The 144179-nt window shown below is 42.2% G+C and overlaps 5 protein-coding genes across 8 annotated transcripts in view; 1 reads left to right on the top strand and 4 right to left on the bottom strand.

The window, feature by feature from the left end:
- Window positions 1-56949: 56949 nt before the first annotated feature.
- On the bottom strand, window positions 56950-87651 carry opa1 (OPA1 mitochondrial dynamin like GTPase). Of its 4 annotated transcripts, XM_053430429.1 has the most exons (31): window positions 87477-87651; window positions 86323-86647; window positions 85974-86070; window positions 85623-85730; window positions 84697-84747; window positions 82999-83081; window positions 81255-81410; window positions 79588-79641; window positions 79154-79258; window positions 78888-78974; window positions 78494-78607; window positions 78253-78333; window positions 78080-78154; window positions 77916-77987; window positions 77640-77739; window positions 77325-77455; window positions 77041-77113; window positions 76744-76816; window positions 76543-76658; window positions 75423-75487; window positions 75196-75272; window positions 73999-74164; window positions 73586-73738; window positions 73214-73322; window positions 72931-73010; window positions 72577-72717; window positions 72364-72480; window positions 72163-72256; window positions 71420-71530; window positions 57617-57690; window positions 56950-57473 (listed from the first exon to the last, which is right to left on the bottom strand). In XM_053430429.1, exons 1-30 carry the CDS (start codon window positions 87503-87505, stop codon window positions 57626-57628), a joined length of 3108 nt encoding a protein of 1035 aa, XP_053286404.1. In that variant the 5' UTR covers window positions 87506-87651; the 3' UTR covers window positions 56950-57473; window positions 57617-57625. The 4 variants fall into 4 exon arrangements, with proteins under 4 accessions (XP_053286404.1, XP_053286406.1, XP_053286405.1 ...); XM_053430431.1 differs by lacking the exon at window positions 81255-81410; XM_053430430.1 differs by lacking the exon at window positions 84697-84747.
- Window positions 87652-89660: 2009 nt separating this feature from the next.
- On the bottom strand, window positions 89661-123136 carry atp13a3 (ATPase 13A3). The gene is made up of 34 exons (XM_053429748.1): window positions 122955-123136; window positions 114417-114497; window positions 110543-110629; window positions 110280-110453; window positions 108960-109193; window positions 108335-108405; window positions 107973-108056; window positions 107119-107188; window positions 106483-106617; window positions 105607-105679; window positions 104672-104803; window positions 104332-104511; window positions 103821-103978; window positions 103261-103449; window positions 102966-103027; window positions 102710-102860; window positions 102332-102451; window positions 101993-102010; window positions 101512-101665; window positions 101173-101293; window positions 100640-100764; window positions 99743-99903; window positions 99540-99668; window positions 99358-99437; window positions 99125-99167; window positions 98909-99018; window positions 98532-98628; window positions 98352-98424; window positions 98056-98233; window positions 97766-97944; window positions 97584-97672; window positions 97301-97381; window positions 96435-96527; window positions 89661-95051 (listed from the first exon to the last, which is right to left on the bottom strand). The coding sequence occupies exons 3-34, from the start codon at window positions 110591-110593 to the stop codon at window positions 94857-94859; spliced, it is 3810 nt and encodes a 1269-aa protein (XP_053285723.1). The 5' UTR covers window positions 110594-110629; window positions 114417-114497; window positions 122955-123136; the 3' UTR covers window positions 89661-94856.
- Window positions 123137-127288: 4152 nt separating this feature from the next.
- tmem44 (transmembrane protein 44) lies at window positions 127289-134547 on the bottom strand. The gene is made up of 10 exons (XM_053430752.1): window positions 134328-134547; window positions 134116-134245; window positions 133620-133710; window positions 133278-133429; window positions 133039-133125; window positions 132748-132918; window positions 132090-132251; window positions 131891-131959; window positions 131647-131760; window positions 127289-127474 (listed from the first exon to the last, which is right to left on the bottom strand). The coding sequence occupies exons 1-10, from the start codon at window positions 134489-134491 to the stop codon at window positions 127289-127291; spliced, it is 1326 nt and encodes a 441-aa protein (XP_053286727.1). The 5' UTR covers window positions 134492-134547.
- A 1046-nt stretch (window positions 134548-135593) lies between these two features.
- On the bottom strand, window positions 135594-141842 carry lsg1 (large 60S subunit nuclear export GTPase 1). The gene is made up of 14 exons (XM_053430165.1): window positions 141602-141842; window positions 141006-141132; window positions 140624-140744; window positions 140452-140538; window positions 140178-140264; window positions 139601-139661; window positions 139215-139391; window positions 138705-139076; window positions 137986-138087; window positions 137745-137888; window positions 137488-137611; window positions 136918-136997; window positions 136346-136519; window positions 135594-136210 (listed from the first exon to the last, which is right to left on the bottom strand). Exons 1-14 carry the CDS (start codon window positions 141692-141694, stop codon window positions 136031-136033), a joined length of 1929 nt encoding a protein of 642 aa, XP_053286140.1. The 5' UTR covers window positions 141695-141842; the 3' UTR covers window positions 135594-136030.
- A 1048-nt stretch (window positions 141843-142890) lies between these two features.
- Window positions 142891-144179, top strand: part of fam43a (family with sequence similarity 43 member A) — a 2015-nt gene continuing 726 nt past the window's right edge. Inside the window, exons 1-2 of the mRNA XM_053430386.1 lie at window positions 142891-142984; window positions 143099-144179. The exon at window positions 143099-144179 is cut by the window's right edge and continues 726 nt beyond it. Coding sequence (XP_053286361.1) covers window positions 143128-144168 — 1041 coding nt within the window. The 5' untranslated portion in view covers window positions 142891-142984; window positions 143099-143127 and the 3' untranslated portion in view covers window positions 144169-144179. The remainder of the gene's footprint in view (window positions 142985-143098) is intronic.

Below are 144179 nucleotides of genomic sequence, written 5' to 3'. Positions count from 1 at the left end.
TAAAGTACAAATATCCCTGGGAGAGAAACAGAGAGAGAGACAGGAGGAAGAATGATGTGTATTTGAATGTATGTGTGCGCGCGCGATATATACTAATGCAAGTCCAAGGATGGGTGCAATTTAACTGAACCAGTGGGAAGGATAAGTGGCCAAGCGTTTCAAACACACACACACACGGTCCTGGCACTCTGTGCTGGTTGGATAAGCAGTCTCTGTGCCATATTGGTTTGGGCCTCCCCCTCCTGTGTTAGACCTTGTTAGCCTGCCAACCCTCAGTCTCATTCCCACACTCCCATATCTGGCTCTGTGGCTGGTCTGGGATTCCCCCTCATCATAGACACACACACAGACGCACACACGAACACACACACGCACGCACACATGCACATACACACACAGGCTTCAATCACAATCAACTCAGGGTGGTCATTCCCCTTTTTATTTGACCCTTTTCTTCACCCACTCATTCCAAACTGTGATCACCCGTCCCTCCAGTCTGTTCCCACACACACAGTGTCATCCCATTACTCTGTGTCTTTGTTTAAACTCTGCGTTTGTGATTCAACAGGACAAGGTGATGTAGATGGACAGTGTTATGGATTTCTCTGTGGTTCTTTGATGTGTTAGTTTTACAGAGATGATCTGGAGTTCTTATTCAGTTCTATGGTAAATTTGAATCAATTTGCCTGGTGTGTCTGCGTCAGTAATGAAGTAATGAAGAAGCAGATACACTTAGTTTGGTGCATGCAGCAACTATGGCAATAAATGATCTGTAATGTCATCTGTCAATCAGCAGTGTGGCGGGTGCTTTCCTTTCGATCATTTTAGGTTTCAGCTGTTTCGTCAAATTGGCCGACTCTTGGACCTCCTCTACCTCCTGAGCCACAGGTTTTCCATGATATATTACTTGTCAGAGACATGACTGTCACTGTGGTTCATCTGTTATCGCTCAGAGATTGATTTGTGATAAAAAAAGGAATATTACATTTCTTCCAACAGCACAACATAAATCATACTTGCAGACATTTGTGGCTTTAATGCACTGGAAACTTCAAGTCAAAGCAGCTACCAACACAAATATTTTACTAAGAATTGAATTCTGTGGTAATTCAGTGATGTGACGTTGGAATTTAAGTGACTGGCTGTGACTTTTGAACACTTTAAATCCTTCATATACAACATTAGTGTCTTATAGTTGCCTAGCAGCATTTGCTTGGTTAGAGAGTTAATCACCAGGGTGATTAATTGCAAAAGTCATTTCCTCCTATTCCCCGGACTCCTGCACTGTGATCACTGAGTGATAAGACGTTACACACCCAACATACCGCTGAATGACTAGATGATCACAACACTCATGACGACCACTGCTGGAGGAGGCAAAATGACTGTGTCAGTCAGTGGGAGACATGTTTGCAATTCTGAGAACGATCAAGAAATGAAGAGTACATGTGGGGGTAGTTTCCTTCGTTTATGATGGAAATTGATCTGATTAGATAAGGAAAAAATCTCCAAACATGTTGTAGAATTATTATAGCAAACACCACATTCCTCCAATTTTCTTAGAATCCGTCACTATGAAGCTGTTTTCAGAAACATACGGAACTCCAGATCTTCTCCTGAAATTTTCTGGAGAGGCTGAATGTGAGAGCACAGAAAGTGAGACCATGTGAGAGGAAATGTCTTGACAATTCACAACGAGCAAGTGGATGACGTGACAGAACAAAATTAATTGGAAAAAAAGGTGTCATGCAAGAGACCAAAAAGGATTCCAGACTCCTGCTTGTTCTGCGGAGGCGCTACCCTTCACTTGAACACTTACGGCTTCATCACAGTAAGCAGAAAATCCTGCCCATTGTCAAACATATGAATGTCTGAGTTGTCATACAGCCCTTTTTCGTGCACTGAATAAACACTGAGAACATAATCATCTTTAAATGTTACCACTAGCACTGCAGGCTCCACTGAAGCTCACTGAGCTGCCCTGGCAGAGGAAACTCAGTTTTATTGCACTAGGAGGGTCAGGAGAGGGCAAATGATTTACAACAAGCAAAGGGGATGGACAAGCTCAAACACCAGTAAATAATCCACTGAACGGAGTTGAAACGATCCCGGTTTCGACTGCTACCCATTAATTGGACATTGAATCATGACATCACAGAAATAGCTCAAACATTTCAACCTGAAAATCTGCTTGGGTGAGTCAGGTGTTGAGGTCACGCCAACGATGAGGTCAAGGAAAAATGAGACTTACAGCTGGTGATGCATTGTTTTATATGGTTTTATAAGTCACCAGTCAAACTCTGAGTTTGATTTAGCTGTGAATTATTAGCAATGATAGGATTCATTGGAAACGTTATAATGCAGTTTAAGGGGAAGTGACATAGACCGTGCGTGGAAATATCAAATAATTTTACGAGGGGTGGCAAGGCAGACAGGAAAAGACGAGGCAGCAGTGAAAAGATCAGGAGGAGGGGAGGAGGTGCCGCAGAGGGGTGAGGGAGGCACCACGGTCATCTTATCAACCCTGTGAGCTGTGAGTGATCTAAGTGGGCTGAGAGAAGAGAGGAGGGCCTCTGTTGTGCCCTGTGATCCAAGACTGTGCTTTATGGCATGCTCCTGATCTCTATCAGTGTGGGAAAAGACTGGAAGCCTAGAGGAACTGAGCGTGTGTGTGTGTGGGTGGGTGGGTGTGTGTGTGTGTGTGTGTGGGTGTGTGTGTGTGTGTGTGTGTCTGTCTACACAAGTTTGTTTGGTTTGTGTGCAGTTTCAGTCACTAAAGCAATCAAGAGAGCAGGGGCTTGTATGTTTAGAGTGTATGTACGTGTGTGTGTGCGTGTGCGTGTATCTGCGCGCGTGTGTGTGCGCCTGGCTGCTGTGAAGCCTGATAAGAACTATAAACATAATCTAACAGCAGACAGGCAGGTTCGCCCACACTCAACAATAAGACAGAACTTTGACCCTTAACAAGTCTAACCGGCCATTTGATTCAGACACACACTCACACAGAGCTTTAATATCAGGCCATAAAGTGAAATGCACCTCTGTGTCGCAATTAAATCTAACGTCACTGCCATTCCTTTGCTTAAAACGCTGAAACACGTATCGCTCCAGTTAAATAAATGCCTTGTCAACCAGGGGGCTGTAAAACAGACTGATCACTCATTAGTAATGTCGTGAGCTTAGCGCTCAGGACGATTAGCGATCCTTCATGCCTCCTGGCTTTAACTACCATCAAAGGATGCTCACACTGCATGATTTCACTGAGTGAGACCTCAAAAGGCAAGTGCACGCACGCACGCACACACACACACACACACACACAGGTGAGTGATGCAGACGTTGTCGTGCCTCAATAAACTTCGAGGGGGTTCAGGAGGTGATGAGGACACAGCTAAATCGGTGGCAGGTTTAGCTATTAGTTGAGTCACAGATGAGTTCATAAGAGAGGCGCGCTCTAGTAGGTCACCGGGTAAATCATGCTCCATTTCACTCGTGCATTTTGTACTTACGCACACAAACACACTCACACACACACACACACACACACACACTGACGCCACACACACCCAGACTCAAGCAGACACCAGACTCCAGGGTGACACACTCCATCAGGGCCACTGTGAGTCACCTGGGCAGCCTGGTAGACAAGCAGCCTGAGGCGAGGCGACACAAGGTGTGTGTCCTTGTGTGTGTGTGTGTCTGTGAATGTGTGTGCGCTGCGCGTCTGGCTCCAGTGATATCATCATTACGAGACAGCGAGGGCTGAGCCGGCTGATGGACGGCACACTCCAGTCCCCTTCTGATCTGGCTTCCTCTCACCCAAAAGGACCATCATAACAGTGCTTCATAAAAAGAGGACAGAACAAAGAAATGGATAGAGGGAGGCAGGGAGGGAGCAGCCGCGGAGAAGGGAAGGTATAGATGGTGTATATGGAGCCGGGTCGTGGCCTCGTGTCATGGCAGCCTCTACATAAGTCCACAGGGAGGAGACCTGGCCCACGTTTTGCAATCAGCAGCCACTTACACAATAAACTAGGAGTGGACACAGACATTAAACAGCCATTACATCAATAGCATGGATGGGACTCACTTTAAAGGTGTACTTATCGTTTATGACCAACCATAACCATGATGAGTAGCAGCTCTGGTAAATTCTTATTTCTTAGTCTGCTGCAAGGAGGGAGGCAAAAATAGACACAAGAAACTGCCCAAAGCAACACAGAACTATGTATGAGCAAAGCCTGAGAGTAAAGTATCATGTTGTGTTGTAGCATTAAACATTATTCACATTTACGTTAAGACATTGTCATGAAAACACCACTAGGAAAACTGAAGGTTTCACATTAAAATCCCTGGAATCAGTTACAGGAATTGTCAGAAATGACCTACATGTTAACCATCCTAAACATGACCCAGAGAAAGCTTTTGACTAATTGTTAACATCGTGTAGCCATTTTCAGACATGTCCTGCAGAGCATCTCCAGACTATGTCTGCAGCTTTTCTTTCACACATGCACCGCACAATGGAAGATTCTCTGCTGAGACGCATTCGCAATAGCAACAAATTCTCCCCAGGACCTCAGGTGAGAGGTGGCTCAGCAGGCAGAGGCAGGCATTATGTATTAATTAAGCTTTGGAGATAACGTGATTTTAATTACGACAAAAACTTTCTTGACATCTTGGTCTGGGTATTCTACGTGTACTCTCAGCCGAATTACCTTACTCAGTCTAACTTCTGTGAATTTGAATTGGAGATGCATCTCATTGCCTTAGCAATCTCTATACTTAGCTTTGTCTTATATGTATAGGAGCACATCTTATCTAGGATGTATTTTCTTCTAATATTCCAATTATTTAAATTAAAACCACAAGTTCTGATATAATAATACTCTTAATCCCTATAAGGTTTCAAGACACATTCACCTCCCCCGTCACATCGAGCTGCTTTTATTTCCCAAAGTGACAAATCGCAGTTTTGATAGACTCCTCTCCATGCTACTGTCTGTCACTAAGGTAAAGGAAATAAAGATGTTTTTTGATAAATATTGTTTCTATTTCCATTTTAACTGCTGTTTGCATAGAAAATGAACCAGAGCTTACAGCTCCCCTTTAAATCATGAGCCATCTTTTCCCACAACTCCCACAACTGCCTTTCACACACATTCCCACATGAGAGGGCATTACGATAGTCCTCTTTCCTCAATAAACATCCAGCGGTAAATAGTCACATGGTTTGAGAGGGTTTGTGGTAGTATTACGTTTTCACTATCTTAGCAGCCCCCCCCCCCCCACCCATCTGCCTGCATCACAACACCCAGCCACATGACCGGAGCTGATTGCCTTTGGCCACCATATCACTAAACCTCAAACTGGAGCATAGCCAGGGGAAGACCATAAAGCAGCGGAATGGGTCACAGGACTCGACTCATCCTCTCAACGCTCATTATCACAGATGTTATCGCACACAAACCTCTGCCTGTCACGTTACCATGAAATGCTGGTCAGCTGATGCGTTGTCACAGTGGGAGGCTTCTGAATAGGGAATGGATTGAATGAATTCTCCTGCTGCTTCATTGTGGAGTTACCATATACATAAGATAACATGTGACCGGGCTTAAGAGGTGTTAATGTGTTTCACACCCTGAGGCTAAAGGCCGTGCATTGACTCACAGCTTCCTTTTCCAAACAGTAGCACCCATCTTCTCGGTTGAGACATTGTTCAGATCTGCTGAGTGAGGGCAGATACAGTCTCTGTCTGTTTCTCTCCTCATCAAAACCTACATACGTCATCTCCTGCTGCAAATTAGTTCAAACGACCACAACCAAACAACACTTCTCATTTAACAGTCCTTCTTCCCAAAGTTCATATGACTTAAGTCAGGAATGTACACAAACCTGTAAATACAAAGTCAGCTGAGATGCAGTGGGCTATATGGGGTATATAAGTATTTTAACAAAGAATGAAATCCTTTGAGTATGGCCTTATAGCAAGCAAACTGCAAGTCATGTTACGACTATATATAGAAAAAAGACCTGGAAGAAGAAGAAGTAGATCCAGCAGATGGCTGTAATGCACCTTGACGCTGGTTACAATAAGAAGAAGACTTGGAAACCAAGGTAACATTCATACTGCTCGCTGTAGTTGTATTTTATTTCCATATTATTAATAATCACAATAATACTAAATAAATAAAACTAATAATGAAGAGGCATATAATGTTACCATTCACATATACAGAAAATACAATGGTAAGACCTAGTAAAAAGGAACAGGAAGTAAATGCTGGTGACTGCATCATTGTCGATACTGCAATGCTCCCGAAACTAAAGCTAGGCCAGCAGATCTTGCAAATTTCTCAGTTTTACACACTCTTAAAAACTGCAAACAGTGATGCGTTGTAAAACTTAAACTTATAGTGTCCATGTAGCCTGAATTCAAAGACTACAACCTGCACTTCTCTGTAACAGGGTCATCTATTGACCAACAGGCTCAACAACTGAGTCTGCAAACGTAAAAAGACCAAAACCCACTTCTTCACGAAGGCTCATCTTCAAGCCGGTATGCAAATCCATGTAAACACAAATCTAAAGGAAACACACAACGACTCCAGGCCCAAACAGTCAGGCCTTTAAGGCACAAACGGCAACAGTCGATCAAACATCAAGCGATCCCCTTTGACATCCACCAACCTCATCCGTGATGGAGAGAGTTTACCGTCTCAATCTATAGACTACTTAAACAAAAGAGCTCTGCCTCTTATTGTGAGGGTGACAGAGTGGCAGAGAAAGCAGCGTGTTGACAGAGAGGATGGAGTTGGCAAAGATCTCAGGGAGCAGATTGGCTCATGTCCCACATCTGCCCTTCATACGGGGGGCTGCCGGCGAAGCCGATTTGAAGAGGGATCGAGGTCGTTCTCAAGTGGTTTGGGGGTAATCTGAGGTCTCTGTGCCGACTCACAGAGTGTAAAGGCTGGAATTAGGGGGGTGGCAGCTGATATGAAAACAGCAAGCCTACCCATGTGGGGGTATCAATGAGGGTCAGATTAGGTGAAAAAGGCTGAAAAAGTGAACAAAAATAATTACGACGGTCAAAAGACCTCCCTGGTAAAGAAAAATAGAGACACAGAGCCCTTTTTAACGTGATCCCATATGTCTTCTCTGTACTGGGTTCTAATGGAGACATTTATATGCAAATATCTGCTAAACCCAACTCTGTCTCAGTCTATTAGACTTTTCACAGCTCTGTGAAATGGTAGTACATAGGCCAGTCCGAAGACAAAAAGGGTTTTAAACAGCAAAACCCCTACGAATTGAAAATGTAATTTATTTTTATCACTTAATTTGCCTGATAATTCCAACACTTTGTATCTAATAGTTTCATATTTAACAGTTTGCAGCCTCACAGCTTCAAATCCCATTTGCCTATTTACCAAATTACAAGCAGAGAAACAAAACAGACTTAACCTCGCATATTTATCTTCAATGATTTCACTATCTGATAAAAGGATGATTCAAAAAGGTGATTGGCTCAGGGGGCTCCTCTGTTGACCATATCACTGTGAGGAAAGATAAAAAAAATATCTCCTTTCCTTTCGTTTACCTTTAATGATGCCTTCTTGTTATCTAGCTGTGCCTCGCAGGGATGTGCCTGCCGCTCAGCCTTTGAAACTAGTTGCATTGTTTCAGGCAAGGTTCGCGCTGAGGTTATGGGTAATTGCAATAGCTGCTTTACATTTCAATCGGCAGTATAATCTCCAAGTCCCCATCTTCCCCAACACAAAAACACTGATATCCCCCTAATTCAGCCATTTAGATGTGATAATGAAGGGACTGGCCAAAAGTTTTCTATATAGCACATGACCAGCAGCTTCTCTATTTCAATGACAATGCTTTACATTGTGATTTAGACACAAACGTACAGTATATCTTAATATAGGTGGGTGGTTTGAGGATTCTTCTAGTGTTCTTAGTTTTTCCACCTCTTACTACTAGAGAGGTTGCATCACAGGAATATCTTTTTTTTTGTGTCAATTGTCTACACTCTAACACTTTGTAAAACGTATAAAGACGTATAACTGTGTGTTTTTGTGTCAATCTTTTCATATGATGTTCATTTGACACAAGGGTTTTCTGTCAATTCCTCTTGATGGCTGACCACTTCTCATGAGGCAGAGTAGGCCCCGTCTGACATGGCCCTTGACGTTGAAGGACCCTAAGGTAAATTGGATGGTCCTCCATTGCTCTTCTTAGAACTTTTATTATTTTTTTGAGGAGGGTGGCTCGCTTTGAGATTCCTTGAGCATGAAACAGTTAATGGAGCCTCTTTTTTTCTGTCTGGTCTATCGGAGCGTTTCCCTCCAATAAAGACTCTCCCTCCACCTCCCTCCACCCCATGACACAATAAAAACCTCTCTAAGACATAACTGGGGGGGGGCATTAGCAAGACCACAATGGACGGTGGGCACAGTTGCCGGACCTCCACACTTTACAGTCTATGGGTCCAAACCTGCGGGGCAACCGCTCTTCCGAAAGACCCACCTCTTTACATTTCTATGGAGCAACTCATTAGCTAAGTAGAATCCCCTCTTTCTTACTGCATCTTGCCTCTTTGTGCAAGGGCCAGTCTTTGTCTCATCTAAATGATCCCTCACAAGGCCCATTTTCTGGTTAATACATATTTACAGCCATGTAAGGTTTTTGTGGGCATCCTGTAGTTTTATGTTGCAGCCCGTCACTCTAGACACCATAAACCCATTACCAAGCTGTTTAGGGTAATTGTTTGACCATATAGTAGTTCTATCGGAAGAACTCAATGAGTCAGCATCTTTAGAGTGGGCAGATGGCTAGACAACACATGCTGAGGATTCCCAGGGACGACCTGATGCTTTTGTAAACCTGTCTCTGACATTTTTGTTGAAACTTTGGTTGTAAACTGCATGGTGGTTTTTGAAGGCAAATAAAATATACATGAATGATGTTTGGTAGTTGCTCAAAGCAGGATGTAACATGCCTTCTTATACACATGATCACATAAGACAAGCCCTACAAAGTACCTGTCAATGGTTTGGATCTCCTCACTGAAAATCAAAATGTTAAACATTTAGAAAGCAACCATATAAAGTGTGGGTGCATGTGTGTTTACAGTAGCCTCCTGGGGGGTAGGATCACCCGATGTACTGAGTGAATTAAAGGGGACCATCTGTGATACCACCTGAAAGGAACATGGCCGCAGACAAAAGGGGAGATCCCTGAGCTCCCCCCGAAAGACAAAAGAGACAGAGACAAGAGGCTGAAACCACACAATCATCTCACCATCTACAATGGCCAAGCTCCTGTAACAAGCAGGATCAGGGGGATCGGCAGAGGACTAAGCCCACCGTGGCCACAGGTTGCAGTGCAAGCCATTAATTCCACTCTGCTTAGCACACAATTAATTTCACTCTCATGCAGCGGCTCAAAGCTTGCCGATAAGTAGAGAGCTGTTTCAAAAACCAAGATTAAAAGGTGAGGGTGTAAAGACTCCTCAAAGAGGAGCCCTGAGCAGATGCTCATAGACCAAAGAGTTGCGATCAGAAGTGGCCAATGATGACAAATAGTAAGTTGTGAAGAAGGACGGATTCAAACTCAGCGGCCCTTCTCAAAATCGCTACTGACTCACAACCAACTGACTGACTGACTGACTATGCCAGTTAAGCAATTTGTTAGCACATGCAGAGTTATTCAATCTTCTTTTTTTGTTGACACTGTATGAAAAGATCCTTGGTGGTAAGTCAGGATTTGGATGTTATTAACATCCCAACGCAAAAAAGAAACAATAAAGTTAACCAAGCTGAAAAAGGTGCCCCTGCTGACTTTTCTATTTGAGCTAATGTGACCAGAGTTAATGCTACTATGGGCTTAATTTAGCCACAACAGTAGCCAAACCACAGGAACAACTAATTGTTAGTGAACTAAAGCACCTGTCAGAACCTGAGGGAGCTCAGGAACTGCAGCACTGGTCTTTTCCCAAAGCTGAGCCCATGGTACCGGATTAGATCCCTGGAGTGCAGACATCCTCTTGGCTCCCCTCGTCTTGTGCCCTAATGGCTACCCTGCATGGCACCATCGTTTCTGTCTGCAGCCCCTCCAGTCCTGTAAAGCCATGGTACTCCTCCAACTCCTCCTGTCAGACATCATTAACACTATAGCCCCTTTGAGACAATTTCTGGGTTTATATCCCTGAATGATCACAATTATGAGTGTATGGATGTATTTCTTGTTATGACAGAGTGAATCTTTGTTTTTATTTACCGAGCAGTGATGTATATGCTGGACTTCCTCTCTTTGTAAAAAAAATTCTCTTTGGCTTTATCTTATTTTTTACAGAAGTTGTATGTTGAGTTGTGAGATGAAATGAGCAACAATTACTTGCACATTATCAGACACTAGCTTTTGGCAGGAAAAAAAAGTTTTATGTCAAAAGACAATTTAACAGAAAAAATTGTATTTTTGTAGGGATAAGGACATTTGTTAATTTACAGCTTTCCTGCAACTGTGGAACTAAACAAAGCCTTGGATTTTAAAGCAAACAATCATGACAGGTTCCCCGACTCCCCTAAAATCCTTTTCTTTGTAAAGACTCTGTTGGAATAAGCTGTTACTACACACTCTGAAGCATTATTAGTTCTGTACTATACTAAACTATCAGAAAATATAAAACAGAGTCACAACCTAATCATCCCTTGATGATTGCGGAATAATTCAGTTTTAGATCATTATGAACTTTCTAACTCATCTGATGTTGTAACTTAAACGTCCATACATCTGCATCAAGTGGCACATACATGAAGGCTGACAATGCTATGCCCGCGGGCCTGAGCTGGAGCAAGCAGTGACCTGGGTTTAGTTGATGACTAATGCCCCAGAACCAATCGATTGGCTAGTGAGGTTTAGAGATAAGAAGCTGGACCCGTTGGCCAGAAGAAAACTGTGACCTCTAAACCATCCATCTCTGTCCTCATCTGGTGCTATGTTGAACGTTTGGCGTTCAGCTCTTCCACTAAATCCTCCTCCAGTGACAAAGCAGGCAGATGCTGCAATCAGTTTGTCCGTCCAGCTTGGCCTAGTAGGACATAATAACACGCCCACCTCTCTCTCTTTGCAGCTTGGAGACCCTGGCCCATTGCAAAAGACATAGAGGACATTGTACCGAGCCTACGGCCCCTTTCAAAGTGTCAGGACCCAAACTAAACTTCTCCTGAGATGAGTAATGGGATCTACTGGCCCATATTGAATATGCTTTGAAGACTACTCTGAGGTTTAAAAATCAGGACAATGGCTAATTTCATAGTGAGGTCAAACGTTGGACTTTATTGGATTCCACGTTTTTTTTTTTGCCAGAGGAATTTCATTCATATATTGATTTTAATTCATTCATTTACAAATCATCAAATAACAAAGAAAGCAAAAAGGAAATGAATCAACTTTAAACCTTAAATTCACTCATATTTCAGATTGGAGGGCTCAAAACCACACAGTTGACAGTCACCTCCAAGCAGATATAACCACTGTTTAATTAAAAATAGTTTCTGGAATAATAAGGAAAGATTTAAACTGCAGTAAAAAGGTTGGAGGATCTTCCTAATCCTAGAATCACCAAAATAAACCCCAGCACTGATGTATGTTCAGATGTTATTCAGCACCATCAATTTCTGAATAACATCAGCACATTTACATTTAGTGCTGATGAACCTAGGCGAGGACTTTCTTTCAGACTGGGCCTTGGTCAATATGTGCAAAAACATTGTGTTGACATCGTTAGAAACTCACACAACAAAGCTTAATGTAGAGCAACACCATTTGGAATTTTCTTATAATACAAGAAAATTTACTTTCAGCACTGACAATTTATTTTCAGTACTTTCTAGTGGTTGTCTAAATGTTTCATCCTCGCTATCCCAATTGATCTGTATATGAGCTTATGATGTAGGAAACTCTAAATCCTCCTGTCAGTTCAGGTGAACTGTGTCCAGGTGCCTCTCTTTCACAAGTTGTCCTGTTGTGCAAATGCTCCAAGCTGAAATTCACTCAGCCTTTCTGTGAGCCCATACACTCAGCCCTCTCCTCAAACCAAAGTCATTTGCCTAAGCTGCCTGTCCGTCGGGTGCATTTGTTTGCATTAATAGTTAAACTCAGCAGGGAATGGAGGATACTAATTGTGTTGATTTGGAGGGGGGTCTCTCAGGTGTGTGGTAATGGTAGGAGTGGGGGGATGTAATACCTGTATGAATACACTAGCAGGCCTTCAGTTTACACAGAGCAAGGCTGGGAAATACTGGCACACCTTCTCTCTTGATAAGCAATCAGCAGTTCAGGCTTCATGGGGTTAGCATCCTGCAGAGTCTTTCTTAGTTTGGCCTAATGTTAGTAATTATGCTGCCAGTGTGAACCTCTTGCCATTAACCAAACAGAGGTGGAGACGGAGGGAGGAAATGTCAGCAGGAGCCTGAGTTTGGGCCTACCTCATATATGACAAAACAATGTGGATGAACTGGTGAGGCCTGGGGCAAGCACATACGCTTTACATCATATGTAAAATCAGCAATGAATGGCTTAAATCAAGCTTCAGCAAACAAAATAAAAGCAGGTTTTAAATATTACATATATACCGGTTTTAATATGAACTTCACCAAAGCCTTTAAGAGTGGCTTTACATTTCTCACTACTTTCGCCACCAATCAAAAAGCTGGTTTTCAAACAAAGCCTTCCAAAAAAAAACGTCCCTACCCTGCCCCTTGAAAAGTACCACCTTAAACACTTTGAAACACAATATGGATGTGAGTCAGCAAACACAAAAAGGCATCTGTGACATCATATCAAAAGGGCCATTTTCCTACATTCTGGAGGGGCTGCTGCCAGCGTTGGCCGCAGTGGTCAGCAGCCATTGGAGTGGTCAGCGTAGAAAATTCCCTGTGCTCCATCATTCTGATGGCTGTGTCCAATTGCATTATGCCAGAGCAGCAGGTAGCCCTGGCTGCTGGGGTCGCAGCTCCAAGGGCTTCACCCCATTGGCCCAGAGGCTACGGCCAAGGTTCATGGGTCAGGGCCTTGTCCGGACACAGGCCTGACTCCTGGCCAATGGGTCGAGCTGGTCAGTGCTGGGGAGCAGTGGTGGTCAGACAAAAGATTTATAGATGCACCGGATGGGGAGAATGCTAAGAGGCTGCACTGAAATCTGGCCAAAGTTTCTCTAAAGGCACAATATGTTCATGTTTTGTTTATGTGTTGAACTCCTTGACTTGATCTGCCGACTTTTAAAGACTTTTTCATACATTTTAATTTCAGAAATCGGATGCTTGCAGTCGTCTTTTATTTTTTCTTTGCATATGTTTCCCCTGAAACCTTCTGCTAATGAACAACACCTGGCCTATAGCAAACATCTTTAGAAAAGTGGTCGCAGAACTATCTGCTGCCAAAAGTATAAGACGAGCTTGATCTGTCATCCTGTCGTGAACTGTTTATCGCTTGCCAACTTATTTAAGTGATTCCATCAAACTGGGACACTTTAGAAGTAAGTTTAGAGGCACACAAGTTTTCTGGTCATGGAAGGCAGACAGGCTCTGATTGCCCTGAAGGGCGTTTTGTTCTTGTTAGGGTATTGTGAACAGATGGGACTTCATACCCACTCGCCCAAATCAAAGATGGCATTTGTTTTTCATGTTGGATGATTTTAGAGCTATATGGACGATGCAAACAAAGCCTTTTTTCAATAATCCTTCAAATATCAAAGAGACGTTATACCAGCCAGGATTTGTTGATGACACACTTGAGCCTCATTTAGCTAAACCAAGAGAGCATTGTTGAGGAGTTTGTTAAGAAAACCAATTTCCAAAAGTTAGAAATTATCAGCACAAACAGCCAGACGTTATGTGTCTTCAATCAGTTTAAACATTTGGCATCAACATCATAAAACACCAAGAGAAACAGCTGGCTGGTTCATATTGCCAACCATGTAAACCGTGAAGCGTACAAACTACGTAACTCTGTAGGGCCACAAAGACAAACTATTGGGCGACATTTCCCACATTCAAGGAGTCATAAACCATCCCGTGACTAGAGGAATGGCCCAGCATGTGGTTTATTTTTCTGGGACACACTTAAAGGTCAGGCGGTAATCCACAGGAGTCTGTGAATGTATTCTCTGGGCAGAATCACCAGCTGCCATTTGCACGTGGGTGGACAGTTTGTCTGAGTTGGCCTGCAGAGCTAAAGCCTATGGCCATGAAACCTTGCTGCCCTTTCAGCTAATTGTTTGTGGGTTGCTTTAAAATTTATTGACATTCTTGGTGATATAGTGCTTCCCATTGTGTCCGCAGCCTATTGTGAGCAGCATTAACTATGGCTCCTGCTTCCCTGCTCTTGTGCTACATCCCTGACCAGGGGCCAGACAGCAGTGTGATGCCCAGCGGGAGTGCCCTCTCCGTGGGCAGGAGAGGAGACCTTTGCAGGTGCCTCAGCTCCTCTCTTAGCAACACCCTGCTGCTCTAAATTTGTTGTCCCCCTGTGGGTGTCTTTCTGAAAGTGTCAGCTGTGGGGCCCCTGATGGGAGATTTGTTGATATGATAACTCGATTAGGCTCGAGGACGGATGACATGGTGGCAGAGAGCAAGTCTGCTGCTCCCAGGGAGGTGCTGACTCCTCTCCTTAACCTCTCCTCAGGAGGCCAGCATTCTGAACACACCAGGCATGTGGGCTCCCAGAAGCCCTTGTTGAGCCTCCAGTAATCAGTCTCCCAGGCGCAACGGCGCAGTTCGCTAACCAAGCAAAGAATCATAATCCTTTTAATAATTTAAGTATAGACACAGTATGAGACTAGGGGGCTCAATACAAAAGAGAACTCACTAATTAAGACTGTGATGAAGTTCCTTATTATATGGATTTTATTTCAGGACTTATCATCCAAGTTGGCCTCGCTCTCTCATCTCTTTTTTTCCTAATTGGCCAGTCAACATTTCCCAATTAACTCTAAAATTGCTTGATGATTGCCCTAAATTAGCCCCAGATACCGGCATACAGCTTAAATGAGAGTTGAAGATAAAGTTACAGACTCTGTGAATTAGTAATTAATTTTAAGCCATCAAAGCATGCAATTTTAGTAGCTGGGGGAGGGATATGGATACAATCCCAGGTAGCCTGGCTGGTATTATCCAGTAAGACTCAGTAAGGATGCACTAATGTGCTCTCAACACTGCTCTACTTCCGGAATAATCTCAGCTCACCAGTGTCAGCCATGGTTGCATTATAAACTCTTTTTACCCGATGGTTAAGTTGGAGACTCAAGGTGGATTTAAATCAAAAGGGCTGCTCTCCCTCGGCGAGGCAGCTAAAGGCTCTCGCATATCCGCCCAGGTGTAACAGGGTCAATCAGTAACCACTGGAGAGTTAATTAGAGATAAAGTGAATGATAATGGCAAGGCCTCGCTTCACTCTCACATTCCAACACACCCAACATGTACACAAAGTCTGTTTGCCGTCAGGTTGGTTGCCACTTGAAAAATACCCACACTTCTTACGCACAGGCTAAAACTCGGCTTTAAAGCGAAAAACAGTCATTAAAGAAGAACTGCATGAAGTGGTGCTTTTGTCTTCGTACAACTGCAACTAAGCTTTTCTGGAAGGTTAGCAATACAACTTCTAGCTAATACCATAAACACTCAGGTTGGGATGATCATTACATGGAAAGAGCGCTTTCCAGCTGTCGTCACACTTGCACACAATAGACACACACACACCCACACGCCTCACTCGTCTTTACGCCACAAAGCCAGGCAGCAGCTCAGACAGGATGTAGCACATGTGTATCATATTAGGCAGGCCCTTCTAAGTCAGCAGGCCCATAGGTGATATTAGATCTACAGCTGGCCCACTCCCTCTGTCTCTCCGAGCTGCTGCCCGGCCTCCAGCCCTCTCAGACTGATATTTCACACATCCCTCGCAACGTCTCACAGCCCCAGTCACAGGTGAGAATGCCTTCACACAGAGCAACAACAAGAGGGCCTGTTGTAATGAGTGCGTGTGTTTTTCCCCACGGAGAAATCGTAGACAGGGGAAGCCATTCAGTGTGCCCCCTCCGGGTCAGACATGAAATGCAGAGGGGCTGACCCTACGTGGCCCGTATCAAAGCCCTGACGGACACAGCTGAAGTATGAAAGTTCAGGTGCATGTTACTTTGTGGGGAAAGTGAGCAGCTCTGTGTTTAACCATGCTAGAGAGGAGCTGGAGAATGTCACTGAGTGCCAGCTCGTCACCCCTGAACAAATGCAGGACGTGGTTGTGTGACGCTTGCCATCTGTACACATCTAGGGCGATCATGGGAGGAAGCAATGAACTATACTATCCCTGTAAACCAAGATGACTTTTCCCAAAGGAAACGTTCGTAAATATGAGTGCCTCAAATGCCAAAGTGATATCTCACAGGGGAGCTTGAAATACTAGACTTCTGTGTTGGACATTTGTCAAACAACATTCAGAATCTATAACCCCCTTTACACAGCCTCTTAAAAATGTTGGGAATATTGCGTCCTGTATTGCCTTTCTAAATAAAAGTTACAAGCACGCAAAATAGGGTGTATTTTTACTCCACTTCCACAGAATCGAACTAGGAACCTTCTTGCTGTGTCACCCTTGCCCATAATCAACAAATATATCTGCCTTAGGGTTTAACAATCTGCACAAGGTACCACATCTCTTTCCTGAACCCTCAATTAGGGAGTGAAGAAATATTTTTGACAGAAGGAAAAAACTTCTGAGTAACCAACAAAATAAGGATAGAGATAAAAAATGCTATTATAACACAAAGTTATTCTCATCTGGGACATAAAAAAAACAGCTCCTCAGTTTCACCTCTTTTTTGGCGAAGCAGCGTCTGGAAATTAACATCCATGGACCATCCACCCTGACTAATTAGAAACTTCTGCTTGTGGAGATAGTGGCTGTGTCCGTGAGACAAAACAAGGTATTGATTTTTGACTCTGACCCCGGGCCCTGAATAGAACTGAACGTCGGACAATGACTGGTTAATGTGTTCTTGTTATCAGAGGTCAGAGATGTCATCAGGACAAAAACAGGGATTTATATGGGAGGGCCACTGATGCTGAGATTCAACTAAAAACTAAAATATATTAAAACTGATTTACTAAATGAAGCATAACTTTTTGACAGGCCTGAAAGATGTACATCTATGAAAAAAGTTATATACTATAGATGAGAAAATCCAAATTGGGCACATGCAGATAATCTAGCATCCACAATAGCATAATGACGGCTTTACCTCATTAGTATGTGTGCAAATGAGCAAATTTGGGCAAATGATGTTTGACCCTGAAAATCAGAAGAACATATGGTAATAATACAATTTCTAAATATTATCAGCTTCTTCAAAATGGGAGAATCAGATTTCGTAACTAAAAAAGGCAGATAAATTGAAAGTACAAACGTAAATAGATTAAAACTGTAACTGCTTCTCTCCTTAGCCGGAGGTTCCACTCAGATTAGAGCCATCAACACATGCTGCTTGGTGTATCAGCCGAGCTATGATTCATTAATCAGAATACAAATTCATTTCACAGAGGAATGAAAGGCCCTGTCGCCACCCTCCTACACTGCGCAAGAACTCTTGGTGTCGTTTTCACACACATACACACACACACACACACTCACACACTCACCACACTTCAGCTTGTGGTGTCGTGAGTGACGCAGGGAGGGATGTCGTCAATTAACTGTGGTCTCCTAAAAGATGAGATGAAAATGTTGTTTTCTTGCATATTTCCACAAAAAGAGCAGTGTCAAAATGGATACTTGCATCTGAGATCCAAAGAGTCAAGAAGTTGAAGACAAAACACAGCTCAACACTGTCAGCGACACATACTTTATGAGGATCTAATAGCTGGGGCTCTAATTTGACAAAGATAAGATGAAAGATAATTCCCATTACCGCTGTGGGAATTATTAAATAACTTTAGCAGCAACAGAGCAGGGACTGAACATCTGTAATCCATTTTTAAGAATACAGGCCATTTGATCTACTGATTGATTTACAAGCTGAAAATGTTGGCAATAAGTCACATGTCTCAAAAAATATTACGAGCATAAATATAATTAGTCATAATCTATTTATCATGAAACATATACTCAAAATAGTTAAGTCTGGGAAATTACATACGTAATATAACTGGGATACTACAGTAAATGAAAAATTATTGTGTTATCAGTGGAAATGGACTCCAAAAAACATGTTGCGCTAATTCAATAAAATTACAACAAGAAATTCTTATGACAACAGAGGGAAAAATAAGTGTAACCTTTATTACACTAATAGCTAATTTATCATGTTAAAAGCGCTGTGACAGCATTATCTGCTAATTGTTTTCGTGTCATAGGTTTATTACCTTAATGGAAAGTCATCGCATTAACACTCAGAACATTCATTACTGACCACATGCCCTTCACTTCTGGCTGTTTCTGTCCTCACTCACTCACTGTTTGAGAGGGTTGACGTATGGGAGTATTTCCTTTTGTATATCATTTTATTCACAGAAACTTAGCTTGTACAGCGTCTGTTCAGAATGGCCCTTGGTGATGCTAGTTGCAGCTTTAAACTGTCAAATTGAAGTAGTTGAGCCACAAGGAAAGACTCGCTGGAGGACTCAGTAAACAGAACCCTGAAGCTGCCGCCACTGCACAAGGAGCTGTTCACCTGTTCATAGAAAGTTTGGTGGAGCTCGAACTTTACTTCCTTGAGATATAAATATTGTAATACTTTCCTGCACATCGGGCATAATTCATCCAGTCATTGGATATAAGGAACAAAAGTTTGGTGTCCGTTGTCCTGAACAAGTGACACATCCACACTTTTAACTGGGCTTCTAGACACAAACACTCTGGCAGTGAATGTCAAGCTTGACTTCATCAACTTTCATCCTGCGGCAGTGAGTGACTATTTTAGCAAGTACTTCACAGACATCAACACTGATGAGTAGGTCTCATCCATTTAACCCTGCTGTCATGAGCATGTGCAAGTTTCATGTCAAAGCTGAGAGGAAATCAACGGCAAAACTACCAAGGCTGTGTCATATCTGTGTTCCCGTTCCTACTCAGGTGAAGACATGTGGTTTTGACCATTAAAAAAAATATTGTTATTGTTACGGATTCAGCGTCAGTAGCTGCGATTGTTAAGTTCTTGGGCAGGAAATAAGGACACACTGAAAAAATGATACTGTCCTCCGCAGGATGATAAGCAGTGTGAGGAACTTCTGAAAGTAACCAGGAGTTCACCCACTGAACCTTTGTGTCAACGCAAACCAGTTCAAGCCTCTGCTCAGGACGAGCTCTGCACACTGTCCTCTGGTGGTTTTAAAGGCCTTTCCAACGAAAAGCTTGTACTGTTTACAGACATGACCTCCAGGAAAATTGGGTCTGGACATTCTCCAAGTTTTCCTTTCACATATAAAGAGCGCAGTCAGATATTGTCCAGGTCAGACACGTTCACAACAACAGGAACATTTTCAGATTTTCAGGCAATGGGTGGCGCCCCATGGACATTTTTCTAAACATATTACTAGGGGGCTGGCAGAAAACATTTCAGAAAATTCGCGGAGCAACTGACTCGGACAACTGCGTTCTCACACGCATTCTCTCTGGAAAATTTAGGAACATGTCCGGACTTCAGTGCATATCAGAGAGCAGTTTATGACAGATACAGGAAACACAGGAGGGCTCCATCAGTACATATGAAGTTTATTCTATTTAAAGATCTACTAATCAAATTCAGACAAATTCTGTAGGTAAATGGACTAAATACATGGTGCTTTTCTGGTCCTATCAACCACTCAAAGTACTTACAATCACCAATCGTAGATTGAATCAGGCGCAATTTGGGGTTCAGTGTCTTGCCTAAGGACACTGCGGCATGAAGACTGGGGATCAAACCACCAATCTCCTGTTCAGTTAGACCTTGTTGGAGTCCCCAGGTGTGTTGGTGTGTGTGTACTAAAGTGCCTCAGGCTGTGGCAGTCAGAAGCACAAACGCAATGAGAGCGAATCCTTTCAGCTCAATTCTATCAAGAAGGTTTGATGGTTTGTGTCTCTCTCTCACACACAGGACTGGGACAGACAGGACCAACTGTGCTGAAGCCAGTTGTGAATCAAGCACATGTCCACTGACTGCACATTACAGTGTGGTTTCCAACAATCATTGTAGTGTGTAACACAGCAACAGACCCAGTGAAAGACGTGAACATTACAGACATGTAAACTAAACCATCTTTTAACCATGTCCCCATCATGATCCCACTTATTAACCAGAAGGAGACTTTTAGAGCTGTTATAAAGGAGTCTAGCTATTCATATCATCTATCAAAGACATTTCAGAAGTGGGCTGGCTCGTATTTAATGTTCAAATGGAAGAGACAGCAATGGAACAGAACTACCTAATCACACACAGACAATAACACATTACTCCCGTCTGCCGCTTTAAAGGAACCCCCCAAAAAGCCCCAAATCGAACCCACCGACCAGAGACTGCACAACACTTCAGACAGATGAATCAAAGTCAAATGGTTCTATTCATTACTTGGATGAAAAACAAAACACAACCATGTCTACTTCCCTTCAAACGAGTCAGACCAATAAAACTTTGTTTTCGTTTAACTGGGGGATGGCCTTTTCTGTGGGCGCATCCCAAACTGAGGGGGTCAGACAAGTTAAGGCTTGTCCTAAAACGGACACATGTTCTCCATTGTCAAGCTGACTTCTTTCCCAGCCACGAGATCAATGCAACCTGTCAGAAGTCACCCACTTGCTGTCAGACCGCAGAGGGAGGCTTTGGGGAGTTGGGGTAAGGGGCAGGGGAGGACAGCAAATTATGTAGAAGTATCTCATAGGGATGTCTACATTTCTGCATTCTAATTTGAGAGGAGGTGGGGGGTAATGGTTAAGAATTGGGGCCCCCCATGAATCAGTGATTTGCATGGAGCATCCTGCAGGTAGCATGGACTGGGGGTGGATCGGAGCTGGTAGATATGGGAGTTACTTTATGTTGGCATCTGCCCTCTGTTACAGCTACAAATGGCAGCCGGTCGATGAAAAAAATCCAGATAAATATAAGGCTTAGAAGTTTCAAGAGATAAAAAAAGGACACTGAAAACAAAGTGGAAAAGCAAAGTTTTGTGATCAATAATCAGAATTGAAATGTGTTTAAATCTTAACCTAACCTTGCTTGATCTGCTTAATTCATTTGGAAGAACATCAGAAAAAAAAGTGTAAAAAAAGCCAAATCTTCTTGGATTTCACTTCAGTCATAGGAAAGAAACATTACATGAAAACTTTTACCCGTTCAGTAAAGTAGTTTCACATATTATTCACACATTGAGAGGCCAATAACATATAGTTTTGCAGATACATACCTGTTGAATATTATATTATATCAGCATAAATATTCAGCAAAACGCAAAATAATACATTTTATGTTATTTATAAGTTTGCAATTATAATTTGCTTATACTCTGTAACCCCTAGCAAATATCTTGGTACAATGAGAATCTTGCTGTTCCTTATCTCTGACATATACATGACAATAGAGAGTTTTTTTTGCTATTCTGACATCAGTAACGCCGTGGTCAGTTTATGCTGAGGTCAGCGTCCAACCAACCCCACTCTTGCTGTCAATCAACCAGGCCGTGATCTAGTGGCCATATGTGATGTGGTCAGTGTTTGGCTGCAGCATGTCTGATAGACAGCTGCCCCTCCTCAAGCCCCGGCCACAGCACCTGCTTTGTCCATCGGCTCTGCAGACACGTGTCCCTCTTTGTGGCCCCACGCTGATCCCCCACTGACAGAGCCAGGAGGGGCCTCACAAGGCAAATACAACCAGGGAGTTTACCGAGGGTGCTGACTGACCGCCAGGGGCGATGCAAGAAAAGGCGAGGAAGGGGCTGTTGATGAAGGAAGGGGCTGTTGATGAAGGAAGGGGCTGGAAAGGTTGAGTCCTGTAGAGGTTGTTTACAGGTCAGAGGACGAGGTGTGTTAAGGTAAGGACGGGCCTTGGGTATGGGCAGGGTCCTGTGAGACAGAGCAAACTAGAGACACACTGCTGTAGATGGTGACTCCAGCAGCGTTGACGGAGTGGGTGGGATGGGTGGGTGGGGCGAATAAGATAAGAGGGACAACTAATTATCTGTCAACTTTACAGCCCGCAACAGACTAGCAGAGCTGTCGTAGAGAGTGGGGCAGGCGTGGCAGGAAGGACTGACTGGCGGCCGGAGGGAGTGGTGGGCGGGCAGCTGTCAGTCATGCAGCCGTGTGAGGCCTGGGGCACACCTGTGCACCTTTGCTTAGGGCTGGGTGACCTCTTCAATAGGAGGTCAAGGCATGACAGTGTGATGAGCAAAGCAGAATGGGGATGTTGTTATTGTGCTTACAAAAGATCTGTTGACCCGAGGTTTAGATCACCTGACTGATAGAGGAGCAGGTCAGGGAATCAAAGGCATTGTTGTGACCCTGTGCATTTTATGGCCCTTCCAAAATTGGCTTCTATTATATAGCAGCTATTAACAGAGTGAGGAGCAACACCTATAATTAGACTCAGCGGAAACAATCTGTTGCTTTGTTTAACTCTTTGAATCTACTGATTCTCAAGAAAAAAGACGGGGCAGCTGTGTTGGTGGTTTATTTGATATTATAAACTATCATTGAATCAGTCTTTCCTACTCAATTCACAGCTCTGCAACCTAAAAAATGACAGTAGACCCAAATGTGCCACGTCTGCTGCCTTCAGTTTCATATGAAGATCACATCTGCACTATTTTCACACCGTGCACACTTCTATATATTCACATGATCCAACTTATGTAATTTATTTCAAGTAAATATGAAATACGGGACTCCTTCTGCACCTCCGGTCTGTGGCGTTTCCACTCGCCAGGCAAACTTTCTCTTGTTAAACAAAGGAACTCATTCAGTGACCGCTGAGCACGGCTGAACAACTGTACAACAGGAGTAGGTGTGGGAACATGAACCATCCATCCTGTCCACATCTGCTGTGCACTTCCTCTCCCACAGACGAGGCAGCTGTTCTACTATATATTTGCACTGTGCAGCTCCCTCCTCGGCCCGAGCACTTTCCTTCATTGTCAGGATGAAACGCGCCGCAGCGGCGGTGGCCCCGGCCCTCAGGAGCAATGCCTGGCTGGAGCTTATTTTGGTTGGGCTTGGCCAAATAAACACACTGGGACCTCGCAGCCACAGCTGTGGGCCTCTCCCTGGCTGACCTTCTCTCCTGTGACTCCTCCACTCACAGAGAGTGAAAACAAGTGAGGGGGAAAGAGACAACGAGCCCGAGCCAAAGCCTGCAGAGGTTAGAAGGGCCAAATGCTGCTTATTATCAGAGTCAGGTCTTTCCCACGCCTGCAGGCCTCGTGTGTGCAGCCGGCGGCGTGCCTGCTTGCCAGAAAGTGTTTAGCTAACTCATCTACAGTTATCCTCCCTCCGAGGGAGGGGGATGAGGTTTGATTTCTCACTGCTGGAGAGATGGGAAGGTTTATTCAGCAAGTTTCTGTGCAAAGACCATGAGGCTTAAGACCAGGAGGCTGAGAGGAATGCAAAACACCTTCTCTTCTTTTAACCTGCTACTCTGAGAATGGAGGAGAGTGTGAGTTTGGAGTGTGACAGTTGAGTAAATTGGACTAATGGGCTGAGCACGTAGGGATGAAGGTCACAGCGGCTGGTTCCTACAGCCCGGCTTATGGGAATGAGGCTACAAGCGGCTGCCTCGCTGCAAGAAACAAGGCCGTGTTGATGAGAAAAACACTCCCACACACTTGCATCAAAATTTCATGAAAAGTTCAATTTGGGGCAGATTTATCCAAAACCTAAATATTTATCCATATAAGAAAAGAATAAAAGACATGACAATGTTGTTATCAGGCATCAAAATAAAGTTTTGCCAGGAAGGAGTGGTTTATTTAATTACATTATATCATAAAAAATATGTAAGAAAGTGCAAAGCAAATGGGATGTGAGTCCAAAAGTCCTTAAATTTCTCCAAAGTAAATCTAAAGAAAATCAATCTACTAATTACTACAATATACAGTCCTTGAGCTCTGACTGTTTCTTAATGTGTTTGCATCTGAGAAGCCAATGTTCAGTTTTTAAATCACTTTTAAAATCTGTAGTAAAATTCAAAATATATCCATATTAGCATACCACCACCCACCCAGCAATACACCCACAGCCACCCACTGAATTCTTTCTACATACAAACACACACACAAACCACCTCCTACACACGTATCGTTCCCCTCACATCAAACACCCACGCACACATCCATCAACACGCATGGATGCTCTGTCACCCACCGACATTAACTCCCACACACACACACACACACCGACTCATTCTACAACAAATACAACAGCCGCCTCTTTCCTCCTACACACAGGCAGAGAGACAGACACACACACTCTTTACCCCCTGCCTTGCTCCGTTTGCACTGTCAGCCTGATGCAGAGCTGAGTCAGCAATCAGCGTGTGCAAGTGTGTGTGTAAGTGTGTGTGTCTGTGCGTGTGAGCCCGCAGCCTCTCCAGGAGCACTGTGGTGAAGGAGGGAGGAGGAGGGACTCTCCTGCTGCCTCTGGAGGGGACAGATGGGCAGAGAGTGGGCTCCTGGGCAGGTAGTCATCCCCAGAATGTGGGGGCGTCTTTGGGGGGTCTAGCCAGTGGCTGAATGGCCTTTAAATGCCCCCGCCCACACCCATGGAGAGCACCATGAGGGGGGCTATTGTCACTAAAGACTCCCTCCTCCTCCTCCTCCTCCGCCTCATGCTGAGTGGGTGCATCACAGGGAGGTTGCTGCCCTCGAACACACCTGCAGGAATGCATTGGGATGAATATGTAGCGTGTAAGCAAATGGACTGACATCTGCTATGTGAAGACACATGGCCTTCCACGGTGCATACGAATGACATCGCTCCAAATGCGACGCTGAATTAATGGGATCTTAGTAGTGCTTTTTTTTTTTTTTGCTGCTGCTGCTGCAAACACGACAGCTTGTGTGTCGACTACCTGTCGGGCCGTTATCCTGTTTTTAATTCCAGCCAGTCTGTGCATCAGCCTGGGGCAGCCTGAAAGTTTTGCCCCACTGAAACAAAATAATTGAAACTACATATAAAAAAGGTTCACAGCTACAGCAGAACGGAGAGACTCAGAGGCTTGGTAGAAATGGAGACTGGGCATTAAATCTCCGGCCCCTTATTCTGTCAGCACCGCCACAGAGCCACGTCAAAAATTACACAGCAGCTCCAGCTAGCAGGCAATTACAGAGTGGGGTCTGTGAGTGACGCCTGTGTAGTGACTGGCTGGCACTCTCCTCTCTGACATCCACAGAGGCACTTACAATTTACAGCACAGGGTTCATTTTCAAAATGAACCAAGTCCAAGAGCTGGACGCACACACCGCCACAACCCTCTCTCTGTTCCTCATAGCTGTAATTACATTGAATATAATCATTCGGTTTTAGTTAATGGCCGTGGTCAGGCTCAACCCATGAGGGATACACTACGAGAGGTAGAGCTAAGCAACAAGGCGGCTGGGAGATTGAGAGAAACCCGAGGGAAGAGATATAGGTTGTGTTTGTCAGGGACTCCGTCTGCCTGATGGCACCATGTCAGTGTCAGTGTGTGGGTGTGTGCTCAGGAGTGGTTTCAGCCCAGACGGACGTGACACACGCACATTCAAGCGCGTGTCAGGAGGCCACCCACGCCTGACACCGCGAGAGTGCCAGGCCCTGACACATGGAGCGTGGTGCGGCGACAAGTTCGTCAAGAGACCGATCAGTGCCTCCTTGCCACATGTCAGTCACCAGCTCTCAGTCAAGTCTCACTTTGCTCCCCCCTGACTCCCTCCCTCATCATGTGAATATGTATTCGCGGTTCAGATGAACACATTGTAGCCTCAGTGCAAATGTTCCGAGACATACTTGCAGCAATAAACTGCGCAGCTGAACGACAAATATCTGACGTCCTTAGAGTAGATGATAGAAAGCTCTCATTGAAATGACATCACTTACCATAACATCACTGTGCACAACTCATTTTTCACTTTAAATAGCTCGAGACAAAGTCCAGATGTGGAGACAGCGCCAGTGGGTGATGCTGCCAAGTGTTGGTCATTTATTTCTCCTCCAGATACCCTGTACTCAACTGCACCAGCAACTGTGGACTGACAGGCCTCCCTCCTAATTCCGTTCCATTCCACCACAGTTCCATGTGGTTTCTCTTGGGGGAGTTCAAGACCTCGTGCAAATGCTTAATCACCTCACTTTACTGTTTGCCCCAACTGGCAAAGTAAACAAAAGGCACACTCGGGTGGGTGTCTTAAACAAGCTGAGGAGTGTGGGAGCATTCCAGAAATAAACCGGAGCATAAAGTGAAATCACAGCCAGGGGAGGGACCAGTGTGCCAGATTTCAAAGGGAATCCATAAAAAAGGAAATCTGGTCTTTACATTCTCGACGAAGGAGGCAAACGTGAGACGTCGAGGATATCGTGCCACCGCCACTTCCATATCACCAGCGGCGCCTGTAACTCACTCCTGCTAATGTATTGGGATTTATGGCTGTTGTTAAATTAGCGGCTCTCAATCACAGGCTGCTGAAATCAAAATGGTTAGGGTTTTCACAACTGACAGACTCAGCAGCACCTGATTTTTTCTGATTTTCAGATCTTGAAAAGGAGAAAAGGGAGAAAATCATTGGTTAAGATAGAAACCTGCATTTTTTTCCGTCTTGATGGCACGTATCAGGAACCGTGAATTTGTTTGTCAGCTAGTCTATACAAAAACAACTGGGAAGAACATGACGAGATGGGATTCTTTTTTACACAGGGAATTATTCATGGATCTTGATGAAAACTGATATCTATAAATGAGTGAAATTTGGTGCAGATAGATTGGATTTATAAGGGACCGTTGGGCCTCGGTGGAGGTATGTGCTCGAGAGTGCCATCCTAGTTTCACCTGAAACAACAACCAGCTGTGGCACCAGATCATCAGTCAGTGCTCCCCACATGCCGTCAGTCAACAGGATCCTCTATCTGATGGCACCAAACATCATTGTCCGATGCATGTACACTTTCTATCTCTCTCCATGACCATCTATGAGACTTCATCTCCTGAAGGGACACACCAAACGGACTAATCCCTTGTCAACATGTTGCTGATCCTTGGATTGGGGCTGCCCCTGGGCCCTGATCTCCCCGCTGCCTCCCTCCTTCCCTCATTCCTGGGTCCCTCAGGCCAACATGGGCCCTGACAAAGCCCTAATCCATCACCTCCTGTCAGGGCAGGCCGCACCACAACTCCGCCCCCTCTCCGTCCCCTCATGGGCCAAGCATTAGCCTAATCCACTGGGCCGGCGATCCATGAGAATGGAGCGCCCACATGCCTTCACCCCGGTTCTGTTTACTCGTCCCATCTGAGTCAACACACTCCCCGGAGGGACGAGTGCCACAGAAAAAAAAGAGGGGAACACCATGAAGTCCCTGGGCCCATCCTGCACCATGCACCACACCCACCAGCAGAGGAGGCTTTACCTTGGGTGGTGATGTCCGCCCGTGGGTCTGCCTGGCAGGCCTCTGGTGTGGTAATGTAATCCTTGGAGCAAACACTGGCATCCTGACTTCTGAAGGGTGTAGTCTTGTGTGGATGCCTCACTCAATGACAGAACCACACTTTGATGATGATCCACAGCTGTGAACTGACAGGAGGAAGGTGCACAGACGTCGTTCTCAATGTTACATGCACATGTAACATTCCCTTATATCGTTTATTTTTTATTCCTTATATTTGTATCGTTTTGTAGAGTGTGTTCTTATATTTTTGTATATCTGAGATGACAGAAGATTATGCGCATTACATGTGACATCTGTTGCACTTCTGTCCATCCTTAGACAGCGATCCCTCACTTGACGCTCTCTCTGAGCTCTTTATCTATCTATCTATCTATCTATCAATCATGAAACTATCTATCTACCCATCTATCTATTTATCTATCTAATGATATTTACAGGGTAGAAACACGAGTCAAAACCTGAGAAGAAATATCTTTTAAAGTCAGCAACCAGCTAAAAGGCTTTGCTCGTTTTTAAACAGGTTTAAACAAACAATAGTATTTGTTGGTCTGTAACTGATTGAGAACACACAATTTGAACACAAAAAAAAACTACACAAAAAAATCTCATCTGTCAACAAAACAGGAGCAAACAAGATGGCAACCCTAAATTCAACCAAAGGCTTTTTCATTCTGAGATGAAATGTAAACCAGGATATGTCACGTCCTCACTCAGCAGCTGGTGGTGAAGACACAAATGAACGGCTGCTCTCTGACTGTGTGATATCAACGTGTTCTCAATGTGTTGTTGTTGCTGTTGTTGTGTTTTCTTGTTTGTATGATGCAGACACGTGTTACCTGCTGCCGGGTCCTCACCTTGGTCAACTTCCTCTCAACTGTTGCTCTGCAGCCTCCCCTCTGCTCTACAAGCAACATCACACACAACACTGCCCTCTAGTGGTGGAGGAGAGAACAGCAACTGAAAGTCGTTGCCGTGTCCAGTGTCAAGAATCCGATAAAATACTCAATATAAAAGTAGATACTACTAGTACTAATACTACTACTACTAATAATAATAACTATTAATAATGATAATAATAATAATAATATAAAATTGTATTTTCAGTCATGTTTACACAGTACAAGTTTAGTTTATATTGTACATACTATTGTGTTATATTTCATGTCTTTGTTCATTCATTATTTCTAATTTTTCTGTCCCCTCTGCTGTTTGCAAAATAAACACTAAATTGACCCGTAGTGAAACTATTAAAGGATAATCTTATCTTATCTGGTTTAGAGGCTGCCAATAACTTTTTAACTAAATCTTTAAATGTTTTTTTCACAGTTCTCCATGCATATCATACACAGTAGATAGTAAATATCATTTATAGATAAAATATTCACTCACACATTCATACACTGTCATTTGTGGTTCAGTAGATCCACCTTGCTTGTTGTTCTTGGACAAACCTCTCTTCTCTCTAGATGCTGTTTCTCTGCAGGCTGTAGCTGTCTTGAGGATTCAGATTGGAGGAACCAGGTATCGAACCACCAACCATACAACAACCTCCCCTCACTATTTCGTTGTATCTATTGTGTAAACAATGTTTCTTTAAAAAATCAGTCAACATTACTTCATGTTCAGGTGGACCAAATTAAAAGAAACTGCAGGACACACACAATCTCATGGTAGTGGTAATTTGAATTAAAATGTTCAGCAAATACACATTAAACCTAAAAGAAATAATAATGAAATGTGTGAAAAAAAATTATGGTCACATACTTATAATCTGAGTCAATCTTCTGACAATCAACCACAAACCATGTTGCAAAAATGTTCAGAAGATGTAAACATAAGGACTCGATCAGTTTCTCTTGGGGAAAGATGTTAATTTAACTGAAGTTGACAGATGATGAATGATCCAGTGAGTTGAAGAATTCCTAACTGCTCTCAAGGGACACTCATTCATTTGGACCAAATTACAATTTTCTTGGACCCCCTCGAAGGTATGTAGACTCGAGTATTAAATGGATTAATGTGTTTAGAAATTTGTGTAGTTAAAAGAAACTGAATTGGTTGCAAATTGACTCCACATCCCGGTGAAATCCCCCCCACTGATGTGTGGGAGCCACGTGCAGGAGGAACTGAACCTGGATCTTATTCCTCCTAACACTGACTCTGTGGAAGGCTCATCCCCCTTCTCCTCGCCATGGCTGAGTTACCCTCCCGTCTCCCGGCAGGTCTTCCTTTATCCCAAACCATACGTGATGAGCACACGTCCCAGAGGGCCCATCTGCACCGGGTTTCACATTCACATATTGTCTGTCCTGAGCTGAACAGGCGAGGAATTCTGACAGGAGAGGGAGTTACTCTGCCTTTGGGGGGGTGGGGGGGGTGGGGGTGGTAGTGAGATATTTCAGAACCTCCTGGGGCTTTGTTGGCATCCCGCTCAGCTTTGTTATCAGCTCCAGTTGGGAGTTAAGGGATATTTGAGGGGAATCCTGGGCTGCTCGTAGGGTCGGATCAACTTGGCAGAAAAACGGACAAGAAAAATGTGCATTTGATTTGTGTTGCGTGTACAGGGTTGCTCGAATCTGGGATTTTTCTTCTAGTAGAATTTCAGTGTGTAACTACTACTACTTTTGGATACATTTCATAATTTTTTTTGTTAATCCTTACATTTTAAGATGATGACACCGATGACACATTTCATGTCAGGAGTAAAATTGACTCCAGTCAAACAGCATCAGACCTCAGCTGATGGCAAGTTGATTCTAATTTAGAAGAACACAGACACAAGTTGCAAACGGTTTTTTAAATTTGAAATAAGTGCCACCGATAAGATGTTACAGAACCAAAGGAGTCTGCCCTTTCAGGAAAGTTGCAGACCTGTCGTGTTGACACCCCTTGGCCTTTGTGTGCAGCCTCTGGAGTGGCAGTCATTTGAGTGTCAGCTCCTCAGCTCCTCAGCTCCTCAGCTCCTCAGCCTGCGCCTCCTCTGCCGGTGAATAGACAGCAGCTGTGTGAAGCCCCTCTGCCCCACAGCACTTTCTCCTGACGAGTAAAAAGCACCCCTGAATAATACGGGATCACCTTGCACCGCCCGCAGCTCCCCCGAGCACACACACCTGAGATGCGCTGCCCTGTGACAGCAGCGTGGGTGTGTGAGTCTGCGTGTGTGTGTGTGTGGTGGAGAATAGCGAGCACTTTTGTTTTTCCATTCAAAGCCTGATCTGAGGGCAGCCCTGTCGTCAGTTGGAGCAAGGCCTGTGTCCTTTTCACTGTTGTTCAGAGGAATTTTCTCATTAAGGAACCTGCTCAACTGCCCTAAAATTACTTCACACACTAAGCTTGCCCTTGTCCTCACTCTAATCTAGCCTTTAAAGTCTCTAATCATTATTATAGCACTCCCAGGCTCAATAAAGGCAATAGAAACATAAAGCCTCTCTCAGCAAGGTAGCACAACCCTCTAGGACAGCTTCCACTCTGGCCTTTGTGGGCTTTTGGATTATAGATTCATTTTTACTGGACGTGTGGTCAAACTCGTCGCTGGGAAAAGCCCTCTCTGTTCCCCCCTTTCATCTCGGTCTCATTTACAGGGCATCTAATGGTCATAATCGAGGCAGCCATGCTGGGTGTGTGTTTGAAGGAGCGGTCAAGGAGCCCCTAATCCCCTCATACACAGTTTGTAGTGGCGGCCCCCAATACAAGAGCTGATTTTGTTGCTGAACATAGACAGAGAGTGGGTGGATTTGAGTTTTGGGTCTTATGAATACACACACACCCACTTATACACACACACACACACACAAAGACAGAAATACTTCGGCGGGAATCCTGGGAATCCCTGACATAGAAGCAGATGGACATTTCAATGCAGGAGCGAAATCATGGGGATGAAATCTCAGTGTGACAACAGGAGCGGTTTCAAACAAGTGACTTGTTTCATCTAAGTTCAGTTCGATGACCAGCTGTGGCCCTCTAGCAGTATGTTCTGATGTGCAACATATTTATTAGGTCTTAATCAAACCATTATCCCACTTATCAAAAAGTAACAGAAAGTGATAGCGAGCACAGGTATTTGCAAGTATAATGCCTTTTCAGCGACAGACGTAGACAAAGTTAATTAAAGTAATTCAAGTTTTTCTAAATGGAAATATAAGTAAAGTAATTTCATTTGAAGGCTCTTAATTTTAGTTTTATACTTTAAGATTCTGCGAACACATTATGGATTTGTAATTCAAATACATTTTAGATATTAAGATTTGTATAGGGTGGAATAGTTTCACTTTATTAAAAGTTATAAATGCTTCTCACGCCATTGTTCATCTGAAACGTAGTCAGATTTATAGAAATGTAAATGAAAGAACCATTTTGGGTTTGCATTAGATGTTTTGATGTGACCTTTAAAGATGAGTTTTGTAAACCACTTATTTTTGTATCAATGTTTCAGTGATACAGCTCCACGGTTCTACTCTTCTCTGAAATCACCAGAGGCTGCGGCTCCTCTGCTGTTTAGCAGATTACCAGAGTCAAGTGTGGAATAGATCTCAGCCCCAATGCCCCACTCGTCCCTGAGCAAGAGTGAAGATGCTCTCTCAAGCAGTCGGCAGTGAAAGAGCGAGGACCCTTACTGCTGAAGGCTGGGGGGGGGCCTCTTCAGACATGATAGCAGCAGGACTTTGCCGCTGACCCCCAGAGAACAAGTTCAGCCTCCCCACGAGCACCTGGCCCCTCGGCCGGACGGTCTGTCACTCAGAGAGGGTCAGGAAAAACAAGGTTAAGGAGAGGAGAGGGGAGGAGAGGAGAGGAGAGGAGAGGAAAGAAGGACTTTAAGAGGACGGAAGTGCATGTGCATGCATGCTTCTTTCCCTCAGCCGTAAATCCCTTTACTTTTGCAGCACAGACACTAACTTGTAGGGAACCTCTGAGGTCGGCTCAGCAGCTGAGCAGCTCGCACACCCCAGCAACCCCCTCATCCTCCTCAGCCTCCCCTGTTTCTCCCACTTACCGTGTCACCGTGTCTGTCCGTCCCGTGGGGCTGCAGGTTTCTGGTCCAGCAGCCTGGGACAAGGCCACCATTAACTGCAGGGCTGTGCAGAGGGCACGTGGGACAAAAGGCCCAACACGCTGTCCCTGCCCTCAGACAAGGCCTGAAACAAATGTTACAGGGTTGGCGCAGAATGGAATCATCCGGCCGGTGTCACTGAATACATTTACCTACCTCAGAGCCCTTTCAGCCCGATGCTTTGTTTTAGTCCGGGAAGAAGGGAGGGCTGGGAGGAGGAGGGGACTGGGGAGGGGTGGTGGGATGTCAATGTGTGTGTGCAATGAGAGAAAACCGCAAGGAGGGAGGAAGGGAAGTGAACGAATGCAACGAACGAAAGAAGCTCCAGGTTTCCACAGTGACGGCCGGGGCTCCGAAAACACCACAGCATTTGTGAGAGATGGGAGGAGGTCTGAGTGTGTGTCTGTGTGTGTGTGTGTGTGAGCGTCCCCTCACCCACCAGACAAGGACGCCAGGAGGTCTTGTTGATTGTTGTGTTTTGTTTTCTTCTGGCCCCCCGCTCTCTTTCTCCTCCATTGTCTCTGCTCCCCTTCCTGGGGTCTTTTTAGGCTAATTGGAGACCTGGAGAGCAGAGCAAACTCCACACAAGACTTTGTCTGAGCTCCTCGACTCCAGTTTGGTCAAATAATTAACAGTGAGAGAGAAGCTTTCCCTTGAGCAGGAGTGGAAGTCACAAAGTCAGATTGCAGTTCTGAGTGGCCGCTGTTGTTTCTCTTAAAGTGTTTGAATTCAGTTTGGATTCCTCACAATCACAACAGGAAGGAGCGGAGCACTTCACTGTAGGTACAGAGCAGGACTTAGAGGCAGCTTCACATTCAAAGCTCTGTGATGTTTGCCTTGGTTTGAAGAGGTTGACAAATATCAACGTTCTGGATTTTAAAAGGTTTAACAAAGTTTTCATTCCTGAATACAATGCAGAACGATCACTTGGGGATTGACAATAAGAGTGACATTAACCAAATGCTATTCTTTGTTAGCAGAAAAATAAGTGCTGTTCATCAGAAAGATACAGTTCTTTGTTACTTATTACTTACTTTTTCAAGCAGTGGATATTTAATTATTCTTGAATAAAAGTCTGGGCTGTGCAACTTGTACAGATAGAAACTCTTTATTTCATTTAAAAAGAATATTTTCTTTTCTAGATCAACTCACAGATATTAAACATTTTAACTTTTTATTTTTGCCAGATTGTCTGGTTAGTGGTATGTTTCAAACACACAATGGAATTTGGGAAATGTTCCGTATACAAGTTGTAAAATTTTAAATAAAATAAAGATTAGTTTACAATGAGGCAGAGGAAACAAATCATCACAATGGTAAGCTGGTTAAAACGATTATTGGCAAATTTGTCTGGAAAATAACTGAAATGATTGATCAATTATTTAAAAAGTGGTTTCAGATTGATGTTCATCATTTGATCAGCTATTTGTTTCAACCCAAATTTCTTCTTATAGAGACAAGGAGGTGCAAAATCTCCACCGACTGAGTGCACACTTCCATCAAATTAAAAAAAACTTTAAAACTCATCCCCTACACCAACAGAAAGTAATTAGTGTGTCATTTTTCCCATAATCCCTTCAGCTAATCTCTCCCAATCCACTGGGTTTGATTCAGTCATCTTTTCTCTCGTTTTCTAATCCATTTTGCCTTTGAGTTTTTGTGTGGGTCGCAGCGCACCGCCCTGCACACAAAGAGCAGTCAGCCAGCTATGACATTAAAGGTATTGTTGAGCAGGCCTCGGCCCAGCAGCCCCCTTATATGGGCTCACTGTGCAAGGAAGTACGTGTTTTCATCCTTGTTGTCATGGGAATGAACACACACACACACACACACACACACAGACACACACACACACAGACACACACACACACACACACACACACACACACACACATACAACCACCTTCCCCTTCATCATGCTCCTCTTGTACTGATTTTAGATGACATAAATTCAGTCTTTTGTGCAGGACATGCTGGTTCTTCTCCCACCACGGAGCTGCTTTCAGCACCTGAACTTTAAAATATGACGCAGGAAACATCAGGGTGGTTCAGGGTTAAATATGTTTTATGAAAGTTCAGTCTGCAGAGGAGGGGGAGGCCTCACGTTTAACTCGTGCCACCGCAAACCTACACAGCCATTCATCAGGGCTTTCAGGGAACTCATGAGAGACAGAGCTGACTATAGCACAGCAGAAAACATGACCTCGAGAAATCAACAACTGTAACACACACACACACGCACACGCACACACACACACATACTCTGTATAAGCTATGAAGTGTGCATGGGAACATGTGAGCATGGTGGAACATTCGGTGAACACCCACATGCACATGTGCCATGAACATGGGAAAATATACAGACACTATAGTACATGTATTAAGCAGTAGGTTTTTAAACATACTTAACCTTGGAAATGGGGGTAAAGATTATGTTAATAAAGAGATCAAAACAGCTTTATGTTCTTAAGCCAGTTTGAGATGAAAGTGCTAAACAACTAAACAACAACATAAATTTAAATTTATACATTTCAGTGTCACAGTGTTTTAGAGGAAGCGGGGAGATTTTTCACCAGTACTACTTGAGTATGAGTAGAAAAAACACTTCACAAAAGCACTCTGTTCTTGAAAAATGTGTTTCTGCTGAGAATTCAGTTTTATTTAAAGGTCTCAGTGGCAGAATTTCCCAAATCTTGATTACCCTAGAGGATATTTGGACAATATGTCATATCGTGAATCGGTTGAGCTGACCCTTTAAACTCTGATGACATCATGCACGGAGAACCTGTTCCTGATTCACGACTCTGAGTTCAATCTGTTGTGTACATTAACAATCTGTGTCTTGGGCCGTCACTGTTATTATCACTTACTTTCCCACTGTTGGGGCTTTTCACTCCATCCAACCTGCCCTCTGTCTCTTGGTGTCAGAGCGTCTTTAACCTGTCTGCCACGGACTCAACACCCACAGAGAGATATGTTTGCCATACATTCACCACGGCCATATGTCAAAACAGGAGACCCATTGTCGCGCCAGACACCTCCTTCAAATCTTCACGCCAACTAATTGAGTTTGTCTATGAAGCGTTCATTCACTGTCGGACGTTTGACAGAGAAGAGAGCCAAGTCGTCCCTCGTCAATCTTTCCCGAAAGTCAACACTGGGCCAGACATGCACGCACACGCACTAAAACACACACCCCACAATGCAGCGCCGAGGGGTCTGGGACATCCCGCAGACAGCATCCTGTTCCCACTGAAAGGCTCTTGTGTCACAAAGGACAATTTGGCTTCGCTCTGGCCCGGCTACCTGCGTGGGATCTGAATGCCTCCCCGACTGACTTGTGGCCTCAGGTTTTTTTGTGTTTTGTTTCGTGGAACGTCTCTCCCGTCTTCCCTCTCTCCTCCTCCCTGGCTTCCTCTCTCTACTCTTTCTCTTCGTCTCAAGTGGTCTGCTGAGGGTGTCCTGGGAACCTGGCTGGGTGCCCTGCTGACAACTCCCCCCCCCCACGGCACACCCACACTCACACACACACACACCCATCCCCTCAGGACGAACCCTATGAATTATCCCTTATTAGCCCAATGTCTGACACCCAGTCTGTCCACTCACTGACATGAACACGCTTTACATGAAGACACTGACATATGAAGCAGACACATTAACGCACATGGACCCTGACATGCAAATATACACACACACAAACACACACACACACACACACACACACACACACACACACACACACACACACACACACACACAGCACTGACAATGGCAGAGCTTAACAAGCTGAATGCCAGAGAAAGGGCAAGAGGCATGGGAAAAGAGCAATTTGCCAAAGTGAATTTTCTACAGCACAAATAGAAAGTATACACACACACACACACACACGCATGCAAACACACACACACACGCATGCACACACACACAGACACACACACACACACACACACACACACACACACACATACATACATACTGCTACCACCATGTTAAAGGAAACAAGTTAATTCAGCTGCATCTGACTTCTGGCAGGTACGGCTCAGTTTCCAAAAGCAGAAAAAACGTTACTGTCGACGTCAGTATCAACATGTGAGACCTGCCTTGTGTTTAGCTTCTGCTTCTGTCTGCATGATCTGAGAAATAGAGATATACATATGGTGGCCCACTCTAATACTTACACATCCATTATCAAAACAAGATAGGAACAAGGTTGTTTGATCATTCCAGCTGATCTTATTTTTACTTTCTGTAATTATACATATAAACTGTATTTATAGAGCACTTTTCAGAATCCACATCACCAAGTCCTCTACAATGGCAGCAAAATACAACTGAATGGTCATAATATCAACTGTTTCAAAATGGAGCAGACACGAGCAATTGTATTAAACAAGTAATAAATGTGGAATTAAAAATCAAATAAATGCAGGGAAGGCTTTCAGATAAAAGTCCTAAGACATAACTGATACCGCTGATCTGAGCTCCTCAGAAAGGTATGTACATGTGATATACTCTCAATATATATATATAAGATTATTCAACACATACGCTGTAAGTATTATTTGTTTATAAGGTTCAAGATGGTTTAAAAGGGGCTCAAAATCACTGACGCCTCCTTTCTGTGCTTGAGGTCCAGCTGTCTGATACTGTGTACCACAATCTGTACAGAGCGAGCACCAACAGCATCACCATTAACACCTGCATGTGTTAAACTGGTGATTTTAACTGAATCTGAGTCTGCACAGTTTTCGAATGTGTGTGTTTGTGTGCATGTTGTGTGTGTGTGTGTGTGTGTGTGTGCGTGTGTGTGCGTGTGTGTGCGTGTGTGTGCGTGTGGGTGCGCACGCAGAGAGAACGTGGCAGCAGGCAGCGATTCCCCCTGAGGGTCCTCGCTCGTTACTCAGAGGTCACAGCCCACGCCTGGCCACTTCCTGCCTGACCTCCCTCAGGAGAGCAGAGCATGCTGGGTTGTGGATCACACGTGCTGGTCACAAACAATCCCACTTCCTGTCCCAGACCGGCGGGAGACATAGAGAGTTAGACACAGAGTGGGAGAGAGAGAGAGAGAGAGAGAGTCCTGGCTTCTATCTGCCACTTGCTGTGCTCACTTCCTCCACTCTCACGCTCTATGAAAGTGTATCGCTCTGATTCATTAGCCTCCTGACTATTCACCCCCAGCCCAGCCTCATCACAGGGAACAAAATACTCACTGGCCATCTTGTTCCAAACTTCCTCCCACACTCCTCTGCATAAAGACCATGTGTCATTTGTGTCTGAATTGAACTGGAATGACGATGTTTTTGCATTTTGGACCCTCTCCGTGTTCTGGGGGAAATTCTGTGAACTGTTTTACACTTTTGGGCCAAAGTAGCAACATGTTCCTTCAACCCCTGAACAAGCAATGACCTGTCAGTAATTACAGAGTGAAAATGTGAAGAAAAACATTTGTCAAACCTATAGACGTTTAAATCTAAAGTTTCCCAAAGATATTAGGTTCAAATTTTGAGAATTCTTTCTGGATGCACAAGAGAAACAAGATATTTCCATTTCATTGACTGGTGCAGCTCAGAAGAACACATAACCTTGCGTGAACACTGACTGAACGTGATGTAGAGAACATAATGTAAGTTCAGATCAGAAAGATTAAAAAACAAGATATAATCTGCTAATAAGACGCTGGCAGGTGGATTTTGTAACTGTTTCCAGTTTTAATGCAAAGCGGGTAACAACGTCCTGGCTTTGATAAAAAACTGCAAAGCAGTTATGAAGTTTGCATCAATGTTGTCATCGGACTCTTGACAAGAAACAATAAACACACATTTGTTCGAACTGTTGCTTTGAGGAATTTCTTCCCCCTGAATATGAACTTAACGGCTGAAATTCTACTGTGAGCAACTTCAAACACTGTATTTTTTTCATGTTTGTAAAGGTTTTATAAATGCCTCTTGTCTCTTCATAATAGCAAAGGAACTGAAAAAAATCCAATAAATGTCAATTCTGAAATGAGAATCTAATATGGTCAAGTTAAGATGGATTCAAAAAGCCACTAATGAAGTCTAAGCTTTGTATAAGTCTTTTCACACCTCAATGCATGGCAGCGTGCATTGATTCTAATCTAATAGAAAGATTTCACATATGCTCACTTCACTTCCAAAACTTTGGATCTATAGCATCTGTCACTTTTTAAGTGTTCGGCCACACTGGGTATTGAGCATCCAGAGAGGACCTCTGCTGAAGGTCCGGGCAAAATGAAGACTGATGTGCTGAATAGCATCTCAGGACATCTTATTGATGCCAGATGGGCTTTGTGAACACTAGATTGGCCCCAAGAAAGAGACCTTGCACAAACATTATTGTTTACCAGTACTGAGCCATTGTTGGCCCAGCGTCTGTCACTAGCGCACCAGCATCCCACTAAATTAGACTCCAGCCACAGGGGTGCCACTCTCCCCTCACTTTCAGGGCTCCTACAGCCCTTTTTGGCTGGACCACAAGCCCTTTCATCATTGGTCAGCGAGTGCTACAATGACCCACTGGGAGACTGACCCCCTGACTCACCACAGGAAGCCCCGCCAGGCTTGAGCAGGGTCAGGTCAGTGGAGGCTTGTGGTCGGAGGGCACGGCACTGGTGTGGAGGCCAGTCCGGGGTTGTTGACTCTAGGAGCTGACCCTGGCTCGCTCCCCTCCCGTGGGGTCAGGCCTGGCGCTCACAAGACCGAGGGCTCCTGCAGAGAGCAGGGGATGAGCAGCTATTCAGTGGGGCTGCACCAGGAGATGTGTCCGGCTCAGCACGCACCACCGGGGACCGAGCGGGTCAGCCAGGCCAACCTCCTGCTGCTGTCCACAGATCAGAGAATGAAAGCAGCCGTGCTCATTAGGGGAGGCATTCTGCTCCAGAGATATGTGTGAAAAGTCCCAATTAGCTGGAATTAGGCTGCACAGGGCAGTGACGCCCTAATTTATCATATTGATCAGGCTCCTGGTGTTCAGTCCAATTCCTTGAATTCACCAAGGCGTGATAGTGAGGAGGTATGCAACATCGACACTAAGAAACTCCTTATGGTGAATGTCCCAACGATACATATGTGACAATAAAACACAAATACTGACACACTGCATGGCCGGACAAGAAACCAGACCCACTTTCACCCACTGAGATCTGCCCTGAGGACGTCAGGTCTCTGATTTCATGAGATCTTTCAGGGTGATCGATGGGACTAATGGGTTTCTTTACCTGTTTGTTGTCTCAGATCACAGGTCACACCTCAGCTCACTCTATGTGTTGTGTGAGTGGTCCTGGTTTTCTGTTTGAGTGGACACCTCGATCAGTTAACACAGTCATGTAATGGGGACTCGTCTCTATGGGGATGAGTCCCCATTACGTGACTGTGTTAACTGAAAGAAAGAGACATACTGAAAATCACTACATTAGGTTAGGTTAAGTTAAGGTTAAGTTAAGGATGGGAAAATAGTAGTTATAGGGGCCAATTCCTCTTCCTTGGCCCCAGAGATGAGGGGGTTAGGGTCAGTGTCCCCCTCCAAACAAGGCCACATGGGAGAGGGCTAGAAAATGTTCCCCTAGGAATTGGGACACCACTCGCTTTGTCATCAGCAGCCAGCAAACATTATTATGTGACAAACAATATCAACTAATGTTATATTAACAACCGCTATCAACCTTAAACATTAAAACAGAGACAAATCGGAAAACTGCAGGACAGACGGGACAGATTGATCAATTGAAAAATCAATTGATTTACATCAGGCTTACATGAGTTAATTCAGTCTAATGTTAGTCTTGTTCATAGAAACGTTTGCCCTGCATTGAAAATTAGTTAGTTTATTTCAAACCTCATACACGGGACACACGGGTGAAGAGCTACTAGATTTAAATATTTTGTCATCATTATTTTGCAGATTTCATACTGACATTTATGAGCATTATACCCACAGCCTGATTTTGCTTCAGTTGCTGTAAAGCTTTCAGGAATTTATGTCTATCCCTTCATTTTTAGGGGGTCCTTAATACACTGGGAACTGTTGGGTCTCTCTATAAATTTAAGGTCTTCAACTTTTTATGTTATGATTTGGATCTTAAAATTGCATTCCTCATTTTGCCACGGATTCTTTGTGTGAAGCACTTTGTAACCTGGAGTAAATAAGTTCGATACAAATAATAATATAAAATATTATGATATAATAATAATAATATAAAATATTATTATTATTATTATTATTATTGTTATATCACACTACGGTTGAAAGAGTGTTTGAAGGGCTAGATGGCCACTACCCCTACATCAGAGGGCCCTGTCTCAATTCATCCCTTAGTCCTACCACTTGGCCCTACCTTCTTTATCACCTGGCCATGATGGGGGAGTGGCAACACAGTACACCCTCAAAGTGGCAACTGTTGTATGAACAATAGAATAATAAAGGGTCGACAAATAGTACAAACCTGAGGTATCAGTGTTTGTTGCAACTGTATTGTATCAATGCAATAAGGGAACAAACTGTAGGGACCATGAGTTGCTTCAAAAAAATTCAACAATCCATCCAATAAATGTGAAGATATTTTGATCTGAACCAAACTGATGGACTGACTGAGAACACACCAGAAAACTCAACCGAACAAGTGAACCCTGGAGGAAAAGGTAAGAAAGTGTAGGGGGCAGGAGGTGAACTGATAACACAGCAGGACAGGTTGTGCCTTGTTCCATAAGACCCCACCCATGTCTGTCTCCTCCTCATCCATCCATCAATCCATCCATCCAACCGCACATTGATCTGTCTCTGTCGACACTGTGCGACTAAACTCGGGTTAGCAGAGGAAGCCCCTGTCAAGATATGGTCCTTATCACGACTGGGTCCGCCCCTCCTGTTCCCATCATCCATCACGAGGGCAGCCACCTGGACGACTGCTGACCCTCACTCCAACCTGATTGGACGGCCAGGCAGAGAGGACACACAGGGTGGAGGAGATAAGACGGATAAGAAGCCTGAGCACATTCTTGAAACTCTGCTCTCTTTTTCTCGAGGTTTTTGGAAAGCTAACTATTTTATGAAATACTTTTTCTACATTGCACCATGGATGAGAATTAAAGACAACCAATGAGACGTCATGATCGACAGGTTTTACCCAGAAGACAGTTCTCTTTTAAGCCACCTTAGACTGTATTTTCATGACCTATGAAGTTATGGAAAACGCTGAGATATCCTCAGAGACACAGCCCCTCTCATCTTATTCTCTTCACCTCCTCCTCCTCCTATTCTGTTTGTTTAGCTTGTATTAGTACCCCGGAGGGCTGTATTATGGATCAACGGAGGAACATCCATCTCCATCTCGCCTTAGCCTCCCGCTCGTGCTAAAATAAGTGGCCAATTAACTTGGCGGCGACCGTGTGTGCTTGTCCCCATCTGACTGTAGATTAATGACTGGCCAACGCTTTCCCTCCCCGAGCCCATTTATCAGAACGAGCAACTAGGTCAGATGATGATTAAACGTCCGGACCGCCGGGGCCTTCTGGGGCCCGGGTTCCAGCACTGCTGTGGGCTCCAATTGGATTTAATTGCTTGTCTTTCACTTGGCTGGGAGAGGAAAAAGAGACGATTCCACTGGCAGGTGCTATGAGCCTGAGCTGAGGAGTCTGGGATGTCACATGTGCCGTGAGTGTGTGTTTGAAGAAGAGTTGTAGCCCACTTCATTAAAAAACACCCACTTAGGTACAATTGGACTTTCCCAGGACTCGCTGCAGTGCCACCTTCTTTTATCAAAGACTAGACAATCTGCGATGAGTTGCAGCAGAAGAGGGGTGACATGGAGTCGACTTATTAAGGTGACATCTCAGTTTCATACTTCATACTTTAGTTAGTTTCTATTTGTGATGATATGTGAGATCTGGGGCAATGGATCAAGTCGAGTGGGAGAAGCAATAAAAGCTATCAGACAAAAACAAATAATCAAAACTCCAAGGTTAGGCAAAGTTAACTGGAAAAAACAGAGCTGTGCGTTACCCGTCACAGTCTAAAAACTCTCTCAACTTGAAGCTGCCACACTTACCATTATTGTGTGTGCATCGAGTTTTCCAGCATTGTGGGAATTAATCAGCATTTTGAGTGGACAAGTTTTTTGTTTCTCCTCAAAATAAATTGGTTTGGACAAACTTTCTAAACAATTTGCTTGTTTACAGTTGATTTTTTTGTGGGATTTCATTGTAGTAATTTCACTGTGTACATGGAGCTTAGCGATTACCTTTATGGGTACAAAGGTATAACTGTTAGAACTGAAAACTGTCAAATAAGAATCATGTTTTAGAAAGTTGATCTCATAGTGTTTTCTGTCTGAATCCTAGTAAGTAGTAAGAAGATTGTTTTGTCAATTTATAATAAAGATAAATAATTTTTTTCACAGTTGCTTTCAAGTTGTGTTGGGACCTAAAGTTTCCTTATAAATATGAGAACATCTCATTATTTATGTTCTGATTGTCCTTAAATCATTTTGTGGTGATTCGGCCAAATGTGCTTTTGTTTCACCTCGTTAAAAAGCAATATCCATTAAGCTCATCGCTGACAGCACATCTCAGTTCTCTTTCGTCCCACATGGAGTCCATAAGCATTCATCACAAAATGTAAATACCCCGTGGTCATGAGTGAATTTAGCACTCATCAGAAACACGGCTTGTTGTTCTTCTCTCTCTCTCTCTCTCTGGTCCGGAGGAATGTGTCTCAAACAGAGGTTTGTGTCACACCAGTGGCCCCGCGTGCTGCCACACCACTTCATCTCCTCTCCCACCTCATTGATCAGCATTAGTTCTGCTGAAAATGTGATTAGCGTGTGTAAGTTAGCGAGAGACGCTTGATGGAATCAGTCCGGCAGACGGCTGTAATAGAATTAACGTGTGTGGGTCAGACTCAGAAAAAAGGCGGCAGCTGTGTGAGTGTAAGTGAATCCAGAGTCTGGAACGTCTTTTTAACATCTGCTAATTGAGTCCTGAGTCAACAAGTGGAGGCAGTGTGTGTCTGTGTGTGTGTGTGTGTGTGTGTGTGTGTGTGTGTGTGTGTGTGTGTGTGTGTGTGTGTGTGTGTGTTTGTATGTGTGTGTGTGTGTGTTATTGTGTTTGTGTGTCCGCCATCTAACCTGCATAGCGCTTTGGCTTCCTGCAACATAAACAAACTTGTCAAATTAAACTATGGAAATTAGCTTTTTGTTCTATTTTGACATTGAATTCTCTGATGTAGCAGTTCTTTCCAATGATGGTGAAACATTTGATCTTCAAACTTCTCGTCTTCTCTATGCAATCGTGCCTCCCTCTCCAGGAAATACTTGAGATCATAGGAAGCACGAAAAGTAGGTGAGGAAATACAACAGAGGGAGATAGAGACCTGATGCAGTAGTAAAACTGAAGTGGTTTCAGTTCAACAGCCAATCACAGGGTTCGTACAGTATCTGAATTTTGATGATTATATTTAATGGGACAAAAAATACTTTGACCATTAGGAAAGCCAGGAAACCATCCATCAGTGTCTGGGTCACAAATGAAGAGTGGAATGAAAAGAAAGACGGATTTACGATCACATAATGGGAATGTACCTTTGAATCCACATGATATGATGGGTAACAAGATTCTTTACATGTGTAAAGATCAAATTATATATTTTATGATGCTATGATGCTTTTACTCATAGAGCGGTGTCATCCTCTGGTGAACCTGAAAGCAGGCGCTGTACATGGCTGGGTGCTCGCCATGCGGGACTGGCCCGAGTGAAGGCAGTGTATCGATGGCGGTTGAAAGGCGACAGAGCGCTGTGGCCAGTCTGACCCCGTCCTGCCCCGGCCTTTCAGCGCCGGGCCTTTCAGCCACATGTGGACAATACTGACTGCTCTCCGGCCTCCCACAGGCCTCTGAGCCGATTAGGAACCGGACTTTCCACGAAAGGATGGAGCTGTGGCTGGACACCACCCACATCCAGCAGCACACCCCCCTTCACTGGGCCCCCAAAAGGCGTTGTTAGGGGCCAAGGTCAGCGTCCAGGCTGACCTGTGATCTCCCGCCATGTTTGGACACGTCCACACACAATGTGAGGCCCAGAGCGGCCGATTAGAATATAGAAGGGATGAAAAAGGGCAAGAGGGCTCAGGACTGTTGCAGGAGGTTGTTTCTGTGTGTGCGTATACATGCATGTATGCTGTTGGCATGGCGACCTGGTCAGTGACTGTCGGACCACCGGACCTTCCCCGACACCTCCCCCCCCTCCCCCAGACGTGCAGCCCTTGTCCCAGGTCTCTTTGTTGGGGCCAGGAGGGAGGAATTACACCAGGGATGATCCCGTATTACTGGGCCCGCCTGCCTTTCAGGTTGGGCTTAGTTTTGTTGGCTGCCTCTGGTTTTATCCTCCCAGCGCTGCCTCCGCTGAGCTGATCCCTTTGATGTCCTCATACACTGACCACCACGTCGCAACAATTCACATTTCGGCCAAAAATTTGGAGGATTGGGTTGGATTCAGTGCAAAGGTGAGGTGTAAGACTCGAAAGATGAAACAGCTGCAGTGACAATATGAATCCCCCTTTCAACTGGAGGTGATGGGAGAGAAAAACTTTAGACTAGTTTCACTCACAAGGAAAAAAACTGACTTCTAAATGTAAGATGTCTAAACTTGTTATGCTCGTCCGGGCCAACAGGAGTTTTTCATCATTTAATAAGATTTTTTATTGTATGATGCATGCACCACATCTTGTAATCAGATTACATTCCATCCTTCCTTTCTATGCTGCTTCTTGCTTCCACTTCTCCCTTCCTCCCTACCTTGATCTTGTTTTGTTTTTTCAGCAACTTCTCGATATCTTCTTCAATCATTCTTTACAAGTCATGAAAGAAGTTGACATTTTTTGCAACAGCATAAACCAATGACAACAAATGACACCTTTTCTCATAATGACCCTCGGTGATAAAAAACTACACTCTCTGAGGTTCTCCTCATCTCAACAGCGCCCCCTACATCCTGCAGCTGTCCGGTCCGTTTGGACTGTATTAACCTGCGACCCTCAAATAACCCCTCTCCTCCCAGCTGTGTGTGTGCATGTGTGCGGTGAGGAGGCAGCGCAGTGAGGCGCCTTGTGTACGACCAGTGGTCCATACCTCTTTTACTGCTTAGTTCACTGTGCACAGCCAGAGGGTTTGTGCGTGTGTGTGTGTGTGTGTGTATGTGTGTGTGTGTGTGTGTGTCATAGCGAGGCAGAAATGGCCGGGGGTCTTGCTCTGACGCCCCTGTGTGTACTCATTCAGCGCAGAGGTCGTGTGTCAGGGGTCAAAGGGTCTACAGGGGAAGGAGGAGGTAGCTGGTGGTGGTGGTGACTGGAGGTGTGCATGCCTCAAGGTAGATAGACACTCTTAATTGGCCTCTGGAGACCTCGGGGAGTGTGTGTGCTGGTGGTGTTTAAATGTGTGAGTGTGCGTCTGTATGTGGTGATAAGCCAGGATAAGCTGGTGTGTTTCATATGATGATGATGATGAATGTGTGACTGTGTGTGTGTATTCTAGTTTTTGTTGCTTCTTTAGGACATTCTCCAGTCTAACCACAGACCTTGTCGGGACCAGTGGTCCTCACGAGGACCACAGTCCTAATGAGGCAACATTGGTTCCTGGTTAAGTTAACTGGATGAGGTTAGGCTGGTCACAATGAATGTAAGTCAATGCAACATCCTCACAAGGAGAGCGACACAAACTACACACGACATTTGATTTCATGCTCTTTTTGAATCTCTAATCTTTGATTGTTTGAAATTGTGCTTTTTGATTTGAAACTGATTTCTTTCATTGCCTCCTGTGCCCGTACAGCACTTTGAAAAACCTCTGTGTATGGAATTTGGTTTATAAATAAAACTGCCTCACATGGAGCAGATTTAGTTCATCAGAGGAGAAGGAGGAAGAAAAACATGAAAGGATGATGATGATGATAGAAAAGACACTGAAAAATAAATCATTAACACAAGCAACAACATGACAACATTTCACAAAGGTTTATATTATGTTCAGTGCCTGATCAACTGGTCCTATATTCAGCTCTCACAGTTCTACTATAGTTGATCAGTTAAATTGTTTACATTGTTTGTTTAGATAAGTGACTAAACAAGAAGAAACGGAAAAGAAAACAACTGTGAAGTAAATAAAGATGATTTGTTGTGAAAGGTTTTTTTATTATTTGACTGTGATCTGTATTTGTTCTGAGAAAATGGATTTCCTGGTGAAATCTTATTCATTTGAAGATCGTGAAATAAGGACAACAAAGACAACATGAAATCACAATGCAAGGTGATTTATTTAAATAAACAAATAAACAAGTGTTGTGAGAGTGTGTGTGTGTCTTTGAAAGAATGAAAATGTTTGAGTAACTTAAATCCTCACAGAGAACTACGAGCTGTGGGTCTGTGAGATAAAAAGACAACGTGGACATTTCGTCTTTACATTCTTTATGTCTTCCTTGTACGAGAGCTGTGGCCCGTGTGTCTGTGTGTTTCTGTGTGTGTCTGTGTGTGTGTGAGTGTTTGCAGGTTGCTATGATCCTGTTTGCTCAGGGACAGTCAGGCTTGTGCCCTGCGACCACATTATCCACCTATTAAAGTGGCTGCCACTGTTTACCTTCCTCCTCTTGCAGGGACAGGCCGTGTCCGGGTGATAAAAGGCTGTTTCAATCCCGGCTGCAGAGACGAGCACGATTACAGTCGCTGAGTGTGGGCAGAGCAAACATTCCTGAGCACCCAGGACCATTCACACACACTCACATAAACACACATACACACACACACACACACACACACACACACACACACAGACAGACAGACAGACACAGACATACACACACACCCTTATGAGCAAAAATACAGATCAGTGGATTTAGGTTGCAAATTTACATTTTTAAGTATGAATGATTTCGTTGCTTTTCTACAGTGGAAACATTTTATGCACAGAATCAGTTTTCACTGGTTTATTTATTGTCGCCTCCTCTGCATATACATTTAAACAGACCTGACTGGTTGGTTGCACTGAAATAAACTCATCTAAAATAAGGGTTAGTCATATTCAAAGTGGTCATAAAACAATAAATTCATATTTGGAACTCAATTTGAAACTTACAAACGGATATAGTTTTCAATCTTTCTTATAGTCGGGTGAATGAATAACTGCAGTTGGTAGTGGACTGATGGCAGTGGACTGATGTTAATCTTAAGGGCTAAACTGAGATTTAAAGAAAGGAGTTTTGATCCATTAAAATAATATAATTAAATTTCTAGTTGTTGCAGCTCACCCATCAACTACCAGATATACACACACACAAACACACACACACACACGGACACACACATATACACGTACACAAGGCCTGGCATTGCTTTTGTCCGATGGTGGTGGAGCTGTCCTCAGTCAACAGTCAAACACTAAGTGGGCAGCAAAGACACACTGACCGACTCACCAACTGACCGACTGACTGACTGACTGATCGACGGACCGACCGACTGAATGACAATATTTGCTGGTCCGGAGAGGAGGCGTGTGGAGGCAGCCGGAGGTCAGGAGGTCAGCAGGGCAGAGCGTTGGCCTTTCAGCCCGGACATGACTGACCAGCAGGTGAACAAACAGAGCGACAGCGGCGGAGGAGGAGCACGTCCATCACACGATAGGATACCAGTGTGATGGATTTCACTTTAAAGGTTCTGTTTGGTTTTACAATACGTTGGGGAGAACAATGAAGTTACAAGTTAACTTTTTAAAATATTCAGCTGGCAAACGTGTGTTGGTTGACTCACAAAAGCAGACAATGAGAGACAGGGACATGGACCAATGGACAATTAAAGTCCATGTAACCCTGGGGAGCCGCATAATGACGACTACGGGATTTTTGTTGCACTATTTTCACTGTGTGTAACATTTCAACATCACTGAGTCCAGACAGAATGTCCTCTGGTTAGCATGCGTCACCTCACTGTCTAAGGTCTTAGGTCTTCATTCAGCTCAACATCTTCCTAAATCTCTTCTAATCTTATTTTCAACTCGTATTTGTACAAAGGTCATGAGAAAAAAACATATAGGATGTCTGAGAATAAAGCGCAAGAATCCCCGACAACTCTGAATGTGTAATGTGGCAAATTTTCTTTTATTCATCTGATGCGATGACACTGAGCTGTCCCTGTAACTTAAGCTTGTTTTTTCCGTTTTACTGGCAGAACACATGTAAAACTGACCTGTTTGAAAATGCAAATCTAATTAAAAGTATAAGCCCGGAGAAAATTGGATCAGCATTTCTTAAAAAGAGACAAAAGTTTGCAAACTCAAACACACGATGCTATGAAGCCTCGCCTCAAACATCTGCACTCAGCCACACTGCATGTTTGCTTTTGGTTTTAGTGCCTGCTAAGATACTATTGACGGCCAGTCAAGTAATGTCACCAGACCGTTTTTGGTCTGGCCTCACTATGGCACTTAGTCGATGAAAGCTGCTCCTCAGTGTCCCCCATCCGGCAACAAGTGCGGGCCCCCGTCACCGCGGCTCTGCAGGAGGAGGCCCATCAGATCAGCCTGACTGACGTAAGTGATGTGGACAGATACAATTTCAGCCTGGCAACGCAGCCGGGATTTGACGCCGCTTGTTTCTGTTTACCTAACGGCTCAGGCGGCGGAGCGCAGGCCTCACCTGCTGGCCTCGCTGGCTGCCATGAATGCTCCCGTAATCCCACTAAGTCCATGCAAACCCAGAGCTGCTTCTTGTGCTGAAAGCTCAGAGTCCCTCCCTCTCACCGGGACCTCCACTCCATTCAGAAACAGTTTGTGCGACGATCACTTTTTCCATGGCAACTTTGCGTATCTCCATTCTGCACAGGAAAGTTCACACACACTCACTCTCTCTCTCTCTCACACACACCCCTTTTATTTATTCTCCCACAGCTTCAGTATTTTACCAGTCACTCACACTTTAACCATCATCTTGTGTAGATGGGTTAGACTTAAATTTGTACTTATAGTAATTTTCACACTGCAGAAAGATTTCTGTGTATGTCTCATGAGGTGTCACTAATATTAAGCTGATACTGGACATTGATATGAACTGTATAGTGATATTGAGCAGACATTACCACAGAGTAAGATTATTTTTAAAGCATGTTTTTTCCAACACATTTCATATCACAGAATTATGCAATACAGTTATTATTTAATATGCTAATATTGGCTTCATTAAGCAGTTTTAGGTTATTATTATTAGATTTATTTTATTGTTATGGCCTCACTAATAAATTCTTGTTTAGGTTACGTTCACACCAACCTTGTTCGGTTCAGATATTCAGACTTTTCAGTTTAGTTTGAACCAAATCACTTGATCACTCCAGATCAAACTGAACCATGGTTTGGATCGTTTGCATTGTGAAACATTTGTGTAAAGCATTTGGACCAAGAGCACTGAACACTAGAAGAAAAAGAAGCAGCTTGCAGTCTTCACTGCCGACAAATTTAACAAAAATTAACCAGCTCGTTAATTTGATTCATTCTCGTACAAAATTTGTGTGAGAATAAAAAACCTCCTGGTATGCAAATCCCGAGGGATGGTTCAATTATATAGAGATGATCCTGCACAATGTGACTAAAGATCAAAACTAGGACAACGTTTGAACTTCAGGGAGATTCTCATCAAATTGCTCTGTTAGTTGTAGTTGTAATCTGCAGAGAGTATGAAAGGTCCATTCTGATCCTATTAAGTACTCATGTGGTAACAATTTGTGAAACCAATAGTTCCCTCATGCAGGATTTCACTTTTTCACATTAATAACCAAACGACAATTCTGATATGAATCTTGGATGTGATATTTTAAGCAGCGCTGACATGACAGTCCTTCCTCTGTGTGTGTTTTGTCTGTCCCTTGTGCAGAGGGTGACCCTGTGTGTGAGCGGACACCCTGCATCTGGAGGGATTAGTAGGAAAATATATAGATACACACACCATCAGGGATTTAATGATAGAGAATGTGTCACTCCACAATGGCCTGATTCATGTCCTGCACCGTGAGAGACGATGAGGTCACTTCATGGATTCTTCTGGGTGCACGTCACATTTCAATGGTGGACAGTCATCCCCTGCCCTGCCACCCCTGTGGAAACACACACACACACACACACACACACACACACACACACACACACACACACACACACACACACACACACGCAGCTACAGGACCACCGCAGGATTCACACGGTCGAGCCCTGTAGGTCCTTAAATCTAAATGCTGAGTACTGCCGTAATTTATAGCTCACACAGAAGAGGGCTCTCTGTATGTGTGTGAGTGTTTGTGTGTGTGTGTGTGTGTTGGGGGGTATGACAAGGAAGGTCACTGACCTTTGTGACTTGGCTAAAATCCCCATGGGCCTAATTCAGCGTTGGAATGGACCCCACAGTGCAATGGGAAGATGCCTCAAACATAATGAACACAAAGGCCAATTGTGACGCTTTTCTCTGCAGGGCAGAAAGCAGCGGGCCCCGGGGACAGTAGAGGGTTTTGTGGCCTGAAACGGAGAAGGAAGCCTGTTGCTTCAACAAGCTTCTGATAAGATTCATCCACGGTGACTTTGGTAGTTTGTCTCCCGGGGTGCAAAGTGTTAGATTTACATCCACTGTGTTTATCTGCACTTGTTGAATGGAGTGCTGACAAGTGACCCTCACAGGCCGAGGCTTTGTCTTTAAGGTGTTCCAGCCTCTCTTCTGATATGAAACGTCTCGCGGACGTGTTGAATGTTGTACAGTGTGTCTCGTGCACAGAGTGTGTTAGCGAGCATCTCATGTGCTGTAAGTATTTGTCATGTCTACCACGATATCATCAAGGAAATGAATGCTCTGTCTGTGGCTTGGGACATTTCACCTTATATTTAAGACAAACAAACAATATAAATATATCAGTAGAGCACAACACCACCAACATTTTACATAATCATGGTTTCACGGGATCTTTTTTTCTCGACACCATTTGTCTTAGTGACAATGATGTTTTATTTCATTGCTAACTTTTGTTATTGATTTATATTATTTCATGTCTTTTTTATTGTAAAGCCCTATGAGCAGCATATATGAAAAGTGCAGTAGAATAATATTAATTATTATTATTATTATTATATTACTAATTATATAGAGCTTTCGGAAGGAATCTCTTTCCGAGTCCAAATTGACAGACACTTATTAAGCAAAGGCTTCAAACAGGTTTCGAACATGCACAGACCTACACCTATCGCTATTTCTTTATGACGCCAAGCTCGATGATGTGTCACAGGAAACCAATGACAGATAATGTTTAGAGCGATCTGTAAAGTGGAACTCTAGTGTTGGTGAACGTCCACGTGAGGATGCTTTGCAGCAGAGGTTTGGTGCCGCGGAGGAGCGAGGACGACCAAGTGTGTTCATCTAGTCGCCAAAAACCTCAGCCGCCCGATCCCAGAGGAGACACGGAGACCAAGACAAAGCCAGAGCGGACAACAAGAAGTCAAACAAATGCTAACATCGCTGCTTCTGCCAAAAAACACCCAGCCCCACAATTTATTGCCCCTTTTCTGAGACTTATTTAAGGGTTTCATCATATACTGACAAGCGTCAGACCCCCCCCCCCCCCCAGGCTCAAACACCCAGAATGTGTCTCGTGTGATGAGGTGGGGGATTAAAATAAAATGAAGCAACAAGATTGGCCCTTTCTTTTTCCTAAGAAAGAGTAGAAATGAAGCTTTGTGCACGTCCGCTGCTGTGGCACATTTGACAGGTCTGGGCCGGCTGCTTTTGTGTCACCAGCATAAAGGGGATTGAGGGAAAACACAAACTGAACCACTGTGCCGTTGTGGCGCTGGCTATTAGTCAATGTGACGGCCTTTGCAGATGCTAATGGCGTATAGTGTGTCCCGGCCGGCCTCCCTCCTCCCAGAACGTGGCTATCTGATTGAACAAAGGCCTTCTGCTGGAGGTTGACTCTTCCCCCGTCTCTTTTCATGGCTGCTCCAGAGTCATTAAGGTCGGTTTTATTCCCTCGCTCTTGTTTTTAGGAAAACAGGGGAACATGGAAGACAGACAGAAGGCAGCACGTCGATGTGAGGCAGTTGCCTTCATGTGTGAAGCCTCAGGTGATGGTGCTAAGGATGAGAACCCCCCCCCCCCACACACACACACACACACACACTCACACACACACCTCCCAACCCTCTGAGCAACGTGGCGATGCTGTAACAACCAGGCTCTTGTGAAAGACGAGAGGATGCCCAGGAGTGTAGGACCTCTGGACTCCGACTTATTAATCAGTCGGGGCCTGGGCTGCCTGCCTGTCCGCCTGCCTCGGGCTGCATTGTGTCGGCAGCCTGCCCTGGGATGAGATAACAGCCTCAGAGTTAAATACTCTGAGGGTTTGCCCCGGACCGGGAGCAGAGGCCACAGCAAGTCGGCACACAGGTCTCAGCAGAGAGCAGCGACCTGTGTGCAGAGAGATCTACTAAATGTAACAAGTGTACTTCTGCTAAAACTCTCCCAGGATGAGAGAGAATCCAAAGTGATTCCCGATGACTCAGCATTTTTAGATTGATTTGTCAGACTTTAAAGGTTCAGGTAAATTGAGATTTGATTCATTCAGGACGTTGTGAAAAAGACTTGAGAGGATAAGTACTGCTCTTTAAAACATTTTTTCACGTAAATTCATGAGTAAATACTATAATTTTCACTCCATTACATTATTTTGACGGATATAGTTACTTATCAAATGAAGATAAAACATTAAAAACGATATCTAACGAGTTAGATAAATGGGGACTCTAAATTGACTGTTGCGGTGATTGTCAGCTGTGATTGGCTGCAGCTCCCCCTGCGACCCTTAAAGGATTAGTATAGATAATGGATGGATGGAAGATGAGCCTGTAAAATAAAATGCTAAACTTGTTCTACACTGTGTGCACAATTATTAGGCAAGTTGTATTTTTGAGGATTGGTTTTATTATTGAACAACTACAGTGCTCTCGGTCAATCCAAAATGTTAATAAACCTCAAACCTGAATATTTAAGAAAGTAAAAGTGAGGTTTTGGCTTTCTTAGGAGAATATCTATGTGTCCACAATTATTGGGCAACTATTAGTGTGCAGAATTATTATGCAACCAAATGAAAAAAGAAAATGTTCCCATCTCACTTGTTTATTTTCCTTTGTTAAAGTGAGAATAATAAACAAACAACTCAAAATTTACAAATAAACATTTATGACATTCAAAAAAATAAATCATTGAGCAATATAGCCACCCTTCTCTTCAATAACAGTAATAAGCCTTCCATTCATGGATTCTGTCAGATTCTTGATCTGTTGACGATCAACTTTTTGTGCAGCAGCAACCACAGCCTCCAAGACACTGTTCAGAGAGGTGTACTGTTTTCCTTCACCGTAAATCTCCCGTTTAAGAAGGGTCCACATGTTCTCAATAGGGTTAAGGTCAGCTGAGGAAGGGGACCATGTTATTATTCTTTCATCTTTAAGGCCTTTACTGGCTAGCCACGCAGTGGAGTACTTTGATCCATGCGATGGAGATTGTCCTGCATAAAAATCATGGTCTTCTTGAAAGATGCAGATTTTTTCCTGTACCACTGCTTGAAGAAAGTGTCTTCTAAAAACTGGCAGTAGGTTTGAGAATTGATTTTGAGTCAATCTTCAACCTGAAAAAGGTCCAACTAGCTCATCTTTAATAATAACAGGCCATACCAGTACCCTACCTCCACCTTGCTTGCATCTGAGTCGAAGTGGACCTGTGTGCCCATTACTGATCCAGCCACTGGCCCATCCATCTGCTCCGTCAAGAGTCACTCTCATCTCATCAGTCCATAAAACCTTTGAAAAATTGTCTTCAGATATTTCTTGGCCCAGTCTTGACGTTTCAACTTATGTGTCTTGTTCGGTGGTGGTGGGGTTTCAGCCTTCTTTACATCGGCCATGTCTCTGAGCACTGAGCACCTTGTACTTCTGGCCACTCCAGGTTGGTTCCAGCTCTGGAATATGACAGCACTGGAGGATAATAGGTTCCTGCTAGCTTGACGTTTAATTCTTCTCAAATCTTTGGCAGTTAATTTGCGTCCTTTTTTCTCAACACGTCCCTGTTTACTATTTGCCACAAAAAATTTTGATGGTTCTGTCATCACGCCCCAATATCTTAACAATTTCAAGAGTGCTGCATCCCTCTGAAAGACTTTTAACAATTTGTGACTTTTCAGAGTCAGTTAAATCTCTTTTTTGACCCGTTTTGCCTGAGGAAACGAAGCTGCCTAATAATTATGCGCACCTTGATATAGTGTTTTGATCTCCTTAGGCCACACACTCCTTCATTTCACAAATACACATCACCTCATATACTTAAATCCAATAGGCCTTCAAGTTTATACAGCTTGGAGTTGGAAAATATGCATAAAAATGATAATATGGTCAAAATACTCACTTGCCTAATAATTGTGCACACAGTGTATACCTCAACCGACTACAGCAGTAAAATGCTGCAATAAAAACTATACCACAGTTATGTGGAAATCTGTTAAGTTGTTTTTGCGTAATCCCCCTTACTAATAAAAAAAACAGATGGTGAAAACAAACACCTTCTTGGTCCAGGTTATGATCAAGTAACAAAATTAAACTGTAAACTGTAAAAGATATTTTAGCAGCCGTCCTCACTGACATGGCAGAAAAGCACAACCTGTTAATAACAGGCTGGATGATGATGCACCACCCGCAGATTGATTCAACAGCACCAGAACAAGCTGACAAATCATGACAAATCTTGTTTTATTTATCTCAATTTTATTCTTATTTTTCTCTTCAACACAAATTCAATAAATAAAGCACATCTGATGGGGTACACCATGCAAACATGACTTTCTACAACATACAACAGCTTTTGAACCAACCCACCGATTTCCGGTTACACAAGTTCACTCTGCAGACAAGTGCTGTACACGACTTCCCCTCAACTCTGCCTGTACACAAAGTACGGCATTTTATATATATACCCAGATTGAAATGTGAGTGGATGGATGGGACCAACACAATCTCTCTATCCCTTTTAGTCAAATATATGACAGCTGAATCTACAGAAGGTGGTGGAAAGAGTCGTACTGGTCCACATGAAGGCGGAGCAACGAGCGCTGTGATGTGAGATAAGAGGAGGGTTGATGATAAGAGCGAGGAAGAAGCACAGGATCGGGAAGCCTCAGGGCCTGAGACAGGGACGGGTGGGAGAGGCGGTGAGTTGAGAAAAGCAACGTATATTTTCAGATAAAAATCACAAGCCAGAATATTACATTTTTTCCTTTTTCATGACTCCGAGGAGTTTGTACACTTTTCCTGGTTTTCGGAGTGATCATATTCCTGAAGCAGCAGGAGGGGTGAGATCTTAGAGGCGGACACGGGAGGAGGGAGAGCAGGTACAGAGGGGACTGAACAAATAAGATGAAGCCTGGAAGAGTTTGAAAACACAGGAACCCTCCAACCTCAGTTAGACTAGACCGAATGAATACAAAACAAAAAACAGACGTGGGTGGTAACAACTGACAGTCACCAATTATACTAATGGACTTTCAAAAGCTACGGATATTCGCAACTGGATTGGTTGTTGATGTTTTTATCATTCAAAATTTTTAACCTATGATGTATCATGAATATTGAGAAATGAAATCTTTAACTTGATCGGTGTAACGGTGTAATGTCTTATATACAAATACAGGATCAACTAATCAATTCAAAGCTGCAGCACTGAGATAAATTATGTGTATGTAAAAGACCCTTCATTTTATATCTATTAAGAGGGCGTCAGTTTGGTGGTTTTACTATTATCTGTCGGTTGAAACACGGGGAGGTGGATCCACAGTAGGTGAAGTGTTCATGTATAATGACAGAGCAACACATTTAGATTTACAGAGACAAACGTGTCTTAGAGCATCACGTGTATTTGGCAGAAATTCAAACATACAATTTGTCAAAATAACCCCCATAGCTCAAAAATAATAAATGAAATCTTTATATAATAAAGTTTGCAAACACCTTCAAGATGATTCTTGTTAATCGGAGAGGACATTGAATTTTGAACCAGGTAGTTACTTTCAATTCTTCATTGAGGGAGACATGCAGAGTGAATGAAGAATACAGGTGACGCTTGGAGGACAATTTAAGAGCTTTGGATCCTAAGTGCAACTAAAGAAAAACCCACTGAGCTGTGTATCTTGGGGTTTCCTGTGAGATAAAGGTATGAAACTCAGGGTTATTTCACCTGTAAGTACAAGTGCCAATGTGTTCATGGTACATAGATCATTGAATACGAGCACTAGTATGATCATGTACACACAAACATCCCAGGTCAGATGAAAAACATGTGGACAATCCTCTCAGTGAAAGCTCAACAGAAGCTTCTGGTTTCCCTCCTGATCTACTGTGTTGCTTTGGGCGCCGGTGCACAGGTTCACCTCGTGACGTGAGACAGCTCTCAAGCAAAGAGGGGAAGAGAAAAAAAACATACAAAAATGGAAAATCAAAGAGAAAGCTTGATAACTATTCTTCCAGCTGATCCATCTGATCAGGTCCATCCTTCCATCAGTGCCCAGGCGGGAACAGGGAGCCGAGCCAGGGGCATTAAAATCAGGTGAGTGGTGAGGCTGACAGACATTTACACATGTTCTTCTCTTTGTTCAGTGCATTTCTCTGTCGTATCCAAACATTTACTGTATATAGTTCTGTAAGGAGAAAAAAAAAATACATTCATGTGTCAATCATCCCTCTGACAGTACTGATCGCTTAGACAACTATTCACGTCATAACTGCATAATAAGTCATTGTGCGTTTATACTGAATTATCAACTGTGACAGAGACAAATACCTGGTTCTCTTATTTCTCCTTGTGAAGAGCTTCGATGAAGGCTTCAAGTTTCTCCTGGATCTCACGAACTTTCTCTGCAAAGCAGCAAACAAAGGGGGTTATTCTCAATACACAAAATAATGACACAAATAAAAAAGACTTGTTAGACTTGAGACAATGCTAAATAATTGGACCAAATGTTTGTAGAATTTTTGACGAATATGCTTTTCGTCCTGTAAAAAAATGCAAAGCTGAAACAACAAGTTATTTGTTACAATTTAGATTATTTCAAAATATGAACAAGCACTGAGAATTTCTAAGCCAAAAGATATTAGCTTCTTTTTAGATTAAGTTCGTTGTGAACAGAACATCTTTTCATTTGGACGATTGGTTGGACAGATATGTGAAGACATTCGCAGCTCAAAGGTCATTTTATAACTTTTTTAATGTTTAATACATAAAACCATTTATGGAGAACAGAATAAATTAATCAACAATGGAAATAATCTCTGGTTTCAGCCGTTGTAAAATGAATATCTTTGGTTTTGGGGCCGTTGGTCTGACAATATAAAACTTTTAAGGATAACACATTGGGTTTGTGCAAATACACAAAGAATTAGACAAAATCATGAATCGATCATCAGTAAAATATTAACAAAATAATTGATAACGGACATAATTGTTTAGCTGCAGAAAATTGTTGCTGCTTCTGCACGTCACTGAAACATACACAGAATTAAATGAAATGACATCAGCATCACTAGCTGTTTATAAAACAGTTCCTAAAACAATGACAATGTAAAACAAATTCCTTTTGCAAAAGTAAACTTGTGCAGGTAGAAAGTCCTCCACACTTTTCACCAAAACGCCAGATGGTCCCATCAGACAGTGACAGCCAAACGTCAGGGCAGACCTCTGTCACACATCTGATGATGACAAATTGTATATCCTTTACCGGGGAGCACAGACCACATCAAAGCTCTCACCATCCTCTTTCTCATGGTATGTACCTCCCGGGCACATTGCTAATGGACAGGAGGAGATACCATAACAACAACACTTGACATGAAAGGGGGGAATTTACTGGAAAAACCGTCACTTCTTTTCACGATTACACTCCCATTGTGTGGGGACGATATAAGACCAGCAATCCTTCCACCAAACATGTACTGTCACACGAGATGAGCGAGCCGTCTAAAGCAGTCTTAAGCGCTGATTAAACAGTGGCTGAGGGAAGTCTGCGGGCCAATGCAGAGAAAAGGAAGCCGAGGCTCGTAATGCCAGCTGCAGCTCCCGGCCTGGTCGGCTCGCCAAGCTTCCCCCTTCACCCTCGCTAATCTGTCTGGATCCCCCCCAAGCACAAATTCAAACACTGGCTCTGAAGAACAAACTAGCCCTGCTGTATCTTGATCAATCAGCCACACAAGATCCATGGCCGCCCTATTGTGGACTGTTTCCCTACGAGCAGGCCCAATGCAAACACAGATTTAAAAAAAAAAAAGACTTGTCCGTTTTCAGGGATATAAATCATTGTGGTTTGGACCTCAGAGCAACAATGTCTTAAGTGTCTATTTCAGGTCGGCACAAAGGTGATAACTGTGTGCGTGCTGTGGACTGAAACTAAATATCGTGCTCAGGGGCTTGTGAGCAGCCCCTTTGATGGGAGCACGGCTGCAGAGGTATCCTTTTCCTGATGGATGAAAAGCAAATGGTTGTTGGGAGAGATGCAGGCACACCCCCACACACGTCCTGAAACACTAGCAGAGCCGAGAGGTGCTGGATGGCATGTGAGGCACACGCACGGACGCACAGGTGGACAGAGCTGAGAAGACATGACTGACAGGCAGAAAAAACTTGGCCCTGAATGGCTCATGTACACACACATGTACACACATGTACACACACGTACACACACACACACACACACACACACACACACACACACACACACACACACACACACACACACACACACACACACACACACACACACACACACACACACACACACACACACACACACACACACACTTACTTGAAAACCAGCTAGGGCTCTGCAGTCTTGCCACCTCCACCTCTTTTCACCTTCCTACACACTCACTGCCGGCAGATGGTTAAAAAAATCCCCAGCCTTTGATACTCTGTTAACACACTCAGGCAAAATGGCAGGGCGTTAGGGGGAGATTACAACACCTAATGGAGGCATTAAAGGGGCCTGTCGAGGGGCCTGCTGACAAGGCACTGCAGCAGGTGTGGGGTTGAATGAAACATAACCCTGTGCTACGCCATTCCAACACACAGCCCATGGAGGGCATGGCTCAAAGGCAACGTGTGGGCTGTGCACCGTGACCACAGGACAACATAACTCAATCCAAGCCAATCAGAGCGGGATTACCAACATCTGTCCGACCTGGAGGAAAGGAGACGCGAGGGCGTTGAGGTTTGGTTGGTGTGCAGAGAAGGAGGGCACTGACTGTCAGATCATCAAAACATGGGAAATCCCCTGGCTCAAGCTTCAAAGCCTCTAACTGGGTTTAGATGTGGCTGATGATAGTGTGCTTGAAGGAGCAACGGCCTTTCAGATGCTGACTGCTTAACACGGGTCAAACATGCCAACTGTTGGGCAGACACAGCAAGCTCTGCCAGATCACCGGGGGCCGGAGTGCTGCAGAGGCAAGACCGGAGAGGCAGTGATGAGAAAAAGACATTGGTTTGAATCGCTAGATTGGGCGGGAGCTGATGGTGGATGGAAATCTTTCTCCTGTTCACCTGAACCCATCATTTCATCCAGTCAACAAATGGAGCACAGGTCAAGATTGTGTCTGTACTGTGCAACTCTTATCAAAGTCAAGTTCAATTTATTTCTACATTCAATCACATAACCCACATTTGCCGTATGGCTCTACAATCTGTACAACATGCAGTACTCTGTTTACTTTGGGGAAAGGAAGGATTAGAGATCAGAGGTGCCGGTGCAAATAGTAAACAGATAAATGAACTGAATTTATACAGTACTTGTCCAGTCTGTCACACATTCAAAGCACTTCAAAAATGCATGTCACATTCACCCATTGACACATACACTGATGACACAGTTCAGTGTCTTGCTCAAGGACGCGTTGACACACTCTGGAGGACCTGGGGATCAAACCAAGACAAGACAAAAGCTAAATTTGTAGGAGGCAGTTTTGGAATGAGCGAGAACTAGACCTCTGCTTTAGATAGCTGCTGCTGATGATGCCAACTCAAGGTAAAACTCAAATAACCCACTGCCATTCCTTACTACTTTCTTTATTCATTCAAAACACAGTATAGTCAGGAAAACTGTCAGGAAAGAGTGAAGACTGTCAATGAAACTGTCACACTTTCACTTGGCAGCAAGCTGCTGGTATCTGGAACCCACCAACATAGACAAGATCAGCCATCTTTCCCGGTACAAACTATAGTTTTACGGTTTACTTGCATTGGACTCCGTGCATATTAAAGTTCTAATATGGGGTGAGACAGCACAGCATCAATGAGTACAGCATGGTCCATCAATCGTTCCGATATAACAGGATGCTTAATGACTTTAAAATTGTCCCTCAGCAGCTTTCGGGAGCTCCAGGAGGTCACGGGTGAATGTGCACGGAATAAAGCCAATATACTGTGGTTTAAAACAGGTATTCTCCCCCCCCCAACACCATCTGTTTGCCACCAAAAGACAGCAGCGAGATGAATAAAAAGGCCACAACAAGGCTTCCTTTTCACAAACTTGTGAAAATGCAACAAAAAAAAAAAAGTGGGCAGAGTCACTGGGACCTGTTCCTCACCGAGTGGTGGGAGTAGCGATCTAAAACTCCATTTAGGCTCCTGTTTACCTAAGAGATGAGCCCCAAAACACAGTCATTCAACCGCTCACCCCTTTATCTGGTCATGAATATTCCCATAATCCTCTGGCCTCTATCCCAGGGGCCCCTTGTTTAAGATGCTGGGCGTTGTGTGGGTTGCCGAGGGCGGCGGGACTCTCGCCCATTCAGAGAAAGAGAGGGGAGCCTTTCCCCCAATCCCCTCTTTTCAAGGCCTTCTCTCGGCTGATCTCCACATGAAATGATATCTCATTCACTCTCACTCGGCAGAGTCCCCTAAGCCTGCTAGGGTCGAAGCGCTGGCAGAAGGATGGCCGAGCCAAAAATCCTTTAATTGACATGTAATTAGACAGTGAAACTGCGTGGCCCTGCTGGACAAGTAGCCACCACAGAGGAGAGAGCGAACAGAGGACAGGAACAGATGAGAGGGAGGCCTGCAACTTATTGTGGAACAGAAAAAAACTAATCCCCTTCATATGGGAGATGGCTACTCTTCTTCACTGGATGTGAGAGGGAGGGAACTTTAATATGATATGAAGAAGTGACAACAGAAGATTTCAGTGGATGAGGTTTGGTGCCAAGGTTCAGGCTATTTTAGCCGTGCTGCTCTGAAACGGTCAACTGACAAGAGAGCTGTAGTTCAACAGTATGGTCACTAGAGACAGTGGGGCGGAGGGTTTAGTTCCTGTCCCGACCCGTCATAATTCATGAAGAAACTTTTTATATCTCACGACGGCCAAGGTTACAGTGTCGGTGGAGACAGTGAATGTTTAAACGGCCTGGTGCTTCCTTCTTTGAAAGATGATCTCTTAATGTAACAAACAGAAAAGACGCTTTTTCTTCAGCATGCTGCCTGATCTGTCCCTAAATCTGGATTGTCTCGCTATAAAGACTGGGCCATGGGGGATATAGACACAAGGAGAACGGTAACGCTGACGGCCCAAACGCCATGTCAGTGACAGAGCAATGAATCAGTCCTCACACTCGCGGGTCTTATCTAGAAAACAGATGCCTGTGAAAGAGCAACACAACCTGGGGAAAGATATACGTAGGCCTGAGCAGGTCAAAGCTTGGGGTCAGCCAGAGGGTAGACTTTACAAAACACAACAAAAAGCAGGCAGCATCTTATGAATGAGCCAGGTGAGGTGCAGGTTTTATTAACAAGCATTGCTTGGACCTTTGAAGGGCCAAGCTTCAAAGATTTTAGAGCAGAGGGTTGTAAAGATGAGGATGGAAGATGGTAGATTTAGCTCCAGGGCAAGGGAGGAGAAAGATACACCAAGATCATTTAAAAATTAATCAGTAAACAGTCTCCAGTATTTCCCAAACCATTTTTAAAACTGAACAGGTCTGAGGCAGTAAGTCCACTGGTGACTCATGGTGTAAATCACCAGGTCTGGGGTCTGAAGTTTTCCAAGACTCACCTTTTGCACTCAAACGGAGGCCTGTGCTGAGGCTAAGTGGCGATCAATCTTGAGAGGCCACATGGGCCTGAGGATGTGAGGCTGACAAGTCTGGTTTAAACTGAGATCCTGTCATAATCCCTCAGAGAAGCTCTCCTCTGCTGAATCCGCCACAGGTGTGTGGACCGACTTATCACAATTCCAGAATGAGCACACACACAAAACAAACACACAAGTGAGTGAAAAACACTTGCATGTATCCAGCCCTGCTGATAATTGGCCGTAAATGTAAAATAAAAAAAAATAAAAAAAATAACCTCTCTAACTTCCTTCTTGACACAGCACTGACCCCAGACCACCCAATCAAACAAGATGACAGAGCGAGATAATACAGTCCAGCGGTCCTCTTCCCCCTGCTGCCCCTGGGTTAACACACGTTTCCAGCTGCTCTGGTTCTCAAACATCTTCACATCCATACAACACTGAGGAGCAAATGGGTTGGAATTCCTTTGAGCTTCTAGAAAAGGCCTGTTCATGTCTGTAGTCTGGATTCACTGGACCACAGGTGCATTACTTGCAAGCGCAAAGTGGAAAAAGTACTTCTGGTGCCTCAAAATGTGGCTGAGTACCCGATAAAGGTAACATTACTACACTAAGGAAACAGTTTATAGTATTTTCCGGCACTTACATTTTAAATGTCTGATAAACTAGACAGCAATAAATCAAAGAAGATGGTCAGACAAGGCTCCAAGGGCAGTTGGGTCATAACATGAGAAAATTCAAACCTGAAGTTCGCATGTTTTTAAACTGTTATAGAGTGGGAGTGTATGGTTTTCCTATTACCTCATCTTAACCAGCACCTGATGTCTGATCTTTGTGTGTATGTGTGTGTGTGTATATATGTGTATATATATATATATATATATACACGTGTGTGTATGTGTGTGTGAGTGAGAAGTGGATCAGTGGGAATGGCTCCCTAGTGGCCACAGTGCTGGAAAAAAGTGAACAGAAGCCCCGCAGAAGTTCCCTCCCATCATGCACCTCCTTCTTTTCCCTATTTTCCCACACTTTCACTCTCACTGCCCCTGAGGAGAACGAAAGATGGCTTTACATTCTCTTTCACAGTTCAGTTTCTTTATCACCACTTCCATCATCGCCTCTTGATTGGTTGTTTAAAACACACTGGTCTTTTTTTTCTTATATCCTGAGTTTGTGCCAAGGGAGGATATTCAGAAGCAGCCACATCACCTGCAGATGGTCCTTCAGCCAACTCTTTCTTTCTTATACTGGGAGCATAAAAACGATACTACTAATAATTATCAGGGCAATTATAGATGTTAAAGGTGCTTTGCAATTGAAAGTCTGTTCACTTACTTTAACAGAACATGAACAGAACACGACTGGATACAAAGTAGGAGGGGCCACCTCATTTACACCAGTGTTATGACAACAGTAGATCCTGTGTTTGTGTACCCGACACACCTGGGTAGAAAATGTTATTTGGCAGCGACACTGAAGCTTGTGGTTTCCTCATCCGTGGGAAAAAACCAACTTATATTGTAACTCTACTAAGCCTCTCAGTTTACAAAGCCTAGTGTCTATGAAATCAGAGACAATGAAGACTGCTCAGGAAGATGGAGGCGAGTTTTACTAAGTAAGAAAGCTGGAATAAGCGAGGGAGATAAAAAAAAGAAAAGAGAAAGGACAGTAGCCAAGGAATGGGAGCTATAGAAGCAGTGCAGTGTGCAAGAGAGTGATCTAGAGAGACAAGATGGAACTGTTCAACATCCAAATGTCTTGACAGGAGAAAATTAGGAATCACTCATCTCCATCTTCCCAAAACCTTCCCATCAGTTAAGCGTGGTGGTGGAAGCCTTGTGTTATTCAGAGGCCGGAACTGAGAATTTGTCAGAATTAAGGGAAAGCTGAGCAGTGTAAAGCACTGAAATATCCTTTGTGAAAAGCCGGTCCACAGCTCTCAGGACTTTGTACTAGTCCAAAGGTTCAACCTCCAAGTGGACAATAAACCAGGACACAAAGCCAAGAGAATGCAGGGGTGCTCCAGGGACAACCCAATCAATTTCCTTGAGTGGTCCAGCCAGAGACCGGTCTCAAGCCCAATCAAACATCTCTAGAGAGACCTGAAGACAGCTGTGCACAAAGTCCCTAAAATACCCGACACCGCTTGAGAGGATCTGCAGAGGAGATTTGTAGAAAATCCCCCAATTCAGGTGTACAGAGCTTGTTGCATCTGATCACAAAAAGCTTGAAAGTATAATCGCTGCCATAATGTGCTTCATCTTCACAGAGAGTAAAGGCTCCTGATACCTTTTTAAGGAAATAGCAGAATAATAAAATGTGAAAAGGTGAGGGACACTAAATACTTTCTGAATGCACAGTAGACAACGATGAAACTAAAACAACCTGATAACTGGTAATCCTTTTGTCCCTTTTCTCCTGGGGCTGTTTAGACAGGTTATATTGTAATTAGCATCAATAATATAATCTAGTTTTCAGAAGCATGGCCATCGAGGCAACAGAAGCATTAATACCTAAGAACAGACCTTGTCCTTAGAGCTATATAGAACGCATGGACCGGCTGTAAGGTTTGTAGAGGAGCAGCATGCTCTGCGCTGCTCTCACTCCTGAGCACAGGCACTGGCGTACACTAAACCTTAAGATGCTACGTCATGCCTTACAGCAGACGAGAACAGAGAAGCACTTCTCATTGAGCTCTCGCTAATCACTCTGGAGGAAGCTGCTCAAAGGAGGAGGAGATGAAAGAAACAAAGTGAGCGTGAGGCTGAGAGGGCATTCCGGTGAGCAAGCCCAGACAACCAGAGCTTTATTGTATTCTGCTTCTACACAAGATAAAGAAAAAAGAGAAAGTGACGGCATGTGCAAACACGCAAACACTTCACACATTAGCGCGGTTCTTGACACCTTTAATTCCTTTACCCTCAAATAGCCTCAACAGAAGAGCTGGAATCCATAGGTTTCTGCACAGTGTGGAACTCATCAGCAGCATTAAGCCTGAAGTGAAGAAGTGAGTTTACCGCTGTACGCTGACTAGGTGATCGATCGTGAAATCAGCCCTTGCAAAAAACTGCAGGAAACCAAAGTATGATACTAATGGACTTCAGTTTGGAATCAGGAAACTACTTTACTTCAAGCCTTATGGAGGTAATGCACAGTACAAGATGTTTTCAAACCAAAAAAAGGAAATCACAATCACCACATATCATTAATCTTCTTTAGAGAATGTCAAATCATAAATGATACTATTTGTGTTGCTGATTTTGTTCAAATTAAACAATTGAGAAAAAAAGTATTTGCTGCAATCCAAGACACACTTGTCAACCTTTATGAGAGATTCAAATCTTATAGCTGTAAGTAGTACAGTAATACAGTGATAAAAGTAATCTCCACTGTGACAAGATTTATGATCGCAAATGTTGAAGAACATTAACAGGCATGGTATATAAATAATACATTTAATGTGTGACTGATTTGTCTTACTACTATTATATGATCTAATAGTAAAGACTCAAAACGATCTGCCAATTCTTGTTTCATCCTCAAAGCAAGAACTGATAAACTGCCAAATTGGCATCACTTTGCAAAAAATTCCTCATGGTCTAAAAATAATGTTCTACTTTGTACAACAATATAATTACCAAGAGGACATGCACATCATTTCAAGAACAACCAAAACATTTAACAAAGTAACAGGTGTAAAGTAAAGTAATACCATGGTTACTCACATAACCTCTTTTCCTCAGGATCTAAACTCACAACTGACCTAAACTTAACAATGAGGAAAAGCTGATGTAATAATATGTTAATAAGAGATTTTGTGTGTGTCTGTGTGTGTGTGTGTCTGTGTGTGTGTGCACGCGTGCGTACAAGTGCATGTGCAAGTACACTCTTCATCAATCTGACAAGGGTGACAAACTGCCACCATGTCTGAAGTGACAGGCAAGCAGCACTTATTCCCTAGGTGTAATAAGAGGAGCAGAGGAAGAAACAACTGTCTCTACTGCTGCCTCTATTTACACAGAAAGTTACCAAAACTTCAAGAAAATAAAGTCTGTGGGTCACTACTAAACAGACAGATAAGAAATATGTATATGGAACAAGATAATAGGGTCGGAAAACAAAACAAATACTATCTGGGTACAACAAGGGTTAAAACTGAAATTAGGCTTGAAGTTAACATAGCTGTGACATCGCTCCTAAAGCTCCTTTATAAATTATAAATGTAAAATAACCCACTTGAAATATATTTGCTGACGCAAACCTTATGGTGTTGTCATATGTTCAGGAGTGTTGTATCTCACAGTATTGAATATGACAACCTACACTTCATAAGAGTGTAGTCTGGAAACACTCTCAAACTACTGCACTTTCTCCAATCAGGCATTGAGGTATTTTTTCCAGTACACGCACAACATACACACACAACACACACACTAAACAACATTTCTATGAGGGGCAATGAAGCAGCCAAGCGACATCCCAGTGGTCTCCAAAGAGGCCTGTGCTTGCACATTAGGGCTGGGCTTTGCTCCAGAGACGGCACTGTGCCATACAGCTGGTTTGGCACAAGCTGACAAACACAGCTCTTTGCAGTGCACATTGTACCACTCATTACTGGGGCTTTCACGTTCTCACCCACTGACGCACACACCTGACCTGTATTTGTAACCTGAGCAATGCTGCGCCTGCCTGCGAGTAGGGGCAGATAGAGCTGAACAGCAGACTGCCCCTGGGAGCATATTTCTGCCTTTGTTAAATATGTTATCCTTTCTCCCACCTCTCCCTCCTCTTCTTATATGAGAAGTTGTCTCCTGTCTGTTTCCCATTTTTTTTCTCTCCTCCTCTGTCAGGGGAGAGAAAGGGAAGATGGGGACAGAGGCAGTGAAACAGTGACTGAGATCCAAAAAGATGGAGCGAGGGAAAAGAAAGCTACCTGGATCAAATAGGCTGTGGTATTAGCTGGCTGACCTGTGGGGTCAGGCTACAGTTTGAGCCTGAGGCGATCTGACCTGGTGTCTTTTAAAGGGCTAGAGAATGAGGGGGACAACAGCTCTTCATAATGCAGTGATAAAAGTTGGTTCATAGATAGACGTGGACAAAACCAAATATCCTGTGAACCATTGTATGGCAAAGAAAATGTGTGTGCAAGTGTTTTAGCTCCTGATTTGAAATTACACATTAAAGGTTCCTGCCATAGATTCATGACTGTTAGCTGAAATGGCTTCCAGTAAAACGCAATGAGTAGATGATGCATTTATTAAAAAAATGTGTGTATTTTCATAGCTGCAAACTCTAGAATAATGTTTGGCCGTACACACTTTACTGCTAAACCCTCCACAAATTTCCCTGTGGTATTCAGTATAACCAGCTGACCAACAATCACACTGTATGGGCTTTAAGGAAGCCGCCAATTGCAGCTACACTGTGTCCGACCACAAGGGGGCTGTTTGTGTCATAATAACCTTTCATCATAATTTTGTATTCATTTTGTCTATTTTTAAGTGAATCAATTAGCACATGTAAAGTTCTTGATTAAAGTTTCTTATTTGAAAGGTGCTCTACAAATAAAACTGTCAAATAAATGCCAGTATCAGTTTTATTTTCAAATCACCATCAGAAATAAATAACCAAAAGTTAACATTAAAAACATCCATTAACTTTTGCTCCAAGGAAGCTGGCTCCCGATGTGCTTTGAGGCGTGTCACCAAGTCGGTTTATCAGCCATGCAGCTCGGTCTAGACTGATGGACCCACATACCCACGCCCACACACATGGGTCTTCACTGCATTACACAGAAATCCCTGTGGAAAGTGTCAGACATCTAATGACCTGGAACCACAACTCGTACTCTAACTCAACCTCACAGTTTGAACATAGTTACTTGTAAGGTAGAAGAGAAAAACCTGATATGCTGAGATGAAATGTTGCAATTATGAGAAAAGTGGATGGTAGGGAGAGACGGGTAATAAGGCTAAAGAGATATGGAGAATACTGTACAACAAAGCCATACACAAATCTCTAATATGGTTTCACGGTAGAGGTTGGGCAGTTTTTTGGATCCATGAGAACCTCAAATTTATGGTCAGCAACTATAATCCCTCTGCCACAAGGACATCTAATGTGGTTCTAGGTTAGTATTTGGAGATTTGTCTACAGTTCTTTGCCTAAACTTGACATATTTTCTTCAACTCTAGCACTTACACAATTTAATGATTGTAGAAAAACTTAAATATTTGATGTGGCTCCAATCCTTGTACCGTCTTACTACTGAGAGCTTGTACTGATGTAGGTGCAGAATGTGAGACTGCTTCTCACACACAGGTGATCCCTGATAATATGTGCTGTGTCAGAAAATGTAATATGCCACTCTACAAGTCCCTTTGACTGAGTAATAAAAAAAATGAAAACCTGAGATGTAACAGCCAGTGAATTTACAAGGTTCCCATGATGGACCCCAGGAGCCTGTCCATGTGTGTGTTTATGGCGTGCGTGCATGAGCGTGTGTGTGAACAGGTGTGTTTCTGTCCTATAGGATCCCGTGACAGATTTCAACCACATTCACACATCAACCACTGAGGGGGGTCTTCGGCGGTGGGAATTGGGAAAGTCACGCCTGTTTAAGAAAGTTTGGGATCGACTTGCCTTATAGGATTTACAAGGCCAGACAGGTCTGGGCATTCCCGGCAGTGTGTGGAATGGAGAGAGGTGTGTTTGTGTGTGTGCGTGTGTCTGTGTGTGTTTATGTATGAATGAGCTCTCTTCTTCCCCCAGGCTCGTGTCAAAGAAAACTAGTCTCAAGGGCGGAAGAGAAGAGACCCCCTGTTTATGACAGTACCTGAATGTATTAATATGACTATGTGTGTGTTTAGGTGTGTTTAGGTGCATGTCTACTATGCACATAAATGTTTTCTTATTAAAAACTTAAATACATTGTGTATCCTAATCTTATATGGATACATGTGTGAACATGTGTGTTGAAACTGGGGAAAAAAAGTCAATGAAGGGGTGTGTGTTTGCTTTCTTGAGCTGATAACTGAGCCCTAATTAAACTAAACGTAGGCACACACACACACACACACACACACACACACACACACACACACACACACACACACACACACACACACACACACACACACACACACACACACACACACACACACACACACACACACACACACACACACACACACACACACACACACACACATTTACAACAGGAGTCCTCTATCAGCAGTCAGGAAGCCAAACAAAATCGATTGTATACATGAGTAAGAGTTTAAACAAATGCCTCTTACAGGGTTAATGTTTGTGTGTGTGAGGCCCAAGCAACACCTGACCCTTCTGGATATAAAAGACAAGAGTATCTGGAAGCAGGAAGTAGAGCGAAGGATGAGCTTTCTCAGGACCAGAAGGCAAAGCACAGGCAATCCAGGCCTGTCACTACATAGCTGACTTGTTAATGCTTTTTGTAGCCACAGGATAGTTACAGGACCGGAGTGTGACATTTAGTGGCATCTAGTGTTTTGGTTGCCGACTGCAGTCAAGTTAATACCCCTCCACTCACCCATACCTTTCCAAACACGCATGAGAATCTATGGTAGCCTTCAACTAAGGTAAAAGTTGGCTACACAATCTAGGCAACTGCAGAAACACAATGTTTACGGTTCAAATGCTTCACTCAGTTAACACCTAAATGGATTTTTAACTAAAGAAAATTTGAAAAACTTCATTAGATTCTGGACGTTTTTTTGTAAATAGACATTCATATATGTAGATAAGATAACCAGGGCATGCAAGAATTTCCAACACATCCTACTGGGGTAAAGGAGGAGATTCCACGTTTGACAGTCGCTCCACAGACTGTTTCAGGGATCATATTGTGTTATTAGTCCAAATAACTGTTGTCTGTGGATGTTGATGTAGCCTGTGTGCTTTACAATGAATTACAATTGTAATATCCAAGAAAATGTACACACTAATACACAGGTATGGTCATGTCTTGGACTGCAATCACCACTGACATGACTAACACTCGTCAACTAGAGTTTGTGTGTGTGTTTGTGTATGGGCGTTAAGCAAAGTTGTGTTAACAGCGAACAAAACAGGATACAAAAAAACTGGTCCTACTTTCCTTAATTTCTTATATGACTAAGCGTCCAACAATATTGTAAAAATACATAATCTGCACCACTGTGTATCAAGTAGAACTGCCAAGACCAAGATCGACGAACAAACAAGTAAAAAGAAACAGCACAGCTGACATCAAGCTATTTTAACCTGCTTGCCGTGAATCAGCTTCAAGTATGAACCAAATTAATCTTGCTGCATCAGACTGGTCAATAGAGATTCCTTAAACACCACTGCCACCTACTGTTTGAGTTAGAAACGGCTCTAGGTTTAGACTTAAAATCCCATTGGATCACTACAGATCCAAGGACAAACTGAAACAGTGACAATTTTCTCTCTACCCATTTTGATTTTGGCTCTAAATGTAAGTGTCTGTTTTTGAAAGTGTTTGTGCGTCTTACTGAGATCCTCGGCCAGCTGGACTCGTCGGCCAGTAATGAGATGGGTCTTCTTCTCCATGTCTTCCCCGAAGTCATCCAGTACCTCCTTCACATTTTTCTCCAACCGGCGCACTGAGAGGACACATGAAGAATGACAATCAATATCCCATCCAACAACAATGCATTGGATTTTCCTCTCAGTGTTCTGACTGAATTATTTGATCACCATTTTCCTCCATCGTCTATTCTCACAATGGGTGATTTTGAGCATTCGGGTTGTAGGACTGATTTCATTATTGAATTTGTATCCATTACCTGGATAACTGGTTATGGACGTTGGTTAAATTATATCACAAAGCTCAGTCCATAAGTAAAGGTTGTCCCGCTGCCTCAGTTATCGATATGGGCCACTCTGAAATAAGCTTTATCCAATCACCTTGGTGTTGAATCTTCTGCCTAAATTACTGAAAAAGCCACTGATGCAACTATTTACTGCACCAGACAAAGCTACATCTGAAAATATAAAGTATTAATTTGAGGGATAATCTGATAACATTATAACATGACAAAAATGACCAGTAACAAGCAACGAAACCAAAATAAGCGACAATTATTATAATCATATTATTTCATGAGAACATATGAGGCAAAGTATGGCTGACAAATAAAAGAAAGCAGAGGGTCTCATATTTAACCAGACAGAAGTTGGTAAGTGAAACCTCCTTTTAGAACAAGCTTACATCATGAGTGTCCCTTATCCTTACCTTCAGTGTTGGTGAGTTGTTGTCGGAGAGTGTTGGCTGTGATGACGAGCATCCTCTGGATCCGCCAGAACAGAACAACATCATTGCACTCCAGCTAGAAAAAAGGTAAACAGTTAAATTTTCCACACAATGTTATTTGAATCTGGTGAGAATAAAGTTGATAAGAAATACAACTCAGGAGAGCTTTTTCTCCCTCCTTACCTCAGAGTCAACAAAGTGTCTCTGGTAGTAGTAAAAACCTCTCTTGCAGAGGCTACAGTGAGACAACGCCTTCTGCAAGAAGTGTCGGCGATACAGCTGATGCCACGTATCCTTGATCTGTCCAGGAACAATTCATCATATTAGTGACATTTTTTTTTCTTCCTTCCCATCACCTTTTAATTAAAAGTTCAGAGACAGGTATTATGTTCTCACCAGCACAGGGTCCACTTCGACCGATCGTCCTTCGAGGTTCTTCCTCACGGTGGTGACCTCGTCATTGGCCAAGTATGCAGTGTGGTCTTCGTGCAGCTTCAACAAACGTTCCAGCTCATTTTTCGTTTCATTACGAATGTGCTAAAAAGGTAAACGAGAGGAAGTGAGCACTGTTGTTTAGAGAGAGAATTATTTAATGTAATGTGTGTGACTATAAAGCTCTGGGACATTGACAGTTTAAAAATGGGGTCTGCACTATAACCAGAACTATAGTGTTCAGGTGTCTTATAATTCTTCCATAAACAACAGCACTGTTATTTCAAGGAAGGTGGGGAGACTCTTTAAAACTCTGACCTGATCTGGTGATCGATTCTTCCAGTTCAGCCACCTCTGCTTCCAGTCTGGACCCACCATGTCTCTGATTACTGAGTCAGCTACAAGGAGAGAGGACAAAAGTAAAAAGAGAATGAAATACATTCAGTCTACCATCCATTGTAGAAGCTGAAACTTTAAGTATTTATCATAACCTCACGGTTGCATCTTGAATTTCTATGGTCTAGAGCCTACAACAGTTGTCCTCCTCTTAACGTGTACATTTGTTATTTGTTTGTTTTTTAATGTTTCGTGGTGTACGTACTGTCTTTGAGGCGTGACTGCAGAGTTTCTTCCATGAACTGGATCGCTGCATCCCACTGAGGCTTGTCTGTGATGGAACGATCTTCTAGGGCATTGTGCTGGATAACCCTCTGGCAGATGTCAAGTGCAAGAATAAAATAACATAATTATAGAGACGTGCAATGCAATTTAATGTAAAGGACAGGCACAATAAATCCAGTAGTAGATATGAAAGTTACTAGCATTAGTGCACCAATGTCAGCAAGACCACTTTCTTTATATTCCAGGGTACATGGTGCCTAAATTGCCTTTAAAAAAGAGTTGGTTGAATAAACTTGTACATAATCCATCTGTATCCTTGTGCCGAGATGAAGTGGATTTTCTGTGTGTTTACCAGGCCGTCCATGGCTCTCTCATTCCACTTGTGCCTTTTGATGCTCTCGTCCTTCACAGCCTCCTTCAGCTTGTCAAAAATGTCGTCCTGGTCTTTGCCTTTGTATTCAGCCATGAAGCGGGCGAACTCCTCCTGCAGCGTCTCCCAGGCAACCTGATGGGGGGAGAATTGTTTGGGAGAAATAAAAGAATCATAAGGCCATTGAGTGATTGAATGAGAAAGAATATACAATTCTAATATCATTAAAATACTATGTCAAACAGTAAAAGCTCAGTTTTGATAGTAGCTAAAAGAAAGAAATTCAAAAAGAATGATCTCAGGTACTTATTCATATAAAATGCTTAAATTTTACAATTCTTTAATTTTAGCGATCAGAATCATAATATGATATTAAGACAGACAGTTTGCTTTACCTCTAGAGCTTTGTGTGGAAGCTGTTTGTCAGTCCACTGCTTGAGCTTGATGTCTACTGTTGTATTAAAGGTACCAGAGTCCATTGTTTGGGCAGCAGGCAAATAGATGTTCTCAATTACATGGGTGGAAACACGTTCCCACAGCTTCTTCTGCAGGATGGCCTCCCTAAAGGGTTAAAAGAAATTGCAAAGAAACAGGATTTGTAAGAACAGTTGCATGTTCTAGTTAAAATACAAAAGATGATACGGCCTTAACATAGATATGGTAACCTTTTTTTTTTTTGATTTTGGTGATTCTTCGTTTAGCATCTTAGACAGATCTAACAAGCCAGAGTGCTCTGAACAAAGTTAAGTGTCCAGCTCAGTTCACTCAAGTGACCTGGTGGGACGTGAAAACAATGAGTGAAGAGGGATCATCCTCAGCTCAGCTGCTTTCACTTGGATACTCAATGCTCCTGTGATTGCATATGACTGTAGGTCCTAGTACAGCTTCAGTGTGACCCTGTTAGCAGCTAAAAGCATCCACACTCTAACTCCCCACAGCAGCTTGACAATGGAACAAAACCCTCCCCAAGTTCCCCTGAGACCAGAGCAGTGTTGCACCTCTCTCCTCTCATTTATCATAAACACGCTCATATTTCATTAGGCTGCGCTTTTGTTCAGGATAGCACTCCTCACTGTCAATGGCCACTTTCTCCAATAGTGCTGGCTGGTTGCTGGCTAACAGGGCCACCCCTGTTCCCGTCCAAGGGCGATTCATCAGAGTATTGATCTGTGAGAACCGATGGCACACTCACTGGGGACAGCCACAGCATGCATACATCTCTTTTATCAAGGTTTTCCTCGTTGGGGGGGGTGAGATGTAAATATACATTTACACACAGGTTAATTTAGTCAGAGAAAGAACAGCCATTGGAGCTAAAAAATAGCTTTTACTTATGTCTGGTTTGAGTTTCTGCATCAACTTCATATACAGGTTCAATTCCTATAAAGTTCAGTCCCATAGTGGTGACATCTTGTTGAGACCAATCATCTACATCGGTGAATATATTACATGGTACTAAAAAATTATTAAGTACATTTACATTGTCACAACCGACCTCTAACTCAAGAGTGAAGTGGTGTCCGTCAGTCCCCAAAAATCCATATCAGTCAGGCTCTAATATGTATAGATATATAACTTACTCTATCACTTACCAGTGTTGTGGGGTCACTTGACTCAAACTAATTACTTCATCCAGGATTTCATTTTTGGCCTTTTCAAACAGTTCATTCTAACCAAAAAAAAAAGAAAAAAGGCACAATTAATATTATTTGCCTACAGAGAACTTTTGTGGTGTACATCTGTCGTATCTGCTGATTTAGGACGTCTGTTTAAGTATTTCGAAACATGTATGCACGTGTCATCTGAACGAGTCTCTCACCCTGTCCAGCTCTCTCAGACGAGGGTAGTTGTTCTTCCATTCTGTCTCCAGGTTGAAACGGGACGCTGTGCAAAGGAGGGACCATGACATTTAATATTTTATCCAAACAGACTTTCAACATTTATAATCTTCAACTTCAGATTCAAAATTAGTGACATTATAATTTGCACAAGTGGTTCCACCATAAGGACAAATGTAGAAACTTAATCCATCTCTGGAAATTTCTAAATAAATCTTCCCTCTTTGTCATTTGCCAGGTGTTTTTCCATCATGCCTGAATTAGTCTCTTACCCGTTTCTATCACTTTTTAACTTCTGCTGTTACGCTTCATTAAACGATAATACTCTATAATCAACAGGCAGTGGCCGCACAGGGACAGAGTCGGCTTTGTTTTTACTTGCTATGATATATGGAGCTTTTAGACGATTAATGGTGCCGATCCTTTATTAACAGTGGCTGAGGACTTTGCACACTCACTCTCTTAACTGGTCCCTCAGGAGGAGAGGGGATGGGTCCAATCACACACGCCTTATCAAAAGTCAGAGTTTTAGTTCTCACAAAGGCACACACAGACACACAACGAGCCTGCTGTCCCTTTCCACAGCTCCCTATCCGCAGTGGAGATTAGGCTAATTGCTGGTTTGTGGGGCCACAGTGGCGCCAAGCACGGACGATTGAGGCCGGCTGTGTGTAATTTGATGGGGCTATGGATCAATACACCACACAATGTGCCTATGGGACCTGCAGTCTCATGGTCATAAATCTCCAGCACAGTTAGCAATGGGCTTGTAATTGTCTAGACTAATTTGAGTTGGAGTTGGAACGCAGGACTGGAGGGGCACAGGAGTGTGGCAGGGTTTGATGAGTTAGAGCATCACCAGGAGGTGGAAGAATCAGGAGTAGTAGCACCTGTTCCCTGTGCAGTGTAATGGATGGAGGCAAGTGCATCACAGGTAATGAAAAACATCTCAAAATGTGATTTCACACTTTCAAGACATGCCGGGCACCATTCTGAGCTCTGGGCATAAATATCCACTAATTGCTGCGAAATAGCAATGTTGAGGAATCAGATAACCCACTCTGTGACAAAGGTTAAAGTATCCTGAAAGTGCAGTCTCACCTTTGAAGACGTCAGCCTGCTGCTCTACAGACTCTCTGACCATCTTCCAGAAGCAGTCAGACACAGCCAGACTCAGGTTCTTTGTGGTCACCTGGTGGGCCTTTAACATGCCATCTCTGGTCACATGAACAGATCAATTGTCAATTTACAATAAATAAATGTGATTTAGCATTAAAGTTTGGTGAATCAGGTGTTACTTGCCTCAGTAACCGGGAATTCTGGAAGAAGTCCTCCTCATAGTCTTTAATTGAGTCTATGCTTTCACCGGTGCTCCCTGCACAGAGTTTTACAGCAGCCCGAGGGGGGAGTCAATGACAGGTCAGGTAATGTTGGACTTCTTAGAGTAATATTTTAAACCATGTAATTATGAATACTACATAATTCAGCTCGTATAAGGTAAAAACTTCCTCACAAAAAATACGCAGCAGAAAACACAAGTCACACTCATTAAATAATGACATTAAATGCACAACAAATGTACTAAAAAGTACATGTTACCTTTGCCTGTCACCACTGCAAAGTAGCCCAGGGCCTTCATGGGGAACAGTTTTCCTTCCACTATTTGCTGGATCTGAAATGTGAAGTGAAAGAAAGGATATCAAATCTCAGGTTCATCCAGTTAGCACAAAATCCCTAAGCATTGGCTCCTTGAAGGAACCAACTGGTTAAAATCTATGCACTGGACGCCCTCTGGTGGTACAGCTGTATAATAGTTCTGGGCTGCCTGGTTGTATTGCGGTACGGTCCACTGGGGAGGCAGGTGACCAGTTAAAACGACTTACTCTGTTTGGACTGGCCAGGTTCTTCTCGGCCAAGTCTACTTTGGTCAGGACAAAGATGGTCCTCTTTCCTTGGGGGTCCATTTGGCTAACCAAGTCGGTTACAATGCTGCGCTCTGCATCCACACTGCCATCTGAACAGAGAAAGATCACATGTTGCAATAGATGAGACAATTGTTTACAGAAAGAGTTTTTGGTTGGTAGAGCTTAAAACAAATGAAAGCTGGGATTTATGTGAGGGCCTGAAAGTCTGTTCTCTGACCCATCAGATCCCTGCTTACTTATTATTAAATCGGGAATGACAGATTTATGGCTCACCCTGAATACAGAGGATGATTGCATTGGGGTTCTGCATGTAGGCTTTGCTGATGCTGAAGATGGTTTCTTTAGTGTCTGATGCCATGCCGGCTGTCACCGTCTGAGAAAGACAAACATTTAGCCTATTAGAATTTTTTTTCATTCCCTATTAAGATTTATATGAAAAGATAGAGTAATAATAGAAAGAAAACAAATATTTACTGCATTACTGAAAGATTCCAGTAAGCAGAAAAGAAAGTTGTAAAAGTTTCCACGCTTATCAGAATGTATACTCACACTGATGACACCCGGTAAGTCAACCAGCACCATCCTCTGGATGCCGGGGCCCTTGACACTTAGCGATATTGTCTGACATGCAAAAAATAAACAGGATTAGTCTATGAAACGTTGCAGAAGTAAATCATTACGTTTTCGGTCGGAGTAAAAGTTCTATTTCCAACCTCGTTGCTGACTGTCTGACCCTCCTTCACGCTCTTCCTCATCCTCAGTTCAATCTCACGCCTCAGAGCTGCGAGCTGCAAGAAGCAAGAAAGGTTCAAATTGTGTAAACTGGCAACAAAGTTAAAGGTGTAATTCATAGTAAGTGGACAGAGTGACTGCTTTGGTGACTTACATCATCCTCCTTAGTGAGGTCAAACTCTCGGCCACTGTCCTTGAACATGGCCACATGATGGGGGCCTTCGCTTAGTGTTACCTACACAGAGAAGATGAACATTGTCAACAACTAAAACTTAACTAAAATTCTGACATGTAGTAATTGCAGGATTTCACATAAACAAGATGTGGGTAAATCTTTTTTTTCAGATCCTAAAAGGACATTAATACACAATATCTGCTGGTCTGAGACCACTAACCTTGACAGGTGACCGTGTCATCATCTCTCCTGAGCCCCGGGGAAAGATCCTGGCCTGAGCAATCATCTCCAGCACACTAGTCTTCCCAGCACTCTGATCCCCAACCACAACCACCTGCAACCCAACAGAGAGAAAGTGGGTGATTGTAGACAGAGTGCAAAGTTAGACAAACTAAGTGAGAAGGATCAGTGACCATGATCTAAGTAATCTGGTGTGATGCTTCATCCCCGAAAAATTTCAAACAAGTCTACAATACATTGAAACAAGATATTTTTGGATTAACGGTAGGATTATTTTTCCTTGGAAAAAATTGTAGAATGAAATAAAAAAATAACCCTACTTTGAAAACAAACCATTTTAAGTGAATGAAGAAGTAAATGTAACTGCTACTTACTCTGGGTAGGTGGTCCTGCGTGTTGTAGTTGGCATCGTAGTCAGACAAGATGTCCAGAACTTCAGAGTACAGGTCAATAAGGGATTTCTACATGAGGAGACACAGAAATGAAAACTAATGACGCAGCATGCCTCTATATTTGAAGGAATCTCGCTCACACTTCTAGAGGATAAGGGAATAAATATACCAACACAACAAATCAGCTGCTCAGAGCAGCAGTAAAGAGACAGCACATACATTCTTTGAAAACATTATTGAAAACCCACCTTGACTTTCCTTTGGTGAATCCCCTTATCGTCTTTTTGCAGCACCACTTTCCTCAACTCTTTATTCTCCTTCTCAAGTCTCTCCAGCATACGCTGGTATTTTAGCTATGAAATAAACAGAAGTGTAACATCAATAATCAGCATCACACACCTTTTACAAAGATCCAGATCTATTTATCTTCACTAGACTAAAGTAATATGTTGTTTTTGCTATAAAAGAGTTTTTCACATATGTATAGAACTTTTTCTTGTATGGGTTTCCTTGTTGAAAGAAACATTATGTGTAAATTGGAGCATATATATAATTTAGCTTTATTATTCCAGAGTATTTACTGGGCATTTTCAGGAATTTGTTATATTTTCATTTAACGTAAACTTTTTATTGTATCACATTGTAGATGATGTCAGTTTAAATATCAGAAAATTGACTGTACCTGCGTACGAAGCAGTTCTTCTTGAAGCTGGTCAAACTTTTCTTTGTCTGATGGCTAAAGGTTGAAGTAGAACAATAGGAAAAAAAGAAAAGCAACAAACTGTTAATGAGTCATTTCAGTTTTGAAAATACGGGGTTTCCGTAACCCTCATCGTGCTAATTTACAAACATGAAATCCCACCACCACCAGGTTCATTACGTGCACACTGTATTACAGAGAAAACCAGAGTTGACAGTCATGTTAATGCATTAACAGAACAAAATCAGATTTCAGGCAGACACTATTCATTCTGGGATTACTCAGTTTGGATCAACCAGCTCTGATTCACAGAACAAGCACAAATCAAAGTATAATACGTGAAATATACAAATAAATTTGATCCCATAATTATTTAGTTATTATTAGTTTCCCTTGATTTTTCCTAACTAGGATAACCTCATTTGATTATGTATATTTTTGCCCTTGCAACAGGTTTATGCAGGATGAGAGACAGGACAGAAAGCGTACATGGACAGATGGGACTTGCAGCAGAAGGAGGAGGATTTAACAAACACACAGACAGACACTTCAAACTACTTGAAGCAAAATTAATTACAACATAACCGGTACAGAAAGTGAGCAGTAAATCACCCTCTAGCAATATGTACCAAGTGTGTTAAAAAGGGTTGAATGTGTTTTATTAAAAGATGTGTGGTCATTACAAAATTTATTGTAGCTAAAGACTTCTCCCGGCCAGTTGATAACCGTAATTGAATGTTTAATCAAAGTTGTCCATTTGTGGTAGTTTCAACAAGTGCAGCTCACACCATGCAGCAAGTGGCCACTCCACGCCATGCCTTCCTACATTGTACAATAATGGACGGCTCCTGATGATTATCCATCCACTTGCACAAGAGTGAGGCTAAGCTACTGTGCCACCTCTGGAGACGAAGGTCCATGCATGCCTTCTCCACTGCCCACTGATAATGCAAATTTGAACACAGCCTTACAGACTATGGGGTGATACATGGAGACTACTGTTGAGAATATCAAAGGGCAGACTAAAGGGCTGTTTACATTATAAATAAAATCAGTCTTAAGGCTTATTAAAAAATATTTAATGAAGGTACTACTGAAAGTAGAGGACTACACGCAAACACTAGCAAAATATAATGAAATCCAATGCTGCACAGCATTATAATGGATTAGTGTATTATTTTGCAGCTGTTTATGTTGTGTCCTCTGTCCCCTTCAGAGTAGGAATTTACAGAAAGCCCTGCTAACAAGACAAATCGTCCTTAAAAGAAAAGTTAAAATTGCAAGTTAAGTTTTAATAAAGACTCAACACCAACTGAAAATCTTGTTTTTACTGATCGCAGTACTATAAATTTTCTCCATGCAGCTTCAATGTACTCCATGGTATGTCAGTACACTGTGATATCAGTGTTAGGTTACAGGTGCACATCTCTGAGCACATCCAAAGACCCTGAACAGGGATGCAGGGTGTGGTCAGAGATGCAGCAGACTATAAGGACCAGTAAAAACCTGCTTTCAGCCTGGTGTTGAGTTACTCTAATGTTTGATAAAGATAGTTTTTTCCGAATAATTATTCTATCCTACTCTGTAGCTGTGATCTTTTCGGAAACGTTTGTGGGAAAGGACGGATCTAAGTGGGGTGGGACCTTCACCTTGCGCTTCTGTTGAGGGGGGCTGGGGTTCGGAGGTGGACTGGGAGCGGGCTCTGGCGGTGGGGGGCGCGCACTATCGGCGGCAGCGGCCCGCCGGACTTCCTCCTCGTGTCGCTGGATCTGCTGCTGAATTAGAATGAGCTCGCCGAGCAGACCCTGCTGGGTTACGTCATAGTGAGAGAGAGGTAGGAGCAGCAAAAAAACACAACAACCGGCCACTGGGCTGGTCGGCCTCATAGGCCAATGCTGCTTCTCAACACAGGAAACCTTGGTTCTGTTAATGCTGGAGAATCACGTATCAGTCAAGGCTCGAATTAAACAGAATCAAGATCTTGGGCTTTGGTAATCTAGCCACCATCATCAGTGTGACCTAACAAAGTGAGTCTCTCTCAACCACTAAAGGGAGACGCCAAACTTTGCAAGACTGACGGCAGAAGAGGCAACTAATACCACAACCAGCACCTCTCGACAAGTGGCAACAAAAGTGACTCTAACCCTCAAACACTGGATCGATGATTAGGACAACTGATTTACATACTTATACTTAGCACTAGTACATAACACATAATAACAAAGCTCAGTCCACAGCGTTGTGTTGATACACAATGTTGAGTGGTTCTGACTGTATCTAATCTGATTATGTTGAAGATGACGATGATGATCTAACAAGCAAAGCATTGGGATATTGCTCTATCAGGAGTGAAGCACAAAGCAGAATGTACAGCAGGTGACATTTGCTTTGTTTCGAGGTCCCCAACATGATTATAGTGTCAATTTTGTTATATATTTCTTTCCTTTGGCAAATACATATAAGATACATGTTAAATGTATTTTTAACTGAAATATTAACTTGTAAGATATTTGTTGTGTAATGTGTTCATGTTGGAGACCATGATTGCAGACAAAAAGCAAGGAACAGGAAAGGAAGGATTTTTTTTTTTTCAATGCAGCTTCTCTTTGAATATTCAAAGTCAAACCTTTGTGTAATTTCTTTTTTTCAAAGCTTAACTCTGTGCAGTGATAGAAAACAAACTTACAGTAACATACCAATTTTTTTTAAAAAGAGACACGTAAACTGGTCACTTTGTGGAAATGGACAAAACTAAAGTGAACAAGGAGAGAGGACGACATAAATAACACACATGCATACAAAGCGATTGCTGCTGCATGATATTCTGCAGAAGGTGTGATGTTCTCCATGACAGAATTCTAGGGAAAAACGTTGAGGAGAATGACGAGCAGTAAAGGCACTTGAAGCACTGGTAAATATCAGAATGATTGCCACACAGTAAGCACATGGTAACCTGTGTCAGTGGTAAAAGCTTTTTCAGGTAATACCACATTTAATGTAAGCTGCCATGAAGTGAGAAACACACTTAGGATTCTTACCATAAAATTGGCTTGATGGCTCAAAAGCTTATCTTGAAAACTGACTGTCAGCCAGTGTGAATCATTTCACATTCAGACTGAAGCAAAAGGCACCCAGAATTATTATATATATCATCAGGATCTTGTTCTAATTGTAAGTTTTAACAACTTCTGTATTGTGAAATGATCCATAAATCCATGTTAAATATGACTCATATAGAAATCGTTTCTTTGAGTACATATGAATTCAATCCAGTACAGTTCTTGCCGCTGAAGTGAAACACAGCCACGATGCAGACAGCAGCGGAGTGAGGCCGAGCTGTGGTGGAGTAGAGAGCAGAAAGCTGACGAGTGTCAGTAGGATTTATCAACTTGCCTTTTTGTATTGCTTGTCACTGGGGTCTTGTGCGGCTGCAGAAGAAGAGTCTGTGGCTTTTAGAGGAGGATCACCTGAGGTTTCTACCAGAGGAGACATACACCACAAAATTATGTTACAAATACAATGCATCATTGACTAATAAGTGCTATAGGTATCAACAGGTTTAGGGAGACAACACCCAATGACAAAATAAGACATATAATACTTTAATGCTTGATTAGAAAAATAAAGACCAGTGTGAGTTCAAATGTTTGGAAAATACTGCACTGAACTGTACAGAATACATGTATAATATGTGCATATATGTACGGATAGAGTTAACAATATACATTATATAAGGCAAATTTAAGGCATTTATTTTTCAGTAACTTCCCATGACCAAAACTGAAAAACTGGCAACCTAATTTTAGGAATAGGAGCATCCGTTCAAGTCCTTGAGTTACTTGTGATTACTGAATTATTCATGTAACTTTATTTAAACATTTTAATAAATAGCAATAATGTTTACGTAGTACACGCCACAGCAAAAATTAAGACTGATTAATTATTAAATCAAGTTTGCTAATTAGAATTAGAGAGACAGACAATAAAGTCTGATTTGATTTGACTTTCTCTTAACACTAAGGTAAAGTATTGAAGTATTAAATTACATGAGGACCTTGTCTGAACAGACCAACTAAGGGCTGCATAATCTAACCGTGCAATAAGAAAAGCCTGCTTAGCCACATTAATGAGAAAGGTATTTACGAAAATATGTGGAAGTCAAAGACGGAGCGTTAATGGAAAGAACTACAGACGTTGTCGTTTTTCTGACTCACAGAAGGTGTGGTCCAATCTGCCCTGACAAGCCTTGTACAAATAACTTTAGATTAATTATGTGTCCGTATAAACTTTTGTACACAACATGAATACATTTAGGGTTACATCACTGTAATTTATCCTTACAACTTTAAACCTATTCATTATAAAATATATATTTATTGAATATTTGAAGACTTAAATTGATGTCTTAGGTAAAGTTGCTTTAGTGTGCATTTTCCAAACATCTGAGTATCAGTAAATGAAAACAGAAAGAAATCACCCTGAAGGTTAGTGATGGGAGTCTAATCAAAGAAGGCAGCAGGTACAGGCCAGGGGAGAGAGGGTGGAAGTCAAAGGAGGCAACAAATAACACAGATTGGACAAAGTACAGCCAAAGACAGGCAGGTTAAAGAAAGTCAAAAGGAAGGAGGAGACTAAAATCGAACACAGTGGACGTGCTTTTCTAGACTCTGAAGAAAAAGTTTAAACATAGGCAGATTATTGCTCCATTGGTAATTTGATCTGAACTACAGAATAGTAAATATTCACTGATTCAAGTAAACAGATGTCAGAACTTGGGTAAAATAGTTGTCTGCACAAACGATCAAACTCCTGTACATACTCAAGAACCTTTTCACCATCCTGGCCACAGGTCACACATTTCACTAAATAAAGAGCCTGAGTTAACCATGAGCTCTGCTGTTGTTGACATCAGCACTAGTCTGCAACCTGGAATTCAATGTGGCCTTTCGAAACAAACCACTGGCAAGCACTCCTCTGGATCCGAGCAGGAACCCACAACCAAACCAAAATATTGGCAAGATGGTGGTGAAAACAGCGGTAGAAAGTAAGGAGGGGGATTGGGCAGCGCTACTGAGTGCAGGGTTTACACACCTAACAACAGATGCAGACCAGCTCCTTTGACTTCACTACCCAAAATCACACCTGTGAAGAATGTGGAGGGGGACAGGAGGGGAGGGGAGGAGGAGAAAGGCAGAACAACACAAGATAAAAAAAATCATAAAAGACAGAAGCTGAGGGATGATGGTCAAAGCAGGGACACAGCTTAATGGTGTGCATTATACCAAAGCAGCCAATGTGCCAGAAATCCAAGTGAAGTAGCCACTTAATGAGAAACTGTTAAAAGAGATAAGCATACCCTGAACTTGGTGTGATTCTCAAGGAGCCCAAAATATCATATTTTGTCATCAAACACAAGGTAAATTTGGACTCAAATACCTAACACTACTTGGTTTACTAGAGAAATACTATGGCAAAATTCCTTTTATATAGATGTAAGTGAACATAGAAATATTCAATTTGACTACTAACTATCCAGGTTTGCAGCAGTTATGCATATGTGGCCGTACCTGGATCAAGGTTTTATAAATCAAGGATTTCTAGCTTTGCTTAAAAAAACTACTTATTCAAAACACATTAGTCACAAGTAATTTAACATAAACAAGGGCTCTTTGAAGAATCCTTAGCAAGCACAGAAGAGCAGAAATCTACAACATAAAGCAGGTTACTTCCTTCTATTTTGAATTAACTATGAGTCTATGTTATCTCATTGTGCAGAGGTCACTTTGAGGTAGGTGTAACTGCAAATACAATACTTAAGTGTGAGCGCTGCCCACTGTATTATATCATAATATAAGAGTAGAGATTGATAGATAGACGTGGAAGATGAGGTTTGTTTCACTAAAATTACTGTTGTACGCATTTTAAATTCTGGACAATCTGATGTCTGCAAATAATGATGTGATTTTTGTCATGATGCAGTAACTTTGAGGAGCACATGACAGATTTTGTTTACTCACCAGAAGTCAGGAGGCTTTTGAGGAAAGCGAAGTTCTCTCCTATCTTGTCTAGATCGGGTAGTAGTTTGGCGATTTCTTCCATCTCTGGAAGCGCTTTGGCCAATTTATCTGTGGATACAAGAGATAACGAGGTAAATGGAGATGACCACAAGGTAGGGAGTCCTATCCCATAGTAACTGAGCAGCCAGATTTCAAGTATTATCTAAGAACAATTGTCCCTGTTTAACTAAGTGACACAGGGATAATTTCCAGTAAATGTATTGCCGCAAATTAATAGATTCAGTCAAAATCCAGATTTGAATTGTACCTATTTTCCTTAATGAATCAGGAAGCTAAAATAAAGAGGCTTACCAAGGTCAATTTGTTCACTCAGTTCCCAGATAAAATCAGGAATGACCCAGTTGTATTCACTAAAATCCGGCAGCATGTCCTTCCATTCCTCATATGTCTGAAAGAGAAATGACAAACTCTTGTTATTTTACACACATGCAGTGCAAGATATCATACTGATACGAGCTCCACGACACTAAAAGTTCATTGAGAAATTGGTAAATAACAGAAATGCATGATGAGAGCTTGGAAACTAACAAATGACAAGATACAAGATATTAAAGCTAAGGATGACAGAATGAAGAACCACTTTATGAATACAAATTGTGTTTAAAAACAAATTACAAACATTCAGTGACATAATTCTAACCTTTTTAGCTGTGTAACCTCCTCCCACTGCCCCGCCCAGCAGAATGTATCGAAGCTTCAGCAGCCGAGTAGCCAGGCGGACCATCCAGAAGTTGCGCTGCTGCTGGTAGCCGCGGCCCCCTGACCCACGGGGCGGCTTTGGCGGTCGCATTGGCAACCGTGACATGGAGGTGAAGTAGCGTGCTGCCATACGATGGGGAGGTCGCTGGGGGTTGGCGTTTCCCGAGAAGCGGTGGTGGATGGACCGGGACAGAGGGTGCAGCTTCTGCAGAGGTACTGGAAATTTCACCCCCATGTTGGTGGAGACCATGCTCCTGCAGGCCATGCTGGAAGGATGGAGAAATCAGAAGAAAAAATTACACAAGCTCACAATCCTCATGTGCACAATATCAGAGGGAGCTTCTAGACGTCCCTCCTATTCTTTAGCTAATTATGCAGGTAAAGTTATATAAACCCTGATATCAGTTACAAGAGAATCATACATGCAGATAAACACGTGATGATTAGAAACCACGTAATCTAACAGCTTTTTGTACTAGTTGTTTATGCTGTTGTTTCATTCCCAGCCTATGACGGTGAGTGGTGACTCGAGTTAAACACCAAAATACAGATAACTGAAGTGTAATAATGGAGGACGGTGTGTGTGTGTCAGTCTTACTTTGACATGTTAGCAGTTAGGTCAGTGATCTTCTTACTATAAACGTAGCATTACATAGTGACTCAAGCAAGTAGAAGTCTTAATTACTTATCAGCAAAATACGTCACAATCCCTTTATTAATTACATCTAAACTCCACGTTCTATTACTAACGTAGAATTTGAACTAGTGTGTAGAAGGCATTTCGAGTCAGCTCACAACAGCCTGTCAAACAAATCGGTTTGAGATAAGTCACAGCCACCCGAGTTAGCTTCCTAGCTAACCAGTTAGCTGGACGGTTGAATGTCCAGATAGCGCAGTGTAATAAATAATAATAATATGTCAGTGACAGTGTGACGACAGATGCATCTTGTTAGGTGTATTATTTTTGAAGAGGTATCTGATGCCCAGCTGGCTTGTCTGCCCTCAGCTGTCAGAAGAGGCAGCTCCATCAGTGCTTTCCTTACGCAGCTAACACATCCAGCTTAACCGCTGCACCCCAACTAAATACGGACTCACCAGGCAGTTTTTCCCCCGACACGCAACATGTCGCGGTTCTTAACAGCGGCTGAAAACAAATCTCCTTAAATCCACTCTTCAGGCACAGTTCAATTCATCTTCCCAGATGGTGCACATTACAGCTACTGTCTCGTTAGCTAGCAAGGACACAGGCAGAATGACAGCCCACTTCCGGTGGACGGTGCAACAGCAAAATCGGCCCTATAGAGAACGCACCAGTGAAATAGTTCCTATGTATTGGTGTAATCTTGTTTTTCAGGCATATGAATTGGCTTTTTGAGGGTTTTAACATGCTTACCAAACTTTGCAGAAATGTATAAAGTGGTGAAAAATCTACATATTCTGGAGTATTTTTAAATGATTGGGCAAAATGGCTCAACAGCGCCCCCTGGAACGAGTTCACATTGACCGATCTTCACAAAAATCGTAGCCCAGGTATGTCATGACCAGACAAACAAAAAAGTCGCAAGGGGCATTATGAAAAACACAACAGGAAGCCCGCTATTTTACATTTAGTGGCCATTTTGGCCATATTCCACATTTTTACTTTGAGGTACTTACCTCAGATCAACTTCAAACTGAGATGAGTGTCATCGCAACACGATTGAGATACAAACCAATGCAAAGATCAATTTTTTGTCACACAGTGTGACCTTGTCGTGGCGTCAAAGTTTGATTCCACGCCATCAAAAGGTTCATCCCTCGCTAAAGGAGACGATGTTGTCATAACTCCACTGTGCATTGTCCTATCACCACCAAACTTCTCTATCGTGATCAGAGTCCAAGCCTGACCAGCTCTATGTGTCAATATTTCCTCAGGGTCATAGACCCACCTAGTGATTCGCCATGATGCAGGAATTACTTTGTAAATCCACTCGTTATCCAACTGGCCCCGAACTACTTACCTATGATCACAATCCTGACCTGAAAAGCTCCATATATCAATATTAGTGCAGGATAATAGCGCCACCTACTGATCAGTGTGAAAATTAGGTTGTTGTAACATTATTCAATTGACACAAAATTGCTCACACTACATCAGAGCCCCTACTTGAACAGATCTATTAGTCTGTATGTAATAATACTGATGGCGCCACCTACTGACAACAGGAAATAAGCCTTGTTTTACAACTATCATTCAATTTACATAACATTTTCACAGTGTAATGTGCAATTGATAGGGTTGACCCTAATGTCCAATTAGCAGGCAAGAATCAACATCACGTGACGGACGCAGGAAGTGAAGCGTTTATCCTGACCGCAGGGCGCAAAACGCATGCAATGCAGAGACGTGCGCAAGGTCATGATCGCTCTCCACTAACCGCAACAAGCTTCAAAATGCATGTTCTCCGGCCCGTTCAGTGTGGCTTTGCAGCCCTATTTATTATTGTAACCCACATGAATTGGCTTTTTGAGGGCTTTAATTAAATTTATCCTCATTATTATAATTTTGATTGAAAATGTTTTCAAATAGTTTGTTTTACTGTAGAAAGTGGTTTATATGTTTAACCCGAAAGAATCAGATGCATTAATTATGAATGCAAATGTTGCAGCCTTACAGTATTTCTATGATGGAATATGTTGTACGACAATACAACAATACAACAAGCATAAAGATGCCCCCCTTAACTTGATGTTCACTACACTAAATGATTGCTACAGCATACTGTTAATGTTTCAAATGAAATATTCCTTTTCATCCCCGGTTCAACTGTCACAAGAAAACCACCAACTGAGTCATTTTCCTAAGCAAACTCTGCAACCTTAGAGACATTTGGAAAGTGCTCGTCAGGTCGTTGCACCATCCCAGGAGCTGACTATCGGTTATTTAATGTAAATGAGAAATACCGATAACTCAATGTAATTTGAATAAAAAGTTCAATTATAAAATCATGGGCAAGGTGCAATTGACAAGGTGTGAATGAACAGACTGATACACAGGCTCTGCCAAGTGATCAGCGTACAGCATTGTATTTAAACAACATTAGTGCATTTAAAAGGTGAGTGATGACACTAGTGAGGGAATGAACTGCTGTAACCTTAAACCACATTTTACCCAATTCACGGTCGGGATCGTCCATAGTCCACATTTATAGTGAGACTTCATAGAAATGTGACAAGCCCTATCAAATTGTAAAGTATCATGAATGATAACGGAGACAAATGACACAGACTTGCAGCAGATAGTTTTCAAAACATTTATTGAAAAGAAAGAAATCATGATAATCTGAAATACAATCCTCAGAAAAAAAGAAAATAACTGAAAATAAATAAAAAATAAATTATGAGGTAAAAAAAAAAAATTAATAAAAAAAATGTACATCTCTGCCATTAACAATAATACATATACTCCTGGTCTCTTGATGAGGTGGGGGAGCTGCAAATAAAAAAAAAAGCACTGAAATACACATGGACTGTAAGAAGTTTTTACCACAAGTATATTTTCATTCCGTTTGGGTATTAACTTTTATTTTCTCTATTTATTACAAATAGACATTCACCTGAGGAAACAACATCGAAATGAGGCTTCATGTACTCAGTGGCTGACTCAATCTTAAAGTCATTCGATGGTTTAAAAAAAAAAAAACATCATGTGAGAGAGGCCAATGCTGACTGTTGGTATATGTTGTACCTGTATAAGCTCATTGAGGCAAAGTTGTGTCAGAATATAAGGCAGAACTGTAGCGTAGAGGAAAAGCAATAGTATTCACACTTTGCCATAATTAAATTGATGAATTATGTTTCAAGGTGCACAGTCATGAAACACCTGATACCGAATAACTTTGCCCCCTAGCAGCAATATAACCCCTTCTACAATAGACTGCTGATATTAAGCAGCAATGCACATTCTTTTTTGCCAATTTCATATTAAATTTACACAGATGCAAACTATTGTTTTTTAAAGTTCCAGATAAAAAAAAAAGTCAAATACATACATTGGATGATTGGACAGAAAAGTAACATGATTGTCAGATGTTTAAATTTGCTGAAATGAGGTGATTATATACGACATCAAATGAATTATTCCCTTCTTGTGTCAGATCCTTGGTTTTATAAAAAACAGCTGTATAAAAGAGAAGAAAAAAAAAAAGATAAGCTGAGAAGTAGATCTACTACAAGAACTTGAAAAGACAATTTCCGAATCAAAAAGTTCATCTTAATTCAAAAGTTTAAAGTCAACATTGGCTGCAGTATGATTTACCCAGGACAGAACAAACACCGATCATACTTCTCAATAACTGGTTCAGATAGTGAAATAAATGCCCAGGATTATGCCCAAATAAGGAAGATCCAGCCGAATGCAAGTCCACGACAAAAGTGAAAGTTTGAACAAATCCAACAGACAGTACAAATCGAAAGTTGACAAACAAGTGATTGTAACACATAGTACCAAAATAGCAGAAAAAGAAACACCAGCCCTTTGATAATCCAAAAACATACACTTTTATATCTATATCTTCTTTGAATTTTATGCACACACTAGAAATGTATCTCATATATACAGACTGAATCCAACTTCGAATATTATTATCACTGTTTAAAGTCCATTTGTGCCCAGCAAAATCAGATTTGACAGAACTGAACAAGCTAAATAAAACTTTGTTTTGAACTCTTTTTTTTTTTTTTTTTTGAAATAACCGATACAGATGTGATGAAGTCTTTGGGAATAGAATCAACAACTGTAGTATTGCATTGCATTCAATTTTGTTCTTTACAAAACATTCAATTTTAGCCTCAGTAGGAATCTATGGAGAAAAAATATCAAACCCTGAAATCAACGATAAAAAGACAAACACCACTGAATATTCAGAAGCATAGGAGCCAATGTGGCCCTTGTTTGAGCACATCAGCAAGTTTGTCTCAATTTAACAAAATAAACAAATATCTTTTTTAAACAAAATATCGGATTTTTGTTAATTGGCACCACAATGTCCATTTCAGCCAAACTATTCATCTTACCAGTTTTATCAACTATACACCCCTCTCACATTGACAATTTGTCCACAAAATAGTATAACAAAATACTTTCCTCATTAAATAAACTATATATCCATGGAAACTATGGTCACATGTCACATTTGAGCTTGTCACAAAAATGTTATGGATCAAATATTTCACATACATTTGGAATATTATTACATGCATCTCAATAGACGATGGCTTTCAGCGAATGAGCAGCTTCAGACTCTTGTTATCACTTAATATGGAGAAACCTTTTGCAACTATTGAATAAACTCAGTGATGATCAATAAGCTAAAGATGATGTTTTTGTGCCATATAAATATCATACAACACAGCACATTCAACAAACTTTTGAAATGTAATTTGCTTCATGTCACTGAGGAGCAGTCATATTGTATCCCCTTGACATTTGTTAGTTGTCTTAGACGAGGTGTCTTATAGCACCTGAGTCGCACTCTGAAAATAATATAAAACATATAATTCATGAAAGACAGGCTGCAATTAGTTATACTGACAACAGGAACCAGCTATTTTCATGTGATCCTCCGTCATAAATTAGCATTTTGACTTTTAAACATCATCTCTGGTGACTTTAAGAAGTCTGTAGTTTTCCCCTTAGGTGACTGTTCATCATGATTAATGAGGAATTTCTCATATGATGTTATATGCCTGAAAAAAAGTATTTATTTGCATTTTTTTTAAAGTACTAAACTTCAACAACAAAAAACTCAATTCCACCCATAAAGTGTAAACTGCTTCTTAGATTTTCCACAGGATGAAACTACAAACTTCTCCAGCCACCTTCAAAGTCTCCAGACTGTGTCCGTACATAATACTTTTAGAACAGATATTGGGGAGCAGCAAGAAATAGCAGTGAACATAAATATAGCCCTTAACTCTCTATGCAGGTAGCATGTGTAATAAATGAATACAACTGTGCATGTTAATCTGCATCTGTCCTATGCAGGGTGTGCTGTTGCGCGGATCGTTTGATTGCATCGAGAGCAGCGAGAGGATAAGATCCATGATTCTTTACCTTAATTCTCCATCACACTTTTAATCAGTCTTCTTCCATAGGAAGAAATTGTGATGAAAAATAAACTACTGGCTTACTTTTAGCCAATCTGGAGTTTGCAGATTTTGGATGCTTTGATTCATATGGTCTCATGTATGTTATCAGCTGTCCACGATAGCCAGACATATTTCTGCTGCCTCTCTCGTGGATATTCTTTTTAAAGTACAGTCATGTTAATGTGTCTTCTACAGTAATGCTGTATATTTTTAATAACAGTTCTAATATTGCAACCGTTTAGTCTTTCAAGTCCTCAGAACATGACAGGTAGGGAGGTGGCTTCATGAGTGTTGATGTCCTTTACGTTCCATGTCTGACGTTATGAGTTGCTGACAGGACATGGCTCACCGACGCAAACACATTGGCTTAACGGTTTATAGCCACACTAGCAGCCTGTAAGGGTGCAAAGTTCATGACACACTTGATAACCGATTTTGATGGATGTAAAACACTGGGTATGTTAGCACGCTGTGTTGGAATATCAGAGTTCAGCTAATGTTGATTAATAATTTAATCATTAGCTTAAGAGGCAACCTGTTCTGTTCTTGTGTCATTTTGGTGACATGACATGATAAATGAGGAGCTACAGAGAAGAACATCCGTGTTGGAGTTCATGACAGTTGATGAGATATTTACGTCTGGACCAACCGATCAGTTGATTCACAATGCTAGCACGGTTAAAAAGCAGTCTTTTTTTTATTATTATTTTAAAAATTTTGACATAATAATACCTTTGTTAAAAATCTTAAAGGTAATCTCTGACAAAAATGATGGAGAGCCTGTCTCAGGTCCCAGCCTGTGGTTGAGAGTGGATGAGCACATCTGTTTGTGTGTCTTTCTGCCTCACTGTTCTTCTTAGGTCAATTTGGAGAAGCCCGAATGTCCTTCACTTTCATGGTTTTGTACTTTCAGTGTGCAACCTGTGATTTATAATGTGTGACCAATTTAAAGTCCATTTTCTATAATCCTACAAGAGCTTTTCTGCATTTTCACAAATTTAAAAAGGTGATCACAGGTAAAAAGTATGATTTATATAGGTCATATTACAATGTGGCTGATGACAGCTGGTCTACAAATACTTTAAATGTCCACTATGAGTACATTGTAATATTTTCAGACATATTGTGCAGTTTCTAAATCACACTAAATCTAGACTTTCCCTAACTTCATCCTCTTACTCTTCCAGAACTGTACGATCAGCCACTTTGATAGTTGTATATTTGTGTTTATTATTAAATGCGAGCATGAACTTCGGGTTGGGGTGTGCAACGTTACGAGACCACAGCCGTTCATCATTCTCAAGCTTCTTCAACTCCCCGTGCTTTGACTTGTGGTTCATTCACCACAGGGAGAAATTGAAAATAGTTTGGTTATCACATAATGAGTTATTGTCGGGTGTTTATGCCAACTCATTCAAATTTGTCTATATGAACATTAAATGTATAAGAACACTACATGGTAGCAATCAGAGTCAGAAAAACAAAAACTTTGGACATTTTGCTGTTTCTTTTAAAAACTGTATGATCACGTCACACTGAGGTGGTCAGTGCAGAGTAATCGACTACACTGTCCACATTCAACTCCAGGCTTCCAACAGCAGAATCTCTCCATCTCAAACTGGAACTTCTGTCCTCTGTCCTCAAACTCTGCCAGTCTTCTCTTATATAAGCCAATTCTCTTAGTTGCAAATTCAGTCAGAGGGGGTTGAACTTGAGGACTAGAGTACAACCCTTCAACTTGGCCTATACTTCTCAAGTTTCTATTTAAAAAACATAATAATCCGTCTGAAAAGCTCAGACATGATATCAACTATTTTAATCTGAAGTCTAAATGGGTTTTGTAATACAGTGGTTGTAAATTAAATCTGAACGCCTAGTTATTATAAACAGTGGTAGTGTAGAAATGATTTACTAGTTCAAATTTGTCAGAAGCTATATCAGAAGTGGAGTGGGTCTTCAGCTCTATCTTACATCGCTTCCACACAAAGACGAGAGACATTTATTTCGGTTGACTTGCGATTTTGGACTGGAGTAGCTGCTCAGCTTTGGTGAACAGACATCTCAATAAAGGAAGGGAATCAACTTTGACGTGCAGATGTTTTAAGAACATTTAAAGCAAGAGAGACCTGAGAGTCTGAGGGCGCGTTCGACACGTATGGACCCCACTGTCTGTGTAATCCTGTGGTCTTTGCAGTAATGTCTCTGGAACTACAGTGTTGGAGGCAAGTCTCTGAACGGTGATGACGAGCAATCATCCTATTGAATGTGCTTTCACTAAGCACACCTTTAAAAATGTCTACAGTATGAAAGGTGAGATAGGATAGCTGGAGGCGCTGTGGGGGGGTGCTAGGAGTTGATCATGATTTGATAGGTGGAGCCGTTTTCGGGGCGGGGTTTGGCTTCTGTGGTGGTGGTTGGCTTTGGAGGCCAGTCAGGGTCCACACTCAGCTCCTGGGCCAGATGCATGTAGCGGGCCTTGGGCATCTTGCGTGAGCAGCTCAGCCAGGACAGACACTTGAACGCCTGCAGGTCAATGCCCCTCTGAAAATACCACATCGGTATAACAAGAAAATTAATAAATGATAGCAGAGAGCGGAAAGAAGGGACGGATGAAAGGTTCCATCAATTGGTTTCCTACTTTGTTCAGATTTTCTAAAACACTTTCATCAGACTGTGACATGCGTCTATAGCTGTTGCATGCAAAAAAAAACTGGAGAGAAGACATTTGCACGATACACAGGCACATTTCTTTACACTGGTAAACTGCAGCATGTGCACATGCATGTAGGTCGTTCAAAACAAAATTCAGCATGACAGTTAAAGGACTTGCCAGTGGACAGTTAAAGAGCGAGCCTTCTCATTAAAAACAAGCTCATGGAGTCACAGATAGAACAAAGGATTCCACAAGAGGTCTCAACAGATGAAAATATCTCACTAACATTTGAAAATAGCCTGCTTTAAATCTTGAACATACTACATCTGTTAGGAACAACTGACAGTGTTGACTGACAGACTTAGCTAACAGGGTATCTCTGTCCCAAGCTGTCCCTGACGTGTATGCATAAAAAGCATTTACAAGCTGGAGGGGTTACTAATCCATACCATGCGGGGTGAACAAAATTGACTGTTTTGGGACATTTTCCTTATTTTGAAAATGTAAAACATTGCAATTAATAAATAGTTAATTGCTTGAGATATTAAATTAACAGTATTCTTTTTGGGAAATCGGCCAATCTTTCAGTGACTGTAATAGAAACTTAGACCAGGGGTGCCCAAAGTTTTTCATGCCACAGACCATTTATAAACTTAATATGTACTCATGTATGTAAAGACCTTAGAAGATTATCTAACAGATAACTATCATATCATGACTGGACTGGTTGGATATATCGTGGCTTCCACCACCAGTGCAACGTGCTCTCTCACTGCTTTCCTATTCAGAATTTTGAAATATAAATTTGAAGGCACAAATGTGAATAACAAATGTAACCTGCTGACAGCCGAGCATGAAGGTGTTAACCACCTTGTTAAGAGGACATGTATGGTACTTTCTTCAAGGACAAGTCGGCATTACTCCTTCACTTGAACATCAAGTCAGTGGCTTCCTGGTGATTGACTTGTTTATCTCAGTGTAATGAGGTTTTACAACTTCAGTAAGAATGTAATAAAGTAAACTAAATGTTATGAAGCTAATCTCACAACTGAGTGTAGTACAACTGGTACATTATCAAGCATTGAACCCAGTATCCATCAGGACAACTCAGATGGAGAAGAAAGATCAGAAAGAGACTGAAGTCTTGGTTAGGGGTTAAAATAAAAAGGTGTGCTCTGAAGTATTAGAGATACAAGTGGGGACAGTGAGAGGGAAAACCACAAAAGACGAAAATGGAAGGGCTAGAGAAGAAGGTGTCAGATTTTCCCAACCTGTGGTGTAGGGGCGGCAGGAGTGACGCCAAAGCTGCCATGTTTGTCTCGGCTGAACACAAGCTTCCATAAGATGATGTCAAGGATGAAGGTCTATGGAATAGTGCAGTGGGCAGGGGAAAGAATTACAGAGATTTGATTTTGAAATTTGATTTCACATAGTTCCTGCTATTGTGTTTTTACACAGAGGTCTTCAACTGGCTTTTTCACAATGTATCAAAAGTTTAAGTGATCATTTGTTGAAATTATTCTTCCATTAAGTTGTGTTAATAATTACATGCAAAGTTAAAATCACAATTAATAGAATTAGTAAAGACATCACATCACATTAATCCTGAGGTCTTAATATATATAGAAAACTCTTAAGTTTTGATTATGTGCAATCACTTAGGTATACTTTTTTATTTCATTGTAGATTTGAAAGCAGTTTGCTCTAGGAGTTTAGGTGAATGCAGTTTGTGTAACTGGGCTGATGTCTGGAGGAAATCCGAGGCATAGTGATACTGCTCCACTGTGTGGGACAGGCCAGCATAAACTATCTATTGCCATGCAGTTGTACAATAATAAGCTATTTTCTTAAGGAGCATCCGTCTGTCCACAGATTAGACAAACGTTCTCTGCTTTGAGGGATTTCAAATACCTGCATACATTTCATCCCAAAAATGTTAACATTAGCCACATACTTTGAGTTTTAGCAATTGCAAATACCAAAGATCCTCTTGTTAAAGACAATAATATTAATAAAACTCTTCTCAGAACACAAGATAAAAGTGAGACAAAGATGAGAACACTGCATGAAAAAAACTAAAAACTGAACATGAGAAAAACATCAAATGTTACCATGTGAGTATGTGCGCGTGTCTTACCTCCACCACCACAGACACAGCAGCATTGACTACGATAATGAGGGAGAGTTTTACTCTCCAGTCAAACGGGACACAAACAATCTGCACAAAGAGAGAGAGAGAAGGTCCAATGTTGATCATCTATCTGGTGACATTAAAAAACTCACTAAGTGGCTAATACAAATGCTTTATGGGTCTACATCTTAAATTAGGGACATAAAAAGTAGATATGGCGCTTGGTATGATAAAACCAGATACAATTTTGACGGTAAAGGTGTATTTTTGGTGATTTACGTTTTCTTACCTCTAGAAACTCGTCAATAGTTTTCACAGGGTTGAACATCATTAACAGTAGGAAAATATACAAAATCAGGGTGGACACCACAAAAGGCCCTGCGGACAGCAAAGAAACACAAACAAACTTACAATATAGAAAAGTTAAAGTATTTGTAACTATATGAGGTCAGATTTATTCAAGTTTCTCACAATTCTTGTAGCTGGGCTGCCTGAACGGTTTGCCCTTAGAGAAAACGACGGCAACAATGAGATACTGGAAGGAGGACACATAGAAGAGGCTGGTGTTCTCAAAGTTTTGAATGTTGTGGTCGTCCACTTCTGTGTTGTTGACGTCAGACATGTTGATGTGTGATGACATGTTGCAGACACTGGGTGAGGACAGAGTTTGATTAAAAAAACATGTTGAGCAAAAAAAATGTGGCAGACACACATGATAAAATATTGTAATTTTTGCATTGGTCAAGACAGCAGTTACTCACTCTGTGAGTGGTGTCCAGATTGTGTACCACGGCTGCTTCTGGACCCACAGGAATGTTACGGTCTGGAAGCCCAAGCAGATGAGGATTTGTGTCAGCACAGAGAACAACAGAGACCCTGAGATCAGACCCGATGGCGGCCGTTGCGGCACAAGCTCTTTCCACGCTGGATTCAGACTCACTGAAAAGGAGAAAGGACAGTAAGTAAAGATACAGGTTAAGACAAATAAATGTGTGACGCATAACCTTGATGTAATTCATATTACTTTTATTTATATTGTTACTCCTCTTCTACTTACTGGTAAAGACAATAAGGAGGATAATGGCGATATCGATGAAGAGGAACTGGAAGTCTCCCAGGTTACTGAGGATCTAAAAAACAAAGACAACAGACAGTTCAGATCAGACACTCCTGAGCATTCACTGGACTTCTTATTAATTCAAATGCTACTATAGATTGTGGAGACAGCGGTACGTACAGAATAGAGGAGGGTGACACTGATGTACTGGATGATGCTGTAGAGGGCCATGAACTTGAACACACAGAAGGAGGTGATGAGAGCGGCGCGGCCCTCCCTGTAAAAGAAATGAACCACCATGTCATCTCTAAATCCAACACACAAAGTTGAATCCACTTCAAAGCTACATACTAAAACTACTGCACCAAATGAGGGCAAGTCAATGATAAAACATCACAATGATCCAGTCACTATGACCACAGCCTTTGACAGATAAAACATCATCTGTCCATGTGGATCCTGAGGAGCTCTTCCCTTCAAGTTCTATTTCATCTTTCATTTTGTTTATTTATTTAGTACAATGTGTGGAATGAATCTAATAAGAAGGAAAGAAATACCTGATGAGGCTGGGGACACAGGAGATGTTGGGGGTCCTGGAGGTGAAGGGAGAAGCTACAGAGGCCTCAAGCTCTGAGAGAGAGATGCCACCATGAGCCCTCTTCAGAGCCTGTGTGAGGAAAACAGATAGTTTAAGTACAGACTAATATAAAAGGATGTCCATTTCAATAAGTTATTGCCAGACCCAAAATGTATTTCCATCGTGGTTTACGTACCCCACAATCATTAGCTCCATCTCCACACATCCCAACAAAGTAGCTGCATGTAAGATATAAAGAACAGTAACTCAATGCTCACTTTGAACACTTTAATCTTTAAAAATGTCTTCTGCAGCTTTTATTGAAGGGTATTTCTTCCATTAATGATAACAGCTAACAGTCTCACAACTTAAAGTTGTGTATGCTTATATATATACAAAAACGTTCATGTGTTTGACTGAAGTACTCACTCTACACCCTGCAACGCCTCAATAAGCTGGGTTTTCTGGTCTGGGGCCATTCTGGCAAACACTGTCCCGTGAAGCACCAGCTACAAGGCAGAACACATGGTCAGAACCTCACCATCCAAATTCAACAGTAGGAGCTGCAAAAGTTATAAATTATGTCCACCCTCATTGAAGAGACCTCATACCTTTTGAAGCATGTCAGGGAAATGCTCAGAGATTACAGCAAATGATTTTCCATTCATTGCAAAGTGGTACAGCTCTTGTGCTTTAGGTTCGTCTTCATGACACACGTCCTCTAATCTCATGTTCACTTCCTATAAAGAAATTACAATTACTGTTTGTCCATGTATGTCTTGTGCAAGTACTGGTGTCGGCCCAATCGCTTCACCTCCAGGCGGGACGTCTTGCTTGGCTTGTCAGCGTATCTCCAGGTGATCTTGGCGGTCTGTCCGTCATGGGGATGATGGGCATCAGCAATGATGACTGTGTCCAGGGGTGGGATCATTCCACAATCACGAGCCACTGAAATTGCTGTCAGCATATTGTCACCTGGAATGTGGTCAAATCATAAAGATCAAATAAAGAATACCGACAAGGGTTTACTGATTTATGGATTTATAGACTGTTTATTAAAATGTTATTAATGCACGTCATGCTTCTGCTCCTCACTATATTCTCTGCCTATCCCACAAGTGGAGAGTTTACCTGCCTGTGACTGATGGTAAGACGCTGAATGAAAACAGAGGCCAATAGTCCTGGGGCACATTATTACCACAAGGGGACACTATCAAATGTGTTTAAGGGCTGATGACATTGGGTGAGTTTGCGAGAAAGCCTGAGACTGAAATAGCATCTACTGTGTGTAGGTCATCAATCAAGCATAAATTATTAATCACATTTCACGTCCTTTTGTCTGAAGCAACCTTGAGAATACAATGGACAATAAAAGGAAAGCAAAGGCAAACAGAGGATTGTCTGGTGGACATTTGAGGTTGTGTGTTGCACTGGGCAGCCTAGAAGTTTTGTGAGTTGAGATTATGGGTACAGCTGAGCAAATACCAGAGTGACTAAACCGAATGTCAAAACACAGGAGATTATCGAATTCTGCTCTGCATGTGTGAGAGAAACTCAAGAGGTTTGACCTTGACCCTGCCTAATCCATCTATTTTTACAGTCTGTGGTTTTTGCAAGATTATTTTCCTATTCAAGACTTCTATGACTCACATATTTATGTGTTAGGCTTAGGTTACATGGGAGTGAATGTGCAGTGTGTGTATGCGCTCACCAGTAACCATGACTGTGCGGATGTGGGCTTGGCGGAGGTCCTGCAGGACACCTGGAGTTTCTGCCTTCAGCTTGTTCTGCATGATGATCAGACCCAGGAAATCCATGTTCATCTCTATGTGATCCCTGTTTCAAATGAAGACACAAACACATTAGTACTTAGTATACCAAAAACTTGTATAGTACTGCTCTCTATTAATAGTTAAGTCACTAAAAGACTTTGCTTGACACAGGGACCTGTTCATTTAGTTAACTCACTGAGCACTTTACTATAAACATGCTTCTAAAACTCCCTTTAACCAAGAAACACTCAGTTCTTCGGGGCATGGTATCCATCTAGATGTACACATTTCTTTGAAAATGTTGGTCCATGTTGATATGATTGCATTACATAATTCTGCAGTTGCCATTGGATGATGCTAAATTGTGGCCATGAAGGGATGAACATGGTCAGAAACAGTACACACAATAGGCTGTTACATTCAAACCATAAGTACCATAATTGACAAACAACAACAAAACAGTCAAGGTTACCTGTTGACGTTCTGAACTTTGTGCCAGGTAAGTTTTGATTCTAATCGCCGGTGTGCCAGAGCAATGACCCTGAAACCCTGCATTGTATAGCCCTCCAAAATCTCTGCAAAATTATCTGGCACTGCAAAGAGAGAAAAAGACAGTGGCGAGAGACATTAAGACAGAGAAGCACAAAGGGCAAAAAAAAAGTTGAGGCTTTTGTGATGCAACCGATTTTGTATTCATATTCCATCAATGCACAAGTAGTGTATTGTATTTGCTGAAACCTTAAAACATAAAATAAAAATGTCAAGTATTTCCAAGTGCTGGTTGTCACCACAGCGACCGTGCAAACCTCACCTGTGTCCCTCTTGCAGAGACCAGCCACCACCTCGGGCGCCCCCTTTGTGTAGGCGTCCATACGTTTCTCCCCCAGCAGACGAGCTACCACAGTCATTCTCTGGAGAGCTGATGAAAAAGGAAACTGGCGCACAATACCTATCTCATACACAGACTGCACACACACACACACACAGACACACACACGTGATTGCTGACTCAGTTCTGCATCAGGCTGACAGTGCAAACGGAACAAGGCAGGGAGTAAAGAGAGTGTCACAGAATGTCTGTGTAATGGAGGAAATGGGAAACTGAAAATAATCTATATGCATGTCATATATAATTCAAATTTAACATAGCTAGAATTGCAACATTAATATCATAACAATACAAACTGTTAATTCTCAATACATATTATCGTTCTTTCAGAGAGATCTGTGTTGTTCAAGAAAGCCAAGAGGAATTAAAAACTACATTTTCAAAGAGGAAGCAGAGTTCTTACCGAGAGCTCATAGAGTTCCTAGAAAGAGGAAAGGAACAGAGAGATATGTTGGTTAAAGCCTAATATAACATGATTGATGTTGCTACTGTATACTGCAATGGTATGGTTGATATGTTGCATTATAGCCCATATACTGTGAATTAAAGCTTTAAATCAACTTGAATTAGACTATAAAATAAAACAAGGCATAAAATATATGTATAATCAAATCTCTCACATAACTATGAAATTAGATTATTAGATTTTAATAGATTTCACGATCATTTACAATGATGAAAATTAACAGATAAATGATTTTATCATATTTCCCAGACTTCTAACTAACCCTAACCCACATACCATGTCTTGTTCCTGTGACACTGCAGGCTCTTGAGGCAACAGCTGCTTCGGGGGTCGAACCACAGTGGGCATGATACGGTTGTGGAGCGATGTCTCCTCCTCGGTGGCCTCCTCCAGGATCTGTGAGGGCAAAGGTTTCGAAAAAACAGGAATCAGAAAAATGTGTTTGAGGAAGAAAAAAACTTCAAGAATGGGTCAAAAACATTTGTTAAAACAAATATCTTCTTCTGTCTATCACACACAGGTAGCCTACACATAAAATTGATTCCATGTGGCTGTTGCCCCCATATATTTTATTCAGGGTGGTCTGCCTTATCACATTCCCAAATTCATGCCCTCACCAACTTTAAGTTCATGGACAGACACAAAACAACTCACCCAGCCTGTAGCCTCAAACATCTTGAGGTCCAGGGGGTCCCCGGACAGCTGGCCCTCTATTTTCGTGAGGGAGTGGCAGGTGGCCATGCAAGCCACAAACTGGGACTTGACAAGATTCTCCTTGTAGGCATTTTCCTCTGACAGGTGGAAACTGGACGGGCAGGAGTGGTAGGTGCAATTCAGCAATGCAGCCTGAATTGTCATGAAACAGTGATAGTTTCATGTTTCGCTTAATTAAGAGTTAAGGTCACCTTACCTGCCATTCTCAACTCTCTGGACACCCCACAGGTCTAATCCATCTTCCGTTAGAGTTCCAGTCTATAATAAGAAATAAAGTAGAATTGCTGAGCACTGCAGTGCCACACAACCACTGGCAGGTGGAATTCATCTGGGCAACAACAGTTTTAGTTAATTTATCGAAATCTACCACATACAAACATCAACAATATCGCTCCAAATCCATGTGTTGTGTATTTCTGTATATGTATGGAATATGAAGTCATTAATTAAATCTGAATGAGAAAACACAGCAGTCAACTTCTCGTGCTCACCTTGTCAAAGCAGACCAGATTGATTTGGCCACAGATGTTGATCCTCTGTGGGCTGATGCAGAAAATGCCAATGCGTTTGAGGCGCCGCTGGGCGTACACAATTCCGGCTGTCATGGCAGCTGGCAGCGCTGGTGGCACAGTGATGGTGATGATGTCTAGGGACTCAATGATGATGGTCTTAGCTGGCACCTAGAGCAGGCAAAAAAGAGAAAAGGTCTTTAAATTTCTTCATGTCTGATTGTCACCATGTCTTTGATTATCATCTCTCAAGGTAGAAATCAGCTAGAAATTCACATATCACTCTCATTCATTGGCTGAAATCCTGGTTTGGGAGTCAAATATGTGACATCTCTGAACATGAGTGGAATAAAAATCACTTGATGACTGAACAGTGGGAAACAAACGTTCTCTTATATACGTCTCATCTATTTATAATCTATAATGTGCTAATCCAACCAAAGGCCTGGAGTGAATCTGTTCGTTATATTCCATAGTATAATTCATTCTCACCCCATTTACACTGCATTTGTTTAATCGGTCATTGTCACCCCATACATTACCTTGTTTATGATGCTGAGGACAATAGAGTAAACAAAGCCGATTCCAGCTACAGCCACCAGACACAACAGGAAGAGGTAGGCATCACGGTACAGCTTGAAGTCGGTGGGTTTGGGATACAGGATGGAGCGCACCAGCTGACCTTTGGCTGTGCTGAAACCTGAGAAGAAGAAGAAGACAAGTCTTTTATAAGTGGAACCTGCGTTCTATATTGGAATCAGAAGTTTGACAAATACTGTGAGAACCCTCTCAGAAAGCTCCTAACTTTGCCCAATATATCCGAGCAGGTAGTCGTAATTTTGGGGAAATTCGCAGCAATTCTAAGCAACAAACTGATACTTTCATGTTAATGTGGTTGTGTTGTCGATCCCTTTAATGATTACATCAGAGATGCTCTTCCGATAAAGGGAGTTTGTGTCCTTAAATAAAACTCACAATGTACCCGTTTTTATACAAAGCCTTAAAGACATTTACATCCAATTAACCTCAAAACACATTTACTAAGACACCTACCTGTGCAGACCACCACAGCCTTGACCATTTCACCAGTGTAGAAGCGGGTCTGGATAACATGGGTGCCACAGAAGAGTGTATGTCTCTTATAGTCCTCTGTGTTGTAGGCACTGTCAGCCTCCCCCGTCTCTTCTGGCCCTGGGTTTGGGAGGTTGGTCTTTGTCACAGGAACACTCTCACCTGACAGAGAGTAGAGCTATATCAAGACTGGCTTCTAGGAGATGTACTTACACAAGTGTTTGATGTTTTGGAGTCTCCTGCATCTACAAATATATAAAATATTTCAACAAATCTCTTTCCAAAGTTATCAGACTTTAGATTTCCAGATATGTCCTCTAACCTGTGAGCATGCTTTCATTGACGATGCAGGTGCCGCTGATCAACACGGCATCACATGGCATGATGGTCCCATTGCTGGGAATGACCATCACATCACCAGGCACCAGATCAGTAGACAGAATCTCTTCGATATCTGCCAGGTAGGAGGGTACAATGGAGGAGTAGAGAGGGTAAATGTGTGCATTTGACACACAGGTGAAGAGCAAAGTGGGTAATACAATATAGGAGAGACAATTATGAGCGTGGCTAAAGTGTATAAATTATCCAACAGCAGCAGATGGTGGATTTTGTGAATGGAGGAGTGAGGAAGGAGATATTTTGTGACAGAGTCCCAGAGTCTCACTCAGCACATGTCTCATTATTCACGTCCCTTAGGCACCAGTAGGAAAAGGCATCACAAGCAGGGGCCAGGGCAATATATGGATGCATAAAGAAAAAGGTTGGTTGTGTATAAACCTTCACAGCCATTTTTCTGACAGATTCAGACTATGAGTGAAATCTTCGTCTTTGTCCAACTCATGGATGTAATCTTAATTATCTGATAAGATACCTGATGAAACTGTCAGCGAGTATTTTCCACCTCTCCAGACGCTACCACGCATTGTAAAATGCATGCAGCTATATAAAGGCAAGTGCAAAACCATTAAAGAGTGCTTTCATTGTGCTAAACCCACAGTCTCACATACACACACTAACTCTGCGGTCTCCCCAGCTAGTAGCCATCTGGAGAACAGCCAAAGGAGAGTGACGAGCGAGAGTGTGCGACTCAGTCTGGTCCAGGACAGAAGCAGAAAAAGGCCAACTGTCTGGTTTGTAAAAGCACTCTTCAAAATGGCTGGGAGCCAAATAGAATAGCACACAATATGAGCTACTACTTCAATTTATGTTCAGGGGCTTTCATGAAAAACGGACACACACAAAAATGTATTTACAAACCATTGTTGGCTCGGCATACAGACACACGGACAACACTGTGAGCTGCCACCATATCGTGAAGCATGACGTATTGCTGGAGAAGAAAAGACAAAGAAAAGAGTGATGAAAAACTGTTCTATTCCCATGAGCACCTCTGTTACAGCAAGGGTGTTTCTGTCTGGGCTTGTAAAGCCAGGGGCAGCAGACCGTGTGAATATGAGCCTTTATGCTACCTTCAAAACCCTGGATCAGACACGAGTTGGGCAGCGAGTCAATGCCGTCACATTACAAACTTGGTTGCACCAGAGCAGTCCATAAAATCTGTATGTTAGGCTTGTAAAATAATATGCATTTGTCTGTTTGGTACTAAAAATAATGTTTCATACAGTGGAGGTACACTTTTGTGGAAGCCAATGCAAGATAAACCCATACTGATGCATCTTGTTGGTATTATTATCAGTAAAATAATACCACTTTCCACATCCAGTTGTATTCCTGGTTTTAAGGCTGTTTTATGAAACCTCTAAACTTATATGGCACTTACATGTAGCACTTAGAGTTGCTTTGGATAAAAAGCGTCAGCTAAATGAAATGTATGGTAATGTAAAAGTAAAGACTTGAGTTCCCCCTAGAAATCCGGCCATTCTATCTCAAAAGCTTTTGCTGTGATAAATATGCCCTACCATGTGAATAAAATAATAAAAAATGCATTTTAGAAAATCCAAATAGCAAATACATCCAAATTGTGAACTATGAGGGGCTAATTGTCATAGTCTAAAGAAGTGTGGATAAGAAAATGGATCTAATTTCTCTTCCAATCCACTTTCACCTGGTTCTCCCTTGAATCTGCAGTTTAATAAACATATCTGGAGGGTCTGAGCAATTTGAGGAGCTCACCTTTTTGATGGTGTACACAGAGGTAGCTGTGGATATAACCGACATGAACACAATGGCAACAGCGTAGTAGTAATACTCATCGGCACTCCACAGGATCACACTGAAGAGCTGGAAGATGTAGAAAGGGTTTAGGACCTGCAGGAGGAGACAGCGGGAAAGATTAGTGAAGCAAATGCCGAGATCAAAGTTTAAAGATTGCAATCACAGATAAAAAACAGACCAATTGAGGACATAACCGAGGTGCTACTAGAACTGAGGAAAGAAAAATGCTCATATAAATTGTATGTATATAATAAAAACGATAGAGCTGAGTCATTGAACCTTTTTTTTTTCAGTTTATAACGTAAGTTAAGACGACATCACTCACAAATGATTCAACTAAGGACACATACTATCATATTGTATCATTCATACAGTTTTTTTCAAAGCTAGTATCAATTGACAGCACACAATCAGATAAGCATTTCTGCTCTACATTGTTCATATACACTACGTGCCACACAGACTCATCATTAATGTTTAGCATTAAATGTCATGAATTGTACTAATTAATAGTTGAGGCCACAAGTTTTAAAGGTGTTTTCAAATAAGCAAAATGAAACTTTTAAGTTGAAGGCAATGCAAACTGGGCCTCACCTCTTTGATAAGCAGCTTGAAAACAGAAGGCACTTTCACTGAAATTTCATTCACTCCGAAGAACAGTTTCCTGACAAGTGGTGAAAGAGACATTCATTAGGTCAAGTGTTCTGAATCAGCTCATACAAAGACAAACACGTGCAGGATGGAACGGAAATACACAACATAGTATCATTAAATTATGTATGTCATCTTTCTAAGTAGATAAGTTCACCAGATGATTTCGATAGAGCTTCAAAGTAAGGGCAGGGGTTAGGAACCTTTTCCCTTTCAAGGGCCGGTACAATTTTATAACATCCTTTGAGGGCCCATGGCTGGAGCTGTTTCTCTTTGGCAAGTGGGCGGACGTCAGATGATTTTGATGACGATGCTACTCACAGTTGATTTTTCAGGTTTGGGTCAGTCAGACTCAAGGGGAACTGAGTCTTTAAAAGAACTGCTCATAGTAGGTTGTACCAAACTGAGACATGGAAATGCTTTGCGGCTCAATGATTTTGCGTTGTTGGATCAGGCACAATAGCTCTACTCTACAGTAAATGGCTTAACAAATATAATAAGTTATTTTGTGGATTTTCATATTCTAAAATGTCTCTGCAGGAGTTTTGGAACGACGAAAACCACAAAACTTGTCTGCATAACGATGTCTCTGACAAAATGACTTCCTTCTTTACAGTCAGTAAATAACATCTGCTGGTCAGCGACAGTAAATAACATCACAAGTGTGTCAAACTGCTTAGCCAGACGTTGCCCACCTCTGAATTAGCGTGATCCACTGGGCTGTGTACCGTTTAAATTGTCATATCTGGAGAGTTCCTGCATTGATATCTGGCCTAAACAATCCCTCAGACTTTTACCTGTACTCCTGCTGGTTCCTGGTCAGGCCTTCACTGTGCTCCGAGTGGAGAGTGGAGCAGCTGATCTGTAAGTCCTCCAGGCCACTGTGGCAAGGAATGTTGGTCAAAGTACAAGACAAAGTGGACATTTTTAATTACACACAACAGTGCTATCATTGCAAGTCAAACTATTTATACAGCTGTTTTGCTTGTTTCATCTTTATGTTGTTCCATCTGCTGTTATCATTATGGCAGAGTTTTACTGTAAACATGCTTCCAAATAAAACCCTTTGCCAATTTAGCTTACTGCAAGAAATATACATCCAGCTACATCTTGAAAAATGGTATAAAACAAAGCCAATACAATTTCTGTAAGTGCTTACCTTAAATCTTGAAAGTTCTGCACCTCGTCATTCCAGTAATACTTTGTGCTATGGAAGGTAAAATAGCGAATCTGAGGGATACAGAGGTGAGAGGGGCAGAAGGAAAAGATTTTCATTTGACGCATGTCAGCATTTTCAGCAATGTTGTCAATACAATTCAAAGCAAATTTACAAGGAAAACAGCAACAATAATAAAAGCAATTCGAGAAAGTGCAATATCCCATTCAATTAAGTCAATGTAAATATTTCAGTGGAGGTAATTGTATAGCACTTGTATAGTTAGGTTTACTGCTTGGTTATGGAAAGCATGTGGTCAATGTAGAGTAGCCAAAAGAACAGCAAGTCAAAGTATGGCCAGTGTCTCTGTCTTCAACAGAAAAAGAAAGGACAGGCAGTGTTCTGTATTATCTAAAGCACCTTGGTCCAAAACTTTGAGACCACTTTCTCTTTAACTTCTTTAGTGGAAGTGCTCCACTAAAGAATTTGTTTTGTCCCCATCACGACTTAAATACGAAGTCTGAAACATCAAAAGCATTCTATCAACTGTAGAAACCAAGTGATTGATGGTTGCCATCATTGCTGGGTATGTGTGTAAAAACAGTACATTTCTGAGACGGGCACCTACTTGTGTGGGCTGGTAGTCTGCATATCTTCTGATGAGCTCCTGAGCAGGGCTGCCATCGGAGGGGTGAGTGGTGTGTCCATTGGCTAGAGAGGGGGAGGCTGTGGAGGAGAAGGGGCAGGAGGGAGAAGAAGGGGAGCAGGGGGAGGTGGTCTGGGTCTCCAGGCTGTGGAAGGGGTCACTCCCCGGGGCAAGCATCACTCGCACCCTGGCCAGGAACCAGCGCCGAAACTCATCCTGGTGAAGCAAATATATGAAGTGAAACCACTGAACTTTAGGTCCCTTCAGTCATCCCACATCCTATAAATAAAGATGAATGAGATACACAGATCCATATAGACTTGATAAAAGGATGAATAAACACACATGTGCTCCTAGCATGAGACCAAAAGAGAGAGTAATGTACACAAACACACACCCACCCACTCGCACAGAGTGAATGTTCTGAACACACTGTTGGCAAGCTATCTGTGCATTCCAGCTGGTGTGACCGTCTGCAGGAATCAGATCGTCTCGATGTATTTAGTGTGCTGCAACAATACATCAGTTGTATTCACTGACAGCTTTAAGAGCATATGAGCTTGAAGGATTTATCTTCTGCATATATCTTACTATTAAGTTACGCCTGACAGCATTTGGACATGACATCCATGCAGTTAACTGCATATCTTGAAAAATGTATCATGAGTGTTGTTTTTAAAAACTACATCTCAGAAAAATGTAGAATAAAATGCAATTACTGTATAATAAGTAGATCTGCTTGAAAAATATTAGGATTACAGACAAACCTATAAATTAAGTTATATAATACAATGTAACTTATAATGTAAGATCATTTCTCTTGTATCCTCCTACATGGGCAACAGCTTATCTTTTAGTCTGTTCTCCAACTACAGTGGATGATAATTCTTAATTCTTAAACTGTGATTACATTCCCATCCAGTTATTTTTCTAGGCTTTCAGAGGCTCAGCATGAGATGAAAAAACAATTCAAAATATCGAAATGTAAATATAAAATTTCGAATCTTAGTTTGTTGCAAGAGCTGCTTATTTTACAATTATTATATTTAGTAATTATTGAGTATATGAAAGGTCAGAGATTATGAAATACTTGAAGTTCACAGTAATGTTTTTAGTTTGGATTTGTTGTTCAAACAAAAATACAAAATCTAAAGATCTTCAATTTACTGTCATTTTATATTGCAAAATGCAGCCATCGTGACATTTGATCAGCATCATAGCTCATATTTTTTAATGGAAAATCGGTAAGCAGGTGGCTACAGAATAAGTAAGCTAATTACAGCAGCTCTACATGTTACCTACCACAGAGCGCAGCAACACCACTTCAGCATCACGTGCTGTGGTACGGGTGCAGGTGGATTTGACGCACCACTCTGGCATCCAGTAGAGCAGCAGGAGGAGGAAGCCCCCTGTACACAGCACCCCGAGGCCCACGAGGACCAGCCGCCAGCGACAGAGACGGTAGCCCTGCAGCTCCTAAAGTGTGTATCAAGAAAACATGGTTGCAGTTTGAGGAGTGTGAGAGCAACACCTCCTACATTGGCACTGATGTAAAATGACAGTACCATCTCCTCCTCCTCGCCCTTGTTGAGGACCTTCAGGTCTTCCTTCTCCATGCTGCAGAACAGTGTGCCAAGCCCCTTCCTTAGTCACTGTAAATACAACAGACAAAATGTCGGTGTGAACTTTGGAGAAATATTTCAGCTTTGCCACAGCCTATCAAAACAGTGGCTCAACACCAGAGGGTCACACACCCAAGGCGGGGGTCACAAGGTTTTCTAGGGAAATTGTGCAGAAGAGTAACATGTGGGAAATGCTGTGTATTTGTCATCAATGCACTAATCACATTTTGTCTCTTACATAATGATCTGAAATTGCCTGAAAGGGAAAAAACCAAGGTAATTTACTGTTTTCATTTCCTGTATTTCTGTGATTGCAAAATCCTGCATTCACTCCGCATCGTTTCACAGATGGGGTTTATAAACTGAGAAGGATTTGGAAATGGTACTGTACAGCCAGTTACCATTTAATCTGGTATCAAAATCTAGTGGTACGGTGGTTGTGCAAACCCAAAAGGGCAACTTGGGAGGCACCTCAAATGTGATTAACCAACCTTGATCCCATCGAACACATCATTCTATGTTTAACACAGAAAATACCAGAATATAAGTACGACATTATTTAAAAAAAAAAAGTAAAGATCATCCATAATTACATCACGTTCATTGATACTGCGTTAATTACTGCTACTACTAGGGAATCGGTGACAGTTAAAAAAGTTGTCAAAAAGTGATAATAGATAAAACAATTTAAATAGTTGGCTGAAAGTGGTTAAATGGCTAAGTTATAGTATTAAAGTAATAAATAAGTAACTCGGTTGAAATTGCTGGACAATAGTGCAAATCAAGGAAGGACCTTTGAAAAAGGTTAGCTTAAGGCAATAATGGATAAATGAGGGATTTGTGAATGAGTGTGACACATAATTACAAGGCATCTGTGCTAGAGAAGTCTTTAGGGGGGGTGGTCTTTTCAGCTATAGTACCCCCTGAAGCGGACATTCGTGAAGTTGGTGGTCCACAGCAGTATCAGTTGGAGACGGTGGCTGCAGATGGCTCGGTTGACTTTTTTGTTTATTGGTCTTGTGAATGCAGACATTGGCTAATGCCGATTATGAGTCGCTATGTGTAGAACAGGCTGACATACATAGAAAATGTAAAACATGCATGAACTGTGAAATGTTCAATAGTGCATGGGTTTCAATGAGGAACTGTGTGAGAGAACATATTATGATTTTCTTAGGACATCCTTTGGACATAAGGTGAACTTTTCAACTGTTTATGTGGAAAAAGTATAAGACGGATAAAGCTTTGGATACAAAGTACAGTGACGTTAACACAGGATCAGTAATTCACTGAAACACACAGATAAACACCAACTACGAAAATGTAGAGCCCTTCTTAGACAGCTGGTTGACCTCAGAACACCTGAGACTAGCTCTAAACACCCGCACACAAAACAACTGAGTCAGCAGATATGCGTTACCCAATATCAAGCTTGTCTCGCTTTCCTCCCCTCAGTTGTCCCAGAGGAGTAGCGAGCTGCCAAGGAAGTTACACTGTCACTGTGTGTGTGAGTGTCTCTGAATTTGGATATTGACAGAGAGGGGCATCTGGGTCAAAAACAAACAGGCCGTTCAAAACACTTAAATCTGTCTATGACGCTAAAAGCAAAAATAAGCTTCAGCAGGTTACTTTGTCATTTATGGATCATACACTGTACTGAGACAAACAATGAAGCAGACTGTTCAGAGTCGAGCTGTGGGTGGAAAAAAAAGAAGCTTAATTTGGCTAATGGCTTCAGTTCCAGTTGGGAATCAATTAGTCGATCAGGTACACTTCTACTGGGGATTTTGGGGGAACTGGCAACAACCCATCATGCCCTGCAAATATGTCATCAGGTTTTTGAGGGATAAAGGCACAAGCCAAAACATTGGTGGACAAGCTTTGTCATGGTAAATCCAATCATGCCACAAAAAAACTTGAGGAAGTAACAAATTAGAGATGGACATTAATGTCTGGCGTCTTTGTTTACATGATGGATTTGCTTGAAACCACATCCAGCCGAGGGCAGGACAAAAGTTGCTTCTGTGTCTCTGTGTTTTGTAACAGTTCAGCTTGGTACATTAGAACACACACTATGCCACTTTTGTACATCATATCATGAGTCACGTTGAGTTCAGGTAAAATCCTGCACTTCCACAGAATGAACTTAAAAAGTACTGAAAAACAAATCAGTATCTCTCGTCTTTGTGCACAACACTTACACATCATAACGGAGAGAGCTAGGGTTGGGTGAAAAAGAGCAAGGTGGCAAAGGGGGAAGAGTAGCCACACAAAAAGAAATGCCTGTACAAGGTTGTGTCATTGCCAACACACATTACATTGGATAATGTGTGTAAACAGACAAAATACGTTTGCCAAAGATTAAAATAATTTGCAATGCTCTCAGGTGCAGTAGTCATTCAACCACACAGTCCTTAATTCATTACCAAAAATATGAAATTGAGTCATGGAGAATCAGAGCACCGCATTGTGCGACAAGGAGCTGTTACACAGGGTCACACTGCTACTGCTGCCACCAACCTACAAGACTCACTGATCCTGTATCGCCGGCCCCCCGCACTTCGATCTTATCAGCCAGCTGCACCCGGCTGCACTTTTCTCTGGCATACAGCGGGATATTTTGCTTAGGACCAAGCCCTTCCTTGTATATTACAATAGCAAGCGCAGTGGGTGCAGTGCACAAGAACATTCCCTCCCCAGTCTCTGCAATGACTGGAAATGCCAACACCAGGGCATTATGGACACACTCAGTCACAAAATTGCTGCTGGTGGTATGCCGACTTAGAAACAACACATCCATATTAAACTGCACCCAAGGGGAACTGATAAGTATCAAAGTTAGATGTTTTTTGAAACCAGAGATTGAGATGGTAACGCAGTATGTTATGTTTGAATTATCTGTTCAGATAACAGCAGGATAACCTCAGAAAACATAAAGGGCTTCTATAATTACAGGCTCCCAGCTGCCAAGCAGACAACAGACCAAAGTTGACAGTTTCAAGCTAAATTAAAATTGAACCAGCCCTAGAATCAGTAGCAATAGATCATTAGTAATTATAGCAAGACCGGTTTCTGTCCCGTACAAAGAAAGCTGATATCTGCCCATTATTGTGGTTAGTAGTTATACAGCAGAGTCAAGCTGAGGAATATATTGGTCAGAATTAAAGCAATATGCTGGATGAGGTTTTAAGGTTTTGCCATTGTTAATGTCAGGGTGCAAGCCTTTAGATCCATGGAGATCATGTTTCGTCCAGAAGCAGCCATCCAAATATTACTTGCTTCATAATCCATACAGTAAAATAACACAGGATTCCAAAAGTCAATCTAGAAAATGAGCACCGCTAAGTTATAGCTGCATCATTAAACAATCAAAATGACGAAAGTAACCTGTTGTCCGATAATTATAAATAAATGGTTGGTTCTAAATTTTACCAAATTAATTCACATCGGCTCATTGGTATATTTGCAGCGCTGTCAGCTCAGTGGATTAACTGACTGGGTGTGCAGCCATTTGAGGGACTTCTTTGGATGAGAAAACTGAGGATGGTTATCTGGCCGAACAGGACATGAAAACTACTGAATCATTGCAGTGTCTATGTGAACAAAGCATAACTGGCTGATAGTCAATCAGAGCCCAGAGCATAGAGTTAAGACAAGAGCTGGATAAGCTTCTTGGTAGTTTCATGTGTTTCCTCACAGGGTTTTGCTTTCACATTTCAATATTCTCTGCAATTCAGTCATATATAAGAATTCACTCTTCTGGGCTGCTTTTTCTCGGCAATCCAAAAGCATTACACAAGAAGAACTTTCTAGATACCTTGAGAACCAGGGACAGGATGCCCCAGGCGGACCGCCACCCCGTAGTTAGCTTGCTCTCTCACCACACCAACCTGGAACCCTGGGTGGGGGAGAAGGTTCATTGTAAACACTGAGCATAAATTAGCTTTCCAGAATAGTCTTTCAAGTATAACAACTCATTTGACAGTGTTTATCTGTAGGTGACCTGGGAGTAACATCATCCACATTATTGAGGTTTGTTTTTAAAGTAGAAAAATTTAAACAAATTAGTTTAATTTCTGAAGCAAATAAATTCAACACTAAACTTTTAGCATTGTGGAACACCCTAAAAGAAAGTGAAACTCCTAAGACCCTGTCCACATGAATATCCTCCTTTTAGGACAGAATTGCTAGAGGGCCAGTGAAATCCAACCATCCAAGTTCAGATTCATATATTCCTGTTCCCACCAGCTTCTGTGGACTCCTGTTGCCGCTTATCCGGTTTCTTTTACGGTTCATTGCCAGTAGTTATTTCCTCCAGTGAATAAAGGTACCGGGAGCTGGATACGTCATTATAAACTATGCCTTGAGCAAATAATTGTGACTTTATACAGAAACGGCGCGAGTTGGGGGGTGATTCCTCCTGACTCCTATTCAAGGTTTGGTTTCCTATCCTGTACAAATGATGATGAAATAATATAATAAATCAGCTAGAGGTCGACCAATAGTGGAGGTTTCAAAGGTCACTATTACACAGAACAAAAAGTTGGCAAGTAAAATTACAGATTAGCTTTCTTTTCCTCCCGGTCTACCTGTATTTAAGACAACGTTTTGTATTAAATATTTCAGAAATAACTTTTGTGGGGAGATATTAAACTGAAATCTGGTCAGGTTTACCTGACCACAAAGATTTAGCCCAGATTTTCTAACCTTAAAACTAAATAATCTGCTGCAGGTTTATCTCTGATGTAGTCTACATTGAAAAGGAAGGGGAAAGATATTTTAATGCAAGTTATCTGAATAGGGGGATTAAAGGAGAAACCAATGTTCATACTGGACTATAGAGGACCATATTAGGTGCATCTAGATCCTAGAGTTTAAGGGTCAATTTGACTTCAGAGATATTTATAGATTCGACAAACCCAGCCTAAAGCCACATTGTTGTCTCACATTTGATTAGTCTTCTATTGTAGCAATAAACAATGCCGGCCTGGGGGAAAAAATGACAAACAGGAGGAAAAAAAAGTGAGGTAGCTGTTGATTATTTGTGCAATGAGCATTCTGACCCTCCAATGCATCAGTGCTTTCGGACTATTACAGGTAATACAATAAGCAAATGGACCCTTATCCATTATGTGTGATTTGCAGAAGTAAAGTTTCTACAAGAGGTCGAGCCACTTAAATCAGCCAAGACATTTGTACGATTCGAGTAAAGCCAAAGTATACAAACAATTAACTTAAAGGATGCCAAGACTGGACTTGTTCTCCTTTCCCTTTCTGTCGTGGTCTTCAACACAGACAAAAGGGAAAAAGAGAACAATGAGCCATGACCTAATGACAGAAGTCTATAATTCATGGAAGCATTAAGAGGAAAAAGTTTTTTGTTGCCATCATGCTCTGCACTCAATGTCCTTTCTTTATCACTTCCCCTCCTACTCATGGGGTATTATAGCCAAGCTTTGTTCCAGATCATGGACCAATCAAGTCTTTAAATCGCTGTTTATCACTTACTAAACAAATCTCTGACCAATTGCCCTTCCGCTGCTGTCTGAACAACTATAACACTTCCATCGCCATCACACACAAAGTTACTTTTTGACTCATGGAAAAACTGGTAAAATACACCAATACAAGGTTACTTGGGTAACCCCTCTCCTCGCAGTCTTGAGCAAGTGTGAGGGGCGACGACCAGCCAGCTGCAGAGCAGATACCCCAGATACAGACCCCCTTAAACAGGACCCAATTAACTGTAGAAAATGCCTAATTGCTTTTGATGAAGTCTGACAGAAAGGACAAAATTGCAGTACCACTCCAGTAATACTCACAAAGAGACATGGTGGATGGTCCCCTGGTAATCTGAATAGCATTACTAACCCCCCCACGAGAGCCCAGAGGTTTTTAAACTAAAAGACTCACAGGCCAAGACAGAACAAGTCACTGCGCGTGGAGGCAAAATATCTTCCTGTGCGCCTCAGACAGAAGCTCCCTGTACAGCAGGAGGAGCCATGGGCAACTGCATGGACAGCCAGTAAAGAGCTATTAGAGTCAGGGACAAATTGTTCATCCAAACTGGGAGCAGTGTCAGAGAAATCAGGGCAAGTGACAGAAATGCATACAGTAGGGCATGACGCCAGTCATGCACAAATACTTCCACCCCCAGCATGCTCTGATGGTGCAAGGGGAAAAAAACAGTGGAAACTGCATTATCTCTCCTGCCACAAACGCTTCTGCCGCTGAGGCACCAAATGGTTTCCGACCTGCCCCTCTACACCTGTGGGCATCCTTCACTCTGCGTAAAGGAGGCATGCCCGATAATTCTGGACACAAGGGATATGCATCAATCTCATTGCGATGAAAGGCATAACACTCCACAAATTAATCTGCATGTCCATAGGAAACACTTACATGCTTCAGAATAACAGCACCAGCTTATATTAAGTTTATAGAAACTTTGCCCCATACAACTAAGAGGGAGTCCACGTCAAACTATGGCCAACTGCCCTCTTAATCCTAAAGACAAAGTTTGTGTCTCTGTGGCAATAATGCAGCTGAAATAACTGATTGGAACATGGTCATACAGAATAACATAATTAAATGAATTGGGTTCTAATGTTAAGGAAAACAAATTTGATAGCGTTTATATTTGATACGTTTTCATTGAGTCCCAAAAATTATTTATGTCCTCTTAATATTTCAACATTAGAAGAAGTCTGTACCTTGGAGGAAAAAGGGAACGGTATGACAACAAAATAAGAGTGAAAGGGCTGGGAAAGAAAGAATCTTACAGTTCAAAAGTTTACTGGATTTTAAGTCACAGCACATGCTTTGGATTAACAGCGGCAATCTTGACAGTCTGGGAACTGCTGATACTACTTTGCAAGAGATTAAAACATGGAGTTTTACTTCATAAAACGGATAATTGGTGCATAATAACTAGGGCTGGGCGATATGGAAAAAAGTTTTATCACGATATGTTTTTCCATATTGATCGATCTCGATTCTTATCACGATATGTAGTTTTTGCAGATGCTGCCAGTGTGAGGGGCATCCTGAAGCTTGAAGAAACAAGAGATTCACTGAAACTTTACAATAAAGTTTATTAACATAAAAAAAAATGAATATGCCTTCCAATAATGAGCACAAAATGTTTTTGTGAAGGTCTTCATGCTTCCATTGATCAAGAGAGCATCAGGGCCCATAACTAGCAAAAGAAAATTCAGAGCAGCGCTCTTAGCTCATTCAGAGTCTTATATGCTTAGTGCAAACTAAGTGACTGGTCCCTTTTCACTATATTTAGCATTTTTTGATTTTGTAAACAACTAAAAAAAAAAAAGTAAACATGTGGGTCAGACCCTCTGACACATTCAAGAGCTAAACTGTGAGCTCGTACCTGGGGTCGAACACTTTGATCAGTTTCCTGAAGCCGTCCCTCTCCACTGTGCTCAGGGGCATCATATCTTTAGCTAAGCAATAAGTATTAGCGCTCGTTATATTTTTGCCACGCTTCGATTGTTTTTAATATGGGGCAATGGCTGCAAAACACGACTGAATGGACTGTTGTTTTGCTAACAGAACAGAATCGCTCCCGTTAGTGATGCTAACGGGAGACGTAGTGGTCTTGCCTGTCTCTTTGTTTGGTGTTGTGCAAACTTGAGCCCGCAGAGTCAAACTCTCTGTGTAATCACTGGGATGGTGCCGTCTCAGGTGATTGAAAAGGTTTGTGGTGTTTCCCGTCCTGGCTGGTACCGACCGCCGGCATATTTTGGAGGACCGGCTTCGTCGGCTCCTCGTCATTTTTGCCGTATCCAAACCACGTCCACACACCTGACGTCGCGTTACCCTTTTTTTCGACAATGTCTTCGGTTTCGGGTGATGTAGTGATGTCGCTTTCACATTCGGCATTATTTTCGCTGTCCCCGACTTCAGTTTCACTCCTTTTTTCTCCTTTTTCCAACTTCGTTCTCTCTTTTTCTCTCTCTCGCAACTGCAGCTACTCTCACGATGGGAAGTGGACGTGTCGTGTCCTACCTGCAGACGGCAGCCGGCAGACTCCGACACTGTTGTTGCGCTTACTTTTGCCACGTGAGATCGAATACATGTCACAAGGAGATAATCGAAATCGATCAACATTTTATCGCGATCCCGAATCGAGATCGAAAAATCGCCCAGCCCTAATAATAACCCTGGGTGACATAATATTCAACATAGATGAAACACGCTATCAAATTATTCAGTTTCTATATTTCATGAGAAAATAAGTCATATTTTCTATATACACTGTAAACTATTCAAATTAAACATCTTTAAATAAATATGGATGGATATTTTTATATCAAACCTTCACATAACTGTCAAAACATGTTTTCTTTACTATGATCTTTATTTGAAATTAAAAACTAATCTGATCTGACCATATAACTTAAAATCAGAGAGGGGAATTGCAGTCAATTAACTAAGTCCATGTGCAACACTCAGTGTATTCACCTTGCTCAACTGCGTTCTCAGGTTTGCATCACTGCGTTACATTTCACAGTTGTTCGTATTTACATTGAAAATGTTCTCGATTCCACTGATGTGGGTCGCTGGCTCGTCCTGATCTTGTTGGAGGCAAACCGGGATGCAGGCACTAGAAAGGTCTGTTTCTCTATCACACTGCACTTGGGCACCCACACTAAACAGTTTAGGCCGTGGAGAGGACTTTTTTCCATGTCGAGATATTTCTCAGCTCCACTCTGAATCCACACTGGCGGGCCTTCCATCAGATCCCGATGTTTTAAAGCTCACCTGTGAGAAGTCTTGAGGTCCAGGCTCAAAGGCCAATGGAATATTGGCACCTTACTTCTTAAACTGAGACTCAACTACCTCCAAATCTCAGACCTTTTTGAGACCTTCAAAAGGTGAAACAGCTAGTTCAATTTCTTGAGTCCAGGAATCTGTATTATCACGGCTATGTAACATGAATTAGGAAAGTTAATAACACCCTCACCGTGCTAAGAATCTGCAAAAGTCATGCATATATCATTCCTCTATGCAAACCAGTTATCTCCTAAGTCTCACCTTGACACTACAGACGACACATGGGCCAGCCAACCCACTGACTCTGTCAACATATAAACAGAAAAGAGAGAAGACAATGAATGCTTTTACCTGATCGCTTCTGAGTATAATTAATATTAATGCTACACGATCCGGATATTTTTAACTCATCGGTGTTGGCTTGATTACGTCTCCAATCCCTTTCTCACTCTTTGTTCGCTGAAAGCTTTGCTTGTCGAGTATAGACCACAGAAACCATGGCACGACTTAATCATAAGAAGCCAACAGTCTTTACAATATCTCAGTGTTTCTCACACATAGGGCTCTACTTGGGCGAGTGTTACATACCGTTGGTGATTCTCAGACAACAACCAGGTGTGTTATGTATGCCAGTATCCCAAATCCCACACATGGATTTAACTTGATTATACAATTATGGTTTCTGTCTCCCACATGCAGGAATCACAGGTTGTACTGCAATAAATTCATAACCCAACCATTCTGAATTACACACACTGTTCAGCCCTGAAGGCTTTTTACCATCTAGGTGAAAATGAATCTCCACAAATGTATCTAAACCAACTAAAATGTAATATACATGCATTTCTAAAGTAGTAATTTCTCTTTTGTGACACGCTTCAATCATGTCAAATATAATGGTATAAATTTAAACAACATCATATCAGGGCTTTCCACAAGGAGATGGAGAAACCGGCCAAAAGTGAGCTGATCCAAATTTTATATTAAAATGTGGCCAAACTAACACACGGAATCAGGAAGAAAGTCATTTCTCAATTTAAGGCCTATGACCTTCTGCAGATGAGGTGGCCCTGGTCCTATTTGAGGAAATACAGTAATGAGCAGTCCGTTATTTAGCTGACAGCTGGCACTTATGGAAAGCAATGCTGAGTATATAAAAAAACCTCTGCTGCTTTCTGCCCTCCCTGGAAGCTGTCTACATCTCCCTGTGCCCCAGCAGTGCCAGGGAAATCACCACAGGCAGTATTCCACTGTTCACTCTTCTGCCTTCTGTTGCATAATATTTTACAATGACAATAATGGCTCTTTCATCTATTCAAGAATATAAAATATACTTAATCTGGATAAAACCTATATCATGAAGACAGAAATAAAAAAGTGATGAAGTTCCACAGGTGTTAATATAAGGGGGATTGTGGGAGACCCGGAAATAAGGGTCTAAGAAAATCCCAGAAGTCAGATAGACATATAGTCTGTAACTCAATCTCAGAATGGTTATGTCACCCATGCTTCTAGATAAGAGCTCTGATTACGTTGGCACATTTTCATCGCCAGGACTATGCAGCCATGACAGGAGACTTAATCAGATTAAGCCTGGTACCTGCTGTCTTTCAGATCATTGAATGCTCTGTGGGCATAAACAAATTGTGGCTCAGGCTTACATACAAGTATTATTTGTTTAATTAATCTATTCATTTAAAAAGTGGACATTATTATCTTACTTTTATGTTATTCCTTTTTTAATTACCAATTACCATAACTGCTTAAATTATAAGTTTCAAGTTATTTTCACTACATAAGACACCAATTACTGGAGCTAGACATCTGAATGATGATGCTCCAATGTAAATAGTTTTAATCGGCTCCTATTTACTCTTTGCAGGATAGATTGCTTTCATTATGCATTTTAGTTGCTGTCAGGCAGCACATAATGGTCGAAACATCGGAAATCTGTATTGGCCATGTGAGTCTCATACCTTTATATTTTGAGTTTGGACTGGAATAACTTGAACATACCTTCCATTCAAACATTTGCTTCTATACTGTTCCTTTAAAAAGTTAAACGTTAAACAAAACTTATAGCAGTTTTCGTTTAGGAGAAAATAATGGCAACCCACTGTGACCAAAGATTAGAAATGTTTTTGAATGCCAAAGTCTTTGTCTGTGTGCAAGAACGGCAGGCGTTTAAACTGATGTTCTAGCAGGGATAAAAACAAGATTAAAAATAAACCTAAAAACCAACATGGCATTGGTTTTCAATGAGTTCATTAATGGATAACTGTGCTTTTTTTAACCTGGACCTTGTTTTCTCATGTTGTGGGTGTAAATTCCTGATAGGAAGTCGGGACACAGGTCTTTGCAGTAGCTCCACTACTGAGCAAAAGCGACATATACCCAGCGACTGCAAGACAGAGCTGCAATGTAATCCAACTGGACATTTGTCGTGCTTAATTTTACCAGACTATCTCAGACCGTTATTGTTACCACAGTTAGTTCTTCATGTAAAAGAGTACCATGCTTCTCTTTAACCCCCAAAAAACACACGCCTTTACTTTGCAATATTCAAAACCACCAGACTCCACTGATAAAAACAGCGATTTAGCCTATTGAGCACAGGTCTCAGGGTTCGATCGGGCAGATTCTGATAATCATCTGGAAAGTATCTCAGAAAGAGACACAAGTAACAAGAATTGCTGGTGTTGGATTACACTGCAGTACTGATTCATGGCAGCCAAACATACTGATACTGCCCAAGGGTGGATTTCAAGATTTGAAAATATTCCCCCCCTAGCAATCATTTACATTTAAAAGCAGGTTAGAGGAAGAAACGTCTGGGTTATCCTTTAAGTTATCTTAACTAGATACCAGACCACTGGGGCAGGTGTTCACAGGCACTGAAGCTGTCAGAGAGGAGGCGTGTTGACGATTTACAGCCCCTATAATAGCAGGATTTCATTGTGATGACTCGATCTATGGATATTGTATGACATGTAGCTTCAACAATCCCTGCCACGCAAAATAAACCTCTCAATTAGCTGCCATTTAGAAAACAAACAGACACCAGCACACGTTCACAGATGTGTGGTGGTGTAGCCTCGTTGTAAGATCAATTACAGTTACACATGTTGTCCTTTCGTTAGCTTACATGTTAAAATGCGTCCACGCAGATGTCAAATCTGGCTGATCGTGGGAACGAGCCCCGGGCAGCAGGTCAGCGCTTCACCGGGAAGACCTTTGCTGGATGTTGGCTAGCAGGCTAACGCTAGCCTGGCTTCATTGTTAGCTTGCTACTCGGTCACTAGCTTCATAACAAATTCCATGTGTCCCCCAGCGTTGGCTCGTGCTTCTACCTCCAGACAGTGCGAGTGGGTGAACGGGCTTCGAACCGCAGTCCTGACCCGGTTTCCAAGCACCTACCGCGGCAAGGAGGACGGTGGACGTCCACACACACACTCGCGTACACACTCACACACACGCTTTTGCTAACGCCGCCGCTTTAGCTCGGCTGGGTAGCGACTGACACATGGGTGAGGATGACAGCGATGAAGGCGCAGACACTCACCCAGAGCCACCTGGTTCACGCTGAAGATCACCTCCGAGTCATGGCGAGACGAGAGCAGTTGTTATCTGCGGGGAGACGTCGCTGAAGGAGGACGGAGGACCGGGGTTTCGTGGGGAAACGTCGCCGCGGCACACGGTCGTTCGGACGGGCGGAGAGGGAGCGGAGCGCGGCGCCGCTGTGTGTTGACAGCTCAGCGGGACAGACTGAGAGCTACAGCGGCGGTGAACTGGCCCGAACTGGCTGCGTGACGGCAGGAAGTGACATGTGCCGAAATCACGGGAGCGAGAACACCGCCCACGACTCACCCAGAGAATGTGCTTCAAGCGAAGGAGGGAGGTCTCTCACCTGCCGCTAGTGGTACATGATGGTGATACTGACCGCCATGATGGTACTGACAGTCGTGATGGTACTGACAGCCTTGATGGTAGGCTACTGACGGATGGTAATAACATGTGTGTTGCAGCAAGTATTAAAATAAAGTTCTTGAGGATTTCATTTTTATGCTAATCTTTTTGCTTCTCAGGACCTCTGCTAAAGTGAAGCCAAATCGTCTCTATCGCCACCTGGTGGTTGACTGAGGTATAGGTCATAAACCACGCATAAAACAGCTAATGATTACAATGTGTGTTTCCTCAACTAATGTATTTACGTACAATTTCAAGGTACTTATACTTAACTTGAGTATTCACTTTTTATGCTACTTTATGTATTCCCTCTGCAAAAGTGAAGCCAAATTGTGTTGATCGCCACCTGTTTGCTGGCTGAGGTACAGTGCTTACACCCTGTCTCCACCATGGTAATGTATACCAAATTAAAAAGTCTAACAGCTAATAATAATGTTGTGTCTACTTATGTCATTTATATAAGTAAAATGTCATTAACCCCGCCTCCTCCATGTTAGCAAATGGAACATGGTCCAAATTATTGGCTGGCTGAGGTGAAAGTCATAATGTCAGCAGACAGCAGCTGACCAAGCCAAAGAGCCAGAGTTAGTCACAGTTAATTTTTCTCAAACATGGTTTCTGTCCTTTTAGATTATTCTCGTCACCCTAATGTATGTTTATTTTCCCTGTAAGACAGGCAGTAGGTGAAATGTCATGGTGGACAGATGAGACTGATTCATAATTGGTTGAGTGTGTATATCCGTCAGCCGTTACCATTTTGCCAGCGCCTGACTCATCTGAGTCAAAGAGGCGGACTGTGGGTAGAGCTGAAGTTAGTGTGTGTGTTATCTGTGGACACAGTACATTTCTTAACCCAAGCCATGGTGTCATTCTTCGTCTTTGTGGGTTATAGCATCATGTTGCTGGGTGGCTTTGAGTCTCTCAGGTTTTTGGGTTTGTGGTTGTCATTGAGTATTTGATTTGTGCCTCTTAGTAATGTTTCTGCATAAAGTTGGGGGTTTAGAGTCTCTTTTTGGGAAAATTGTCAGGTGATGACCTGGGGCCACCTGATCCATATGCCAGTAGACCAGTTTAGCAACTCACGAATATTTCCATTACAAAATAATCTCTTACATTTATCAGACGGATGTACTTACTAAGTACTGAAAAGCAGTTAAGATACAATCACAAGCAAGTAACTAGAATGGCACTCATTAGAGCGCATACCTCCTCCAAGACCCAATAATACTACACATGATTGTATAGTTCTCGTAGTAGAAATACTGTTTAAAAGATAAAAGGAAGTGGTCAGATAAATGACTTGTTTGTAATAAGTCATTATTTAAGAAAGAGACAAAAATCCTGGATCCACCTCTTAATCCATAGCCTCACAAAGGTTTAATGGTTTCTTCCCAGAACCAGGTTCCATCCCTCTCATAGGTTTGGTGGAAACGGGTTTCGTAGTTTTAAGCATCATGCTACAAACAGAAAGAGGAACAAACACACAGACAGACACTTGTGAAAGCATAACCTCCTTGTCCCGGGCCCCACAAACAGGATATTTCCAATCATTCAAATTTCCGCAAACGTACAAACACTGTGAAACAAACGTTATTGGTGCTCGCAGCTCTCTGGTAAGTTTAAACTACACCCACATAAAGTTGAGGGAGTTGCGAGAGAAACATTTAACTAAAGAATAGACAAGCACCAGAAGCTTAGATATTATTTTTTTCTTCCCAGGTGAGTAATTTTTCAAAACAGATCCCCTCATTTCTCATGATGCAATCAAATATATCGGGTACGTGTAAATGTTTTCACAGGCTGAGTGGTACCATTTGTGGCAAGTAAACTGAGCTATGAGTCAAATCACTATTCTTAAGAAATTCCCAATGAACTATTGTACAATTCTTTCTTCAGTAACTACTGGGTAATCATTCATTCCTGGCTTATTCAGGATTTTGTAATTCTCCTGAACATTGCCCCCCCTCCCCCTCTTACAAACATGCAAGGTGAACAAAATGTCCTGCGGCCTCAAATCATCCACTATCTTCCATGTTCTCTGGAGTGATCACTGACGCACGGCCAAGAAAAACAGAAAGGCCCATTCCCCACTGCTGCTTCAGATGTGCTAATCCTGGCTCTTGATCACTTCTGCAAACAGAATTCCACCTTTTTATGTTGGACACGCTGTCGGTTTTCCTTTCAGCTGATCTCAGAAGAGACAGAGATGAGGCCCAGAGATGGGGCAATGCTAGCTCAGCATTTATCATAACTACAGACGACATTAATGGAGTGCAAATGCGATTTTCTTTCTTGTTGGATATATTAGGAAAAACAGATTACAAACCATAACTCATGTTAGGTCTATTTTCAAGAAGATTCTCTGGTTTAAGTTCCCACGTAAACAACAGCCAGTCGGATAAAACTTTTTTTTTTTTTTCAAAAAGCACCTGTATGCACCAGATGAAGTCATCGCTGCTCATCAGCAACATTAGATTGCCCTATGAGCAGCAAGAAGCGTGAGGTTCTTCATTGTGGGTTAATTCATCAAAAACCAGAAGGTATTACAGACTAAACTAAAAGTAGATTGATTATAAAGCATAACAAGACACTATCAGCAGCTCTTGACAATATGGTTAAAACAATTATATCAATGTTAAACGATTGATTTTCTCAAATCAGTAATATACCAGTAAAATGTTGAACAGTAGCAAATACTTCTGCCAAGGCCCAATAGTCCCCTCAATTCAATCAAGTCCATCCAAATTGCCCCCACTTATCAGTCCCCTACATATGATAGATTATTTTCACTAAGATCCATGTATTCCCTTGGTAATCAGTGGAAATGTCCGAAAATAGCCAAACTTACATTTTTAACAATGTTCTTCTCCATTTACCAAGTTTCATGGAAATCTGTTGTAGTAGTTTTCGTGTAATCCTGCTGACAAACCTACAAACACACGGGGGTGAAAACATAACCCTGTTGAAGTCATTTCTTCCTCTCATCCGTCCAATGACTTCAGTTGCCAAGTTTGCTAGTTCTTAATTACAGTTGTCTCAACATTATTAATTCATCAGCCACATAAATTGGTAGAACAATAACAAGTTAAGATCTTATCATCTCAGCATGGCGTTGGTGAAATTCTGTAAACAATATAATTGTATGATCTCCCAGTGGAATCTATCGAGTCGTGTTTACAGGAAAAACAAGGTGTTGAGTAACATGAGTGCGACTGCTGAAATCAGCGATCGCTTTGTTACACTTCATTAGTGGTTTCCCACTCATTTTTCTCAGAAAGACATGTCACTTGAGGAAATGTAACAGGGAGGAGGAAAACATGCCTCATAAATTAGCTCTTATCTGTGTATTGTTTGGTTTTCAGGCTTTGAGGAAGTCCCCTCAGTTAAAATGGCCTGGTTAGTTGTTCCTTCGTCATCCTTTAAAGCCCCAGAGCAGCCAGATGGACAGAAGTCCGATGGATGATGGAGAGGACGGACGAGCTCTGGCCGTCTAGTCTGGCGCTTATCTGCTCTGTCGGCCCCTTTCCCAGTCCAGCCCTGATAACCCAGGTCGACTAGCAAAATACAGGATATGACCCAATAACCTTGCAAACCAGCGGGGGAGCAATATTGTTTTATTAGGGGAGGTCTTTTCCGTAAACCTCCTTAACAGATCCCAGTTGTCAGAGGGTTTGATGAATGCGGTCAGGACAGAGTTTCAACAGTAAATGCATTTGCTCCTCTGCTCTGAGAAATGGCCCCAACTTCTAGACAAAGCTGCACAATGCATCTATAATTAAACATCCACTGTTACCAGCCAAAAGACTCATGGTTATAATCTCATCCTTGAACAAAAAACAACACGTTTTGCATATTTGCTAAATGATAAAGGTGTGCACCAAAACAAGACAGACGACAGCTTCTTTTCTGTAGATTTTATTCTCTTCTTCATCACTTTGTGGATCTTACACCCTCGTCTTTACCAGACAGTGTTTTCTGTAGGAGTCCAGACATGGAACAGGTGCAGCTGGTGAAGGGTTTGGGGTTTGCTGGACACTGTTGAAGGGGGAACTCATCATCCTCCGGTCGTTTTGCCGTTGGTCCTCTCCACTGATCATTTGCCTCTTCAAAATCCCACTGGAAAAATATGGACATGTCAAAATATTATTTGGATAATTGCAGTAGAAGGATAAAGAAATCTCAAACCATGTTTGTATAAGGAGTCTCGTTAGTAGCTAATATCAGCATACGTAATCCTGCATGGAAACAATAAAAAAAAAAGTCTTTAAAAAGGCATAAATGTTTTTGGTGAATCGACACCATCTTACTCTTCTGCCTCATACTTATTTAGAATGACACTCAGGGGTACGTATACCTCCGCCAAGATTTTTAAAATCAAGATGCATGAATTATTCCCTTGGTAAAATCTGTGAAAAGGTCAGAAATCTCAAAATGTTAAAGAGAGTGATGAAATAGTTCCTGGATCCACCCTCTGGTCTGGATCTACACCAACATGTAATGAATGTTTCCCTGACCCACACAACATCCTCCCACCAAGTTTTGCATAATCTTGCTTACAAACAACCAGACAAACAGATCATTAATTTTATTTTGGAAACACGAGACGATTTACTACTTGTTCTGAGACCCTGTCCCTTGTCCTTTTCCAACACTGGTTGTCTATGTTTCAGATAAGTGTACTTTAATGACCATTGTAGTATGACCACATCAACTAAACCCAGAACATGAAAGGTTCAGCAGTGTTCACACACAGTTAAATTCCAGGCCAGGAGCCATCACACCAGAAACTATAAACATCTCCCAGAATAGCAGAGGGTAGCACTGCCCCCCCTATAGACGGGGCAAACATCTCGCACGACTTCCTAGGCAGACAGGCCCAGCCCTGTTTTCGGTCTTTAATCAAAGATCCTTTACAGCAGAACAATTGGGCCATAAGGCAGAACTCAAACAATTCCACCCCTCACTGTACCCCCTCGGTCAACCCACCCCCCCAACTCCGTCCACCACCCCCTGCCTCAGCCTCACCCAAACAAATAAGAACCGGCACTCAGCAGAAACGCTCACGGAACACATTGCACAATAGACAATTCAAGCTGCGGTGAGCCAAGTGAGCTGCCACTGCTCGGTTTAGAAAGGCAGCACGCTCCAAAGCATAGAGCGGTTTTATCACGATCAACGATTATGGAGTTATTATGAAAAGCAGGGGGAAAAAATTGAATTCATGTTCTATGTAAACCCTTCTTCCTTGCTGACACTACTTGCATTTTACAGTTGAGGACATACACGTTTCCACAGACATCTAGAGCTCTGTGTATCATGGCTTATACATTAGACATGGAGTCAACTTCTAGGGGAAAAAATCCTTCTGTTAAATCACCAAGTAAACGGCTTCTGTTAATTCTAACTGACAAGTGGAGAGATTTCAGGAGGAAGCGAGTAATACATGACTTCTCCAGTTGTTAAACATTACAGATTGGAGAACTGTTTAGTACTCCTCAGCAAAGAGTACCTGTTCTGGTCAGAACTGCACAAATTCAAGCTTGTCATGTTTCACACTGATCTGAGCTGCTCCCAAAACAGTTGCAGTCTTGTTGGAGGATGACAGTCGTCCACCACAAAAGAGTCAAGTAAAGAGGAGTTCTGCAGACATTCTAACCCAGACATTTTGAATGCTTTTCCTAGAGTCCTCTTACTCTAACTGTGCCCTTCATTTGCTTTTTCCTGTTAGGTGAACAGTATCAAGCTCCAATTGTTTGGGCTCACACCATTTGCCTTTGTTTTTGGTTAAATGACATCCTCCACAGCTTGGCTCTCAGCGGCAGCATAATGAGGGAGTTGCTCTTGTGGCTGTTAGCATCAGGGCCTGCATGAGAAAGTAAAAGCTTGTAATTTCACTCCGCTGGCAAACTCAAACTCGGCCTTTCAGAGCAGTGGAAGTTATATAAATGTGAAGCGTCAAGGCCAATTTTGCTCTTAGGAAACTGTCCACTGAGAAGTTAAAAAACAAGCCCTGCTTCTCGTGCTTCTCGTAAATGACATGCATGCATTAAGCCATAAACCTCTGTCCACATGAGCTAATCACTCTATAGTTTGACTCATCAATGCTTTAAAAAAAACATTGCTGACTGTTGTCCTCACAAGGAACTGTCTGACTTACTTCCCGTGAGCATCACGTGAAAAAGTAGTTATTCTGAGTTCAACTCTAAGAACTTGGACAGAGCAAACATTGATTCAGATAAGAAATTGCCAAAGAACTGAAACTAAAGTCTGCACCAGCGTCGGATTCACCGTTAACTAGCTGTCTCCACGTGTGTGTTCTCCTCATGAAGGGACAGAGCCACATCTCGCTCCGTGACACTGCCGGGCTTTAGAGTTTACTAGAGTTTACTTTAAACCCATTGAAACACATTCATGTAGCACAGCAGCACATCGGTTCAGCATGAGTGGATCTAGAGAAATATTCATGGTTTGTCATGGTTTGGGGGGGGGGGGGTGCTTTGGGAGGTAGCAGAAATATATCTACAACCAGAATCACTCACATATATCGATATTTGCTTGTAAAGCCTCAAAATGGAGATATTGAAACTCTTTAAGTTTGTCTTTAAAAAAAAAAAAGGTGATATTTAACTTGGATACTCACATTTGGATAAGCCACACTTTTGGTCAGGATGTTCAGCTGATTAAACCCTAAAAGTCCTTTTCCCTGATGTTTATTTTGAAATGTGGTGAAATCCTCAGGTTTGAAAGTCATGTTTAATGTGTCACTCACTCAATCCTGTGAGGGACGCACACTACCAGTGCTACCACCCTGCCACTCTCCATCTGCAGCCATATGGTATTTTACTGGTGGAAGTTGGGAACCCTACACATATAATTAGCAGAACAAACAAAAAAGTCATCCACAGAGGATGACCGCAGCCAGGACCAGGAGACGCTGCACAGAAAGCTGCTGGCTCCGGGAGAAACTAGAGGTTTCTGGAGAGAGTAAAATAACTCTGTTACCAACCCGGTGTCTATAATGATGGATAAAATATGTTCTTGAACCTCTGTCAATACCACATCTCCTTCCCATCCTCACGAGCTTGTGAGAGTAAAAGCTGTTTTCATTCCTTCACCCCACGGTTTGCTGACTGAAAGCACACAAAGTTGAAAACAGCTCCTGTTGTGTGATGGGTACAACCGCGAAGTCTACAGGGAGCGTCCTCTCTTGCTGCATTCACATGCACTCAGATATCAAAGGTTTGCTGTGGTAAATTTCTGACGGCCACAGCCTTCCATTTGTATTTTTGAATTTGAATGTCCCAAAATGGGCTGGCAGCATTTTAATTCTATTCCTGTCCTTCAGCTTCTCAAACCTTTATTGGACAGCAGAGCAGACAACTTCCTCCTCTTCATGAACGTATAAAACTATAACACCAGTTATATGGGGCGAGATAAAGAGGCAGTAAACTGAAATGACAGAGGTCTTCAGAGCAGTTCACACAAGGTGACAGAACCCAAGTTACCACAGCAGGCGAACAGCTGTCACCACCTAGTGGTACACTTTGAAAAGAGCACTTCAGGACTTCTGTATCCGAGATTACTGTTAAAACCAGTTTTCCATTTCTGTTTAAGCGGACATGCAGGTGAAAACTTGTGGTCGGCTATACAACGTAAAATATTACTTAAGACCTCACTGGTTCATAACAAAAGAATAAACATTAAATCAGAGCCTCTTTTCTATTCAAGTGTCCCAGTAAGTCCTGACAATAAAAGGACTGAAGCAGCTGAACCGGCACAGCCAAACTATTCCTGCTGTAACTTACTATGTATCTATCTAAATGACCTCAGTTAAAATGCCCTATAAATACCAGTAATAATCATTTGGACAGTTGTATACACTATATAATACTATACTCTTAGTACTGTTTGTGACATTTCCTTCGTATTTCGTGACTGACTCCAGGGGCAGATCCAGGGCTGGGGTCAGGGGGGTAGGGGGAATCTGATTGGCCCCTATAGTGCCCCTCTGTGTAAATTATGACCCTTTATCGCCCCTGATTTACAAAATCCTAGATCTGCCACTGGTTTACGCATCGCCACTCTGTAAGAAAATGTAATACGGCTCCTGCACCGGTTAAACAATACCTACCTAAACACCCAGAATCTGATTGTATTGCCTAATAGGTTTACACATACAAGGAGTGGTGTGGTTGTGCAAGTATAAATATTCAAAAAAATATATAAACACAGGCAACAAAATAAAAAATGGAAATATCAAATTCAGATGTTTCATTCTTCCTGCGCACCTCCAGATCTGAGCTGACTATTGAGGAGTCGAAGGACGAATCCGACAGGCGTTCAACTCTGATCCCTCGCCCTGCCCAGTCGAGACGCTCGCCCTCCGCCTCCTGCAAGCAAACCTGCAAACAGAAGAGTTTCCACTTAACATATCACACACCAACAGCGACCACTGACAAGATTAGAAAATATGCTGATGTTTTCACATGCAGAAACCACATCACTAGTGTGAACAAAAGATGCTTTGATGGCTTTCCCTGCAGGGTGAACACTCACGTCCATGTAACGGCCCATTTCAGACATCTTCTGGACATTTTTTGTCTTTGAAGAAAAAATTGACTAGTACAAAAAGATGACAAAAGGATTCCTGTTAAATATCATAAGCACTTTCATTATTCAGGATTACATTAAACAAAGCCAATAGACAGCATTATTTATGAAGAAAACCTACTTCTGTTCGTGGTGATGAATTCATTTTTGGTTTTCTGTGGTTCTTCATGGCAACATTCTCCTCAGTGGAGATGCCCGAGCCCCCTAAAAGATGCTCTGTGTCTGGAGACAAGCTTATAAGATGCTGCCTGGTTCCTCTCTTGTACCAGTGGAGGATTAGAATCTGACGATGTTGGATAAAAGGTCAACACACCACTCCCGTTTGAAAATCTGTACAAGTCACGCACATTTCAAGATGCTAGTGTTAATTTGCTGGGTCCTGCTGCACCACCCGTCACCTGACCCCTCCAGAGATCTCGTGTTGTTGTGAATGTGTCTGAGCAGGAAAGCTCCTGCATTGTTCATGTGTCAATCAATCAATCCAATTTCAACCAATCAATTTCCGGTAAAGGTAAAGACCCAATAAGCGCACATCCTCTGGAGTTCAAACTGCTTAGGATGTATTTTCATTTCATTACATCTATCGCCGCAGCTCTTGTAATTCGTCAAAACAAGCAACCAGATGGCTTTACAAAAATGTAAAACCTTATTTTCGCTGAATATTATGCTATAAATGCCACCAATAGCAAAGTACATCTCTGGCTAGAGCATTGGGTTCTGGGAGCTGAAACCCGGCGCATGGAAGACTAAGTAAGAGACACTTTGTTAAACAGGGATACGAGAAGATCCAGAGTGACTCCGCATATTGCTGATAGCAGCCACGGCATGACTTTCAGGAGGAATCCCATCTGAGTGTCGTAGAGGAGGAGGACAGCAGCGTAGAGGCCACCAGCCAGGGAGCACAGTAGTCCTGAGAACAACTGGGCCTGGGTCAACATCCGTCCTCTGTACTACAGGGGGGAAAGTAACGTCATTCCATTAACAGTGGGCAGAATTTGGGGAAAGCAATCCAGACTATAGAGATGAGTAGCTCGGATATTAAAAACACCCATGGGCTGTTTTTCACTTACGACTCTGCGGGCTGGAGGGAATCTGGAGGTACAGACGATGACAAAAGAGATCAAGCCAAGTGTGTAACCCAGGATTTCAGTGTTGTCCTTCGAGAATAACCATTTTAAAATGTGTTAAAACATTATATATGAAAACGTATATTAGTAAGGATCATCGGGTAAACTGAAATGGATAAATATGTGTAGATGTGTGGCTGTTCGACCACACTGTGACCGTCCACTGATTGGTGAGTGGTTACTTGGAGGGTGACGTGCAGCAGTCTCCTCCCGCTGAGAAGCCCGTCTGCTGGTTTGAACGGAGACTTCATAAAACCTCCTGCGACCACCATCAGTACGCACACCGCCAGGAGGTGCTGTCTCCTCCGCCTCCTCAGGACCCTCAGCCTCCTCTCTGATGGAGGCCACAGAGAGGAGAAGAGAAACGGTTGGTTTTTTTGGTTATCTGCAAACGTCTCTGATAAGCCTCCATGCTGTTCATTTGCCTAAAGGAGTTGGCCAGCTGGGTGCTAGGTTTAAAACCCCTGAGCGGCCGACCTGCACTTTGTATTAAACAAATTGTTACGATACGACCCTAAGCTTACCTGTCTTTGTGTTCCAGCACAGCAACACTGGGAAGCAGGAACACATCACATTGACGGCATCCACAGCAGCGGCAAAGGCGCCCATTAGAACCTACAGGGGGCGCAGCACACATTAATTAATAGTGCCTGCAAAAAGTTAAATAAAGTATGACGATTAATTTCATTCTGCAGGTTCCTCTGAGTCCAGAGCTGCAGCATCCAGATCTGACGATACTCAACATCAACATCAATAACTGTTATTATTATCACCATTATAATAATAATCTAACTAATGTGAATTATTATTATCGTATAAACTGTATTAACACCATTACATCTATAAACATAATTTTTATCATTTTCTTCTCTCTCCACCTCCCTCTCTCTTCTGTCCCCTCACTCCCGGCCTTCTCTCCTCTCTCCTCAGCCTGACATGTAACTGTTGGGTTTCTCTCTGATCTTTAAGGTCTCAAACTTATGCTTACAAATAATAGTGAACTGGATTTTAAGAAGTCACCTGAACATATAGCTGTGTGGAGAGAATGGCTCCCACGGTGCTGCACAGGTCACCCAGGAGGCAGTAGAAGGAAATGATGGCTGCTTCTGCAAGATCTCCCCCACGACATCTGCACCTCTGGTACATTAACCTTAAACAATTGAACACGGGTTTGATGCAGGACAGTTTCAGGGAGTGACCAGAGGCAAGAGTCTGCAACGATGAGGACTTACAGCAGAGAGGACAGAAGTAAAGCGAGTGAGGACAAAGAGCTGAGAGCGAGGAGGACGCAGGGTTTGTCTGAGTCACGTGAGAAACAGGTGGAGAAAGAGTCCATGCAAAAAGTGGACAGATGAGAGAAGAAAGAGTTGCATCCTGGTCCAGTGTGAACATCCATGATCAGCACGAGTCCCGTCGTGTTTGACACGCAGACATCCAGTGTCACACGAGGAAGACATCTCACACACCTGCTGAGTGAGAGAGCTGAGGGGCTGCAGCACATCCTACAGGCGAGGGGAAGCAACTGCAAGACAAACAACACAACTTTTTTCTAAAATCAATTAAAGAAATGGAATTAATGAGACTTTTCATTTATTTTTTAACAGCAAACACATTTATTTGTCATACTATTTGATTTCAGTTTAGAACATCTATTAACTTCTCTATACCGCCTACTTGTGGTCAAACTACAAAAATGCAAGCTCAAAGAAACTTCAAACTTCTTATTATGACCTTAGATGGTCTGACACTTTCCAAACGGTCCCCTAGAAATGTTCAAATGAATCCGCAGATTCAAGGACAAAAATTAAATCATCTTTTTCTCTCAAGGCCAAAGAGAAGAGAAAACTTTAAACCTGATTCGGCTTGACCGTCCAATATCAGCATGTTAACTAATGTAGGTGAGAGGTCATTGGTTTGATCCAGGAACCACTGTGTTTTATATTCATGGATGAAGAAACATTGTGTAGGGGAAGGGAGCGTTGTCTTTATAATTCTAAATTTGACAATGTGAAGCTCACCTCTAGTTTGCTCTGTGGTCAATAACAAGCACTAAACCACTCCCCGTCGGGGATTCGAACCCCGGTCTTCCGCGGCCACGTGCTTCATTCTCTGTGGTGATCCATACCACTATGGATGTAATGTCCCTCCCGGCCATTGAACATTTTGGCGCTGTTTCCCGCTTCAACTTCGTCTCTCTTCCTCAACGTTTCCTTCAACTTCAGTGACTGAACAACAACAAACTACAGCAGATGTCGATCAACAACTATTCTACACACGTGAGTTGTTTTATTCAACAAAGGTGAGAGACTGTTTGACCAGAGACCAGATAAATGATCGGCAGATGTGTGTGCGTGTGTCAATATCTTATCTTTTATATTGAATGACATCAATCCCTCTGCCTAACTCCATTATTTATATTTGTAAATGCAAAGTAACTTTTATTTCCACTTTGTGAAGCACTAATCAACAACCGCATAGAAATGGAAGCAGCAACACAATAGAGTGAATACATTGATTTTATTCTATGATCCAGCTTCTTTACATTTGTCAATCACAACATGTGGTTAAAAGATGTATCCAACATACAGTAAATTCATAAAGACTTGAAAATGTCTTTATTTTTACTAATTTCACATGATTTCCAAACACTGTGGTGAGATCTGTTGTTCAACTGGTGATCCAGATGATGGAATGCACTGCACCAATACAATCTTAACAAACACAACAGTCCTTGACAGATTTAGCTCCTCTTTAGTTTATATCAAAACAGCCTGACCTTTCCATTCTCACAGGATTAAGTGGCCAAAGTGTAAATCTAAACAAATACTGCTCAATTCCCTTGGAATCACATGTGAATTGTACATTGGATTATTTCCCCCCCCATTCTTGCTTAAAAACAATCTGCAAGTGAGAATGCTCTTTTTCTATGTCACTGTCAGGCGTCCAGATGGCCTGTGAGCCGGCGTACTTTCTCCTTCTTGTTCTTGTTGCCGTGTTTTTTCCAGGGTTTGCCAACCGGCACCTCTGACTCGGTTTTACTTTGGCTGACAGGTCCACTGCCTGGTTTGTAGCCCATGACGGACTGAACGCCCTTGGTGAGAGCCCGCACGTTATCCTAAAGACAGAAGACACGTCAACGCTCAAACTGTGAATTGAACAATGAAAAGCCTCTCTTTTTGAATTATTAATAATAAATAACTACCACTCGTGAATTGTTCATACTAGTAAGAGGGCAGCAGATTTACTGTACCTGATTGAAGAAGTTCTTGTCAACCGAGTTTTCTATTCTCTTGATCTTGTGATGTTTGTGTGTTGACGTGGAAAAGTCAGACTCTTCTAAAGCTTTATTCTGGAACTTGTCGTGCTGTGGCTGGAAGTCTTTAGGATTTATATGTGGCGGAGGATGGCAGTACAGAAGCTTTCCCTGCAGAGTGTGAGGGAGAGCATGTTACAAAGTCAATGCTCCACACAGATGTAGATATTCAAAATGACTGTTTGGATGGTAAAGCCATATGTGGCCATCTACATTTCTCATTCTCTGTGGACAATTACTTGATACAATATAAATGTGTTTAACAGCTTCTTCAACATGCAGCTACAGAGCCATTGTTCCCCACTGAGTTTTAAACATACAGCAGAAGGACAGGAAATTCACTTTTTGCATTTAAAGCAGCAGGTTAATATATATAGAGACGTTTTGCATCCAGTAGATTAAAATACATTCATTCAATTGGATAAATGTTCTATATTGACTTTAAAAAGGTCCCTTATTTTCTTAACCATTAACTGAGACTTAAATCTGGAGGCTGGTCTGGTACTTACGTTGACAAAATCCTTCAGGATGTAGCGGGACGATCTGGGCATATCAGGCTGGCCATGGGCCGTCATGAAACCTCTCATGTCTGGAAAAAGATAAACAAAGAAAAAAAAACTTTATCTAGCTCTAATCTAAAAACATCATGGTTTCCAAATACAGAACATTTGTCAGTACAAGTCAATAAAATGTTATTTCGGTCAGTATCGATAATCATCACAATAAATGTCTAAATCAATGTTTTTTTCAGGTTTAAAAAAAAATGTTTTGGTCCTGAATGGAAGTTGAAGACACCTGACTGTTACCTGTGGTTTTAAAAATCTTTTTAATGGCCAGAAAATGGCAAACACACGCTAAAAACTCTGAGGTAGATCATTTATACAATTTAAAACAATTCTATGGGTCAAACCTCTAACTGTGCCTTTGCAATGCATGGAAACTATACCAGCATATACTGAGCTTTTCTTAGACTGCTGCTTGAAATAATTATTGTTATCATTTTAATTGATATCAGCCTTCTCTGTCAGTTACATGCTGACAAGTGATTGTTTGGGTCTGGTAATGGACGTCTTTCTCACATCCATAAGCCATCAGCAGCTCTTCAGAGGACGAGTGCCTGTCCGGGTCTTCATCTTCTCGTGGTCGGATTATGTTGAAGCCATAGGTGCCTTCCAGCACATGCCGAGGGACTGACTGACATATGTATCGAATCGGTTAAGGACTTTTATTTAACCTGACAGTGTATTTAAAGTTAATCAACACCTCTTTTCTTACAGGGGAAAAAAAGCTGTAGTCAAATTCTGCAGGCGCTGTGCCGAAAGCATTGAAAGGATATAAGAGAGACGGCCGGTACGTGGTCCCTCATCTGATCGATGGACAGGATCCCAGAGCAGATCATCTCAGCTTTGGTAGAGACGAAGGAGGGCATGACCAGACCTGGGCAGTCACAGAGGCACAGGCCAGGCTCCACAAACAGGGTCTGAAATATTTGTTAAAAAAAAAGAAAAAGCTCAGGCTTTCTGATGTTGATGTTACACATGATCTGAATTCATATGGTGTGTGGAGTAGTTCTTCACCTGAAAGTGCTTTGTGTGTCCAGGAGTAGCAGAAACAGACACCTTCTTGTTCCTTAGAATAGTGTTGATGGTGGAACTCTTGCCCACATTAGGATATCCAACCTGCCAGATTCATACATGACGAGAAACCCTTGTTAACATCATTTTGTGATTAGGGTCTTTAAGCAACCACCTGCTCCTAATAATAGTGATCAATGCTATGTTGGCAAACCAATAGAAAGATTGTCCACTGGATGGCTGTGTTGTCTAGACCAATAAATAATATCTGTCTCGATCATAGGGTCTTGACTAAATTAGAAAAATCTTTTAAACCCGAGTTAGCAGAGTGGCAGATCAGGAGCTGGTACCCAAACAGGGAGTCATGTCAGTAGTGTGGCTGTCGTTCGTCAGTTATTTCTCAAACAAAGTTATCTGTAAACTTTGTTCGGCAACGTTCCACAGGTAAATCTAATCAACCACCTTAAAAGAAAGAACCAAAAGTAAAATGCTGCTACTCCCCCCCCCCCCCCCCCCCCGTGTACATCATCAGTCAAAATTGAGGGTAGAAATATATGATATATATATATGATCACCCAATTATGACAAATTATCTTCCAGTATAAGTTATTTAGAGATTATTTTCACTTAAGGGGCATTTATCATTCATTTTCCATTGAAACAAACACATTAACATTCCTATAGATGACTACAAATGTCCCAGAGCAAGAACTTTTACCCACCAGTCCCACGGTCAGTTCTCCTTCTTTCAACCTGGGCCCGTTGTGAACAGCCTTAAATATCTCCAGCAGCTCATCTTTATGCAGGAGACGGCTGGAATTGTGGAATGAGGACTCACTGGATGAACCGACAGCCCTCTCGTCTTCATCATACCCGTCTTCTGAGCAGGTGAACCACTCCTCATCAGCCACGGTAATTTTTTCCTGCTCCTCATCCTCTGAACTACTCTCCTCTCCCTCCTCCTCAGTTTTTACTTTCTCCTTTCCATCCGCTCCTTTTTGGCTCAAGACTTCATTGTCCGGCTTACTGTCCTCTTCCTCGTCACTCTCTCCACACTCCGGATCCTCCACTTCCATGTTCTCCACTTCCAAACCCTGTGAAAAAAGTAGTTGAACATATTCATTTGTGGTTTACGTCGGCTATAAATGTCTTAACCATTTGAAATTTCATACGTTCACTGTAAATGTATTAACACATTCAGAAAGCAGCTCATCGGATCTCCATCCTCTCACCTTCTCCTCTGCATCCAGCCTGTTGCTCTCAGCCAGGGCCGACCAGAAAACGGCCCTCATCCCGTCTTTCTCAAAGTGTTTGGCCCACGCTCGCCTCTGCTCCCTGGTCAGCAGATCTGCCTTGTTCACAAGCAGCATGTTCACCTTATCCCCGGACACTTCCTTTACATATAACTCCTACAAGCACAACAAGAAAGAAGTACAATCAATCAAGAGAATAGTGATGTGTTGAGTTCACTAAAGTGTAGTATGTAGAAATTGGGGATTTCTTGGATTAAGTTATGTAAATCAAACAACGGCCACTGATAATAAAAAGTGGGACCCACAAAGGTAAATTAAGTAATCTCCTTTCATAAATAAACATTTCCTAAAAGATATGTTCTTACCAGGTCAGGACATCTGAACAGCAGGGGATTTCTGGCGTCAACAATTTGAACGACAACATCACTAAAGGAAACCAAAAAAAAAGTTTCTGCTTTGAGTGTCACATGAAATGAAGATATTCCTCATTGGTGCAGCAGGGATGATGTATTTCTGTTGGGAAAGAAAGAGCTAATGGGATCTTTCAATTTTTTTCTGCCTAAATACAATTCCATATGTAAAGCCAAGCTAATTCTAGACTATAAATGATCTAGAGATCACAGTTTTATGACTTCAACGTTAAAACCTCTAATTTGATTTGGCTTTTTGAAAAGTTAGTTATATTTTGGAATGACATGAGTATAGAAACAAAGAGGCTGTATGAGGGCTAATGTTTGGAGTGATTTTCATATTTGGTGCGTTACATGTCCCCAATAAACCCTGCAGTCTCCCTTTAGCCACTTGTTGCAACCACCATTTTGAAAACATGTAAATACTAAACAAGCATGAATAGGGGATTAACTGATGCTTTAGGACTCCTTCCTGCAGCGCTCCATTGAGAACAGGGTTAAACCAGCAGCTGTACAGAGATTTGGTTTGTACCTCCTCTCGATCACTCTCCACAGCTGTCTCCAGAACTCCAGGTTCCTCTCAAACGGTGTGAGAAATAGCATCTGCTCTTCTTCCAGCCTTTGAAAGAAACAAAAAGATATTTTCTTACATTATTGATACTAATAACCCAACACAAATATATCATATATATAAAAATATAGAAATGTTTTACAGTGCGATTTTTTAAGACTGTTTTTTACCAAAAAAATACAAACTGGATAATATTACTAATTGATAAAAGCAAAGATGACAGAAATATACGCACGCTGCGAGCTCTCGTCTCCACTCCAAGAAGCTTTCTTTCTCTGCCTTCTGAAGTTCCACTGCGCTGGTGCTTTCGTCCCAGTGGGGGCTTAAAACAATCAAGAGACATTTCAACTATTAAAACACAGAATACACTTAAATGTTATCACGTTACCAAGATCTCTTGTGTCTACCGTCTGGGAATTCTGAGGAAATGCTTGTTATCCTCATGCAGCTTCTTCAGGTTGGTTTTCTCCTCAGCTGTTAACAGACCGGCTCTGGCCGCCGCTGGCACAAAGTGGATGTTGAGTTTCTCTAAGAAAACAAAGCAAGAATAAGGAAGTCGAATGAAAGGATGAAGGTGCAGTGAGAACCATTATTTGGTTTGAGAGGCATCGATTTATAAAACGTCTGGATTCACTTTGACATGATTTAAACATACATGAGTACATTTAGTAGTACACCTCTAAATGCTTGTGAGTGAAACTTGTTCCCAATCTTTGGACAGAGCATGTACAAACCGTGTGTACGACCTAAAACCCAAGAACTAGGCTAGTTAAGCTAGGTACCACAAACCTGCAACAAACTCAGTTCCGGCCATTTCAGCGGTCGCAAGGAAGTCATCCATTGAGCTCTGCTCTGTCACCGACTGCAGGTTCAGCCGCCCCCAGTCGTAGCCATCGTTCAGCTCACTGGTGTGGCGCTGGAAACGTAAAGGTGAAAAAGGGAGTGAGATAAAATCACATTCAATTGACAACTGTAAGCTCTGGCAGGTTGGATTCCCATGGCTGCCCTGAATCTAAATCATGGACTGTATATACACATGTAATCAAAACACAACTCTAATTTGTCTCCATAGCCTGGGACCTAATTGTTTTCTTTTCTTATGGGAATTTGGTCAGAACTAAACCGATGCCTACGTACAGTGAAGGATCAAAGTATCCAGGACCATAACTATAGTATTAATGATATGATGATCTCTTAGCGACATCACGACCACACAGTATTATACATTATTAGTTTCGGTTCAGACATGTTGACAATATAAGTTTTAGAAATGTCTACTTTGTTATTTTCAGTACGGACATGTTGTCATTATTAGTTTGAGACATGTTAGTGTCAGACATGTTAGTGTCCGACATGTTGAACAGAAGCTAGCGGTTGTAGCTCACCCAATTTTCGCCTCTCCTCTTTCCTTTGCCCGCCTGGAGCCTCTCTTTGATCAGGGACTTGCCCACTCCTCCTCCTGGCTTATTCTTGCCCATAACAACTCCTGGTGTGCACACTTCACACACGCGCTCAAATTAAACTGGTCTGATACAGAACAACTTCAGGATCCGTCGCTAACCACTGCTCCTCATGTGCCCAACGTTGTTGTCGTAAGGAACCGGAAGTGGACCAAACCATTTCGAAGACAGATATCCGGACAGGTCTGTTTCAATAAACGCGAAATGAATATAGGTATTCAATGGGTAGTGCTTCACATTAAATACCGCAGTTATTACACCATACAAACTCACAAAATTCGGCTTTTTTAACCACCCATAGCAACGTAATTGTGGTACAACCCGCTCATTTGTCCAGTTCTTAAATGTGTCCTGAAGAAAATAGGACAGTGTCAATCTTTTGTTCCCCCTTCCTGGCAACAGCCGGTTAGCAGCAACATGAATGTAATATATTGAAGTAATAAAATAGAAGAGAATTTAATAGTTGTAAATAAAACTTTAATGTTTCGAAAAGCTGCAAACAAAATAATAAAAACAGTGATCACACACACACAGGCTTAACACACGCACATCTCATGTGAACCAGTAGATGGCAGAGTAAAACCACGGTTTTAACCACAGTGGTCAGTTGCTTCCTAGAAAGATATATAGATAAAAGATAGATAGACAGACAGACAGATAGATAGATAGATAGATAGATAGATATAGATAGATAGATAGATAGATAGATAGATAGATAGATAGATAGATAGATAGATAGACAGATAGAAAGAAAGAAGGAAAATATAAAATAAGTCAACAGAACAAATAAATAAAATAAAAAAATCACAGATTATGAAATAATATACACCTTTCACGAACTTATTTTATTTGTGTTCACTTGATATCTTATAATATAATTATGAATGTCATATGTTATTTGATACACAAAATGACTAACTATACTTTTATATAATACATTTCGTTTTGTAACAACATTGAAATTGTAACAACAATGTCATTCTTGTGTGTCATTGTTACACCTAAATACTCATTGCAGCGTTTATACCTTTTCAATAAAAAAGTTGCCAAAACTGTACAGTTCCTGCAGCCTTTTGAAAACATCGAACATATGTGAGAGTTTTCCATCAATGAGCATTTCCAACACAAACCAACACGCATCTGTTGACACTTGGTTCCCTCCACCCCTGCAGCGGCGCAGAGATGGTTTGTCCCTGTATATATATCGTGAAACTCCTCCGTCTGCATCAGTCACTTCACTGCTCTACGATGAGATAAGACCTGGAGACACACTATGGACAGGAGCACTTTACGCACTGGACACATGACGTACGGTGCTCCGCGCTCAGCTCTTGCAGAATATCTCCTATGACGTGACAGGCAGCAAACACCTGTAGGATCGAGACGTAGAATAATCAAAAGTTTACTCTCTTTCTCTCCCAGTGCTGCTGTTGACTGGAACCAGCGCTAAAATGCTGCCGTGGAAGAAGAACAAGTTCGACCTGATAGAGGAAGACAAGCAGTCCAAGCAGAAGGGCTATGCTGTGAGTCTCAACTACTCCGCGCTCACCTCCTTCGCCAAGTCCTGCCCCGAGAGCGCGCTCAACCGGGTGGGCAGCATGTTCAAGACCAAGAGGAAAAAGGTGAAGATCACCAGCGAGGACCCCACGTACACGGTGCTCTACCTGGGCAACGCCACCACCATCCAGTCCAAGGGGGACGGCTGCACGGACGTGGCGGTGAGCAAGATCTGGGGCAAGAGCGAGATGGGCAAGAACGGCACCAAGATGCGCCTGACCATCAGCTCGCAGGGCATCCGCATGGTGCATGTGGACGACAAAGCCAAGAGGCCGGGACACCTGTACCTGCTGCACCGGATCACCTACTGCGTCGCAGACCCAAGGCTTCCCAAGGTGTTCGCTTGGATTTACAGGCACGAGATGAAGCACAAGGCGGTGATGCTGCGCTGCCACGCGGTGCTGGTGTCCAAGCCGGAGAAGGCGAAGGCCATGGCGCTGCTCCTGTACCAGACCTCGGCCACGGCTCTGGCCGAGTTCAAGAGGCTAAAGCGGAGAGACGACGCCCGGCACCAGCAGCAGCAGCTCATCGGGGAGCAGACCATCCCGCTGGTCCCCCTCAGGAAGCTGCTGAACGGACAGTGTTACTACAAACCCCCGGTGGAGCGCAGCCGGAGCGCGCCCAAACTGGGCTCCATCACGGAGGACCTGGTCGGGGAGGAGGAGGAGGAGAAGGCGATGCACTTTGAGTGCGAGGACGTTCTGGAGACGGACGAGGATTCTGTTACCAACGGTAAACAGGAGTTGACTCAGATTATTAATGACCTGGGGGAGATGAGCATAGGAAACGACGTGCAGACCCTGAAAGCTGACCTGAGGGTCACCAGGCTCCTCTCCGGAGAGAGCACGGGGAGCGAGTCCTCCATAGAGAGCAACCAGGACCCCGCTCCGCTCTCCAACGGGTATGGGGAGGTGAAGGTGCAGGAAATTGCCTGAATGTTCTCTGG

Source organism: Pleuronectes platessa, chromosome 9, assembly GCF_947347685.1.
Source record: "Pleuronectes platessa chromosome 9, fPlePla1.1, whole genome shotgun sequence".
Classification (NCBI taxonomy): Eukaryota; Metazoa; Chordata; class Actinopteri; order Pleuronectiformes; family Pleuronectidae; genus Pleuronectes; species Pleuronectes platessa.
Note: the sequence above shows the minus strand (reverse complement) of the source record. Positions and strands in the feature narration are given on the sequence as shown.

Coding starts and splice junctions, on each gene's coding strand:
- lsg1 (XM_053430165.1), bottom strand. CDS start 141,694: ATGGGCAAGAATAAGCCAGGAGGAGGAGTGGGCAAGTCCCTGATCAAA. Junction 141,133..141,601: donor AGAGGAGAGGCGAAAATTGG/GTGAGCTACAAC, acceptor TTACGTTTCCAG/CGCCACACCAGTGAGCTGAA. Junction 139,662..140,177: donor TGGAGAGTGATCGAGAGGAG/GTACAAACCAAA, acceptor GGTTTCCTTTAG/TGATGTTGTCGTTCAAATTG.
- opa1 (XM_053430429.1), bottom strand. CDS start 87,505: ATGTTGCGTGTCGGGGGAAAAACTGCCTG. Junction 86,071..86,322: donor GAGGTTACACAGCTAAAAAG/GTTAGAATTATG, acceptor TTTCTCTTTCAG/ACATATGAGGAATGGAAGGA. Junction 78,334..78,493: donor TGACACGGTCACCTGTCAAG/GTTAGTGGTCTC, acceptor TTCTCTGTGTAG/GTAACACTAAGCGAAGGCCC.
- atp13a3 (XM_053429748.1), bottom strand. CDS start 110,593: ATGGAGAAGGAAGACCTGAAGGTCCTCAACAAGGGCGAGGAGGAGGAG. Junction 105,680..106,482: donor CTGTGTACACCATCAAAAAG/GTGAGCTCCTCA, acceptor TTTCTTCTCCAG/CAATACGTCATGCTTCACGA. Junction 103,979..104,331: donor GGCTGTGGTGGTCTGCACAG/GTAGGTGTCTTA, acceptor TCTTCTTCTCAG/GTTTCAGCACAGCCAAAGGT.
- tmem44 (XM_053430752.1), bottom strand. CDS start 134,491: ATGGATGTTCACACTGGACCAGGATGCAACTCTTTCTTCTCTCATCTG. Junction 133,430..133,619: donor GTGCTGGAACACAAAGACAG/GTAAGCTTAGGG, acceptor GGCCTCCATCAG/AGAGGAGGCTGAGGGTCCTG. Junction 132,252..132,747: donor GAGTCACTCTGGATCTTCTC/GTATCCCTGTTT, acceptor CAACATCGTCAG/ATTCTAATCCTCCACTGGTA.